The sequence below is a fragment of the Spermophilus citellus genome, assembly GCF_964194105.1.
Source record: "Spermophilus citellus genome assembly, chromosome: 7".
Taxonomy (NCBI): domain Eukaryota; kingdom Metazoa; phylum Chordata; class Mammalia; order Rodentia; family Sciuridae; genus Spermophilus; species Spermophilus citellus.
Genome location: NC_138188.1, coordinates 133,782,141 through 133,926,319, shown reverse-complemented (window position 1 = coordinate 133,926,319; position 144,179 = coordinate 133,782,141).

Sequence of the window (144,179 nt, the reverse complement as noted above, 5' to 3'; positions counted from 1 at the left end):
GAAAAAACGCTAGGTCAAGCAAAAGAGAAGGTCTCTCAAGCTAGTCAGAGGAAAATTTAAAGAAAGAAAGCTTAGAGGAAAAACAGCCATCAGGTGGAGAATTACAACAGGAGGCTGCTACTAACTCCGTTCTATCACCAGAGGGCGTAATTCAACCAACAGCTCCATCTACAGCTGAGCGGCCCTCAACTCCCGTAGTTGATGGACGGAATTCTGAGGCAGGACCCCAAAGATTAGCATGCCCTGTACTTGAGCAGGCAGGAGGGCAACGAATTCACCGTGCTTTAGATTTCAAAACAATAAAGCAATTAAAGGAGGCTGTAACAACCTATGGGCCGCAAGCTCCCTTCACGGTAAGCATGGTTGAATCTGTTACCAACTTGGACATGACACCAGCAGATTGGGCTAACATGTGTCGATCTGTGCTAAATGGAGGACAATATTTGTTATGGAAGGTTGCCAATGAGGAATTTTGCATGGAGACAGCTAGGTGAAATGCAGAAACTGGTTACCCTCAAAGAAATATAGATATGTTATTGGGAAAGGGACCTTATGAGGGTCAAAGACAGCAAATTGAATATGACCCTGGCGTATACGCACAAATTGCTGTAGATGCAGTTAGGGCATGGAAAACTTTACAGGGGCATGGAGATTTACAAGGTCAATTATCTAAGGTAATACAAGGAACTAATGAACCTTACGCTGAATTTGTAGATAGGCTTATTCAGACAGCCTCTAGAATATTTGGAAATACAGAACAGGCAATGCCATTTATAAAACAACTGGCTTATGACCAAGCAAATCGTTGCTGCAGAGAGGTCATTAGACCATGGAGACATGAAGATTTAAACACATATATTAAATTATGTAGAGACATTAATGAACAAGGGCAAGTCTTAGCAGCAGTACAACAGGCTTTAGATGCCAGGCCAAAAACATGCTATAATTGTAATCAAACAGGACATTTTAAAAGGAGTTGCCCCATAAGAGGAGGGTTTAACAAAACTAGGTATCAAAGGAATAGAATACCGGGTATTTGCCCACGATGCCATAGAGGGAAACATTGGGCTAATGAATGCCGTTCTCAAACCACCATAGAGGGTATTCCGTTATCAAAAAATGGACAAGGACCAAGTGTTTACCCACGATATCATGGAGAAAGGTATCAGGCTCCATTGCCAAAAAACAGACTAGAGGGCCCAATGCCCCGGGGCCCCAAACCACAAATATACGGGGCAATGGAGGAACCCAGCAGCACCATCAAGGTAGTGCCCAGGACGCATTATCCATTAAATCCCTCATCAGACAAACTAGAGGGAGCGCAGGGTTGGACATCTGCGCCTCTGCCAGAGCAGTACTAACTCCAGAGATGGGAGTTCAAATCATTGCCACAGGAGTAAAAGGACCTCTTCCCAAGGGAACAGTAGGCTTATTATTGGGATGCAATTCTTCTACACTAAAAGAACTTATGATAAGTCCTGGGGTAATTGATCCCGATTATGAGGGTGAAATAAAAATTATAGCTAGTTCTCCAAGAGGTATATCAGTAATTTCACCAGGAGATAGAATAGCACAGTTATTAATAATACCCAGCCTACATGATAAATTTTCCAGTTGTAATGTAGAAAGAGTTCCAAGGGATTAGGCTCCACAGGTGTAGATTGGGCTATGCTGTCTTTAAATTTAGATTCTCGCCCAATGCTAAAATTAAATATTCAAGGACATGACTTTAATGGGCTGCTGGACACAGGAGCTGACCTCAGCATCATATCTCGTCAAGAATGGCCAAAACATTGGCCATTACAACAAGCCACTCAAACGCTTCGAGGCCTAGGAGTGGCAACAAATCTCCATAGAAGTGCTATGGTATTAGATTAGAGGGTTCCTGAAGGATGTGAAGGAACTATACAGCCCTATGTATTGGATCATCTTCCCGTAAATTTATGGGGACGAGATGTCCTAGATCAATTAGGATTGACATTAACAAATAACATCAATCGTAACACGCCCACTACTAAGGCTAAACAAGGCTTTAGGAAAGAAAAAAGATTAAGAGAACAAGAACAAGGTATGACAGCACCTATTCAAATAGATCAAGAAATAAATAGACATGGATTGGGTTTTCAGAAAGGGCCACTGAGACAATAAAAATTACTTGGAAATCAGAAAGACCAGTGTGGGTTCCTCAGTGGCCCCTGACTAAAGAAAAGATACAAGTAGCCCATGACTTGGTCAGACAACAATTAGCGGAAGGACATACACAACCTTCCGTATCCCCCCATAATACTCCCATTTTTGTCATTAAAAAGAAATCTGGTAAATGGAGATTATTACAAGATTTAAGAGCCATTAATAATGAGATGGTTATTATGGAACCTGCTCAATCAGGGATTCCCCAATTGTCTGCTTTACCAAAAACCTGGCATGTTTTAGCTATAGATATTAAAGATTGTTTCTTTTCAATTCCAATTCATCCCGAGGATAGTCCACATTTTGCATTTACTATCCCTGCACGGAATCATGAAGGTCCTGATCAGAGATATGAATGGAAAGTACTCCCTCAAGGGATGGCTAACAGCCCAACTATGTGTCAAATTTATGTTAATAAAGCAATCCAGCCACTTAGAAATCAAAATCCTGAACTACAAATATTTCACTATATGGATGATGTGTTATTGGCACATAAAGATAAAAACACATTGCTAGAATGTTATGCCACACTTACAAACTTATTGAAAAATTATAATCTAGAGATAGCAATAGATAAAGTACAATTAAATTTTCCAATTAATTACTTAGGAGTTCTATTATCCTTAACCATGGTCCGTCCACCAAAAATTCAAATACGAGTAGATCAACTCAAATCACTTAATGACTTTCAAAAGTTATTGGGAGACATAAATTGGATAAGGCCTTATCTAGGCATACCAACAGGAGAGTTGGGACCTTTATTTGATATTCTAAAAGGTCCATCAGATCCAAATTCACCCCGCATGTTAACGCCTGAAGCAAGAAAAGCATTAAAAATCATTGAAACATATATGGAAAATATGCATTTGGATAGAATCAATATAAGTTTGCCTTTATTATTTATTGTACTACCAACAAAAAATATTCCTACAGGAGTAATTTTGGGAAGAAGGTCCATTATTGTGGATACATTTATCTTATTCTCCTAACACTATTCTTACTAGATATCCTGAGGCTGTAGGACAATTAATACTCAAAGGAATAAAAGCAGCAAAGGGAGTGTTTGGGATTTCTCCCAATAAAATTATTACTCCATATACTATGGATCAAATTGATGAGTTAGCTAATGAGTTAAATACTTGGGCAATAATCATGTGTAAAACTAGTGTTTCATTTGATAATTACTTACCATCTAATCCTTTGTTGTCTTTTTGGTCTAAGCATCCTGTAGTTTTTCCAAAAATGACAAGAAAAACCCCTATCATAAATGCTCCAAATATATTCACTGATGGATCAAACAATGGTACAGCAGCAGTAGTTACTCCTGATCAAACTTTTACATTTTTAGTACCCAAACAATCAGCTCAAAAGGTAGAGCTTAATGCAGTATTACAAGCTTTTATGATGTTTAAAGATTCTGTATTTAATTTATTTTCTGATAGTCAGTATGTAGTTAATGCTATAGTATCCCTTGAAGATGCTGGTAGGATTTCACCTTCTTCTACTGTTTTCTCTTTGTTTTCCGCTATACAAAGTCTAATCTGGGACAGAAAAGATCCATTCTTTATAGGACATATCAGGGCACATACAGGATTGCCTGGAGCCCTTAGTATGGGCAATGAACTAGCAGATAAATCTACACATGACATACATATTTTCTCCACAATAGAAGAAGCTATAAATTTTCATAAAAGGTTCCATGTCAATGCTAATACTTTACAAAAGCGTTTTAAAATAACTAAAGAACAAGCCAGACATATAATAAAACAATGTCAAAATTGTGTGACATTTTTACCACAAGTTAATCTTGGAGTCAATCCTAGAGGACTGATACCTAACCATATTTGGCAGGTGGATGTCACACACTTGCCAGAATTTGGAAAATTAAAATATTTACATGTTACAGTTGATACTTCTTCTGGATTTTTGATGGGCTCCCTTCATGCTGGAGAAAAAACTAAAGATGTTATAGCTCATTGCTTACAAAATTTTGCCACTGTGGGCATTCCAAAACAGTTAAAAACGGACAATGGTCTTGGTTATACTTCCACCTCTTTTAAACAATTTTGCTCATCATTTGGTATTACTCACATAACAGGAATTCCATACAATCCACAAGGACAAGGCATAGTTGAAAGAGCTCATCAAACTATTAAAATGTACTTATTAAAACAAAAGGAGGGAATTGGAAAGGGGTATATATCCCCCAAAGATAAACTAAAAATAACCCTTTTTACTCTAAACTTTTTAAATTTGGATTCATTGGGACTTAGTGCTGCGGAAAGACATTTGTATCCAAAAAATGTACATAAGCCTAAGGTACTTTGGAAAGATATTCTAACAGGACAATGGAAAGGTCCGGATCCAGTGATAGTCTGGAGTCGGGGCTCTGTCTGTGTTTTTCCATAGGAGGAACAGCAGCCAATTTGGATTCCAGAGAGATTAACCAAAACAATTTCTACAGAAAAAGAAGATGATTTGACTCAAATCCATAACAGCTGATATCCAGAACTCCAGCTTGGCTATTCTTACATCTGCGACAGTGATTAACCAAGGTGTTTTTTTTTCAATATCTATTTTATTATTGCATTTTTCCCACATCATAAAGTTCTATTTTATTTTTGAGCTCATACAAACCTAGGTTAATGTTTTTCTGATCAGTTTTATTTTTGACTGTGTTTTATTTTTTGACTGTGGAGTTTTTAAACATTGCAATGGAGATTTCACCTAGGTATAGCTACAAGGCCTTTATTTACTATTGTCTTATGTGTTGTATGTTGTGTGCACACTTCTGTTTTGTGTTGTATGTCTGTATGTGTGTATGTCCATATTTCTTATATGAGGAGCGCTCATGAAAAAATGGATCCGAATTTTTTTTTTATTCACGTGATTTATATGGTTTATTTTAAGTTAGGTGAACAGCTGTTAATGATTGTTTTTAAAGGTGGTTAAGAGATCTGTTTGTTTACTAATTTAAATTAGGTAAACAGCTGTTAAGGATTGTTTTTAAAGGAGTTTAACAGATCTGTTTGTTTACTTTCTCCTTTCCTTTTCATTATATTTAATAATTCAGTTCAGGATAATATCTCTTTAGCATCATTGCCAGAATTTCCATCTCCATCCCAGTTCCGGTGAAGACTAAGATAAAACCAAACTACAGCTTCTATGATAGCTATCACAGTAAACTGTATAAACTGATGCATCAATGAATATAACTCAACAAGTAATGCTCAATCAAGGACTTGATTTACTTTGGGAGGAAATGGACATATTGATAGACTCCTCCGATTTGAACTGCCTGCAGAACTTGCCTGGACTATATATCAGTTGCATGCATTGTGAAATATCGTCTGGTGCAGTTAATTGTGGTACTGCTGGCATATCTTTGCTGATGGTGTCACCAGTGATGCAATTTCCTTGCCAGCTCACCCCATGTTAATTGTGGTAATGCTGGCATATCTTTGCTGATGGTGTCACCAGTGACGCAATTTTTCCAAAGGAGCCATCAATTGGCTTGGTGTCGTGGCATTTCTGTATCCTCCTCCCTTCTACTAGTGATGGTCTAAAATTTGGGGGCCAACAGAGGTGAGGCAAAGAACCTCACCCCCCCACTGGCACCAAGGCTAAATTTGGGGGCCAACAGAGGTGAGGCAAGAACCTCACCCCCCCACTGGTGCATAGGCCTATCCACAAGCATGGCTGAATGCTGGACCGGTAGTCAGTGACGGGTTGATCTGATTGCAGTGGATTCAACCTAAGACAGGAAGCTGATGCCTAAAGGTCAGTTCTCCCATGACGGGTAAGAACCATATGTTGAATTGGACAACCTACCAGGCACGGTCCCTAGCCACATTGCCTGTTGCTTAATTAAACAGAAGGGGGCAGATGCTAGGAGCCACAAGCAAATAATATGATGCATGGCACTTTTGGTTGTAAGGTGACGCCAGCTAGCCACTGAGATGATATGATTATATTAAGTTTTACATTCATATGGAAATTGGACTCCTGCTGTTCACCTTGGCCTGCTACGGGACTCATGTTACAGGACTCCTGGAGAGTTCCCATTGGTTGGGGAAGGATAGTAGGAGGGAATTCTGGGGGAGGTCCTGGCCCCCCCCCCTGGTTCCGGTAGACGCACACGTGTGTGGACCGGGTTTGGCTTGCCGGCGCCTACGGAGTATTGGCGGCTTTTTCAAAAATAAAGTTTTGTTCCTGCTTGAGTGGCTCATGATTCTGTGCCCAGCCAAGACATTGGCAAAGTGGATCATCCCTCTGTTCAGCACATTGACACTGTATATACTACCTATCCATTAGTCACTTAGTAGCCCTCTTGGTTATCTGAATGACTGAAGCTCACACCTGTGTTCAAGTACACCTATTTTACTTAATAATGTCCCCAAAATGAAAGTAGTGATGATGACAATTTGTATATATAAAAGAGAAGTAATAAAATGCTGCCTGTGAGAAGATGAAAGAACAGTATGATATTTTGGGAGAGAAATCATATTCACATAACTTTTATTTAAGGGTATGTTTGTAATTATTCTATTATATTATTAATTGCTATTATTGATTTTTTTTGCTCCTAATTTATAAGATTAACTTCTTCACAGAGGGGAAACAATATAGTATATATAAACTTCAGTACTATTGAAGCCAGAATTAGACAGGCAGTCAGTATAGATAGGTAAATCAAGTCAGATCAGATCAAGAAGGCCAATTTTGAGTGAGTCCAGCAGTTGGAGACTGCCCCATGGGGGACTAAAATGCCTTCAGAGCCCTTCTTCCACCCTTATCAAAAACCTGCCCTGCTCCAACTTGTTGCTAAGGTAACCAGTGGCAGGAATTGCTCTTCTCTACAGGGAGCTATAAGGTTGTTAATTAATATGTCCTTGGCTGCTCCATCCTGCCCTTCCCCCTTCAGCCCACCTCTTTCCCACCTTTTGACCATCCCACTAAGCATTTCCTAGGCCTAGTCAAATACCAATCAAGTATGCAGGAAGGAGAAAGATATGGGGAAGAAGGCAGGAGAACAGAGGAAGCCTGGGACATATAAAAAGGCAGAATACTTGGCTTCTTGGGATACTAGGATACCAGCTACGGCCCTCTTCTTCCTCCCAGGAGAAGTCTATGTTACCTGTTTTTAAATAAACCCTGCTTTATATGCTAACCTCAGCATGCTTCTCTAATGTTCAAACTTCAACATGCGAGGGAGCAGAACTCATCATAAATAACCTACAGTATCACTATCTGTAGTTTTATGCAACCGATGGAGATTTTGAAATAAATCTATCACTTATAGATAGGGGTGGGGACTACTGTTCTAAGTATTAGAACTCAAGTCACAGGTATCGGTAAAGCTTGTGATGGAGCCTCACAGCCTCCTAAGATTCTGTGTTAAAACTACCTGGGAATAAATATTCTGACAAACCTTATTTGCCTTCCTCTCTATGCCAGTGTATAGGCGGTAGTAAAATAGACTGAGAAAGAAGGAGAGAGAATAATGCTAATATGGAGCACAGTATTTCTCTCCAGATTATTAGATACATATTTTTATTCTGAAAAGCAAAGAATAAGTTTCTGATTCCCTCATACATTCTAACTATGTATCTATCTGCTTACAAACTTTTCAGGCTTTACTTTTCTTCATGTTTTTAAAATGAAACTTTTTTTATTTTGGTAAATTTGCATGCACTTTTCTTTATTTTTCTTCAAGATTGGAAAAAAAAATTGACAGCTGCTATCTTCAAGGGTCTAAGCATTTCACCAAACAGTAAACTTAGCAATGATTTCAGAGGAAAGGAACAGAGCTTCATTCACTGACACCTTCTAAAGTTCAGACTGCTTAATAACTTACTTGATTTTTTTTTCTTCTGTTTTTCTGGCTTGCATCTGCTTCTCCCTCTTCTGACACAGAGGGCACAGAAATAAAGCTCAAGTACTGCACTTACCCTCCCTTTTCCTCTTAGCCTACTGCCAGTGCATTCAGAGACTCCCTGCAGGGAACTTCAGCCTTGCATGGACCTATAGTTCTCTGTGGTTGCCGCTGGCTGAGGAACCTCCTGAGTTACTAATCTGATTTGCTGCCTCTAGCAGCTTTCTGTTTTCCTTTTGCTGGTTCTTGTTATCTTCCAACACTTTTTACCCTGCTTTATAGTTTAATATTTTTTCACCTACTTATCTTCACGCCAGAGTTATCTTTCTAGTACCAAATCTGACATAGTTATTGCTTAAAAACCCTAAAAATTTTTCTGGCATCCTGTATTTTCAATGTCTATTTCCTTCTCAGCTTTCCTCAAACTTTCTTGGTGTTTTTGTATATGACAGCATAATGACGGGCCCTAATTTCATGCTTGTTGCGATATTAAATAGATTATTTTAAAAAATCTGACTGTTGAATATTTCCATTTTGCAAGTACATACTGTAGTGTAGCTCAGTTACATTCTCCCTTTGCAGTTAAATAATGTTGAAAAGTGCAACAATGGACAATGTTGTGAAAAATAATTATGGAGCTATAGCTTCTCCAGCTTATACACTTTGCCATCTTAATGCAGAGGCTGAAAAGTGGAACAATGATTTTATTTAAGGTCTTATCAGGAGTTTCTGAAACCAATTTTTAAATTGTTTTTTAGCATAACTGCTCTGTGCAATGACAATGCATCATGCTTCTTAGCATGGTTATTGAGGTGAAGGTGTCTTAGAACAACATCAGCTTTTCATATTGCTAATGAACACACATATACACACACACTCACACATACAAAAGTGAAGGAAAATTCATTTCACAGGGCACTTATAACTTAAATATATGCATTTTGAAAACACTTCACATAATGAAAACCATTCATATATTTCCTCTTTCATCATTAGTGTTATATAACAACATACAGTTCATATAAGAAGCCAGAATTAGACAAGTAGTCAGTATAGATAGGTAAATAGAGTCAACTACAATAAAGGAGGCCAATTTGAGTGAGTTCTGGAAGTTGGAGACCCTCCCCTGAGGGACTGAAATACCTTCAGAGCCCTTCCTCCACCCTTATCAAGAACCTGCCCTGTTCCAACCTGTTGCTATGGTAACTTGTACCAGAAATTGCTCTTCCCTACAGGAAGCTATAAAGTTGTTAATTAATGTGCCTTTGGCTGCTCCATCTTGCCCTTCCCCCTTCAGCCCACCTCTTTCCCACCTTTTGGCCATCCCACTGAGCATTCCTGCACCTAGTCAAGTATGCAGGAAGGAGAAAGTTAAGGGGGAGGGCTGGAGAACAAAGGAAGCCTGGGACAGACAGAACACCTGGCTTCTTGGGATACTAGGATACCAGGTGTGACCCCCTTCTCCCTCCCAGAAGTCTATGTTACCCCTTTTTAAATAAACCCTGCTTTATATGTTTACCTCAGTGTGCTTCTCCAATGCTCAAACTTCAACATATAAGAGAGCAGAACTCATCACTTATAACCAGTGGTATCATATTCACATTCATTCACCATTTATTCTTAAAGTGAAATATAACTTTAGCTGAGCTGTTTTTATTCCACTGTGAGGCAGCTTGTCATTTTTTGCAGTAAACGCTTGATGCTGCTGCTTCCATGAACTCTCCATGACTCACCTCCAAACAACAGTTAATATTCATCACTAGAGCAGCAACAATACTGGACCTTCTGGACATCCACTCAGTTTTATTTCCATTCTAATACCATATCATGATAATATTATTATTATTATTTGCTCACATGCCTGATTATGAGCCAAAATGTGAGCTTCTCAGTGACAAAGATAATGTTCATTTATTGCTAAGGATAATTGCAGGCAGGCAATTATCAGAATGAATATATATATTGAAAGACCCCCGGACCCTCAAATCCCCCGTCCAAAAGAACTAGCGTCACACTGGCTGCAAAAGCAAGAGGCAAGTTTATTAATACACAGGCGCCTGCGGGTGCACAGCAAAACCTCAGCCGAAGCTTTGGTGAACTGGCACACCGGGCTTTGGGGTACAGATCTTTTATAGGGAAAAAGGAGTTGTTTTCCACCTAGTACAATAACAGATGTTTTTGAATCCAGCATACACGTCACTTAAAGGGTAAACTTGTTTTTCACTATGGTAAACTTGTTTTTCACTATAGGTTCCCGAAAAACTCATAAATCTCACAGGTTTACATTGTGTTTCCTCCCTGTTCCCGCTTATGATCCCAGTTTGCTCAAGCATGTCCTGTGATGTGGTCAGGGTGCCCTTTCTAACAGGTCATGTGGTGAGCTCACCTGTTTACTACATACTTTCTACTTTTCATAATCAGGCCTTAGGTTATGGGGCTGGGGTCTTTCAATATGAATATATAAATGAATATATAAATAATAGATGAAAGAATAATCTGGAACTTAGTTCGTAAATTAATGTCTGGTATCTATTTTTTAAGGGTTTCTAGTTACCTATTACCTTTGAGTTACCTACACATCATTGCAAACATACATGAGTATGTGCTCATATATATGTATACCTGCCTGCAGACACATGCACATACACACCAGATCTGAATTCCTGAAGCTAGCCAGGCATTGGCCTCAGCACTTTGTGTGCAAATTTATATAACCTCACCATACATAGGAGAGAAGTGGATACGAGAAACTTACACGAAGTCACTACCTGAAAAATAACTTTCACACTATGATTGTAGGATTTCCAGGCCTATGATTTTTTATTACAGAATGATGTGAAACTTTGATATAACCCTCTAATATATTACACATTAATAAAACAACCCTCCTTGAATCCCATCATTGATAATCGGATTTGATAAAATAGGAGATCACAAAACAAGAATAGGTAAAGTATAGGTGTCATAAAAGTGATTTGCAAAAATGAATGGATAGATTCTAACTTCAAATGACTATGAACATTTAGGGAATATTTAATGTAAATAAATACATCTCAAGTTTATAGGAAGAAGCAATATTTAAATTGTTTTATTCTTAAAATATATTTAATAAGTGGCTGTCCTAAAATTTGATGAGAAAGTCTAGTAGGAAATATATATGCATCATAGAAATAAAATAAGATATATGCATCATAGAAATAAGATAAGAGAATAATATTGTCTAAGGATCAGTAAAACTCCCTCAGTTGTGGGAACATTTAAGCTGATCTTCCATAATATCTGTTACTAAATATCACATTAAAATATAGGACACATGTTGATATGTTTTTCTATCAAAACCTGAAGTAAACAACGTAGGATTTATTCTGTGGCCTCTGTGCAATGAAGGTTCAGTTCTCCCTAAGTGTGGCAGCATATCTGAGCCCCAACCACAAAATGGAGAACTTCAAAGTGGAGCCATCATTCTCCTTCAAATCTTTCCCCAGCATGGGCTTATTCCTCCCTAACAGAACGCAGAAGACCCTATTTCCTTCTCCTTAACAAAGAAACATTGTGTGCCTTGAGCTGGAGAATCTCTGTGCCTTTAAAGGAGATTGGGATAGTAGAGGATAGGAAAGGTAGCAGAATACAACAGTCACTAATATGGCAGTATGTAAAAATGTGATGTGTAACCGATGTGATTCTGCAATCTGTATTTGGGGTAAAAAAGGGAGTTCATAACCCACTTGATTCTAATGTATGAAATATGATTTGTCAAGAGCTTTGTAATGTTGTGAACATCCAATTAAAATAAATAAATAAATAAATAAATAAATAAATAAATAAATAAGTAAATAAATAAATAAATAAATAAAAATATAAAAAAAGAAAAAAATGAAGGAGATTGGGGAAGATGACCAAGTTTATGGTGCTCTGTGTGAAGCAGAAAGAAGAAATTTTCCTCTTGTCCCATCCACATCATAATTCATGAATATCATCTCTCTCTCTTTTATATCTTCTCCAACTCATCTATCTAGATAAAAGGGGAGAAGGTGAATTAAATAGGACAGGTAAATGTGAAGAAAAGAAGACAAGTTGCACAAATGTGCATAGGTCTTTTGATCTACGCTATAATCTTTAAACATTTTTTAAGAAGGCATGAAATGCACATGCAAAGCTGTACACATTCTTGTATACGGCTTAATGATCTTGGAGATAAGTGTATACCTAAGTGTCTCTCACCACAATTTATGCTTAAATATATCCATCACCTCCAGGAGTTTCCTCCTATTCTCTTGATTCAATGATATTCTGTCTTACACCCGTTTTCAAGATTAGCAACAGGTTTTGGTTTTGTTTTCTACCATCTACCATATTCGTTACTAATTCAGGACAGGGTTAGAATCTGGAAAAGTGTGGTATAAGTAAAATTTAAATGGCTGCACTTCTTGATTCATTTTAATTCCTGGAGAATAGCCTCCTCAGTATTGTACCACAAATTATGATCAGTTTTGCAGATATTAACATGAAGGGGTGAGTCTTTTTTTATTATGATATAACATTTTCAATGGGACCAACACTTCCTTGGACATCAACCCAGGAAAGTTATGCTAGGAAGATGAGAAGAAGGTTACCCCTGGGATGGAAACATGATTGCATCTCAATCCCACATACCATAATGGGGAGAAGGAATTTCAAGATTATATTGTAAGTTCCTGACTCTTCAGATATATGGATTTTTCTCATTTACAAATACCAGTGATGCTCTTCATTGTGGTATGACTATCAGTGTTCTTCACTTATCTACGTGTTCTGAGGCTAAATGTAAGTTATGAATTTAGTTATTAGAACAGTACTTTTGTGCTAGTCTTTGTCATCAATATGGTATTTTTGTATCCTTGGTTCCTTGACAGTTTCGTTGGTAAGTTATCATCAATTGGCAATTTTCATCACAACTACTTAATACATTGATAAAAATTTATGAAGTAGCTCTAGTCATCGATCATGTGTGGAAAAACCACAGGAAGTAGAGAAACTATAATAGTGTTGTAATTATCTGAAATGTAGACAGAAAATGTAGACATTTTTTCTTGAAATTTCTATTATATTAATTCAAGAATTTCAATCTGAAATAATGGCATCAAAGTTTTTGTCCTCTAAATAATTTATGAAAAATAAAAAGTTCGAAGTAAGTATATTCCTTGATTGAATGTGTGTTCTGAGAAAGAATATGTCATTTATTCTTACAATTCTACCATAGAAAAACATATATAATGGCAAAAGTAAGAAAATGGAAAAAGGAAGAAAATTAATCTTGATGATGCTGATGAATTAACTTTGGATTGTCATGTTTTTAATTTACATAATTAACTAATATCAGAATCTCATCACCACCAGTGAATAAATTTTCATAACTTACTGACAGATAAGCTTATTGCTTTCAGTTTTATCTCACTTCTACTTTTCTCAGTTTCATTTCCACTCTAATATCATATTTATTTTAGGAACTAAACTTTTATGTAAACGGTCTCTTCTCATAGTCTCCTCTTAAGAATACATTGTACTTACCTATCAAATTTTATGTAAATGGAAAAACCACTATCAATACTTATCTGATATTTTGCATTTATTTCCTAATATAATGTCTCCTGAAAAATCAATAGTTACTGTTCTTCACATACTTTGCTTATTCATTTTTGTTGTGCTTTATCTCTAGTGTCTTTCTCTATCTTCTCTTTTCTCTAAGGTAAACACATACTCTCTCTCTTTTTTTTTTTTTGTTCAACAGTCCTTGAAACAAAATCACAATGTTGATGGCTGGAATAGTAGCAGAATTTTTATTTCCAAAGCCACATGGTGCCTCTGTGTGTTGTTTGTTTGGTAGAAAATTAAATGCATTGTTAAATGAGCAAGGTTAAAAATATCTACACCTTCAACGATTCTCTCACAGTCAATAAATAACTATTTATGAAATCATGCTATAGGTCCACCAATATGTAGGATATGATTTAAAGTTCTAAGTGAGTTGAATTTGGAAATTAATTTCAGAATGAACTTTGGCATTCAACAAAATTTTACAATGGACTTACATATAAACTTTAGCCCAGCTGTCTGTTACTTATGTTGAAAAAATTAAACTATCCAAAAATAATTACTATGTGCCTACTTCTGTAATTGGCAATATGTAGAACTTGATTAAAGGGAAGCACAGATGAACTAGATTTAAAAAAATTGACATTAAGAAATAAACAGAAAGAGAGACAGAAGGAAGAAAACTAAATTATCTTCTTGGTCCCTGTTATTAAATATTTAAAATCTCATCAATTAGCTAAGGGTGAAGTAGGCAAGTACAGAGACATAGGAGAAAATGGGAGCATGCATTTCTTTGGTACTTCACAGGTCTCCAACAGAGGCTTTACTAATACAAGTGATCAATGCATGTCAGTTGAGGAAGCTCAGAGCATCCTAAAAGTAGGGCTTTTTCCAAAGGGAAGGGGTCCCTTCAGCATCCCCAAGAGCTTACCCACTAAAGTACAATGTAACTAATCAGTAGAGCATTTGCCTAGCATGTTTGAGGTCTTGGGTTCAACTTTCAGTACCACTCATACACAAAAAGTTAACTAATAACTTGCAATTCTGTGCTGAGCTTCTGTTAACAGACTCTGATGATCTAGTGTTGCTGAGTCAAACTGCTAGAAAGAAAATACTGATATTTTATCAAATACCGATGCTATATCAAATTTTAGAACATAAGCATGAATTATGTTGCTTATAACATTCCCCTGTAAAGTGAAATATCCTCCCTTCAAATTATCCTTGTGTATTTGGTTATAAATTAGTCATTATTAGAAGAACAGAGTTTGGATAGTAAGTAGACAGAATAGAATGTTGGATACATACAAATATAGATGACTTAAATATTAACACATCATTTAATTTTAGGATTAATAAAGAGATTAGTTCATCACTTTGATCCTCATAATCTCAAGGCACAGAACTGAAACCCTATATTTGCTTCTTAGGATTGTTTTGTGAATTAAATGAAGGCTTTGACACATAAAGGTATTAAAGAAATGCAGTTGATATGTTAATAATGTGTAAGATGGCTGCAATCAATAAGGAAGATGATGGCACCTTGGCATTGAAGATATTCAACGAATATTTGTATATTTTCTTTTTGAAGGTATCATATTGACTTAGTGTAAGATCATACTATAAAGTGTTACAAGTACGATCGGTGACTGGCATCCATATCAGAAGTGTAGTGAATAGATTTTGAATTCACACAATGAAGAAATATTATGAGGAAAAATAATTCATTATACTTTAGATTTCATCAAAAAGATATTCCGTCTGAAAATTGTTTGGTAGCAAGGAAAGTAGCAAGGGGAGAAGATAGAGGGAAGAGGAAAGGAGGCTTGAGGAGAACAACTAAGAGAGAGTTCTCACAGTAAATAGACATTAAGTAGGAACATAGACATTAAGTAGGTAATAATACAAAACAGTTTCTAAATTGATATGACTAATTTTCCTAGATACCATTTTACTTTGGTTTATACACTTCTGGGGGAACCCAACAAATTTCTCTTATGGGACCTTAAGGTATCAGTAGTAATCACTTCACTCTATCAAGAAGAAATGTGTAGGAAATTACAATGAGAATTGAATAGTCATTGAATAGTCTCAATAACATTTAATGATTTGCAAATCACACTTAAATCACACTTGGCATAAATAATAGTATCTTCATAAGAACCTTTTCATTACCTCTCATATTCTAAGCTTCATGATTCTATGAAGACATGTGAGTTCTCTTACATGAAGTCATCATTAAGACACATTTGGTATACTATAAAATCAAATTTCACCTCATATCATATGTCATGATATTGAATACTGAATAGCTTATTTCCTGGATGGCTGGCAAGAGTTTATAAGACACTGTGCCTTGTCTTTAAATAAAATAGGAGGTATTCATTGTGATGTTGAAAGCAAGCCTGATCTGTGTTTCAGTCTTTGGAAATGATAAAAAATTTTTATAAATTGTTGCTATTTTCTATTTTTAGATAGAATCTTTGTTTACACCCTATAGTAAAAGGGAAAGTCATTCTTCAACTCTATATTTTCAGTGACTAGAAAGCTGGTACTGTGACAACTCGCTCTCTCTGATATAATCTGTGTATATGCTATACTACTGTATTAGTTCAAATAATCTACCTCTGTATTAACATGTGAATATGTGAAGGTTTGTATTTTTTGTAATAGTGCATTCAAAAATAAGTAACTAATTAGAATTTATAAGGTTAATTAACAGTACTTCTGCTACCAAAATGATCATAACATTATCTACAGGGTATTCAGAAGGTATTGTTTTGTAGTATTTGAAATCATAAAATTTTATCTGGTTGGTATTTTTAGAAAGTTACTGCTTTTCTTTTAAACTCCTGTTTGCTTCACTATTTGATACTATAAATTGAGAAAAAAGTACCTTTAATTATTAAGTAAATTATCAAAAGTTATTTAACTTTAAGAGACTTAACAATAATCAAACAATAAATGAACAAAATTTCTCAGAATATGTTTTCTTCAATAAACACTTGAAATATTTAATAAATTTGAAAATTGTATGTATTCAATGATGTATCCTTTTGGGGTATGTTTGATCTCTGAGTAACCTGTTCTAATAATAATGAATATATTATTGGTACAACTTGTTTTGATTTTATCTATCTATATGTATACATATAGACACACGTGTATATAGTATATACATATATATGTATATATAAAATTGCTGATACAATAGAATTCTGATAAATAATTAATACTATGTGAATCCCCATTCTTTTACCAGATGTTGCCTTAGGAATAAAAAAAAAATGAAAAAGATGCAAGGTTTAAAACATTAAACTGTTATGTGCTTAATGGAGAAAAGAACTATTCAAGTGGATAAATCATGATAGAACTTTGTAAGATGTAATAGTTAAACTGTAAATGTTGTTCTATGGGAACTCGACAACTGTAATATTTTTCCCTCAACATTGTGCTATATATTTTACTTCATAAATCTGAGATAATTTTGCTCTTTACAACTTCTTTAATCCTTAATACTAACTGGTTTATTAAAAATAATCTTGCCTTTTGAAGCTGCACATACTGTTCTTAGTGTATGTTGGGTAATATAAAAATATTTGATTATTAATAGTAACCTAGCATTTACATTACATATTATTGTCATACTATAGGAAATATTTTGTTCATATATTTGTACCTATTTGAAAATGGCATAATTAAGTGTGGTTAAAATGTTATTATTTTTATAACAAATAAATTCATTTGAAATGAGAACATTGGAACAAATGTCTAGAAATCACAATACTATGAAAACCTCACAGCATAAACAGTTATCTTTAAAATATGTATTAAATAATGCCAACATAAATAGCTAGCACAATGTTTTACTTCTCTTTATTCACAAGACAGTAGCAGGGTCTGTCAACAGACAACTGCAATACTAAGTGACACAATAGAAAGCATAATGGAAAGTTTGGAATAGAGCTAATCAATCCTTGGCCAAGGTCTGAGACAGGACACTTTTCAGATGGAGGAAGCCTAAGATGAGTATTCAGGATATATAAAAGTTGATAAAGTGGAAGAACTGTTTTGTGAAGAGACAACAGTGAAGATGGAAAGTAACTCATACACAGATCCAAAATGAAGAAAAAGTGAACACAGAGAGTTCCTTATGATTCGAATCGTGTTAAACTGAAGATTTAGGAGAAGGCCACTTTTGACATCCTTGAAAGTCTATCCTGGACTTTGAAGGACAGACTGCAAAACCTCTGACTAATTAGAACAAGAATATAATAGCCATACTATAAGCATGCCAATATTACTATACGTTAATAGCATTTAAATTCTTTTTTAGGAGTACATCTTACTTGTTAGATGTTTGGGAAAAAATATTGCTTTAAATTGCAGTGTTTTCTACATCATAAACATAAGCTTCCTGAAGAAGGAGGCCATAACTCTTATCATACACAGAATAATTTCTATCATGATATCACCGACCGTGCCTTGAATTGATGGTCTATTTTAGCCTTCTTTGAGGATGCTAGGTGCATCCTAGATTATGTGGTTTACAGTTTTAATAGAAAAATTCTCCTTTTTCATGGACGCTGCTACTATTTTCCTTCAGCAATAATCAATTTCCCTGACTTCTGTTTTGTCCTTTTTTTCTTGAAACTAAACAAACATTAATTATAGACATCTAAGTAAGATAAGATGATGAATTGACTATTTCTACTTCTACATATCAGTATCTCAGTGGTAATATAAAGTATTTTTCCCTCGGTCTCTCTTAAAGGGGATTATTTTGTAGAAGTCCAATGCTACCAAGAAATTGGTAGTGTTTATTGCTTGTTTCTAATGGAAATTACATTTTATGGAGAATTGAGATTGATTGCCCTTATCTTGACAAGTGAAGATTGAGGGCATATACTATGGAATAGCGTACAGTATCAACAGCAACAGGGAAACGTTTAACACCTTAGTTACTAACCTTGTAAGCCTAGGGTTATACAAGGGTGGTATGTGAGGGAACTACTTTGAATGCTAAAAATAACAGTAAGCTCTGTAGTGTAAATCATTACATTTGTATTGATTTGTTTACTTAAATATAACAAAACTTCCCACCTTATTGATTAAAATATCTAATTTGGTGTCCATTTTATTTTTCTATCAAGAACATACTTTTCAACATCAGACGTAGTAAAGTAGTAAGGAGTTTATAATAATATTGCTCTGTGTTAGATATACTCCTTGATATCCACTCCCATTGTGCATCTCTGGAAATTAACAATAAAAAGAACACACTAACTAATCATATGACATTTTGTCTTAGTAACATAGCTACTTTGAATTATAAAATTCAGACTCAATTACATTATAGTTCAGTTACGTCTTTCAAACCAAATATGGACATAATGAGCTACTTGGATTCCTTGCCAAATGCTTTCTGTTCATTGACTTCATGTCAACAACTTAAAAAAAAACAGTAAATTTAATTAAGACCTGCAAATTCCATTTTATTCCTAATTAAAAACCAATTTTTATAAAACATTATGTGAGAATATATAAATACATATATGATACAATTGCAGATCTCAGAGTTTCATTTCATGGGCGAAATAAAGAGGAATATACATATATATATATATATATATATATATATATATATATATATATATAAGCTGAATTTGGAGCTATGAATTCATGCAGTTTTGGACAGGTGGCTAGATTCTATAATCTGCAGGCCTAGGGGAAGTATCACCTTTATGATGATATTTTTGCACTGTCCCTTTTTATTTTACTGCTCATTAGAATTTTCTCTGAATTAAGTTATTCACATTCTTAAAAGTATTTGCAACTAGACCATAAATACCCTCAGAAACAATAGATCTGCAGTTTTATAACCATTAAAGAACTTTATTAATATCATTGAGTGATCTATTTGAATTATAGCTGACAACCAATATCTAATACAGTATATTTTGATATAAGGGAGAGCAGTAAGCTTGAACCAGGAAACAAAGAAGTCCCTCCTGCTTAGGCACCATGCATCCATCAGTAGCAAGGAAGATCTTGCCCCCCAGGGGGGATGAAAGCTAGGGTCAATGAGGTAGGTCAGGAGAGCTATAGGAGTATGGAGGAGGGACAGCCATTGCCTGAACCTATTTTGTTATTTTTGCCCAAGGCAGGGTTCGACCTTATGTAACAGTGAATGTGTTCCTACCCTTGTTGTACCAGAAGCAATCTATAGCATTCAGTTAATTTGCTTTACCTGCTGAGAAAGACTGTTTCCTTAGTTATCATTGTGAATATAACAATTGCATTGTGTCATAAAGAAAACTGAACCTGTGGGAAATCATTTGGCTTAATAGCACTTTATCTGGAAGATCAATGTACAAATCTCCTTGAATTTAAATTATTGACCATCTTTATGTTATTAAATATTTATACATTGTCTGAAAGGGATGATTCACTGACCATTAATACAATTCAAACTAGAGATAACTTCATTAAGCAATATGTGTTAGACTTTTTAAAAGAATTTCATGTGAAACAGATACATATTCTTAAAATAGAACAAAAGAGGCTACTATTTTATCAAGAAATGGCAATTTAAATTTAATTTATTTTAAAAATATTGTTAAATAACATTGCTCAATATGAAATTTGGTGTAAAGAAATGAAAATGAATGCTATTTTTCACAGAACTTCAAAAATAATTTGTCACCATACTATTATATTTTTTCAATTGCAGGTTGTAAACAGCTCTAAATTGTAATGCTGATGTCCTTGTTTTTAATACACCAACATGCTCTACAGATGCAAGTGATGTGTTCATGTATTATAATAGGAAACTGTAAAACTAGATTCTGAAAACAATAGTTAGTTATTTTCTATTAACTAAGTAACAAATACACTATTCAAAATTTCATATGACCATATAATGTACTCATTAAATATTTGTTGGACGTATATATAATTATATATATAATATTATGTGTATAATACCTGTTGAAAACATCTTATCTTGATGTTTTTTCCATGAAAACTCACTATTAAATAGTAGCATCAAAGAAAACTAAATTTTGAATTATATAACAAAAAGACAGCATGCAATTTGACCAAGAACATCAGATTTTATGGAATTGGGAATTTCATCCTTCGTTTGCATTACCGGCTCAGAGCCTGATAACTCCTACTTCATTTTACAAATCTGAATAAGTGTAGTACTAACCCTGTAGCTATTGCACATTCGACTTTATCCATCACTACTACTAATGATTATTTGGCTCTGAGGATTAAGTATATCCCCTTCAGTATGCCCTTTCCTGTACTTTGTGAATACATTAGCCCCTTTGACCTTCCCTTACTGATCCAGTGACATAGTTGTTAAGTTGCAGATTGGGAGTAATTCTTTATTTCTTTGATGTTTTCAGAGCAATTTAATAATTTCATGCTGAGTATAAAGTAACTGGAAGTAAAGAGTGTTTCACGATATCTGCACTAAAAGGTGTGAGATGGATGACTAATATTATTTCTTATTAACAATGAATCTTGTCACCCCTATTTATGACTATTTTGAACTAAGAAATTTTTTTTCAGTTATATAATCCTGGAATTTTAAATAAAAGTGTCAAATAAGATTTGTAGTGAAAATTATATACATCTATTATGAGTCATCAATCTGTATTTAGCATTGATGTAGTGACTAATCTTTTTTCAAGCAGAAATTTACTTTGAAATGAATAAACAATGGCAATGGGCAAGATGCAATATTTTCAGCAAGAAATTCAAAATAAAAATCTTCATGAGAAACTCAGATAAAGATCCCAGCTCTGTTATTTTTATTATTATTTTGTAATTAGTTTGGGTAGATTGTTTAATCTTTAACTTCAGTGTCCGTACAATGACTTTGATCACAAGAAGCTCACAAACTTATAAGGTGCAAATAGCATAGTGTACACCAAGCACTCATACAGTGCCTAGCATTAGTTGGTGCTCAATGAATAGCAGCCCACTCCCTTTCCCTTCTTCCCTGTGTTCAATCCTTCTATCCAACATGTTCCAAAATATTCAGTATTTCAGAAATATGGCTTTAGATGTACCTTTAGTTTTAAAGGTTTTTTCCTTTGTTTTACTGGAATACAGAGCATTTACCTTGCAATTAAAATGAAGATCTCATTATTGAATACAGATCCAAAGACATCTCAAAACAAAAATTGTTTAATTCACCCCAGATGTTATAATAGACTCAGGTATTTCCATTTGAGGAGGATTGTAAAATCCTGACCCAGAAACTTTGAATTCCGTATTTCTTTCAATTTTTACATTCTCTCTCAATTCCTTAGTGTCATATATATTGACCCCTACAATCTCCTTTTCAATCTAAATGCCATGTAAATGCTTTTTCTGAGTAAAGAAACTTTAACTGTTCTTTTTTGTTTTATCAGAAACTACATTGAAGTTCTTGAATAATTCATCATAAATTTGAACTCTAAAATTTTATTTTTGCTAATTTTAATAAGAGTTGGGGTACTATGAATTATCTTTTGTATATAAATAAAAGGTTTGATAGGTAATCTTATAATATAGCAAGATTATTTGATAGGTGAACCAGGGGAATATTTGCACCATAATAAAAAATGTTTTGAAGTACCTTTAAAAAGTGTTAGGGTTAATTATATGCTAATGATAAATGATATCTATTCACAAATGTAATTTAGGCCAATCTATTGGACAATTATTCTTAGCTACATAATTTTGAGTGTATACATAAGTGGAAAATAATAAAGCTTTATTTCTTCTTATTAATATTTTTATTTAAATATTTAAATAAGGTATAATCAAATTATCCATATTGTTATATTTCAATGTATTAGTTTTTATTTTATTTTCAATTTTTAGTTTACTTACACAGTTTTTGGCCTATAAACATTTGGAATTTTTTTAAGTATTTTTTTTTTAGGTGTAGATGGACACAACACAATGCCTTTATTTTTATGTGGTGCTGAGGATGGAACCCAGGTCCCGCCCGTGCTAGGCGAGCATTCTACCTATGAGCCACAATCCCAGCCCCCATTTGGAATTTTTTATAACAAAAAAATGAACATATATTCTATAACTAAAAAAAATTGTCAAAGCTCATTTTATATTTTGAGGTTAGGTATTTGGGAAAGTGATTAACATTCCATGGGAGATGAGTTCAAAATACCAAAAGTTTAACACAGAATGACTTTCTAACCATTTAATTAAATAAGAATGCATTTTTATGACACTTCAAATTGCTCCCTTTTGCCCTGAGAAACATCATTTAAAAATTATAATAATTCACTATTCTGAGTTTAGATGAATGTTAGTTATATCATGGATATGTTTCAATTTAACAGTTTCAATTATGTTATATGCGCAGAAAGTAAAATATATTGTGCCTTCTAAAATAAAGCTTCAAAATCCAACTTCCCTTTTCAATCTACTTCTGACTATATATTATATGTGTGTGTATAAAGTATATGTGCCTATAAAATATATGTATATATGTGATACATTTATCCTTTTTGTTTTGTTCCTTTTTGAAACCTGTAATCATATATTTTCCCCATTCAACTATCAAGGATTTCTCCTTTTCTTGCTATTATTTAACTGATTTTTTTAAAGAAGTTCTCTTTAAAATTATGCCAAAAAACCACAAAACATAAAATATACCATCTTAACCATTTTTAAGTATGAAGTTCAGTAGTAATGAATATTCATGGACAAACACAATGTGGCATATTATTTCTCCTTACAAAGGAAGAAATCTTTTCACATGCATGGATCTTAAGGACATTAATGTATTTTCAAGTTCCATAAACTTTGGGTCCTTTATACAAAATTTTGATTATACAAAAATATTTTTCTTGATTTGGTAGTTTGCTCTTAATTTACAGCACTTTTCTTTTTAACACTACTGGGGATTAAACTCAGGAGTGTTTTATCACTAAACTATACCCCAAGTCTTCTTTATCTTTTATTTTGTGACATGTTCTTGTTAAATTGTCAGGTTGACTTCAAATTTGCAATTCTTCTGCCTCAGCCTCCTGAGAAGCTTGGGATGATTACAAGTATACACCACCAAACCTGGTTTAATTTTCAATTTTCAGTATGTATTAGAATTATAATGTAATTATAATATTTTATATTTTATTTAAACCTGGCTTTTCTATTATAATATAATTCAATTAATTTAGAGGGCAGAAATATTTCTTCATCCAAAGATTGAATAGTCCCTTATATCTTCTCCTATAATTTTATAATATCATGCAGTTCAGTTTTATTGGAGTTATTTTTTGATGCTAAAACTAAATGGTTAAGCATAGCTACATTTTGTAGCTGTAGAAAAACAGAAACTCTGTACCCTCTCTAGCAAATGAAAATGAAATGCCAACCCCTTATTGTGTATTTGAATTAAATTGTATTATCAACATGTCAGATAATTGTGATTTACTATTATATTGGGCAAGTAAAGAATTTTCTTTGCTGTCCTCATGGATTATGATTTATTTTTCTTATTACCAGTATTTTATTTCTAATAATCTAATAACAGAAATGGGAAATATAATTTGGTTAATAAACATGTTACAGGCAATTATTTGATAAGATATCTATTCATATTTATGAGAAGCATTGCATGTGACAGCTGATTGAAATATTCTTGGTTAGAAGTTGCAAAATTAAAATGCATGGCATCAACTATGGTGTCTCTACAGGAACATTACAGAGAGTCACAAACAATAAATACAGGAATAGTGAGAAGTACTTGAGTGCTTCTAGTCAGGGACAGTCTAATGTGTGTGGTCCTGAAGGCCACATTAAAGTCAAGTCCCCCAGGATCATTAGTCATGGCCCAAATAGAAGACTGTTGCTCTCAAAGTTTATACTTTAATCATGGACCTGGAATATTTTTAAACCAGAAATTGGTAAGTGTAATTTCAAGGAGGGAGAGAAAGAAGTTCCCCGATATTTACTGTAACTATGTCTTAGATTTATGTTAATATCCTAAATTCGAAATAGGTGAAAGTCTTTAAAATTTTTTAAAAACTTCTGTTAAAGTAGTTCTTACATTTTTTTTACAAAGGCTATTTCACAACTATATTTCTTGGAAAACATCTGAATCAGAACTTATTCACTCCTTCTTTGCCTAACTCAAGGGCTCTGACAGGTAAGTAACTCACTATAATATTTTTCTGAGTTAATGATATTGGTATGTATAGGTCATTTTGGCTAACTGGTCTGAATGAATTTCAGTTTCCTGATGAATAAGAGTCCTTATAAATAACCTGCACATATGCTTTCTTAAATCCTGTCATTTCCATCTTGCTAGAATGATAAAAAAGAATATTGCCATTTTTATTAGTCCACTGAACTGGTGGGATGTTACTATATTGTTCCTATCTTTCCATTGAAATATAGTCAATGTAAAAAAAATTAATCTTAAAAATGAACTAAAATTCTCCATGCATCATTACTTATTCAGACATGAAATTGGAAGAAGGTGCCCCTCAAGGATCATAACCTACAGCCTAATATTTGCTCCAGAACACGGAGCAGAAGGAAACATCTATCAAAGCAGAACAGAAAATGTGTTATTTTTCTGAAGCAGTAAAAGCTCCAAGTCAGAAATAAGTTTGAAAACAAGTCAGAAACAAACCCTATGCTTTTTCTGAGGACTGATATTTGTTTGTTTCTCATGGTGACTAAGAAAAGAACAACTTCAGTTTCAAATCATATATCCAAAGTTGAGGAACATTTAGCAATTATGTCAATTTGTAATAAAAAAATAAATAAATGAGAGGTTAAATGTGACAAATTAATAAAATACAGAATCTTAGAGGGGATAAAAATAAATTTCAGCAGTGTCAAGAATATATTTCTCATATATAAATTTATTTGGCTTTAAATATATTTAAGTTAGCTTACCATATGACAAATTTTAATTCACTATAAATGTCTTCTTTCTTCTCATTTTTCCTCAGAGAATTCACTTCATGCCAGCTTATTAATTAAGCTAAAATCAAAATATTATTTTTAAACACCGATAAAAGCTATTACTCTAATAAAAACTATTTGTGGGAAAATAAATTAAAACATATACATTGCAATGCAGAAAACATTGGGAAATTAGAGTGAGAGAGAGAATTTTTAATATTTATTTTTCAGTTCTCGGCGGACACAACATCTTTGTTGGTATGTGGTGCTGAGGATCGAACCCGGGCCCGCACGCATGCGAGGCGAGCGCGCTACCGCTTGAGCCACATCCCCAGCCCAACATTGGGAAATTAGGACCTTATGTTCATAGTATAAATTTGGCTGAAAACACTTTGAATTTGAAATTAGAATATGTTTGTTATAAAAAAGTAGGTTCCTATTAAGATACCCCAAATTTAATTTACTTATTTTGGGAAACATTTACATTACAAAAGACACTAATAACTTGAATTGGCATGAATGGAAATTAAAAATTCCGATTTCAATCAACTGTGCCATCAGGAGAGCTAGTTGACTTAACCTCTATTCTATGGCTCCAACAATTTCTGCCTTCTTTTGGTCAGAATTACTCTCAGGCCCATGTTACACAGCATAGGGCTTACTAGTATGTTTCCTCAGTCATTTTATAGTCCACATTTTTCCCTGTCATCTGCTAATTGGAGGAAGTGCTGTCTCGCCCTCAGTGGAGTATCTGTGGAGAGGGTGTTTCTCCTGAGAAGTTTAATCACCAATTTTCTCATCTCTAAATGACCTCAGAGATGTTGTCTGCTGACTGTCTTCAGTCAATCCTGGTACATTCCCAGAGCTGAGAATAGAATAATTTTCACATTAATAATGGAGGTAAAAATGGAGGAGGAACAAATTTCCCAAAGAAAAAAAAATAAGGATGGAACAAGAGGGAAAAGAACAGCCTGGGAGGGCTTGCCCATGACTAACATGTTATTAATATCAGTGGCAATGATAGGTTTGAACAAGTGCAAATACTGAGATGCAATCAAAATGTAACCTTAATATGGTTTCTCACTGACCCTTAATTGAGGAAACATTTTTTTCTGATATAAAATTATTATTTTGCCAACCTTTGTGATTTTTTTGTTACTCTTGGGTAATAATGAAACCTAGAGTTATTTTATTCAAAAAAAATGAAGTCTTGATTCCTAAATTATAATGTTTAGCCCAATGTATTTAACATTTCAGCTTCTATTCAAGTGCCAATCTTTCCCTCCACGGTCATCTGGGTCTTGGTTGCTAGTGGGATTTCTGACTTTTTAGAAGAATGCGAGATTGGCTTTTTTGATCTTACCCATTTATTTCCTCATTGCAGTTACTGACATAAGTTTACGGCACCTGAAGAGAACAGAAGTAAAACAGAAATACTCTTATTGAAGTTATCTTTTGGAAATGGCAGGCTTGTGGGACTTATTCTTGTGGTCTTTGGCAATGTCATGAAATCCTCAGGGGTCTGTTGGTGGATCTCTGTTGACTATAACACTTGTGGGATAGGCCTTCCTTAACGTCCTAATTTTCAAGTTATCTTCATATCTATTGATAAAAATTCTTTGGAGTCAAATCCAATTTCACGTGGGTCTAGACTGATTGTCGTGTTTGGCTCACATATGAGAGACACTTTGCTTCAACATGTAGTTTACCATTGTTGGAAGGGCAGTTGCTTTCTGATTATATGTTCTGGTTTTCTGTCTGTGTTGGTGCCTTAGGCTGATAGTCACTTCTTGAGATTCTTTAGAAATCCCTGGGCTACACCTCCAGAATATCTTGATAATTCTAAGATAACTTATGAGCTTTCCAAAAAAGTTTCCTTGAAGTTTCTTCTGCTAACAGCAGCAGCACTCCCTCAAGAAATCTGCAGGACCTGAAATAGGGCTTCAGGATCAGGGATGCTAAGGGAGAAGTTCTGCATTCTGACTTCTGACCCTCTTCCTTATCCTCTCTGTCTTAATGTGTAAGTTCATTTATTTGAAAATGAATGTCAGAATTATAATATTCACTATCAATGCATCTCATAAAATTTTCAATTTGAATATTATAATAATAGCAACACTAATCCATAATATCAGCATTTAATATAATTGAGCACTCTTCTTTCCAGTGGCTTTTTAATTTTCATTTTACAGTCTATCTGATAAGAGACACATAAGAAAGGATACAAACATTAGTCAATGATAGCAAATGTTTGTTGAGTTCTTACTATAAAAACATCTATATTGAAAATGCTTCACATGTTCTAATGCATTTAATATCTCAGTAGCTTATATATACATACATATCTAAAGTTATTTTAATTTTCTGAAGGAGGTAATTAATACACAGAGGGTTAGGTAACCTTTCCCCACATCACAGACATCGCATGTGCACACTTAACGTTTAATGTTGGATGTCCAACTTCATGTCCTCAATTCTTAACCACCTATGCTACCGCCTTCTAAAGATTTCTAAATGTTTATGTGTCCTAGAGTATTTTATATTACATTGAAAACAACACTGTAAGAGGGTTAACTTTTTAATTTTATAACAAATTGAAAATTTATAATTATTTATAAATATACGTGGTACAAAGTGATGTTATAATTTATGATACAACATTCATTAATTAAATCTAGCTGATGAATATGTCTATCACCTTGAATACTTATCATAATTTTTGTGGTGAGAACATTTGAAAGTTACTCTCTTAGCAATTTTGAATTGTACAATAAACTATGCTTGACAGTATTATATCCTTTAGCTATACACCACATTGTTCAATAAATCTCAGAAAACAAAACAAAACAGCAGAAAACTCAAAACTTTATTCCTCTTGTTTAACTGAGATTCTGTACCCTCTGACCATCATCTCCTCTTTGCCCCTTATGCCATCTTTTGTCAAACAGTACTCTGCTTCCAACTTTTATGAGCTAATTGCTTTAGATTCCACATATAAATGAAAAAAAATGCAGCATTTATGCCTCTGTGCCTGGCTTATTTCTTTTAGTGTGATTTCCTCCAATTCTATCCATTTTATTGACAATGACAAAATTTCCTTCTTTTAAAAAAATCTCAGTGGTTTCCCATTTTGAATCTTTACCACATTTTCTTATTTCTTTCATCTACTGTGGACACTCAGGTGGATTCTGTAATTTGGCTCATGTGAATACAGCAGCAATGAAGGTGGGTATGCCCATGTTTCTTTAACAAGTTCATTTCAAAATTTTCAGGCAGTATATTCAGAAGTATAATTGCTAAGTCATACAGATATATTTTTAGTTTATTTAATCGATGTAATTACACAATATTGTATGTTATATATTATAATATTATATTATTATATATTAATTCCATGCAGATGTATTTTTAATGAATGTAAAATTTTCACAATGACTGTATTAACATACATTGCTACTAATAGTATAATGGTTTGCAAGGGGTTACTTTCATATAACAGATAAATTATAAGAAAAAGCAAGGCTAGTTTATGACCAAGCATTAGTCTACTTTTGTTTTTTATCTTGGCTTAATGAAATGAGTCCTTCGGTATGACTTGTATATCTTACAGCCTAAAATGGGTTTATGCCAAGCAATTGACACTCTCAAAGCCATTCTCCTGGAAGTGGAAGGAGTTAGGGGAAAGACTTTATTGGAGAGAATCTAAGAAGTGACTCCAATGATATCACCATCCCACGTGTGTGATTAGAGAACTCCACAAAGAACTTTGTGACTCAGTGGCAACACACTACACCCATACTTTTCAGTGATACAAAGCCTTGTTTGATAAGTGGTAAAAAAGTAATTTAAAAACTCTGTCATAGGAAGTTAAACTATTAAGTAAATGCCAGCCTTATCATTTAGAAGGACTCAATGGTTTTAAGTTCAGTGTGATAAAACACATGCCATGTAACATGAACCTTTTTTGCTCCTCTTGCACACGAGTTGCAGTGAGGGTCATGTCCTGTCATATTCTGCACATGGTGATTATTTAACGTTGTATTCCAGTGTCACACTAAGTACCATATCATTCATTGTAGATGACTCCCTTGAAAATTGCTTCTAAAAGTTTGTGCCAAAAATGCTCATGAAGCGAACAATTTACTATCCTTTAGCTATTAAGATACTGAAAACTGTCACTTCAGGAAATTGGATACTGTACCCTGTAAAACATGTTTTTCTGAAGCTTTGCTTCAGCAATTACCACCTGCCATCCATCAGCTTGTGATTATTGCATTGAGTTCGTTGCTAAACCTTAACACTATAATAATATTCAGATGTCATGAACAGAGAGGTTCCACTAAATTCTCAGAGCAGATTTTGAATCTGAAAGAACTGAAATTATTGATACCTGTGTTACTGTTTGTTTTTCATACTTTCTTGATTAAGCTATCCAGAAAGTGTAGTGTTTGCGGGAATGTGCAAGTTTGTTATACATTTTTAACTATGGTTGCTTGCATTAACTTCCATAGGCACTGTTGGCCATCACTTGAACATAATATCAAATACTGAAAATGAGGATTTTCATTTCAAGTCTTACACAACAGAATCTATTGCTGGTTATTAAATTTCTGATATAAAATTTATTGTGGAGTAAACGTGTTTATTTTGGTCAATTTGAATCACAAAGTTAAGCCTAGATACAGTGTATACTTTACCAGTAATGGTAATTAAAATTTTGAATTACAATTCAAATAGATGCTGAGCTTTCAAAGCTCAATTTAAGTTCCTGTGTCAGCCTAGTTTTTCAGCATGAAGTCATTTCTGTCTGTTCTCAGATCAGAGCACTTTTCCTCTTGACAATTGAGTACAGACACTTGACATTTTTTGAAGTATGATGTTGCCATTTAACATATGCGTCCATGGTTCATCATTTAAAACACCTAGCAATAAACAAAGAAAATGTATAGTTTTCAAACTGTTCTGGGAAACACAATTGGAATGGTGAATTCTAGTTCTGGTAATGAAACATTCACTTAAATTCTAAGTTAGATATTCATTAAAATTTAAAACTAAACTTCAAGCTGCTTGTAATCCCAGACACTCAAGAGCTGAGTTGAGGACTGCAAAATGGAGGTAAACAAGGGCAACTTAACATGACCAGATCTCAAAATATAATAATTTTTTATAAGGACTGGTAGTATAATTCAGTGCTAAAGCATTTGCATAGCATTTGTGAGGTCCTGAGTCCAATACGTAGTACTACAAAAATAAATTAATTAACTAATATAAATAAAAGAAGGCTACAACTTATCCATTGTATTATGAATGAGTACTAAGTGTTCAATGAGTTTTGCATATTTTACACACCTTTGTAACCATCACTCAAATATTCCCATCATTCAAAGAATTCCCTTCATGCTTGTTTCTGATTCCTATAACCATCCCATCTGGGGCAACCATTCTCTGATTTCCACTATTTATTAATTTTATTTCAAAATTTATTAATTTAATTTTGCTTGTCTTTAGCTTCATATGAATGGACACCTAGAAAAGGACTTTTATACCTATTTTTTGTTTAACATATATGCTTATTATACTCACCTATGTTGTCACAGATATTTGTAATCCATTTTTTGTTCTTTATTAATATTAATAATAAAATTCCATATGATCCATTGCTATGAAACATAATTTGTTCTTTCCCTATTCTTGGACATTCAGATTTTCTTGAAATTTTTGCTACTGTAATCTACATTTTTCTTTTCTTTGAGTAAAATGGGTATGTTTAATAGGTCTCAAATAAATTTTCTTTATTAAAATTTTGTACTACTGATAAGATTTCATATACTCTTTGTCAATTTGCAAAATGGCTTATTATGGTAATTTTCTTGGTCGATTTCTTTAGATTTTCCAAGTAGTGAATCATTCCATACAGAAGTAGAGATATTAAATATTTATTTTCCAGTATTTATGTGATTATTTTTTGTTCTTGCATTTTTGCAATGGTTTAGACCATGAATATGGTCTTAAACAGGATTAGTGAGAGCAAACATATTTACCTTATGGTGATTTGCACCATTAAGTATATTAGCTGTAAGATTTTTGTAGAACTAAAGAAGTTCACTTATATTACTAGTTTGCTACAAAATTTTATTATGAAAGGTATTAAATTTTATAAATAAAATTTTCTGTATTACTAATTATTTTTATCCTTTATTTTCTTAATGTGAGAAATTTCCTGAATGACTTTCAAATAATATACTTCTCTTGAACTCTCAGGTTAAAATACAAATGTCCACAAGTCATTCTTTTTCACACTTACTGTTTTTCTTAACATTTATCCCTGTAAATATTTCATTTCCTTTCTTTTTTCCGGTAGAAGTAAGATTTAGTTATATTTCAAAAACTTCTATGATTTCTGAAAAAGTTTGTTCTAGAATTGATATTATTTCTTTTTTAATGTTTGGGCAACTACATTGTCAAATACATCTGCATTTGGAATATATTGTGAGAGTCATTTGTATTAAGAGCTAAGTTTGTTCAGTAAATAGGAATATTAATATTATTTATTCTTTTTTAAAATTGTTATTGTTGGTTGTTCAAAACATTACATAGTTCTTGATATATCATATTTCACACTTTGATTCAAGTGGGTTATGAACTCCCATTTTTACCCCGTATACAGATTGCAGAATAACATCAGTTACACATCCATTGATTTACATATTGCCATACTAGTGTCTGTTGTATTCTGCTGCCTTTCCTATCCTCTACTATCCCCCCTCCCCTCCCTTCTTCTCTCTCTACCTCCTCTACTGTAATTCATTTCTCCCCCTTGTATTTTTTTCCCTTTCCCCTCACTTCCTCTTGTATGTAATTTTGTATACCCCTGAGGGTCTCCTTCCATTTCCATGCAATTTCCCTTCTCTCTCCCTTTCCCTCCCACCTCTCATCCCTTAATGTTAATCTTCTTCTCAAGCTCTTCGTCCCTACTCTGTTCTTAGTTACTCTCCCTATGTCAAAGAAGACATTTGGCATTTGTTTTTTAGGGATCGGCTAGCTTCACTTAGCATAATCTGCTCTAATGCCATCCATTTCCCTGAAAATTCTATGATTTTGTCATTTTTTAATGCAGAGTAATACTCCATTGTGTACAAATGCCACATTTTTTTAATCCATTCGTCTATTGAAGGGCATCTAGGTTGGTTCCACAGTCTTGCTATTGTGAATTGTGCTGCTATGAACATCGATGTAGCAGTGTCCCTGTAGTATGCTCTTTTTAGGTCTTTAGGGAATAGATCAAGAAGGGGAATAGCTGGGTCAAATGGTGGTTCCATTCCCAGCTTTCCAAGAAATCTCCATACTGCTTTCCAAATTGGCCGCACCAATTTGCAGTCTCACCAGCAATGTACAAGTGTATTCTTTTCCCCATATCCTCGCCAGCACTTGTTGTTGTTTGACTTCCTAATGGCTGCCAATCTTACTGGAGTGAGATGGTATCTTAGGGTGGTTTTGATTTGCATTTCTCTGACTGCTAGAGATGGTGAGCATTTTTTCATGTACTTGTTGATTGATTGTATATCCTCCTCTGAGAAGTGTCTGTTCAGGTCCTTGGCCCATTTGTTGATTGGGTTATTTGTTATCTTATTGTCTAATTTTTTGAGTTCTTTGTATACTCTGGATATTAGGGCTCTATCTGAAGTGTGAGGAGTAAAGATTTGTTCCCAGGATGTAGGCTCCCTATTTATCTCTCTTATTGTTTCCTTTGCTGAAAAAAAACTTTTTAGTTTGAGTAAGTCCCATTTGTTGATTCTAGTTATTAACTCTTGTGCTATGGGTGTCCTATTGAGGAATTTGGAGCCCGACCCCACAGTATGTAGATCATAGCCAACTTTTTCTTCTATCAGACGCTGTGTCTCTGATTTGATATCAAGCTCCTTGATCCATTTTGAGTTAACTTTTGTGGATGGCGAGAGAAAGGGATTCAGTTTCATTTTGTTGCATATGGATTTCCAGTTTTCCCAGCACCATTTGTTGGAGATGCTATCCTTCCTCCATTGCATGCTTTTAGCCCCTTTATAAAATATAAGATAGTTGTAGTTTTGTGGATTGGTTTCTGTGTCCTCTATTCTGTACCATTGGTCCACCTGCCTGTTTTGGTACCAGTACCATGTTGTTTTTATTACTATTGCTCTGTAGTATAATTTGAAGTCTGGTATCGCTATACCGCCTGATTCACACTTCCTGCTTAGAGTTGCTTTTGCTATTCTGGGTCTTTTATTTTTCCATATGAATTTCATGATTGCTTTATCTGTTTCTACAAGAAATGGCATTGGGATTTTGATTGGCATTGCATTAAACCTATAAAGAACTTTGGGTAATATCGCCATTTTGATGATGTTAGTTCTGCCTATCCATGAACAGGGTATATTTTTCCATCTTCTGAGATCTTCTTCTATTTCTCTCTTTAGGGTTCTGTAGTTTTCATTGTATAAATCTTTCACCTCTTTTGTTAGGTTGATTCCCAAGTTTTTTTTTTTTTTGAGGATATTGTGAATGGAGTGGTTGTCCTCATTTCCATTTCAGAGGATTTGTTGCTGATATACAGGAATGCCTTTGATTTATGTGTGTTGATTTTATATCCTGCCACTTTGCTGAATTCATTTATTAGCTCTAATAGTTTCTTTGTAGACCCTTTTGGGTCTGCTAGGTATAGAATCATGTCATCTGCAAATAGTGATAATTTAAGTTCTTCTTTTCCTATTTTTATGCCTTTAATTTCTTTTGTCTGTCTAATTGCTCTGGCCAGTGAAACCCTATCTCTAAATAAAATATAAAGAAGAGCTGGGGATGTGGCTCAGTCGCTGGGCCTGTTCCGGGTGCGGACCTATTTATTCTTGTTTTAGTTTTGGTACTTTGTATTTTTCAGGACTGTTTTCAGTTGATTAAAACTACTGAATTTTTTAGAATACAATTCTTCCTAATATTTCTTTACTAACCTTTTATATTTGGTAGAATCTATACTGATTAACTTCTACTGGCAATTTTGTTATTTTTTTCTTAATTTGGTTTTCTCTGAGATTATCATTTTATCAATCTTATCAAAGAAATAATTTTCATTTTTATTTTTCTCTTTCTTCTATTTTTAGATAATGTTCTTCTTTTACACACATTGCATTCAATTTGTCTTTTTTACTAGCTTCTCAATGTAGAACAGAGTAACAGTATTCTTTTTTTTGTTTCATATATATATATACATTATAAACTATAAAGGCTTTCCTCCAAGTGCCACTTTAGGTGCAGCCCAATCTATTTTGTAAGGCTAGTGTTTTATTCCATTTAATTTAGTTGAGAATATTTTATAAATTCTTTGTGACTTCTTCAGACTAATAGAAAAGAGAAAATTAATTGTCCCAATTTAGTTAAAATAAACATTTATTTCTATCTCCTTTTTTTCTGTTATCCTTATAATATTTTACTTGACAAAACTGTAACTGAGGGGTAGCAAAATTATCTGTAACATAATTAATGTTCCTCATTGCTGGGTTATAAAACAAGGAAAACAAGATCCTCTGATTTTTTTTCATGATTTATAGTTTTTTTGAAATTTCAAACAAAGATTTCTAAAATATTCCTGATAAGGAGAGACATCATTACAAATTCATAGTAGCTTAAAATAGTTGTATATCTTCCTCCCATTTTCTCACCATATGAAAGTAATGCTAACAAAATATTCTAGGTAGCACAAGAGTAGGGGTCATTTCCCATTGTTTAATTTTTTTATATCTAGATAGCTTTAATTTTACAGTTGTTTTTATCATTACAGTTAATTTTATCATTGTTTTTCCCTCAAATTATTATATCAATATATAAAAATGTATGTTCTTTACTATACTAAACTGAAACGTAATTTAGATAGATGATACAGGTATTCTTGGTGATCTTTAGCTGGTGTTCTTCATGTAGCACGGTTTCAATAAATGTCAAATAATTAGTATTATAGAGACAAAGTTGATGACCCTAATATAATTAAGTTATATAGCAATGTAAAATTAAATAAAAGAAAACAAATTAATTCACTTTTATGAAGTGTAAAAATGAATAATGATGAAAGTTAAAAATGTTTTAGATATAATTGTGAAGTTAGTCACATCTGGAATTAGTTTGGAAGTAGAAGACTGCATCTAAAGGGGTGGTTGTAATATTCAATATTCACCTGGCTCAGTTCACATTTACATTATTCATTTGCTTTATTAGAAACTAGACATTCATTGTGACAAACAGATATGGTGCTTGCTTTTAGGAGCTTAGAGTCAATTGCATCTCATTTGTTCATTAACCCTTCATTAATCAATCAGTTGTTTATCCATCAAATTGAGTCCTTATATGTGGAAGGTGATACAGTGATAACTATATAGAAACTGTTTTCTAGGTACATGTTTCTGATTAAAGAGGACACACAGTATGTAACTCTTATATATTATGTGACTATACATTCATAATATATAATAGATGATAATAATGTAATAGCATAATAGTGAAGTAAAATGTATAGCAGAGATACAAGTAGAAATATTATGAGATCAAAGCAGAGATGACTTATTCTATTTGGGAGAATTCATCAGTATAACATAAAAAGTGGTGGAGAATTGAAAAAAAAGAGAGAATACAGGTGTAATATTTATAGAATTTTACTTAGCATGCATGAAACATTTCCAAAATTATTTTTAATTACTTAAGGTTGTGAAGAAGAGGAACTTTGGGAAGTAATATCACAGAGAATATAATCAGCAGCATGGCATCTAGGAAGAGTAGTAGTAGTTTCTGTTACTTACAAATCCAAAGTACTTCTTACCTTGAAGTAGGGGAAGGACTATGACCAGAAAGATTAAAGGGCTAGCACAAGAAAGGTCTTTTGGGAGACAAATTTCCAGAGATCTCCCAAATTTCTACATGCAGTGCTGGTAAAAGCACTGATGACCTGTGTTCTGGTCTATCTTTTCAAGGATATTTGTAGTGCCTATGTCTGGAAAAAAAATGGATATGTTTATTGTCCAGACTGATAATGACAATGTGTCCTTCCAGGGCAAAGGGCCAGCATGTTTATAGACTTTATAAAAATTCATGGTCTTTAAGCTAGTGACTCTGCAACAGTTACACAAACCCATGGTGTGTGCAGCTTCTGCCTAAGTTTCTTCACATAGGCTTGTGAAACACAAGGGTCAAGGAGAACAAACACAAACATAAAGCTTGTTCTGCTATGAACAATGTATTCCTAGTCTCTTTTGCCAGCATACCTGTACTATGCACACAACTTCTCAGGTGGAAAACAGAGTTAAATCTCAAGACATTTTTTTTCCAGGTCTAGAGCATTGGAAGAAAAGAAACAGGAACCAAAGAGGAGAGATTTTACATGCAGTGGATGTATATGGTTATGTGCAGTAACTCAGGGTCCAAACCATAAAAGGTGGAGGACTCAGGTAGAACTGGGTTTAAGCACTACTTCCAATTGCTTATCATGGGTGGCTCCTATTTGGGTGGAATATAAGGCATGCCTGGTATATAAATAACTCTTTTGCACATTCTTCGAAACTTGATTTTAATGCCTGGTCCTATAATTAGGAGTATGCCTGTACAATTTTTATTCCCTAATCTTGGGAAAAGTACATAGCTGGTTCTAGTTTAAGGATATATTCATTCTGATCTGGTCATATTAAACTATTGGTGTCACTTTGGCTATGCCTGAATAACATGGAGGTATAATATGACTAAATCAAAAGGTGCTCTACCATTGAACATAAATTATCTAACATTAGTAAACTCAGGTTTTTAACTAGGGATCTGGAAATATGGTGTGTTATGCAAATGAGTTTCTACTGAAATACTGTGGATACTGTGGTCAGACAGTGAACAGGAAAGAGCAGATATGCCAAAATTGTGGTTTCCTGTATTTGACAAGTGGTTAATTAGCTGAAGAAACAGAAGACAGACAACTGAGTAAAAGTAGCAGGGGTTCTAAAATCCAGTCTTAAATCTGACAGTAAACTCTTTATACAAATGGCTTTGAATAAGTGAGGAGAGCAAAGGATAGAGTCATTGTTAGATATTATTAATTACTATTATTGCAGAGACCCCAGACAGTGTTGAGTAAAGAGACACTTGAACAAAAGAAAATTCTAAACAAGAACAAAAAAAAAAAAAAAAAGAAAATAACGTTTTGGTCACTGAGCAATATAGTGGTGGTGTAAAATTTGAAGTAACTTAACTTTGAGGTTATAATGGGTGATAATTCAAGGGTTTGTCATGTCTTGTTCTAGATCTATTCATAGTAAATTAATTTCTCTATTGCTATAAACAATTTTAACAATGGAAGATACAAGGTGAAACTACCTGAAAATCAAAAGGTTCATAAAGAAAAATTAGGTTGAGGATATTAGCTAATATCTTTGTAATTTAAGAAAAGTAGCCTTGGTGGCTAGGGTGTGGCTCAGCGGTAAAGCGCTTGCCTCCCACGTGTGAGGCACTGGGTTCGATCCTCAGCACCACATAAAAGTAAATAAACAAAATAAATATAATGTGTCCATGTATAACTAAAAAAAATGAGAGAGAGAGAGAGAGAGAGAGAAGTAGCTTTAGAGATTGGTGAATTTTGGAAAAAAAAAACCTCTTAAAAATGAAATCTGAGCCTTATCTTTGTGTCTTTGGCCACATGAAGCTACTTAGTAATAGCATCCTGTATCTTGATATTGAAGTGGAAAAATGGTGAACAGCATCCTCCTTAGCAAACTTTTCTAAGTAGGAGAAAAGGATTTAGTGTACATGTGGGGCATATAGAAGGTACTGAAAACTGTATTTCTTCTGCCTCCCTTGCTGATTTCCTTGATCCCTGATGAATGGAGAGACTACACACAATGGCTGAATGCAGTCATTCTATGAAAAATACCCTTTGCTCCAGATAACCTAAATGTGGTTACATTTCTATTTGTGTCCCTATGATGACCCTGAAATTTCCAGTGAAATTTGTGGTGTTGTCAAAAATAATGGCTACATGTGTTATATGTCCAGCCTCAGGGAAACAACTGTAACTATATTCACTTTTGAGTTTGCTGTTTCACAAATAGCCTGGGGTCTGTTGTTCAACTATGCTTCTCATTTATGTTTTGCTGTGTAATGTAGAAACTTGGAAGAGAAGAGAGTTGGCTTTGGTAGGAGACAGCTGTCATAATTCTGAGTTTAGACAGCATTTGTTTCACTGATTCCCAGCAAACAAGAAGGGGATGGAGGGAAAAGCCAAAGGAAGGTAGCAGGAAGAAGTGATTGTTTCCTACTGATGGTAGGAGTACTTCGTTCTATGTTGGAGCAGTGGCATATAGTAAATCTGAAGACCAGGGTCAAAGAGCCTCTTGGTTAGGCCACACAGGAGGACTGCACATAAACAACAGTGAACTCGGGTGTGTAGGTGTGGTGCTGTGAACGGCAAACAAATCTTGCTGCTGAACTTGAGCATCCCAATCAGGCATGTATGGGATAGTAAATACAAGGCTGAACTACCTATCCAGTATAGTCAGATATATGGACTGGAGCCACAGAAGTGGCTCACTGCAGCCATCTTCTACCAAGGAACAGTTCCAGAATTTCCACTCTTTGTAGCTTTAATATGGTTTGAATTATAAAATGCAAATTTAAATTATTTTGAAGATTTTTCTAAAGCATTGACTCACAGTAAGGAAGGTTCCACCTTCTGTTAGAAGATTTAGAAGTTTCTCAGAATATTTTTCTGGTTATAGTGACTAGAGAAGAGGGGTCAGGGCTACAGTTGTGGATCAGCATTAAGGCACTTGCATAGCATGTATGTGGCTCAGTGTTAGTGCACTTGTGTAGCATGTATGAAGGTTCAATCCTTAGCACCACATAAAAATAAACAAATAAATAAAATGAAGGTATTGTGTCCATCTACAACTAAAAAAAATTAAAAAAAAAGAAAGAAGTGGGGTCAGTGAGGATGGTTTGTAATGGTCAGGGATGTAAGACATTATGAAATGCCAGGGACCATCTTTCATAAAAATCCACATTTCACAAAATTTAATATTTCTTTCAAGTATATAAAATGCTGGTTGAAGTCTTATGACAAGAAGTTTTTGTTTTAATCATATGATTTTTTCACAATTTATTTTTCCTTTTCTTTTCTGTCCAGAGTCTTAGAGCCTCTGCTACCCTATGTTCTACAAATGGACCTCCAGATCTTGTTTGGAGATTCTAGCAGGGAGCACACCTACTTGTATACCCTGACCAATACCTTTTCTATTGGAAAAGGCCATCCCCTTCAATCCAGACAGAGCATGTAGAGCATTAAGGAAGGGAGACAACACCTGTCTCCCCAGTCAGATTCACTAAATCACTCTAGCAGTTAGTGGGGATGTCATGGCATGATCATGATGGACATCATAGAAACAGCCTCACATTGTATTTTATTATGTACTAAAATTTCCACAGTAGGATGCTACTATATTGGAAGAAATAATTTTTTTTGTCTTTCATAATGACCAATATTTAGTGTTAATAACAAGAAATAGTCCCATTGACATCAAATTAAACTTGGCTATGAGTTAATCAGCACAACATTTCTGTTCCAATATGCACTTGAACTTGAGTTTTATCATGATTATAAATGTGCATGTACACGTGTTATTTGTATGTTAGTCTCTGTATGAGTATTGCCTGTGTATGTGTGTGTGTGTGTGTGTGTGTGTGTGTGTGTGTACCTATGGGCATACAGGTAGGCATTGTTCATCAGGTCTTCTAGAGTGTTCATACTGAAGAATTTATAAACAAACTAATTTGTTATATTACATTAGCTTTTCCCTACTTTACATTAAAATTCTCATATTAAGTTATGAGTAAAACTTTCTGATGTAGTATTGCACAGTACAGTGGCTATAGAAGTGATAGTGTGACATTTATTTCAAGAAGCTAAAAGAAAGGATTTTGAATGTTTTCACCTAAAGAAATGATAAATGTTTGAGGAGGTGTGCATGTTTAAGTGAGTACATATTGCACAATACATACAAATATCAAAATATCATGTTACCCTATATATATGCACAATTTTATGTTTTTATGTGTCAATTAAAAGTTTTTAAAATTTTTGAACAAATTCAAAAAGCATATTAAAACTTTAAACTATGTGTGCAATAAATGAGAAGTTGCAAAGTATTTGTCTCTTGTTTGGAGATACTGTGGAACTGTTTTTCCAGACTATACAAGCATTTGACCAACCACTTTGGTCAGTTTTGCTACAATCTTTCCAAGATGAAGCAGTAGCTGAAAGCCAGCAAGGTTTTTCCCTCTAAGCTTTCCTGAATGACAGCAGGACATTTGGTAGGAAGTTTTAACACAGTTACTGTATGTGATACCCAGAATCCTTTTTGTTTTTCTCAAGCATGATTATTTTCCTTTTCCTCAACCATGCTTCCATTTTCTTTTCTTTTATCTCTCCACTTCTATCTACCAGTTTTTAAATTAATATTGATAATTAACTGGATTAATCTATCATTGATGGTTCATGTTTAATTAGAAAATCACAAATTTCTGCTTCTGTTAATACTTTACTATTTCATAATTAGACACTGAAAAAATTATATGAAGATTCAAATAAAATTAGAAATCAAAACTGTCTCTAGAGAGGTTAGAGTAATCTTTGCTTATCATGATGAATATTACATGAATTATTTCCTTCAGTGCTTCTGTGGGAAGCTCTGTTTTTATTTCTGACTGAATCATATTGCTTTATACAATACTTCCTATAGGACCGACCATAGTGATGTCTGGATCATTTTATGTAATCTTAATGGAGGGCCATATAAAAATGCTTTTACACAGAGAAAGATGGGACAGATCTGATAGCTTCGTCTTCTTCTCTCTCTCCTCTCTCTTTTTCTCCAGGTATTTGAAATTTGGCCTATTTTAAAGCAGTTCTGTTAATGCAACAGTGGTTTTGAAACACTGTATTAAAATAGACCACTTTAAAGGATCCACTCAAGAAATCATTAGTGGTTTATATAAAAGGAAAATAGCATATAAGGAACACTTTTATGGCTGAGATCTGACATTCACAACTGAGAGGAAAGGGGGAAAGAAGTCTTTCTTCATTAGCAGCATGACCAAAGCACTTAGGGATTTCACTCCCTCACATCCATTATTTCATCTATTGTCCTAATTTAATTTTGCATGATTTTCCTGACAGTGAAGGTTGGCAACTCTTAAGTACAGTACAAAAGGTTTGCAGCACTCATGTTAATAATTGTACAAGCTGTTGAGGCTTTTTTGCTGAAGGGTGTATTGTCAAAAATATCAAATTCAGACAAAAGCAGAAGCTACAGATGTGAGTGGAACCGGGATCCCTGAGTGCCTTTGTTTTTATCCACAGAAAGAAGCCACCTCATGAGGTCTAAATGTTAATAAAGCGTTCATACAATTTGAAGCCTTTGGAGAGCTCTAAACAGGAAAACAAGGTCTTTGGAGAATTGCCACCGAATTGTTGCTGCTATTGTCTCTGCTGTCGCCTACCATGGTCCTTCTGACAATATAAAAACTATAATTTCTACATTCTTTCTCAGTCAAATTGATTTGTTTTCTAGTGTTAGGTATTGGCCAGATTTAGAAAACCTGATCCAGAAAATAAAGTTTGCTACTTGAGGAGAAATAGTAAACTTTAGACCATTATCTTTCTGCCTTTTAAGGATGTAGTTTTTTGCATATATTTTGTCTTTTGTCACAGAAGGCAGAATTCCTCACAGCATAGAACTGCCTCCTACCACCCCAGTCCATGAGTTATCAACTTTTCATACCTGTAAATAAGACTTTGATCAAGTGAGGCAGTCATGAATTTCCATAAGAAATTCACCAAGATCTGTGACTAAGGCATAGTATCTAGTTGATCATAGACTAAAGGATAGTATCCCAAAGAAAACAGAGAGTCTCATTTCTGGCATTTAACAAGACAAAAAATAATGGGACCATGAGCATATAGAAAGAAACAAAAAATCTAGACTCTGTCACGTGTAACACTCTTCAGAAACTCTCTGTTAAAACATGGCATTTAGACCAATCAATTGTACAAGTGGTTAGCAGGGTCAGGACTATTGTTCTGCAGGATCAAAGAATGAAGAAAATAAAGAGATGGCAACCCTCTTATAGACCATGTTCTGAATACTTGAGCCCCAAATTCTGCCCATTCGGCTCTAGGTCTGCTTTCAGGGCTTGTGCACAGGCCTCTTTCCCAGATAGTCTTCCAGAAGTTGGACCCCAAGAATTGACGAAAAGGGGTCTTTTTCTGGGAAGTATGGGTTGCATGGAGCTTGCATGTACACATATGAATATTTCATGGCTTTTATTATTTAAGCTGGAGTCAAAAGATGAGAAGAGATCTCCTGGAGTTATATGGTCCAGCATGGAACTCCAAAGACAAAACATTTTAATCTTAAACCTAGTCTTTCAGCAATTGAGAAGGTATATGTTCAAGGAAGAAGGCTAAATCACAACTGTATATAATGATTTCACATATTGATTTTAAAATTGGAATATTTAAAAGTGGTGTACCAAGCACACCGTTGGTATTATTGATCCAGGCACTACAGATATCAGGCATGGATAGGGTTCAGACTTACCACTGTTGTCTGAACCCTTTATTAATATTGTTTTTTTTTCATTTTAATATCTTGAAAACTTTACTACTATCAATTCCCAAACCACTATCTTGCTACAGGACCTTGATTGTCTCCCATTTATCCTGCTTAGAATGAGACCATCTCATCCTCATCTCTTCTTCCAACACAGAATCTTCTCCTGCTGGCTAAGTACATTTAATTTAAATGAATGAACCTAAAATTTGACATTAGCATTATGAAACTAAAATCAATAATATGCTTCTCCCCTAATTAGAGGGTCACATTTAAAATCAAATGTGGCACAAAGTGGCTTTTTTCCATGCCTATTCTCCATGCCTTTGCAGGTAATCCTCCTTCTAGGTGGAAATGCTTTTCCATTTTCTCAGTATGAGTAACACTTATTCATCTCTCATGATACAGCTCACATTTTTTCCCCATCTGTGAAGCTTTCCCTGTGTCCTTCAGACTAAGTTAGATTTCCCTTCTTTGTGTTCCCACCCTTATGTGTTTCCATCACTGCTCACTGCTATCATTGATTTTTTAATTTGTCAGATCTACAGTATGTGGATGTTGATATTAGTGGTTGTGCTATTTTGCTTTATTTATGAAACCATTTTCCAAACATTTCCTCATATCTGTTCTAATGCAGATACTTTGCAAATGACAAGCCATGGGTAAAGCATAATTAGAGTCACTGGGCACTGATGCAGGTTTAGATGGGGTTAAATATGAGTTGTTGTAGCTACTCAGAGAAAGTCCACCCAATTTTGTTTTGCAGACAGAGAATGAGTACTATAGGAAATAGGTCTATGTTGAAACCTGTGTTGGTTCAAAATCTGTTAGGCCCTACCTTTACCATGTAATATTCTTATAGATTACCTTCTTTGTAGCCAATATATTTGTTCAATATAAGAATATGCAAATCTGTAGACACAGAAAATACAGATGCCAATAGCATAGAGACAGAGGGATCTAAGAAGAGGTTCTCAACAGAATCAGGGCAAAGTCAATGTCCAGTCACTCTCAACTGAAAACTACTGTCTACAGAATCAAAGTAGGTGATTGGGAAAACGTATAGATCATTCTACATTTTATGTTCTACACATTCTATAGAAGACAAATATTTCACAACCTATGTTAGTTTAAAAAGGTAAGGACTTCAACTTTTTAGTTCACAGAAACGGCTGTTTGTCCCTCTCTCTGGATTAAGATGGAAAATGATGTTAGACAAAATAACCTAAAAAGACAGTAATTACAATTAGTAATGTTGCTTTAATCAGTTGCACATTGGAATAAATTAGCAATTCCTATTGTCTACCTATATGTATACAGATTTATGATAACCTTGAAGGACTACTTAAAATTCATTCCATATGATTCAGATTTTTCTCAGCTATTTCTTGATTATGTTTATACCATAATTATTAACTTACTACTATCAGCTATTGTTAAAAGATGAATATTCACTGGCTAAAAAGAACAAAAATTTGCCATCAGCATTTTATTTTTAAGAATAAGGAGATAGGCAAATAAAACCCTCTACTGGAAGGGGCAAAAACTTAACAATTAACTTAACCAAGCAAATCACAACTTTGGAAATTAAAAGCTAGCTTCTGGTTAATCCTTGAACTGATAGAATTGGACCTATAATAAATCTTACCATGAGATAAGGTTTTGTATATATGACCACTGCTGATTTCAATAATGTCAATTCTCAGTGCAGTCTTAATAATATTACACTAGTGGATCATACTATACATACTAGATTCAATAAATTAGTCCAGACAATGATATTTCATACCACACAATAGGACTAAGTCAAACATGTGTTTATGTAATTTTCTAAGACAACTGGCATAAAATATTTTTCAGTTTATCTAAATGTGTGTTGTAAGGGCAGACAATATAAAATGTGCTTCAAAAATTATTTAGGATTATTTTTGAAGTTTTATTGAATATTAACTACATTTATCATAAAAGTATACTTAATATGTCTGGTGAAATAAATCAGGAAGTGATAAAATATTTCAAAGACATTTGTATTGTTGTTTTTTTATTGTTTATATGTTTATAAAAATATTTTTTATTGCTACTTAGTGATTCCCCCTATCATCAGATATATTGCTTTATCCGCACAAAAAATCTTAACAAAACCAAACATTTTTATAGCAAGAAACTTCTCTTGAAGTTTAGTACATAATAAATGAGACATTTGAATTTCATATTTTTCTTGAAAAAATGAAATTCCATTGATAAAAGAGATATGGAACCAAAAATTATAATATAAAAAATATATAAGCCATATAAAGAAATGATAAGTGTGACTTTGTATCTTGTTTCAAACCGTCTTTAACTAAATGCAAGATCTTTTTATGCTTTTAAAAAAAAAAGCTCTAAACAAATTAAGTATAGAAAGAATGAATCTCAATGTTGATAGCTTCCAGATATAAGAAGTTCACAACTAATATCAGATGTAATGGTGATTTTCTGTAAGCTTTTTCTTTAAAATTACATACAATTATACTCACTTTATCGCTTTTATTGAACATAGTGTTAGAGGTCCTATCCAGAGAAATCACGCAACAGGAAAAAATAGAAGCATCCAAATCAGAAATGAAGAAGTTAAATAATTTCTGCAGATAATACATCTTATTTATAAGGAACCTTAATGAATCCACCAAAAAAAGACAGAAAGAAAGAAGGAAGGAAGGAAGGAAGGAAGGAAGAAAGAAAGAAACTGTTGAAATTCATAAACATTTAGCAAAGTTGCAAAATACAAAATTAACACACAGAGATTAGTTATATTTTTATGATAACAATGAAACATTAAAAAATAAATTGAAAAATAATCCTATTTACAATAGCATCAAAGAGATTAGTACATTTAGGAATAAATTCAATTTAGGGTCAAGAAAAAAACATAAAACATTAATGGGAGAAATTGAAGGAGACACATATAAATGGGACAAAATCTCTTGTGCATAGGTTGAAAGAATTACTATTTTAAAAATATCCACCTCTCACACACAGAAAGCTATAAATTTAATGCAATCTCTATAAAAACTCAAATGAAGTTTTCATAGAAGAAAAACATCTTAAAACATTTTCATTAAATTAAAAAAATAGCTAAAAAAATTTTTAGTCAGGATAACAGAGCTGGAGGAGGCAACACACTTCTTGATATCAAACTATATTGCAAAGCCGTAGTAATTAAAACAATATAGTAATGGCCTAAAACCAAAAAATAAAAAAAATAAGATAGAATAGAAAGCCAAAAATAACATGATGTCTTTATAGTCAAATACTTTTGACAAGAAAGATTAGAGTACACAATGGAAAAATATAACATCTTCAATAAACGATTTTGGAAAACCTGAATGTCCACATGCAAAAGAATAAAATTGGACCCTTACCTACATCTTATAAAAATTAAACTGAAGCATGTCAAAGTCTTAAACATGAGAATTAAATACATAACACCTGGCGCCTCCTCACTTGGGGCTTGGACCAGAAATCACCATGCCCACATGAATGGGAAGAATGGGAATACCACACCATGGTTCCCTATACAGCTAAAGTGATTGCACCCAAACCATTTCCATCTTGGGACCCTGAAGACACTACCGTAGCCCTTCCCATGTGGTAATCTCCACTGTGGGACAATTGAAGAAGACCAGGAGGCAGATGCCCATTGCAGCACAGCATGCTGCAGTGTGCTATTTGCTAAACAGGCTGCCCAATGCCATCTCACAGCCCATCCCTCCAGCCCCATCTCTGAAATCAGTTGCCTCCAACTTGGGACATCTTCACTGCCATCTTGGGTTACCTCCACTGCCACCTCTGCCACCTTTAGTTGGGGTAGATTCCATCTTGGGACACTGAGTCCTTGAAGCCCAACAGCAAGGTACCTACAGGCTTGACATTACTGCTGCCACCAACTAAGAATATGCCACTTCCATCTAGGGATAAAAACCAGGATCTGGAAGACCATCACCAAGGTCCCTGTGGGCCTGGTTGTACCAGAAATATCCCTACCAGGTGTGCTAACAGTCTTCATCCTGTTGCAAAGTTAACAGGGAACCTTGCATGGGGTCACCTTTCTCCCATTTTTGTTGCCTGCTAACAGCCAACTGCTGTTGATTCACCTTTTATTTGTCCTATAATCTAATATTTCTGTATTTTCACATCCTACCTCATAAACATCACATCCTACCTCCACCCCCTGTCCACCACTAAAAACTGTGTACCCTTATGCAAACCTACTGGCCATATGGCAGGAAATAATCATACTGGTCATTTTGTTTATAGAAGCAAAACTATAAGTGTCTAAATAAAAGCTAATTGATTTATGGCTTCTATTAGTTGCATTTAGAGCTGTAAACATTGATCCCCCCCTTAAAAAGGTATTCCTAACCTGCAGGGACACTACAAGATTATAAGGTAGAAACTGCCATACCACAGTTTTACACTGCAAGAGAGGAAGACACATAGAAAACATGAAAAACTGGAGGAAAATTCCCCCATGCAAACCAAGATACTATAATAATAGACAGCCCAGTAGATGAAATGTCAGAGAAGGAGTTCAAAATGTATATAATTAAAATGATTTGGAAATTAAAAATGACGTAAGTGAGCAAATACAGGCAAAATTAATTACTCCAACAAAGAGATAAGAGAGTAACTACAGGTAGCAAAAGTTTACTTTAAGAAAGAGATAGAGATTGTGAAGTAAAATACCCAGAAATCTGAAATGAATGAAACAATAAACCAAAAAAAAAATTTCAATAGAAAGCATAACCACAGACTAGGTAACTTGGAAGACAGAACACCAGATAATGAAGACAAAGCATACAATCTGGAAAATAAATTTGACCACACAGTGAAGATGGTAAGAAACCATGAGCAGAACACCCAAGAATTATGGAATAACATCAAAAGACCAAATCTAAGATTTATTGGAATAGAGGAAGGAACAGAGTTCCAAACCAAATAAATGAATAATCTCTTCAATGAAATAATACCAGAAAATTTCCCAAACATGAAAAATGAATTGGAAAATCAAATATAAGAGGCTTACAAGACACCAAATGTACAAAAAAAAAAATGACAACGGATCTACACCAAGACACATTATAATGAAAATGATCTGCATACAGAATGAAGATAGAATTTTAAAGGCTACAAGAGAGAAGAATCAGATTATCTATAGGGGGAGACCAATTCAGATCTCAGCAGATTTTTCAACCCAGATCTTCAAGGGTAGGAAGATCCTGGAACAACTTATATCAAGCCCTGAAAGAAAATGGATGCTGTCCAACAATCTAATATCCAGCAAAATTAAACTTCAAATTCGATGGATGAAATACAAACCTTCCATGATAAACAAAAGATAGGATAATTACTCCAAGAAAGCCTGAACTACAGAACATTCTTGGCAAAATATTCCATGAGGAGGAAATAAAAAAGAAAAATGAAAATCTACAAAGGGAAGAACTTCACTAAAGTAAGAATTAATCAAAGGAGAAAGCAAGACAAGATAAAAACGAAAAATAAACCAAAATGACCAGGAATACAAAATATAATTCAATAATAATAATGAATGTGAATGGCCTGAACTCATCAATTGAAAGACATAGACTGGCAGATTGGATTAAAAAACAACAACAACAACAATATGTTGCCTGCAAGAAACTCATCTCACATCCATGACCTAAAGGTGATACAAACAAACAAACAAACACATATCATTCACATGGACCACCTACAGAAGGAGTTTACATCCTCATATAAAATAATGTGAAGTTCAATTCAAAGCTAGTGAAAATAGATTTTAAAAAGGATATTTCAAATTACTCAAGGGAAGCATACATCAACAAGACATAACAATCATAAATATCTATGCCCCAAATAATAGGGCACCTATATATATCAAATAAACAAACAAACCCTTCTCAACTTCAAGAATCAAATAGACCACAACACAATAATACTGCATGACTTAACACACCTCTCTAAGCATTGGAAAGATCTTCCAAACAAAGAAACTATATAACTATATAAACTATATAACTATACTAAACTATATAACTCAATAAAAAATCATTTAGACTTAACAGACATATATAGAATTTCCATCCACCAATGAGTAAATACACTTTTTTCTCAGCAGCACATGGATCCTTCTCTAAAATATACCATATGTTATGCCATAAAGCAAGTCTTAGCAAATACAAAAAATAGAGATACTACCCTGAATTTATATGACCATAATGGAAAGAAATTAGAAATCAATTTTAAAATTAAAAATATAAGCTACTCTAACACATGGGAACTAAACAATACACTACTGAATGATGCATGGATAGCAGAAGACCTCAGGGAAGAGATTAAAAAATTCTTGGAGGTTGATGAGAACACTGATACAACTTATTAAAATCTATGGGACACTATGAAGGCTGTGCAAAGAGGAAAGTTCATTGCACTAAGCTCATTTATTAAAGGAAGAAATTGTCAACAAATAAATGACCTAATATTAAATCTCAAAGCCTTAGAAAAAAAAAAAGAACAAACTAACACCAAAATTGTAGAAGACAGAAAATAATTAAAATCAGGAATGAAATAGATTAAATTAAAACAAAAGAAACAATTCAAAAAATTGAAAAAAACAATTATCTGGTTCTTTGAAACAATAAATGAAATTGAGGAACCTTTTGCCACCTTAATGAAAAGAGGGAGAGAGAAAACTCAAATTACAAAAGTTCATGATAAAAAAGGAAGTATCATGACAGACACTATTGAAATACATAAGACAATCATCAGATACAATTTTGAAAATTTATACTCCATTAAAACAGAAAACCTGTAGGACACCAACAAATTTCTAGAGGCATATGGTCAACCCAAACTGAGTCTAGAGGACATATACAATTTAAACAGATCAATTTCAAGCAAGGAAATAGAAGATGCTATTAAAAGCCTAACAACAAAGAAAAGCCTGGGACCAGATGGATTCACAGCTGAGTTTTACAAGACCTACAAAGAAGAATTAATAACAATAATCCTCAAATTATTCCATGAAATAGAGAAAGAAGAAACCCTTCCAAACTCATTCTGTGAGGCTTATATCATCCTGATACCCACACCAGGCAGAGATACATCAAGGAGTGAAAATTTCAGATCAATAACCCTGGTGAACATAGATGGAAAAATTCTCAATAAAATTCTGGCAAATTGCATACAAAAACATATATTAAAAAATGTGTACCATGATCAAGTGGGGTTTATTTTAGGGATACAATGTTGGTTCAACATATGGAAATCAATAAACATGATTCACATCAATAGACTTAAAGATAAGAATCAAATGATTACATCCATTGATGCAGAGAAAGCATTTGACAAAATATAGCACCCTTTCATGTTCAAAACATTAAAAGACCTAGGGATAGTAGGCACACACCTCAACATTATAAAAGCTATGTATGCTAAACCCAAGGCTGACATCATTCTAAATGGAGAAAAGTTGGAAACATTCCCAGTAAAAACTGAAACAAGACAGGGATGCCCTTTTTTTTTTACCACTTCTATTAAACATAGTTTTGGAAAATCCAGCCAGAGCAACTAGATAGACAAAAAAAAATTAAAAAAAATAAAAAAAATAAAGCTATACGATTAGGAAAAGAAGAACTCAAAATATCATTATTTGCCAATGAAATGATTCTATACTTAGAGGATTCAAAAAATTCCACCAGAAAACTTCTAGAAATAATTAATCAATTCAGCAAAGTAGCAAGATATAAAATCAATACCTGTAAGTCTAATGGATTTCTATACATCAGTGATGTATCCTCTGAACGAGAAAATAGGAAAACTACCCTGTTCCCAATAACCTCAAAAAAAAAAAAAACCCAAAAACTTGCAAATCAATTTAACAAAAGAGGTGAAAGACCTCTGTAATGAAAACTACAGAACACTAAAGAATGAAATTGAAATAGAAGATGGAAAGATCTCCCATACCCATGGATAGGCAGAATTAATATTGTCAAAATGGTCATACTACCAAAAGTGTTATACAGATTTAATGCAATTCCTATTAAAATCCCAATGACATTCTTCATAATATTAGAAAAAGCAATCGTGAAATTTATTTGGAAAAACAAGATACCCTGAATAGCTAAAGTGATCCTTAACAAGAAAAGTGAAGCAGGAAGTATCACAATACCAGAACTTAAACTCTACTATGGAGCTTTAGTAATAAAAACAGCATGGTATTGGCACCAAAATAGACTTATAGACCAATGGTACAGAATAGAGAACACAGAGACAAACCCACATAAGTTATGGTTATATCATTGTAGGCAAAAGTACCAAAAACATTCACTGGAGAAAAGATAGTCTGCTCAATAAATGGTGCTGGCAAAACTGGAAATCCATATGTAGCAAAATGAAATTAAACCTCTGTCTATCACCCTGCACAAAAATCAACTCAAACTGGATCATCGAGTTATGCACTAGAACAGAGATCCTGCACCTAATAGAAGGAAAAATAGGCCCAAATCTTCACCATGGCAGCCTAGAATCTGACTTCCTTAACAGACTCCTAAAGCTCAAGAAGTAAAATCAAGAATTAGTAAATGGGATAGATTCAAATTATAAAGCTTTTTCTCAGCAAAGGAAACAATAAAGTGAGGAAAGAGTTTATAGATTGGAAGAAAATCTTTACCACATCCACCTCTGATAAAGCATTAATATCTAGGATATATAAAGAACTCAAAATACTAATAATAATAATAATAATAATAATAATAATAATAATAATAATATCCCAATCAATAAATGGACTAAGGAACTGAACAGACATTTCAGAGAAGAAAAAATAAAATTGATCAACAAATATATGAAAAAGTATTCAACATCTCTAGCAATTAGAGATATGCCAATCAAAACTTCTCTAAGACTTCATCTCATGCCTGTCAGAATGGCAGTCATTAAGAATACAGGCAACAATAAATGTTGGTGAGCATTCGTGAAAAGGTATACTCATACATTCCTGGTGGGACTGAAAATTGGTGTAACCACTCTAGAAAGCAGTATGGAGATTCCTCAGAAAATTAGGAATGAAACCACCATTTGACATAGCTATCCCACTCCTTGCCTTATACCCAAAGGACTTAAAAATCAGCATACTATATTGATGCAACCATATCAATGTTTATAGCATCTCAATTCACAATAGCTAGACTATGGAACTAGCCTAGGTGTCCCTTGATAGATGAATGGATAAAGAAAATGTGGAATATATACACATGTATATTACTCCATGTAATATTACTCAGCTTTAAAGAAGAGTGAAATTATGGAATTTCCAGTAAATGGTTGTAGTTGGAGAATATCCTGCTAAGTGAAATAAGCCAATCCCACAAAACCAAAGGCTGAATGTTTTCTCTAACATGTGAATGCTAATTTACAATAAGGCAGCCCTAGATTAGGTAGAGGGAAGTGATGGGAGAGGGGATATGTGGGGATAGGAAAGATAGTAGAATGAAACAGATATTAATGTATGTATATACGTGACTACATGACCAATATGAGTCTGCAACATGTACACTCAGAAAAATGAGAAATTATATCCCATCTATGTATGATATATCAAAGTGCATAAATGCATTCTATTGTTATGTATAGCTAATTAAAACAAAAAATAAAAATAATTTTTAAAAAGGATACAAGCATCAATAAGTATTGGTAAGAATGTGGGGGAAAAGGCATACTCATACATTCCTGGTGGGACCACAAATTTGGTAGGCAATCTGGAAATCAGGAACCACCATTTGACCAAGCTATCCCACTCCTTGGTTTATAATCAAAGGACTTAAAAACAGCATATTACAGTAATACAGCTACATCAATGTTCATAGCAGCACAATTCACAATAGCCAAACCAACTCAGATACCCTTCAATAGATGAATGGATAAAGCAACTGTGGTATATATACACAATGGAATATTACTCAACAATAAAAGAACATAAATTATGGCATTTGCAGGTAAATGGATGGAGTTAGAGAATATCATGCTAATTGAATTAAGCCAATCCCATAAAACCAAAGGCCAAATGTTTTTTCTAATGAGTGGATGCTAATCCATAGTGGGGTTGGCATGGGATGAGTGGATGAAATCTGGATGGGGCAAAGAGGAGGGGAAGAGGGCAAAGAGGAGATGGATATCATTACCCTAGGTCTATGTATGATTGCTTGAATGGCATGATCCTACTTTGGGAACAACCAGAGAAATAAAAAAAATGTGCTCCATTTGTGTATAATGAATTGATGAGCATTGTGCTGTCATGTATAACTGATTAAAAGAAGTATAAAAATTAAAATAAAGAATTTTTTAAAAATAACTAAATACATAAATTATCTAAAGGAAAATATTGGGAAAATTCTCCTCAAACATGCCTTGTGGATGCTTTTTGTATAGGACACTATAAATGTAGGCAACAAAAGCCAAATATTAGTTAATGTTAGTTGTTATTGGAACTACACCATCAAAAACTTCTTCAAAGAAAGAAAAAGCAATCTACAGAATTGGACAAAATATTTTAAAATATTAAACTTACCTGATAAGGGTTTAATCCAAGATGTATAAGGAATGCTTAAAATACAATGGTAAAAATCAAAATGACTTGATTTTTAAATTAGGAAAAGTTCTTAATAGATATTTTTCCAATGAAAACAACAACAACAACACACAGACACATGACCAACAGGCATATACAAATATGGCCAGCATAATTTTATGAAGAAAATAAAAATCAAAACCACAGACTATCACCTCACAAATTTTATCCAGAAATTAAGAGATAAGAAATGTTGGCAAATGTGGCAGCCAAGAGGTGATGCTTATTTACTATTGATGGGAGTGTAATTTGTTCCATCCATTATAGAAAACAGTGTAGCATTTCCTTAAAAAAAAAAAAAAGAGGACTTAGCATATGATTCATCAATCTTACTTCTGGAAATAAAGACAAAGGAAACAAGATTAGTAACTTAAAGAGATATTTGTACCCCCATGTTCCTTGGTTATAAAGTAATTAAACTTTCATTGGAATTAATAGAAACAACCTAAATATTGATCAAGAAAAAAAAAGAATAAGGAATATTTTCAGCTATTATCATTTGCAACTATATGGATGAATCTTGAGCTCCTTATGCCAAGTAAGGAAGCCTTATGCAGAAACAATGTCTGATCTCATCTTCATGCATAATTTTTAAAGTCCAATCCCTAGAATCAGAAAACAAACAAACAAAAAGAATTCTGGAAGTGTGGAAGTGAAAAAAATGGGTAGATTGGTCAAAGAGTTCAAACTTCCTTTATAAAATGAATAGATTCTGAAGACATAACATGTAACATGATGGCTAATAATACAGTTTTGTTCACTGAAATTTTGCTAAGAGAATAAAGTCTTTTAAAAAAAAAAAGAGAGAGAATTTTGAAAACTCTCCTGACATTCCAGGAAAATAAATATTTTTGTTATTATATTTATAAAATATAATGGTATGGTAAATATATCATAAAATATAATCCTTTTATTTTAAAGATTATATTAAAGTATTAAAGCATAATAGCTTGGAGCTTGTTCAAAATGATATAGAAGTAAGATGTAAAATAAGATTGACCAATTTGATTATTTTTGGAGCTAGGAAATGCACTCCTAGGTGTTGGTTCCTTTTTCTATTCCATTCTGCATGTTTTTAAAATAAGATTGAAATTTTCTGTAATAGAAAATATGGTGGTTTACAAACCGATTTTCTTTGAAATAACAAAGAAGTGTTGTAATAAAATTGTTTGTATTGTCATTTTATTCTAACTATAGAAAAAAAGTAAATGTTTATTTTGATTTGTTTTCTTATCAAAACAAACATACAAAAGCTAATAGAGTCAAAATAATAGTTTTATTAATGTATTTTCTTTAAATATTTCATGAACTGTATTCAGCAGTAAAACCAAGTTGCCTTATTTAATTCTCACAAAAGTCTTACAGTATATTTAATAATCTCTTTTAACACAGGAAGAATTTGTGGTTCAAGTATTGAAAATCCAGGATTAAATCACAAGTACACTCCAAAATCAGAAATTTAATTCAAGATACTAAGATTTGACAAGATGTCTGGATTATAAAGTAATTAAACTTTCACTGATCATGTAACAAATGTATATAAACAATTAAACTAATATCTGAAAAATTAATTGGGTAAATGAAATATATAAATCTCAACTTGATACAGGAGGGGGAAGTTCAGAAATTTGAAGCAGATTTAATACAGAGAATTAAGTGCTTTTAAAATTATTGGAACTGGTAGGGACAGTCAAGAATCTAGCACTGAAATATTGATTTTTAGGATGAATAAGTATAGCTCATGTTGTAGAATGAATGACAGTCTCTCAAAGTTATTCGTATCTTAGTTAATGTTACTTTATATTATGAGGAATTTTACTAATTTGATTAAATGAATAGAGATTATACTGGATTATTCAAGATGATCTAACACAATCACAACTGTCCTTAGAAGAGGAAATTGGATCAAAAATATCAGGTGATATCATAACAGAAATAGATGTGACAATACAATGTGGGACTATGTGCTGCCGAATGTGGGCAGCCTATACTGAAACTAGAAAAGGCAACAAAACAGATTCTCTGCTAGAGCTTTCAGGAGAATGCAGGCCTGCTGACACATTTTGGATTTCATACCATCAAAACAGTCAGAAATTTTTTTGTGTGATTTTTTTGAAGACATTAATTAGTCAATTGTTACAACAGCAGCAGTGAACTAATATAGTTGAGATCCCAATGCTGCCTCCTGTTTACACTTAAAGCCAAAAGCTGATAACTATACCCTAGAATCCTGAGTCTGTTCTCACCCAAAACATCCCTTGGTCTGGGAATGCAGCAGTAATGTCAAGCAGGTAGTTGGTTTGGTTTCTTCCTGACTACAGCCTTTGGAATAACTCACAGCTAACACTCTGATTAAAATGGGCAGTGAACATGTAGTTGTAAAATTTCTAATTACTTTTCTATATCATAATACATAAATGGAAATGGATGTCAAGAAACAGTGAACTGTATTCAGGATATATAACTATTTATAACAAATGTTTATTAAATCTGCATGGTTAAATATCTTTGATGAAATAGATGTTCTTTTGCATTTAAGAAATCTTTTAAAAATGTTGAGTATGTTACTATTCAAGTCTTTGTCTGCAACATTTTCTTAAAACTGAGCTTTAGAATGTACACATTGCTTCCACTTGAAAAACAAAATCCTAATTATTATCATTATTTTTTGTGTGTATGTATGTGGAAATCTACATAGTTTGAGTTATTGTTCCATTATTTTAAGCAGAAGGCAAATTGAACCTGGCTTTCTAATTGTGATTTGTATAGCTCTCTGCTATGGGCTCATGTTCAAATTTTATAATCTACTCTACATTCCAATCTACTGCAAAAGTCCTAAATTAATATGCATTTATAGCAAGCTTCTACGAAGGATTGAATATGTTCTCTGCTGAGAGCCATAGCCAAGTAGGAATGACGCGTGGCAATTTCCTTGTCAGCCTACCCAGTGTTGCTTAGAGGGAGGACTCTCCATTGTGGAAATGGGCTTGCCTTGGACCCAGGTCATTTGCAGTGACATTGCATGAATGTTTGAGAGTTTTGGTTTGAAAGGTGACCCTGCTCAGGGATTAGGGTGGCTCCAGTTTTAGGGTAGATCCTGCTGGATCAGGGTGGCTCCAGGTTTAGGGTGGATCCTGCTGGGAATAAGAAGTATCCTGCTGCCTCAGGCGCCCGCTCCTTGAGTTCCCGTTGAGTTCTCGTGGGATTCAGAGGATATTTGGTACCAGAGCCTGGTGGAGGGTGTGTATTTTCCCCAGAATGTGCGTGTAGAGTGCCGGTGAGAGTTCGGGAATAAAGACTTGCTGTTGGAATCTACAAGTTTTTGTGGTGGCTTGGTTATTTTGTGCCCAACCAGACTTCGGCAGTTCTCTAAAATTTAGACACATATAAACATTTTAGTGGTCTCTTAATGTCTGTATGTAAATATTGCTTATCGAAATACAAAAGTAAATTTACAGTTACACAAATTACAAGAATTTTCAATGAAAATTGTAAAAGTTAAAATGACTTGGTCTTTTTTTAGTTGTGACACATGTTACAATGAGTACATTGTTGCCTCAAAATTAAAGAACACAATTTATAATTTTTTTTTCAAAATACAACAAACTAAAAAGCTGGAATTGTGAAGATAATACTCTAATGCAGCAACTGTTCTTACAGATTGTTACAAATAACAATTGTATTTCCAACATGATTTAAAATGATTTTCTACTTAACCCTGCTATTATTTTTAAACAAATATTCGAGTATTTCCTTTTTTTAGCAGCTTTCTTTTTGATTTAGTATGTGGAAAATAAGAAATTTATATGTTCATTTATTTCTACAACTGAATTTACTTTGAGTAAATTCATTCAACCAATTAATAAGGATTGTTCATTTAAGTTTCAGTAGGTGAGCTGAAGGCAAGACACATAGAAGTCTCAAACATGGAAAAATATTCTGAAAGTTATGAAAATTTCCCACATAGATTACCCAACCCCTGAAAAAACATCCTTCAAGATAATTTTCTGTCCTCTTTGCATTAATTATATTTCTCTAAGTCATTCATATTTCATTTTAATAGGTTTAATTTAAATGTGAATATACTGAGCTTTATTAATAATCAGTAATTAATTAAAAAAATAAAATAATATTTAATTTGCTTGCAATGCTAAACATTCATGAGAGTAATTTATAACCATAAATTATAAGATATATAAACTTAATGAAATGAAGATTTATTTGCATTTCTCCAGTCATCAGACTCTGTGACTCTAGGTGCTTCAGAGTGGACTCTTAAACACTTATAGGCTCATTTTTGCATATGAGATTTGGCAGCACATTATCAAGTCTTCTGTGCCATTAACAGAGCATTTTGAATGACTCTTCTGCTGTCTTTCATTTTATGCCCTATAGTGCTACTTGTATGATTTTCTACCACATAAATCTGACAAGTTCATTTTCTATCTTAATGAAATCACTAATTTGAAGTTACTATTCTACACTTGAAGACCATACAAACTAGCCTGCCCATCTTATATGCTGCCTCTTGCCACATGTTCACTTGTGTCTCTGATGTTTTTTACTCATCATAATCCCTGAGCCTGCAAAGTGTATCACCACCCTAGTTGGCTCTTGTATATCCTTCAACACTTGATTCATGTGTCATTTTGTCTGAGAAGCCTTCCAACCTCCCTCTGGGCAGAGTTAGCTGCCCCTGATCTGGTTGCACAGAAGCACCTAGTGGGAGGTTGAAGTGAGAAAATACTGTGCTAGAAATTTTACTTTGAGAAAATATTCATAAATCTCTGGGCTGTCTCTGTATTTTCTGTGTATTTTATCTCCTCAAAATAGTTTTAAAGACACAATTTTCCTATGGCTCAAAGTCCTCCTACTTCATTGTAATGCCTTTGGTTTGTTCCATCAGCCTTCCATGTAGAAAAAACAAAAGCAGAAACATCTCCAATACCCAATCTCCATAGTCATTCTCTTCGACATTGGTCAAAGACGTGGGGTGAAATCTAGAATTAACCAAACCATTCCATTTCCTTCTCCAGGAATTTTGAAAGAGGATGCAGGAAAAGTATGCATAGGCAGTGGTCCTTTATCCTTCCCTTGTTGCTTTTGTTGCCTCTCCCCCTAACTTGTGAACTCAGGAGATTTTGACTTTTTTTTCTTCTTTATTTGATACTGGGGATTGAACCTATGGGCTCTCTACCCCTGATCAACATCCCCACCAGCTTTTATTTTCTTTGAAACAGGGTCTCATTAAGTTGCTAAGGTGGACCTTAAACTTGTGATCCTCCAACCTGAGCCCCCTGAGTGGCTGGGATTATAAACCTGCACTAGTGGGCCTAGATTTAAAACCTTTTTTTTGACAGCAAGGATATATTTATAGAATTTTCTATATTATCATGTCTGATTCTTCTTAATTTTTACTAAGAATTTGAGTTATGATCTGGTATAATTTTCTTATTCCAAAAGAATATTGACCGCACCAACTCTGTTGTTATTATCAAATACATTATATTTCTGTTATAAGCCCAACAAGACAATTGTGTATATATAATTTTAAATAAAGAAAGAAGCAACTAGATAAGTTTGTATTATTTTTAATAATTATATAATTATTGTTACTGGTACTGCTTGAGGTTTTTTTTTTTTTTAAATATGTATATGTGTATGTGGTTTATTTTATGACTGACTTTCTGCTTGAATAACATTTAGTATTTTCTGTAAGTAGGTTAGCTATCAGCAAAAGTCAACTTTTGTTTGTCAGGGAATGTCTTTGACTTCAAATTTGAAAGGTAGTTTTTGTAGAGATAAGAATACTGATTGACAATTTCTTGTTATGTGCAGCCTAGCCCATGACAGGGACACTGCCTGTTTCCCAGTTGGCTGGATTTGGTCACTCACCCACGTACAAAACAGGTAAAAGATGGAAAAAGAAAAAGTGAATGTATGTAATTCGATTAAACTATTTGCAGAAGCAAGAAGATTACTTCTCCTTAGGTCTCATAGAAGCAGTTAAAATTTATAGAAACCACGATCCAGTGGTTCACGGATGTAGATTTAGTTAGCCTATGCTAAACAGGCCAGGACAAGGTGACAGTCTGTTTTCAGCTCTCTTCAAGTCACTGTGGGGCAATAGTCAACCCCTATGTTGCCATTCTCAGCAGAAAGCTCTTACCAACTTGGGAGGCACATTCAGTCTGTTTAATTTTTCTTTAAAAAATTTAAATATGCTGAGAGCCACAGCCAAGTAGGAATGACATGGCACTTTTGGTTAAGGTGACCCTGCTCAGGGATTAGGGTGGCTCCAGGTTTAGGGTGGATCCTGCTGGATTAGGGTGGCTCCAGGTTTAGGGTGGACCCTGCTGGGAATAGGGCATATCCTGCTGCCTCAGGTGCCCACTCCTTGAGTTCCCACGGGGTTCTGAGAGAATTGGTAAGCAGAGCCCAGGGAAGGGAGTGTATTTTCCCAGAATGTGCATGCGTGTAGAGCCGGTGAGGGTCGGGAATAAAGAGTTGCTGTTTGAATCTACAAGGCCGTGTGGTGGCTCGGTTATTTTGTTCCCAGCCAGATTGCGGCAAAATATATTATCCCACTGCCATATTGTTTCTATTTTTTTTTTTTCTGGTAATAAACCAGCAATTATCGTATTGGGATACCTTTTGCATCTCAGGTTATTTTCCTCTTTCTATTTTCAAAAGTTTTCATTTGTTTTTGGCTTTCTGCATTTTTTTTTAGGGGGCAGTGTACCAGTGGTTGAACTCTGGTACACTCAACCACTGAGCCACATCCCCAGCCCTATTTGTATTTTATTTAGAGACAGGATCTCACTGAGTTCCTTAGTGCCTTGCTTTTGCTTAGATTGGCTTTGAACTCATGATCCTCCTGCCTCAGCCTCCAAAACTGCTGGGATTACAGGTTTGTGCCACTGTGCCCAGTGGCTTTCTGCATCTTTTAAATTATGTGTTTGAGTGTGGATATCTTTTTGTTTACCCTTTCAGAAGAGGTTTGTTTCCTTGTTGTGTAAGATTGATATGTTGGAATGATTAATGGTGTCATCCATTGCTCTAAATATGCATTCATTTTTCTTTATTATTTTTTCATCAGTCATCTGGATTGAATAATCTGTAGTAAACTATATTCAAGTTCACTGATTTTGTCTTATATATTTTGCCAGTTTAAATACTGGTGATTCTCTCATAAAATTACCATTTCAGTTACTGTACTTACTTGAACCCTACAATTCATATTTTGTCTTTTTCTTTAATTTCTATTTCCTCATTGATATTTTCTGTTTGATGAGACAGAGAACAAGACTCCTTTACTTCTTTAATCATGGTGTCCTTTAATTCTTCAAACAATTTTTATAGCTGCTTTGAAGTTTTTATTAAATCTTTTTGAATGTTCACAGGCAGTTTATGTTACTTGTTGTATTTCTTTGTATTTGGGTTACAGTTTGCTGTATCTTTAAAAGTTTCATTATTTTTCAAATTGGACATTTTGCATAATGTTTTAGTCAGCTTTTTCACTACTGTGACTAAAGGATCTGACCAGAACAACTGTAAGGACAAAAAAGTTTATTGAGGGCTTATGGTTTCAGAAGTCTTTTTTTTTTTTAATTTCTTATTTGTTTTTAAATACATGACATTAGAATGCATTACAAATCTTATTACACATATAGAGCACAATTTTTCACATCTCTGTTTGTATATAAAGTATGTTGACACTCAATTGGAGTCTTCATACATGTACTTTGGATAATGATGTCCATCACATTCCACCATCCTTGCTAATCCTCTGCTCCCTCCCTTTCCTACCCACTTCCTATGCCTCTTCGCTATCTAGAATTAATCTAATACTCCCATGTTCCCACTCCCTACCCCACCATGAGTCAGCCTCCTTATATCAGAGAAACCATTTGGCACTTTTCTTTTTGTATTAGCTAACTTCACTTAGCATTATCTTCTTCAATGCCATCCATTTACCTGCAAATGCCATGATTTTATTCTCTTTTAATGCTGAGTAATATTCCGTTGTGTATATATGCCAATTTTTTTTTGACCGTTCATCCACTGATGGGCATCTAGGTTGGCTCCACAGTTTATCTATTGTGAATTGTGCTGCTATAAACATTGATATGGCTTTGTCCCCGTAGTATGATTTTTTTTAAATTTTTTTTGTTGTTGTTGCACATGGACACAATGCCTTTATTTTGTTTATTTTTACGTGGTGCTGAGGTTTGAACCCAGTGCCTCACACATGCTAGGCAAGCGCTCTACCACTGAGACATAGTATGATGTTTTTAAGTCCTTTGAGTATAGTTCAAGGAGAGGCATAGCTGGGTCAAATGGTGGTTCCATACTCAGATTTTCAAGGAATCTCCACACTGCTTTCCATTTTGGCTGCACCAATTTGTGGTCCCACTAGCAATGAGTGTACCTTTCCCCCCACATTCTCACCAACACTTATTGTTGTTTGTCTTCATAATATCTGCCATTCTGACTGGAGTGAGATGATATCTTAGAGTAGTTTTGATTTTCATTTCTTTGATTGCTAGAGATGATGAGCATTTTTTCATATATTTGTTGATTGATTGTATATCCTCTTCTGAGAAGTGTCTGTTCATGTCCTTGGCCCATTTGTTGATTGGGTTATTTGTTTTTTGCAGTGCTTAGCTTTTTGAGTTCTTTATATATCCTAAGATTAGTGCTCTATCTGATGTGTGAGGGGTAAAAATTTGCTCCCAAGATGTAGGCTCTCTGTTCACCTCACAGATTGTTTCTTTTTCTGAGAAAAAACTTAGTCTTAGTCCATAGAAGGCCAACTCTATTCCTCGGGGCTCAAGGTGAGGCAGCACATCATGGCAAGAGAGAGTGGCAGAGGGAAGCATCTCACATTATGGTGATCAGAAGGCAGAGAATTTCTGGCTCTCCAGATACAAATAAATACCCAAAGCCATGCCCCAATTCCCACCTCCTTCAACCCCACCCTACCACTTCAGTTAATCTTATTAGGGATTAACTGATTAGGCTAAGGCTATAAATCAATTATTTCTCCTAGAAATCTTTTTGTATTGTCTCATGTGAGCTTTGGGGGACACCCAAATCCAAACCAAAACAATATCCTTTCTCTGGATGATTATTTCCTTTGCCATTCTCGGGAACTTGTTTTTGTTTTTGTTTGCTTGGGTTTTTTGTTGTTTGTTTGTTTAGAGACTTGGTGGGATTGTTTGAGTGATGTGCGATTTTCCTGCAATTTAAACCTCTGATATATTTCCTCAGATGGTGCAGCTTTGGGCATGGAGAGTCACTCTAGCATGCCCTTGGTTTTAGCAGGCCTTTCTTTATTTCTTTCTCTGTATCTCCATTAAACTATCCTTTTAGTATGAGCCCCACTTTTATGCAGCCTGAATCGATGGCCAATTGTTCTATTATTTTTAATAAATTATTATTCAGATTCAGAGAAACAAAATGTTCCACAGTCTAATCTAGTGAAATTTGAGAGAGGCATTTTTGAGCAGGTCTTTAAGGTTTGTTCTGACCTGAGAAGGATTCCTTTGGCTGTCTCTTTCCATGGTTCTCTCTAATAAACTAGGTATCCATTTATTTCGTTGGTTGGTTGCTCTCAGAGAGATTTTAACCTTCTCTTTATTGCTTGTCCCCACATCTCCATTATTTTCAAGAATGTCCTTAGAGTCTAGCCTTTCCTCACTCTGTTTCAAATACAAAAAAAATTGAGAATGCACTGTTCTGATGAATTCCTCTCACCATCAGCACAAAGTTTGAGTCACTCTTCCTGTTACTAGAGTGGGTAACTACTGATCTTCTCAGCTAGCCTCTCTCAGTGTGGAATCTTTGCCAAACCATTTAGGAATGTTCCAGAGAACAGACAAAGTCTGGTAACTTCATTTTTGGGAGGTGCCAGTAGGTCATACAGAAATCTTTATAAACTTGTTCTTAGTCTCATCTTTCTTTGTCAAATGACAGTATACAAGAAAGTCCACATGCAGTCACGGATATAGATTGAGAAAGAGAAAATGGCGAAACATATGTGGAGACAAGGGGCATTTGGGCCACTTCTTCATGTGAGTTTTTTGCAATCTTCAAGGTCTGGTTGAGCCTGTTCAGGTATATCCCACTTCCATTTGATGATAGGAGTGTTGCTGTGTATGCCAAACTTTAATTTGTAAGTTAAACTATTAGAGTTTTGAAAGCCAAGCTATAAGGAGTATAGCACTACTATTAAAGATTTATTCATGAAATTCTTTTTATGACATTCCAAACTGCCTAGAATTTCAATAGAATTCTTTTGAGAATGATTACTACTAAATGACCTTCAGAATCTTCATGCCTCAATTTTCTCATCTGTAATATTAATTTAATAATAGTATAGACCTCAGAGAACTGTCATGAGGGTAAAAAGAACCAATGCATATAAAATTTGACTGTAAAATGTGAGTCTTAAATACTTTTGTGAATATTTTGGCAACAATTAGTTAAGACTTGGAGTAGTTATAAACAATGGTGCAAAAAAACCACGATGCAACTTCAGTAATAATGGATAATATAAATTCTTTTATTTGTTAATTTTCAGGTGTTAAACCATATAATAAATTTAATTCTACTTAACTAGATTTAAGGCAGGAGCTTGATCTTTCATCCTATTTCTTGCTGCACAATGGATTCCATATATATATCTAATGCCACTTTTATATATCAAAATTTGCTAATATTTATCTTTTAATAATAATTAATTCAAATAATTGGTTTCTATACCTTTTAAATTGCACCTCATCATATCCAGTCACACGGTTTTAGTATTTACTGAAAGATAACTATTTAAAAGATACAGCTCTATGAAGAAATCATAAGATCTTCTGGTAAAATGATACTGTGATTGACAAAAGAAAACAATCGTCTTTATAGGGGATGTCAGTGCCATTACACTGTAGGAAACAATTGTTATTCTAAACACAGATAGTTATAAAATCAGACAAGTTAAGCAAATGACATCTGTGAAAGACACCTGAGTTTCATAACTTTCTCACGGAAATGTTTCTTTTGATCAATTATATAAGTAAGAAAGTGACATGAATACTACATGAACCTTGAAAAGTCCTTTTTTCTTTACCGTATGCTGTTAAATATATAAAATTATTATTATTATTATTATTATTATTATTATTATTAGGGTACCAGGGATTGAACTCAGGATCACTTGACCACTGAGCCATATCCCCAGCCCTAATTTGTATTTTATTTAGAGACAGGATCTCATTAAGTGGCTTATCTCCATGTTTTTTGCTGAGGCTGGCTTTGAACTTGCTATCCTCCTGCCTCAGTCTCCCAAGCTGCTGGGATTACAGGTGTGTACCACTACACCTGGTTAAAATTATTTTTCACAGTAAAAATCTGTCAAGTCTTTATCCATATCAAAATTATAGATTGAAGATTGTTTGCTTTCTAGAATTTTTATTAATTAACAAGTTATGAAAATGTCAAAAGACTGAAAATAAATAGTAGAAATACAAATAGTTTATATCGTGATCTTTAATACTTGATTTTTGTTCATCACTGTGATGATTTTCTCTGTAATCTTGAAAGGGAATGAAATCGTCAAAAAGCTTAAATTAATTAATTGATATATTTTCTAATGTAGTGCTGGGAATCAAATCCAGGGCTTTGTACATGTTTGGCATTTGCTCTACGACTGAGCTATATCCGAAGTTCCAAAATTGTATTGTACTTTTACTACAAACATATATGGAAAATTGGAGCTGGAGGTTCCTCAATGATAGAGCACACACAAGGCTCTGGGCTTAATCCTTAGCATGGCCTCCCGAAACAATAATGAAAAAAATTTAATGCCAGCCCAATGTTAATTTCACAGGATGTATATAATTCATTAAAATATGTTGATACTGCACAAGGCCTCATTGCTTACCTCTCCTACATATTATGAATACAGACATATGTTAGGAAGGTGGATAAAAGACAAAGCCCAATAAATACATTCAGAGATATCAAGTTATCAAAATGAGTCCCAAATCCTGTCACTTCCATAATGCAACAAGTCATTTCTCTTAATATTTTTTGTCTTTATATCATCTATTTTCCTCCTCTAAGCATAAAGGAAACAGACTATAAATCAAACAAATAACTTTTGCATGATAGATTATGAAAAACATTTGATCTTTTGATCTCATGAAGCTATACAGCCAAAATGCTTTTACTACTTGGCATGAGTCCCAGACTCCCAAGTGTCATTCAAAGGAAACATTTTCATGATAAAGTCTTTGATATTTTACATTTTTTTATAAATCTCTTTTTTTACTATTGCTTTTTTTATATTTTACAAATGGCTACAGAATATATTATCAAAAGGGAAAATATGAAGCTAATTAAAACATGATTTCTTCAGGAAATCATTTATAAAATTGTTAAGACATTAGAGAAAGAGCAAGAAAGAGAGGAGTGGGAAGCCAGAGGAAAAGAAAATTAATATTAAACATGTAATCAAACCACTCCTTTATTACTGGCTATGCACAAAGGTTTATATGTAGTCCCTGACCACACATCAGTCCACCATATCTGTGAACATCATGAATACTTGATAAACCCACAGCAACAATACTAGACTAAAAGCCGTGATAATGTTTGCAAAAATAGAACTGCCCAAAGATTTTAACTAGCCAAGGACTAAGAACAGAAAATTGAATATGAATTTCCATTTTTTAGTGACTTTTGAAACTTCCATTAAATTTTTGCCCTCAAGAGATGAAAAATTAAAGATATTTTAATTAGTGTCAGTTCATTTATTGCTATCTTAAGTATTATTATGTTCAGACTATAATGTATATAATGATAGAGCATTCTATAAAGACTCATGTTCAACAATGTTTAATAATTACATTTCTTCTAAGAATTGGACAAGCCTACTTTATCATTATGTAATAAAAGGATTGAATATAGTTTATGTGGCAGAAATCAGTTCATATCTTACACTGAGAAGAAATTTGGAATTCTCTAGTTATTCATAGGCATCTAAGAAATCAGAGGTGGGTCACAAAGCAGAAACGAAGGGAATATCACAGAACTAAAATGAGCAGAAGACTGAGGGAATTTGTAGGAATAATTAGTAGATTACACATAGTCACAGTGGAAGAAGAAAATTTTTCAGCCAGTTGGGAATTGCCAAGATCTGAATTAATGGTCACTGAGACCTTAAGAGCAAGACCAAATTTTAAACCACAGACATAGTATTTTTAATCCTTTTTTTCTGGTTTGTAATGTGAATACAGTCTACATCAGTGAAAATCCTGGCAGGAAACAGAAAGCACACTTGCCTGGGACTTTGAAGAAAAGCTAATAAATGATAAATGATTTAGGGACAGACATGGAGGGACTAGAAGCCCCAGGAAGTCACCCATTGACCTGAAGAGTCAAGGAAGGAAAACGATGTCAGTAGAACTGGTAGAGAGGCAGCAGTGAGTTAAAAGAGTTTAAAAGAGCTTTAGATCAACTTAAATGGATGCGGCTAACTGGCAGAACAATGGTAAAGGGCTGACACTGGAGAGGATGGGGATGGCATATCTAAACTCTGTCCTTAAACTTTCAGATCTTTTGTCTGAATCTCCCCTCAACAAATTGGAAGCCAGAGAGTAAGAGGGTCTGGGTGACGCATTTTTTAAGAATCAGCATTTTGTAGCCATAGAGCAGGGCCGAGAGAGACAGAAAAGGACTATATGTGTTGTGGGGGACAGGAGAGGGGTAGAAACTAGGAAAATAGGGATAAGAGATGAGGATACAGACATACAGTCCAACAACAACAACAAAAAAATCTTTTAGAACCATTAAGTACTTGTACTTTTAAACTTCTTGATATATATGTAAGATGGACATATTTGTACTGAAATCTACTCTGCTTTATTCAAAATGAAAAATTAGTAAGACTCTAAAAAGTATAGATTTAACAGAAAATTTTATTTTAGGAATAAAATAATGATGTTTAAATTCTGGACCAAGAAGTAAATTTTTGTAACATTAAAATTTAATTACACACACACACACATATGTATGTATGTATTTATTTAAACTATGAATACTAACTTCAACACATTCAATTCCCTGTGGAAGTCTCCTAGAAAAGATGGAGTTCATTGATATTGACCTTTAGGGTCAAATGTCTTTGGAACATGTAGAAGGTCAAGTGTGTTATCTAATGTAAGTATTAACTCAGGACCAAAAGAGCATCTAATAGTAAATAAAACACTTTCAAAGAGTCCGAAAGGTAGGAACAAGGACTCGTGATTCATTCTGCTAAAGATTGATGATGTTTGTGAAGCAAAAGAGATTTATTGACTTATTTATTGATTTGATTTATTGGTTTGGAATGATTTTTTTACCCAAGAAGCATTCATGAATGTGCCACCAACACAATCATAGAAAATGCAGCGTCTGCATCTTGGTGGAGAATGAAGCTCAGCAGGCAGCTGCGAGTGAAGAGGACTTAACGAAGAAGAATGATTTTTGTGGCAAAGATATATTACACAGCACACCACTGCTCTGAGTCAATAATGATGACTAACCAGGATGAGATAAGAATTAGAGTAGCAAACAATGCCCTTGCAGTGAACACCCTGCGAGCGAATCAAAGACAGCATGTAATTACAGTTTTATTTTTGTATTTTTTCCTCCGATGATGAAGTATTGTAGAATAAAAATTGGTGAATGGGAAGTAAGTCATAAAACAAGCAAAATCTACCATGCATTTCAGTTTGAATGGATATCCAAAAAGCATGCATTTACATTATAAAGAATAAACTAAGTTAAAAGTAATATAAAATGCTTTAAATAATCAATAAAAAAAAGTAATATAAAATGCTGAGACCCCAAATGCTGACTCGAGTAGAGTTAATTATCAAGAGTTCTTAGTCACAAAATAAAAGGAGCTGTTTCTGAATAGCTGATTCTAGAAAAAATTAGTCATCGTCATAGGATAGGTATTATAGCTCACAAGATCTCCAGTTTTCAGTGAGCCAGGTTTTGAGGCCCACAGGCTAAAGCAAAGCCTAAATTAGCCTGTACTTCTGGCTAGCCAAACATACAACTCTGCCTCTGGGAACAAGATGGCACCTCTTGGCCCCATGAAAACTGCTGCAGGAGTCATATAACTGCCTTTAATAAGTAAGGAAGTCACTGTTGACACTGGCCTCTGGATTCATTCTTAATTACTGCTGTTACCTCTCACCATAACACATTTGGTTATGTTCCTCCTTCTTTAGGTCACTAGGTTTTGTTTCACAGCCAATTAGTCAATGGGTGATTATCAAAACCTTAGTCTGTGTACTTTAACAGATTGGAAAAGTAAGGTTATGTATGTTTGACTTCTAAACATGATACTGGATATATCTCATTAGTTGGGGAATGCTTTAACTTAGTATGGAGATTCAAACATTGGATAGACAAATATAATGTCAAATGACCTTTGAAGAAAATGAGCAAATAAAATTAATTTACACTGGCTGGGCGTGGTGGAGTGTGCTTGTAATCCCTGCTGCTTAGGAACCTGAGAGAGAAGGATCATGAATTCAAAGCCATCCTCATCAACTAAGTGAAACCCTAAGCAACACAGTGAGACCCTCTCTCAAAATTTAAAAAATAAATAAAAACAGACTGGGATTGTGGCTCAGTGGTTAAGTGCCCCTGGGTTCAATCCCTGTTACAAAAAAAAAAAAAAAAAAAAGAAAGAAAAGAAAGAAAAAATTAATTTACCCAGAAACATGAATATCCTTTATGTAAAAGTCTTCATAAAAGAAGAAATCCATGAATAACACCAACATGATTCTATGGCTTTTTGGTACCACATATATATAACAATTTAATCACTATTGCACTCTGGATTTTTTACAGCTGATTAAGTCTATTTTGATGATGTAGCTAAGTGACCTAATTGTTAAAAATCATCATTTCAAAAATATGTACTAGCTAATGTGTAATGACTATTGTTGAATTGCTTATTATTAATTGATTTGGTAATTCTGTTCAAACCATATTTCATTTCATATAAATACTATATAAGCCAAATTTTTCAATTTACAGTCCTAGTTTTAATCTCCTTCTCCAGTGGCAACTTTTTTCTCACAGTAAGCTCTTTGTGTCCTTCAGTACCAGAATTGTGGCTACATCTTTGAGCTTCCATTGGAACACTGTCTGTCTAATCAATAACTTCTTAAAATGTCTGTATGCTGTTTGTCACTGTGCTTTGTCACCCAACAAGACACCTTTGAATACCTTGACAGTTGAATTTTTTTCTCTGAGCTTTCAAGGTGTGGGAGGTATATTTTGGTCATGTTGGTAAATTCACTGGCAATTTTTCAGTCTTTATTTTCATGATCTATAACATATTTGTTTATATTGCTCAATCCATCCTGGATTCTTTCTTTACTTGCTTTCTGCTATCTCATGCTTGTATTTTTCTTTGTACCTCTGTGATCATTAATTCTCAGCTGCCTCTGCTCACCTAAATACAAAAATCTTTCCAAATTCCAACCCTTAGTTTGTCTATGGCACAAAGTCAAGACCTGTGGTCACTCCTTCTATAGAGTTTATAGAGTCAATAACAGTCTAAACTAAATGTGTGACTGCTCAGTATAATCCTAATTCTAGACTTAATCCCTTCCCCAAGCTTTACTTCTATAAACACTGCAAATGAATATTTCCAAGACTGAATTAATCATACTTACTCTCACACCTGCTATTCCTATAGGCTTAATGCCATATTAACTTTAAGGCTTAAGAGAAACCTAGTTGCAGATCATATGGTCCAACTACCTATTTACTGAATCTTAATCTCACAGGTCAGGAATAGGGATTTTCTGTTTGTGGAAGCATTGTATGTGATTATTATGTATCTTACATTTTTCATGAATACTAAACCTTTAATTTTCTGGAACAGAACATAGAAAAATAACAATTAGAAAAGTGAGAATACTGTTTAGAATTAATATCTATCATCTAGATAATAATATTTTGTATTTACATAAATATATATGTATATTTTAAAGCTATTCTACAGTTTTCTTTCATTCAACTTTCCCTAAAGTACCAAAAAATGGTGCTTTGTCTTTAAAGAATTTACAATTAAAAAACTGTAAAGTTTCCAAATATGAGTGTCATATTCAAGAGAGATTTCTTGCTGGTCAGCATTTTATGTAATTCCATTTATTCTTATTCCAGTAAAATTCTATAGGTGTTCTCCTAGTGACAGTTTCTCTTCATCATGTGTTTATCCCTTCAAATATTGCCGACACTCACACACACACACACACACACACACACACACACACACACAATACTGTTCCCACAGGTCTTTTTGTTGAGCAACATTACTTTTATTTACTTTCTGGCTGAAGAACTGAACTTAATACCCTATATTCATTCATTGTATAGAATGGTTTGCAATTCTAGGCATTTGTAGTATTTTGAAGGATTTTAAAGGTCAGATCAGCTAAAGCTTGACATTTGGCTAAGACATAAATTTTGTAAAGCTAAAGCCGTTGGAAATATACAGAAGATAGTGATCAAGACCAAGTATAATTAAGATGTTGATCAACTTCTGCCATAAAAATTGCATAAACCAATAAATAAGATTCAAATATTCTACTTTTCAAAGCTTTTGGAATCACTCACTAACAATTCTCTCAAAATGAAGCTAGTGGAATGAAACATTAAAACTATTAACTAATGAAAACAAATAATGTGATTTTTTTTATTCCCACATGCATGATAAATTTTAGAGAGGCAAAGACTCTAAGTGTATTTTCTTAGTAATGAATATGAGAACAATGTCATTGTCACTAATATTTCAGAGCTGAGATTGCCAGTCACTGATTAATAGTCATGTCTAATTTATTAGGAAAAATGATTGCTGACACACAAGCAAGAGTGTTATGGATTAGATCAGATCTGTTAGATTTTTATGTTGAGTAGCCCACATTCCTCTAGCAGCTATAACAGAGGCTCTCCAGTGGGGTCAGAGCTCTAACTGAATGTAAAGAAACTCAGTCAGCAGAAAGATGATCTGGCAAATATGCTTTTCACGTCTCTTACATTTAGTTTCTTTGGGATTAATAGACATAAAATAAACATAGGATTCTGGACAGGTTTATTTTTCTCTCTGCATAAGAAACCTAGTTTTGTAGATTTAAATTTATGTGCAGAGAAAAGAAGCTAATGGCCAAATGAGCAGTGGCCTGGGAAAAAAATTAAAGTTTATTTATTTATTTTTTATTTTATGTTTTCGTGATTAAGACTAAAATTACTTTGAACATTAATGTAAAATTATTATTAACCATATGCAGACATTAATTATATTTTTCTAAAATGTAAACAATATAAAAGGCATAAAATGTGAAGTAAATGTTTTTGCTCCCATCCAACCCTATTTCCGCCCTGTTTCTAGCCACATCTACTAAATCACTTTAAACTGTTTTTATTTTTAGGTCTTTTGTAGTTATTTCATAATTTCAAGCAATGATATTCAACTCTGTCTAGTTACGTTGCCTAAGATACTGAGTTTGCTTTACAATACTGGAAATTTAACCTTTTAAATTGTTCCACATATTCACCAAGTCCCTTCTCCAAGTTCCACTAGATATACTTTCCATTAAGTGGTTCAATTGTTTAGTTTATGATTTTAAGTATAATTAAACCTCATTCTTTGATCTGGAAATATTACCCAAAACCCTAATGAAATACAAATAAGTGAGAATACTGAGTTTCTTCTAATTTTTTTTACCATTCATCTAGCATTTTTTTTTCTACTGGCGTAGACCGAAAAACACCATCAGCCCAAGATATATTAATTTCCTAATCCTTAAAGCCTGTAAATAAATATTAAGTTATAAGACAAAACCGTGAAAAATCACCTTGTATGAAAAAAAGAGTGAAAAGTGCCTTATACAGAAAAAGATGCTATTAAGATAAGGATCTTAGAAGGAGTTGGTTCTACTAAAGTGGCTCAAAATTTGGAAGACACACTGGAGGAGAAGGCTATGTGAAGAAAGAATCTGAGTTTGAAATGATATAAAATACGAAGCTGGAGGAGACAAGAAAGAAACCTCCCCTAGAGCCTCTGCAGGAGCATGGCTCTGTCAAGACCTTGATTTGAGAATCCTAACCCCCTAACTGTGACTGAGTGTACACTGTGCGTTACGCCACTAGTTAGTGTTAATTTGATGTAAGTGATCACAGGAAATTTACACAATAAACCATACATACCTTTGGCTCTGTTTTGTCAAAGCTTTTGGTATCCAATTTAAAATTTTGAGGAGTTTTTAATTTTTTGTTTGCTTTGCTATTTTCCAAAATGTGTAGTTACATGCATAAATACAGATTAGAGAACATTGTGAATTCTCTTATGTACATATCAAACACAAGGGAGGAAGTGTTATGATCAGACTTAGAAAAATTATCAGTAAATTTAAGATTCTGAATGTTTTACAAGTGGACTGTTTTTCTTTGCTCTGCTCCACTAATTACTTCATATTTTATTATTTTTTATTTAACACATGACTTCATTGTTTATTTTTTTCTTGTCTATTTCTAGAACAAGTTCCTAGCCTTGTGTAATAAAATCCAAATTATTGTTGGAGGCATTCTTCTCAGAGTCTTGACTTCCTTTCCTATATTACATTGATTAGTTATTAAATTGCAATATAGCCATAATTATTAGACATTCTTTTTATATGTTTTTTTTTGGATCACTTTCACATATTTATCACCTAATATCTTTCTCTTTATTTAAACTTTTTAGTTTGCTGACTTTTTTATTAAGTAATAAAGTATTTTAAATATTTGTATTTCTATATCCTGATCCTCTAATAGAATGATTACTTGGGCTGCAATTAAATTTAAAAACACTGTTCTATTAACTCTTGATATTTAGAATTGATACTGAAAATTTTGAAACACATTATGGCATTTTAAATTATTCATGGCTAAATAATGTTTCTTTTTTCCTTTATTATCTCTGAAACTTCTTTAAGGTTTATTTTTTCTTGTTTTTTTTCATATTTTAATATTTCACAATATTATAGGACTATAAGCATACTTCTTTACTTAATTATCTTCTTAATCTTTGTTTATTCTTGAGGAATTTTCTCATTTTATTTATTTAAAATCCTTTTTTTCTTCTCTCAAAATTCCTTAGATATTATAAATATCTTTGGATGAATTCTAAATATTTCTTAAATTTTTGTTTAACCTCTTATGAATTTAGAAACTTGCTCAATTTTATAACATATTTTTTCCATTGACTGTGTTTATTGAAATAATGAAACAAAGTAAAGGGACCCTAGGCTAGTGAATGAATGGCAATTGCTTATGTCTGTCAAGTGAGGCTCAAACTGGACTTTAGACTAGGCATGGGAATCTTCAGTACTATGTATCAGATAGGAATGGGGAACTTAATAAGTGAGGGCATTGGGGCATAATCAATAGGAATGAGCAGAATCAGTGATACACATGGGATCATGAATGTCTCCCAAAGGCCCACATATTGAAGACTCAGTCCCCAGCCTGTAGGACTGCTGGTGGTGGAAACTTTAGGATTCAGTGGAAGATGTCTGGTTACTGGGGGAATACTCTTGATAGAAATATTGGAACTTCAGTCACTTTCTCTTTCTCTTTGCTTCCTGTCCACTTGTAAGTGAACTGGCATCCTCTGCCACTTGCTCTTAACATGATATATTGTTCTGCCATGGTCTCATTAAAATAGGCCAAATGACTATAGATTGAAACGACGGAAATTCTGAGCCAAAATAAATATTTTCTCCTTAAAAGTTAATTATGTCAGGCATTTTTGTCATGGCAATGGAAAGTAGACTAACACAGTAAAAGTTTAAAAGCTATAAACTAATTCATTCCAAAGTATGGTATGTAGTCCAGTTAGAGTGTGTCTTCTTCTCTGAGGTGATATTATAAGATCTTGTCAAACCCTCCATAAGGTTTTCAGTAGAAAAGGCAGGTTCATGCCTGAAACGTGTTTTTTCCTATCATGATCAATCCACTCCAGACAGGGTGCTATTGAAACACTCTGGATATCAATGTCAGTTCAGACCAACAGTCCTCAAAATGTTTAGGCACTCCCCTTCTTGAGTATATAATTATTCCAGGAAATAGCAGTAATTCTGGTTGGAGAATAACTGTGATCATTATTGCTATGTACACTTGTTAGCTGTTGTGATTTTCTTCCTCCTAGAATTTAATTTTTATGTATGCAGTTCAGTAAACAAAATTGTAAGTTACACATTTTTCAAAGGAAGAGTTATTAAATAACCTAGATGGTGATTTTTGTTAGCCAAAAAAAAAGTATCACTGAAAAATCAGTGAATGATCTTTGAAGCTTTCTCAGTGCGTATAAATTGCCTGGTAAATATATATCGTCTTACTATTTTGGCAATAAAAGTAGTTTTCTAAACAAGGTTTTATTTAAAAGTTAAATTAACTTTACAGATAAAAACACATTTTGAATTGACACTGTCATTGAGGAATTTGCAAAAAAGATTACTATTCCCAGGGTCTAAATTCCAGAATGAGTTTAAGAAGATTATTGTTTATGTGCCATCTGGAGTATGATTAATTTATAGCTTAATTCTTAATAGCCAGAGTAAATTCAAATTGTAGTACCTTCTCCATAGTACTAAGTATGTAATCAAAGTTTTAAAAATGGAGTCCAGAATGGCTGTTTTAATACTATTTTCTGTAGTTATATACAGAGCAATGATATTTAATTAGCATGAACTATTAGGATGTATTTCTTTGATATATCAATATTTTGAAGTAAACTTTTTAAATCAGTTTCCCAGGTCTGCTTCAATTAAGACTGACACCTGGCTGGCTTTTAAAACAATATAATTCAGTGTTTCTCGCTTTTGGGCTGGAAGTCTAAATGTGAATTGTCAAGAGAGTTGGTTTCTTTAAGACTGTGGAAAGAATTTCTTCCTTGGTGTGTCTTGGCTTCTGGTGCTTTGATGCTCTTGGCCTTCCTGGCTTGGACAAACATCACTCCCAATGTCTGCCTTTGTTTTCTCCTGGCCTTCTTCCTGTGCCTCTTCACCTACTCTTCCTTCTTACCATGCCTGTCACTGTACATGCTTTTTTTTTTTTTTTTTTAACAATTGCCGATCAATTATTAGGGACACTCTACATTTAGAAAGCTGTGTTCAAACTCAATTTCCAAATATTGATTGGAGAATAACTGTGGTAATTATTGCATTCGGGGGTTTCTAGGATTTAGGACTGGAACATTTCTTTTTGGAAGACATAATTCATCTTATAACAGAAGAACAGTGATTATTCAAAACTACAACCATATTTGCTGCTTCACATTTTAAGTAGAAAATTTAAATCAAATTATCCACTTTATCAGCAAGTCACATTTGCAATAGCATTTTTAAACTATCAAAAAAGTGTAAGTTGTAAATATGTTAAAAACAAGTGCTCCTTCTATTTTTGGGAAACTTCTGATCTTACTTAGCTTACTTAGCTCTTAGTGTTTTTTTTTTTTTCCCCACATTTGATTTTTCTAGTTATGCATTGAAATTCAAATTATTTTATAATCCATGTATCTTTCGTCTGTTCCAGTCTACTTCTATATTAATTTTAAAGAGCTTATCACCCCAATAAGTTTGGATCTAGAAAGAAATGAACATAGATGTATATGTATCTTCTTGGAATAAGGATTTTCTTAATTCTTTTTTTTTCTGTTCTATCAGATACTTTTTTTTTATTCATTTCCAATAATTGCATGCATGCATTTTATAAAAAATTTAATATGTGTGGTTTTATTTCTGTGAGGCATTGGTTCAGTTTTGACTGTACTTGGGATAAAGAAAATGTTGAGAGATATAGTTTTGGTTTAAACTACTCTCAGGAAACAAACAGCACTGCGTTGGTTGTACTCTTAGTTTTAAGTGACAGGGTTTTTTTTTATGTTTTCTCTAGAGAGCTTGTAATACTTAGACATTTATGTAACTTTAAAATAACTTAGTCAGTCAACAGTCTTAAGGCATGTAGAAAGAAATAATCAATGTTTTTGTTTCCAAGAAAACATTGTTTCATAAATGCATATGCATATAAGAAAAAAATATAGTTTTAGTTTATAGGTTTTTTAAAAAAATATTTTTAATCATAGATGGACATAATACCTTTATTTTATCTATTTATTTTTAGGTGGTGCTCAGGATAGAGCCCAGTGCCTCACATGTGCTATGCAAGCACTCTACCACTGAGCTACAACCCCAGCCTGAAATATAGTTTTATATGTATTATTCCAGTAACAATTCCAACTTTTGTTGGTAAAAGTTGATGTTCTGGATAGACTTTTATTCAGCATTCCAAGCTTCTTTGTTCTACTTTAGGAATTTACATCATCAAGTCCTTTGGATATTAATCTTCTCTTTGTCATTAGCCACCATAATATTCAAAATTGAATCATTTATAAAAAACTACTTACTTTAATATTTCCTGGATGGATTAACTATAGATACTTTAAACATGTCTAACAGGATTTCTTCTTGAAGTCAAATTGATTATTCCAAATTACAAATCTGATAGTTTTTAGCAAATATTGCCTATTTATTAAAAATAAACATTAATGGCTTTTCACTTCTTTGAGTATAAAATAGGCTCCATACTATGGCAGACAAGGCCTCCATGCCCATAATTCGTGGTAGGAAAACTTTATAAAGATTTTGCACTTCCTTTTTGGTATTGAGGCCACTTCCTTTGGCTTTAGCTCTGAAGTTTCCTTTTCTTACCCTTGTATTCCACTTCCCCTATTCTCTAAGGTGAGGACCATTCTGTGTCCTCATGGTCCATTTCAACACTTGGGTGCAATTTTAATGTACAAAAATAAATTAGTAATTTTTTTTTTTATTTTTACATAAGTGTGTTTTCAAAAATGTTCACAGGACAGTGACATTACTTAGGTCAAATAAAAAATATTTGTAATAGAATTAAACATTGTATAATACTTCAGTGATAGAGATTTGTTAGATCCAGGGATTTTGTATGTAAATTCAAACGCTTGCCATGAATGCAGATACCAAGTGCTAAATAAAATTTCTTACCTTGAAGTAAGTAGGTGCATAAAATGTTGGAAAAATATTAGTAAATATTAACATAGACTAAATTTGTAAATTAATATAGACTAAAATTCTTATCAAAAATTCAGATTCTATTAGTGTCACAAAATATCTTAAAGCAAGTATTGAAATTCCAACTGCTCCAAAGGCTGAGGCAGGAGAATAACAAGTTCAAAGCCAGCCTCAGCAACTTAGGAACCAAGCAACTTAGTGAGACCCTGTCTCAAGATAAGAAATAAAAAGGGCAGGGGATGTGGCTCAGGGGTAAAGCACCCCTGAGTTTGATCCCTGGAATCAAATAAATAAATAAATAAATAAAATCTGATTTTATTTTCCTGTGTATATATTTAAAAAGTTATCTTTTTTTCATGAACATTTCATTTAAAATTCTAATTTTTAAAAATATTATTGAATCTAACCATAGATTATTTACTGTGTTGAAAGTACTGACTTTTTATCTTATTCCAGAGTTAATGCTTATAGATCACCATAAAAATAAGAAATCAGAGTACAATAAATATTTATGAAAAAATTCAGGGATCTATCTTCACATTCAGAAAATCAGCATATTACTAAGTAAATATGCCATTTGGCTTTAATCTATTTCAGGAAAGTTTTCCTAATATGAAATGAATGAAATTTTCTATTTCCTAATCAGGTCAGTAACAACATTCATCAAAAAGTGAGGACAGGTTTTCTTTAGATTCCCTCCAATGCTGTATTTATCAGTTGCCTTCATTAAAAAATAAAATAAAATAATGGCCAGATATATATTTGAGCATGTAATCCAGCACCAGGATTTGTATCTTATTTTGTAGCTAAGAATCTCTTTTGGTTACTTAATTACTTTACAAAAACAAATAAAGGGTTTGGAAAGAGCAGCACCATCTCTTGAGAGCTAAGAGGTGAGAGCTGAGGAATGCTGTGGTTTGTGTAAGGCTGGTACTGTGTTGTTTTTTTTTTTTTCCCCTCCCAAGCTCATGTTAAAATGTACTTGATGTTATAATAATATCAAGAGTGGTTGGATCCTGAGGGCTCACCATCATGGGTGGGATTGCTGCCATTGTAAAGGGGCACCTTTGGTTCATTTTTGCTGTCATGCTAACGTACCTCTACCTTGTGTTGGCACAGTAAGAAGGTTCTTGACTAATGCCACCAACATTTTATTAGTCTCGCCAGCCTCAGGAATTTTCTATGCATTTTCACTTATAGAGACTAAGGGATTCCATTACAGAGACACAAAATTAAATAAGACAGTTGAATCATTGTTACATGGGGAGCCTGGGATTGAGTTTCTAAAGTCCAGGTTTGAGGGTAAATAAGACTATTCTACACTAAACTGAAAGTATGTTATTTTGTATTCTAGGCTAATGTTTCTCCCACCTTGCTCTACAGTTCTGCATAAATAAAGGCATTTTTAAACAAAACGTGCATTCTTAGCTTTTGATTCTTCCTTAAGAGGTTCTCAATCAGTACATCAAAAATAAGGGTGAGAATCAATTGCTTTTCATAAGCTTTTCAGGTGATTTTGATGATAAAGTTTACTTTGAGAAATAGTACTCTAAGTCATTAGAAACTGACACGAGTTTTTTTTTTTTTTTTTTTTTTTTAATTGAGGTATAAAACCAGAATTATCGGGCTGGGGATATAGATAGCTCAGTTGGTAGAGTGCTTGCCTCACATGTACAAGACCCTGGGTTCAATCCCCAGCACCACAAAACAAAACAAAAAAACAAAAAATTGAAAAAAACAGAATTCAGAATTATCTTATAACCTTAAATGCTAGAGGCATGTAAGTGATATCTGAGCACATGTGTATAAAAGCTGTTTTCTTAAAGTTTACACAAAAGGCTTTCTAAATATAGAAATGTCTGCAAACAAATATGCACTATATAAATGGTAACTTATTATTATTCATTCTTTTATTAATGATATATTAGTGGCCTTAAATAATATAAAAAAAAAAACTTCAGTGGTATTTTTTTCAAGGGATATCAAAGAAATATGATTTTTTAACAGGGTGCCATTTTTACATAATATCCTCTGTCTAAAGCATTTACATTTATAATTGGAATATAAATGTTCATGAAAACTGAAATATTCATAAGGCTAGGAAAAAGTTTTATGAAGAACAAGAAATTTGATGGATGCTTCCATAAAAATGAATTGTCTGCATTAAAAAGTGACAAGTTTTATAACTGTTCATAATGGTGATCTCTTACTAGTTGTAAAGCAGTTAGCAACATATAAAAATTTGATGATAAGAAGATTCATCACATTTTACTGCATTCTAGAAAGCTATACTGCTCATTATTATTTTTATTCATATATTTCCCTTCTTTGTATTCTTATTCTAAAAGAAATTGTATATATTTAAAATATGCATTAAATTGTTAACCTTGAGATTTTTCTTTTTTTAGTAGAAAGTGAAATATCAAAACATGTGTTCCTCCCAATTTCAATGAAGGTTATTATCATTGTAATATCTTAAATATATGAAGTATCTGAAAGTATCTCCATAATTTTCTGTAATATTTTATTATTTTTATTTTAATAAAAGATTGATAATTTGGTGATTTGGTGAAACTCAATGTGATATTTAATATTTTCCTTCATTGTATTTTAAAATTGTTAATAGAATTTAGTGCATACCTGATTGGGATGAAGTCAGTAGATACTTAGCAGATCAGTCTTATTTCTGAATTTCTGCTCTCAAAAACACACAGCATTCACATCAAGCACTTCAAATCTGCATACTCGTGATAAATGTTCTCTTCTACCAAATGTGCAAAAGAGAAATTAACAATTCTGACTCTATCTGTTCCTCTCAGGAAAAACAATACATTCTACAGAGTAACAGTTGGCGTTGCTCACTCAGTCCTTCAACTTTTTAGTATGTAAATAACTTCATGTCTTTGCTACGATTAGATTAAATCTCTCCAGTGATTTTCAATAATGGCTAGAATATAATTAAAATCCCTTCCTGAGGTCTGTAAGCATCTATATGATTTTGTCCTTGCTTAACTTTCTTCCTGTTATTAATTTCCTTTCTATTTTACTGCTCTTTATAAAAACATTTTTTTAGTCCATTCTGATTATACACAATAGCGGGAGTAGTTGTGATATATTTATACATACACATCCTGTATGTAAATTGGTCGATTTCATTCCCCTGTACCTTCTCTTTCCTTCCTCTCCCCCTGGCCCCATCCCCTTTCTCTATTCTACTGACCTAGCTTCTGTTTCCATGAGTCCCCTTTTCTTTCCTAGTTATCTCTGTGGCTTTTTTATATGAGGGAAAGCATATGACCCTTGACTTCTGAGTCTGGTAGAGCATGAGGCTATGCAGTCCTGCCTAGAATTCCGATTGAAGTATTAACCATGTTGCTCCCTGTGTCCTGCCTCAAACCATTCCTCTCTACTTTCATTTGTGGGATATACAAACCTTTTCCCACATCACTGACTTCACTTCCTGTTTACTCCCCTGAGACCCTGAGATTTTTCAAATTTTACTTCTCTCTTGTAATTCAGATTTCAGCTGACATGCTGAATCTTGGAAAACCTTCCCTGGATGTTCTATGGTGAAGTCATTTTTTTCTCCCCAGTCACACACATACACTGACCCTCACCACAGTCACTCCCTAGCAGTGTTCTACTTAATTTTTTCATAGCATGTTTTACTGTCTTGGAGTATCTTTTACTTGATAGCTTAAATTGAGACTTAAAATATTAATAATGAGCTAGTGAAGTATTTACATACTTATTTTACTTTGGGTTTGGTGACAATTATAGGAGCTATCTAAACATAGAAACTGCACCTAGTAATCATATGTGTGAGTTACTACACACTTCTGAACTACTCCAGCATACCCAGAAGGCAGTTTCTAAAGCAATGCATCTGCAGAGGTGAATTGATTTCATATGGACTTAGAGGGTTTGGGATGTGTTGTTGAGAAGTTTGACTCTGGCGTCCAGGCAAAAGTACAAAAACTTTTTTTTGTTTTAAGTTCTGAAAAGAACCTGAAAAATATAAGTGGGAGGTGGGTGGGACATGCTGAATACAGTAAGATGTTATGTTTTTACTGATTTTCATATGTTGATAAATGGCTGTTTATTGAGTACTGTTTTAGACAATAGAGTTATACCTATGAACAAAGCAAAACTCTCATGCTAATGGAACATACATTGCAGCAGGAAACAAAATAAGCACAGGAGAACCAATGAATATTAAATGCAAAATTCTGAATGCTCTCTGATAAAAATAAAAGCTGCATGCTCTGTGATAAAACAAGATCAAGAAGATGTAACATAAAGCTGTTGTTCTCTCTTTTAAGTTGGTATACTTTGAATAGAGGTACCGCTTTACTATGAGAGAAAACTATGGTAATTTATGGAAGAATATACTTATACCACACATCATATTTCTCAAATGTGTTGATCAACAAGACTTTTTACACTTAATATATTGAGTGGGCCAAAGCCTTTTTATTTATGTGAATCATGGTCACATATACATCTATCTCTGTATCTTTATATCATCATTTTTATATCTTGTGAGTTAAAATGATGTCCTAAGACTCTTATTATTTTGCTTAAAATAATAAAATCATAATATGTAAACATAAATTTACATTTTATAAAGTAAATATTTTCCAGGACCAAAGATTTAATAAGAATACAGTTTTGCATTTTCATAGTTTCTTAAATTTCAGGCTAACCAAAAAGTATCAATCTTCTCAAATTTATTTCTACAGTTATTGTGCTGTAAAGGGTTGTTTACATTGACGTATATAAAGATAATATAGGTTTATGCATATATGCGAATGGAAAGGATGATAATATTTTTAAAACTCTTTAAAATTATTAGGAATATTCTTATTTGTCGATACTACACCAGAACTTGACAAACAGTAGTTTCTTAAAGGGTCATTTCAGTGTGTAACCTGAAACCACATCGTTAAACTCCATATTTACTTGATTCCAGTAAAATACATCGATTTATCTTATAATTCAGATAGTTTATTCATACATTATTTTGTAGCATCATATATTGGTCATTTGGAAAATATTGAAGCACTGCATTCATTTCATTATAAAGTACAAAATAAAGTGTTAAGTTGGGTGCAGTGGGACATGTCTGTAATCCAAGTGCCTAGGAGGCTGAGGCAGGAGGATTGTGAGTTCAAAGCCAGCCTTAGCAATTTAGTGCTGTCTAATCTACTTACTGAGACCCTGTCTCAAAATACAATATTAAAAACAAACAAACAAACAAACAAACAAACAAAAAACACCCCAGTGATTAAGTATCCCTGGATTTAATCTCTAGTACACCCCAAAAAAATAAAAAGAAGAAAATAAAAAAAAAAAATGTTATAATCAATTTCACAAAGTCTTTAAAAAGTCGGAAGCTGCCAATATTATAGTTTACAAAATTCTGAATATTTGAAATCTAAACTGTCAATTGTTTTCCTTGAAGTGAAAGCCTGACTCACTTTGTTCAACTGAAAAGTAGCAGTCAGGTACTTAAGTTTAAATATCCACAGTTTTGCAGATTTTCTCTCAAGTGAAATAGTACTTCCTGAACAAAAGTTGCTAATTTAGCTTACAAATCAATTAATGGATCAGTTGTTTTTCTTGAGATTGTCATTACCCTTCAAGATTACAAAAAGTGCTTTATAAATCTTTCCATTTCATCACACAGAATATTCAGAAGAAGATTAAGAATCAATACTTAAATAGTTGTGGATATTTTCTTAGAACACTTTTAAGTGGAAAAAAAAAAACTGAGTACAGGTGTAGTGGTGAAATCTTCAATAATTTATAGTGTGTTAGTGATATTTTGATTCCTGAGTTGCCCACAGTTTTGACCCCATTGTGTTTAGATAATCAGGGAAATGACAACATATTGAGAAAATAAATAACATATTAATATAATGAAAATTGTTTTGAGCAAGCAGATCCCCTGAGAGGTTTTTTGTTTGTTTGTTTGTTTTGTTTTGTTTTTTTGGTACTGGGTATGAATCCCAAGGGGCCCTACCCACTGAACCACATCTCCAGAACTTTTTATTTTTTATTTTGAGACAGGATCTTGCTAAATTACTCAGGGCCTTGCTAAATTTCTGAGGCTGCCTTTGAATTTGGGATCCTCTTGTTTAGCCTGCTGAGTCACTGGAATTATAGGTGTTATACCACATGGCTCCCAGTGAAAGTTTTCTTAATGATGCCTAGAGATTACATAGTTCTCACAAACTGTTGACACACATTCTATTTTAGACTATACACTAGGGCTAAGTTGATATATCCCAGTTCTCATCAACAAGAAGGCTTATTATAATATGTTACAGAAAGAAAGAAACATTCTGAAGTTAAAACAGAAGGGTCACCCATAATTATAAATTCTGTATCCTTCTGATGTATGGAGATGCACTTCATAAAGTGTTTCTCCTTTAAACTCTGGATATAATAAGCACTTCAGCTAATCTTGGTTTCCAAGTTCCTGAAATTCATTCTCAAAGTAGGAAAGCATGTGAGATTAGCTATAATGCACTGAGAACATACATGTATGGGAACTAAATATTTTGCCAATTTAAGTTGGAAAAACCCTGAAAAGCTTATTTTTGTATTTAGATTTCTAAGTAGTGCTCAGAGATGATGTTAATAGCTGTCACTTTGCTTCCTCATTCTTCACAGTCTTTCACTTCTAAGAACACAGAAGGGAAGAAATCACCTTCTTAAGAGAGTTTAGGAGTAATTAAATAAAAGTGGTATATTTCTCTACTATAGGTCCTAATCAGTAAACACCCACTAAGGTACTATCAAATGGCAATCTAGTCAATTACATTCTTGTGGTTTTATTGGTGCATTATAATTATACAAAATAGTGGGATTCTTTGTGACATAGTCATACATGCATGTTACTTAATATGGTCATTGAACACAGTTTACCTACTCTAGGTTCAGTAGGGCAAACTTGAAAGATGGCTGAAATTTTTAAAAATTTTAGTCAAACTTCCTAGTCAGTGACTACAAGTCATGACCTTAGCTGAATTTCTTAAACTCTCTGCCCTCACATTCCCCATGGAGATAATGATATAAGTACTGTTATTAAATACGTGAAATACAGGATATAGAACAAAGCCTGCCCCACCATTATTAATTGATTAATAAAATTGATTATAATTGATTATAAATTGATTAATATAATTGGTTATAAATTGATAATTCTTTTGTTATTATTTTCTATACTAGAGCTTGTATGTTTAATTTCCTATTAAATGGTGAATTTAACAAATCTAATCGCAGCATGCTTTACATTTATATTTTAATTTTGTTTATTAACTCATGAGGAATGTTAATTATCTGTCTATGATGTAAAAGTCATGGGTTGTTTCTTTCTAATTCAGCATATAGTTTTTTGCCTTTGGCTATAGCCAACCTGTGGGAAAAAATTTTTTTGATTGCAGTTTCAGAATATAGTCCAGAATTAAAGTATCTTTGTCAAATAGTTGTATAGTGAAATTTTTATAACCTAGCCAAAAATTATAAATCTCCTTCCAAGACTATCATTGGCTTGAAAGATTGCCTTTGACAAATAATTAACTCAAGCTTTGGAGGTGTATTGTTTAATCTTTTTTACAAAAGAATACAAGACAAAGCCAAACCAAATAAAACCTTACAACCATTCATTAAATATATCAAATTAGGGCTAAGAACCATGAGAAATAAGAATAATTACTGGGCAGTAGGTATATAGTTCATTATTTTAAAAAATATGCAATTATAATTGAATGAGGATAAAAGAAGATTGTAATAAAACATTGGTAATTTTTGGAGTTTAAAGATAAAGGCTATCATCTCCCTGGTGTGTTGGACAGACATGTGTTTTGGCAACCTCCTTGAATTTTTGCCCAGACCCTATTACAACCATCCTTATCTACATTTCATACAGAGAAATAGAAAAGAAAGCCAAATCCCAGTTGCTGAGGCAGGAATAAATGCATTGTGCATCTGATATAATTCATTCATTCCACTGAACAAAATTCTGGCAGTTCACCAAGTTGCAGTGAAAAAAAAAAGATTCCTTTTCAGTGCTAAAATTAATATCTATTAAAATCTTAAGATATTTTTCACTAGCAGATTGCCTTTTGTTAAGACAAATAGCACAACCAAATAAACAGGAAGAAAGGAAGGAGGTTTTCTAGGAAAAAAGGAAAGAATTGATCTTAATAGTATAATTAATATATATATGTACATATACGTATATAATTATAAACACTATATTTATATCCATATATATTGTATATATGGATATTGCTCAATAATGTTTTTCAGCAACATTATTTCATAAGGTAAGTGTTTTCTGTGCCTCATATAATTTTGACTAACTAGAGAGCTTGAGGGAAGGGAAAACCAGAATATTTAAAACATTTCCAAAAAATGTTGATGTAGAGGTGAACAAGGGCTCAAAATGTGTTAAGACTATATTTAAGGTATATTTTTCTTATAACTTTTTGTATATATACACATACCTACATATACACATATAGCCAGTCTAAATATATATATAATATCGGATATTTTATTTTAAATTTATTATATCTTTTGACTGAATACTGGTAATTTCATCATACTATGTGGTTAGCTCCTAGAGAAAGTACTTTAATTTCATTACTGATTAAAAATTAGTAAAGAATATAATAAAGAGAAAGATATTCTTTCAAGCTTTATGAATCAGGACAGATAATGTGGCTAATGATAATAGTTCTTGGTACAAATGGTGATCCTTAAAACACTAACCAAGAAGATCTTTCTTATATTTTCATTCATACAGCATTCTCAAGGTGACAAAGGACAGAGTGCTAAACAATTTTAAGGTTTGGAAGCAGAACTAGAATATGGTAGAAGCCCAAGTGTAATGGGTGAATGAGCACATGAAAAAGTCTTTAAGCTAGTTACTGTCCAACTTCACATACGGTCACATGCACACACAAATTCACACACAGACACAGACACAAACACACCTGTGTGTGTGAGCTTGTTGTATTTCTCTTCCTAAAGGTTAATGTCTTAATGTCTTGAGGGATTTGATTGTTTTTTTTTTTTTTTTTGCTTAAATTGTGCTTAGCAACGATCTTTACCCATTATTTTGAAACTCCTAAAATATCTTTTTTCTTTCTCCTAAAACATGTACAATAGCTAGATTTTTTTTTTTTCAATTTTTGGGAAAACCGATTTAAGAATGCATTTTTTAAAGAAAATTTACTTAGAATCTAGCAAAGGCATTGACTTGTTGCGAACACGTTTTTTAATATTCCAACTAATTAAAATGTACCCACAAAATTCATTTGATAGAATATATAGCTACTTAGAGGATTTGAAATATTCATCATAATAATTTTAAAATGCAAAAAAATCCATACATCTTTGTGACAATGATACAAATAACTTATATGTGATTATGATAAAAGAGTGAAGTCAGATAAAATATTTCTACCGAAGACAGTTTATTGTATTATCACTTTAGGCCTAATTATCCAGAGTAGGACCATTCATTCAGAGAATATCTGTTATGCTTAGAAAAATATGAATCAATATGCTGGATCCAGAAGGTCGACCATATTTAAAATGCAGTCTGTCCATCACCTCTGCCATTTTACAAGGTATGTTTGTGTCTCTCCTCTGTCTTTAGCTACCCACTGTCCTGATTATTATTATTATTTTCTTGAAAAGAGACAGAGGGAAAGAGATGTGTTGATGTGTTAGGATAAGAAAGCTCTAAGTTACATCAGCAGTTACCTGGCTGTGTCACTTCGTGTAAGAGCAACGTGTGGAAAGGAAAGCGGTGTCTTGTGTTCATCTGTTCATGTCTACTAAATTTTGTGAAACGGAGATTGAGTGAATGGAGAACAAAGACTTAACCACATGTTCAAAGTCAAAGAAAAACAAGACAAAATGTGTTAGGACAGTGGGCAAGGAATCAAATTTAACTTAAGAATATATAGATAACCTACCAACTTGTTTTTCTGAGGTGAATTTGATTATATAGTATAGGGATAAGATCATTTAGACTAATTTGAAGGCTTTTCGAAATAGAAATTGAGAATATTAAAAGGATTTCATGGGTGTTTACAGGTTAAATAAAAATGCAGTTGCCATATTCAGTAGAGGTAAAAAGTGCAGTGCTCACTATTTAAAAAAAAATTGGCTGTAGTGGGGATTAAATTTATGAGCATTCTACAACTGCACTACATCTGCAACCCTACTTATTTATTTATTTAAAAAAAATTAAGACATTGTCTTACTAAATTACCAAGGCTGGCTCAAACTTGCCATTTTCCTGCCTCAGTTTCCCAAGTAGAGTAGCTGAGATTATAGGCATGCATGCCAGCTTGAAATTTTTTTTATTAAAAATTAAAATGCACATATACATTTATTTTTCTGTTAAATTATATTTTGTTTATGATGCATTTTTTTTTTATCATTCACTCTCTAGATTGACAGCTTTGGCTACATATTATATAATATGTTCCATTTAGTATGAATATTTTTAAAAAATTTAGCTGTAGATAGATACAATATCTTTATTTATTTATTTTTATGTGGTGTTGAGAATCAAACCCAGTGCTTCACACATGCTAGGCAAGTGCTCTACCACTGAGCTACTACCCTAGCCCTAGTTTGAATATTTTAATGATGAAATAATAATTATAGATACATAAAAATACGCACTCCAAAGTTATATGCCTTCAAGTTTTCTTTCTATATAAAGTGATTTAGCATTTTTATTATTTATTATATCATTTTTTTTAAACTTACAAATAAGCAGTGTTTGACAACTGTAATTCTCTAATATAGGGGTACTCATTTTCCTTTACATTTGCTACTAAAGAGACAAATATTTAAATAGTACATTAAGAAACTAAACTAATGAGTTATGCATGACAGTGTCAGCAAGGAATCTCTGATAACCAGTGAAATCTATTTACTTTTGGAAATTCTTTAGGAGAGATTTCACATTTTAGATTGCATTTAATTTCCCTGTATTGCAATGTGGCGGATCCTCTTAGGTACAACCCAGATCTATTTTCTCTCGCTAGACTCAGTTAAATTGATTATCCCAGCCTCCTTTGCATGTAGATATGGCTTTGTGACTCACTCAAGCAATAAAATATGAGCAACTATGATATTTATCATTTCTTCTGGAAAGAGGGGGCAAGATTACAAGGAAGTAAAGGCAGAACCAAAGAAGAGATTGCCTGGATCCATGGATGTTTAAGTGGTGGAAAGATACCCACAAAACAGGAAACCATGAACTGCTTTGTGTGCAAGCAAGAAGAACATTTGTATTGTGCTTGATCCATTATGAACATAGGTTTATTAGTGATGACAGCTGAAATAAATTCATCATAATAAAGCCTGATCTCATGGTTTAACTATTGGTCATTTTTGAAAATTAGCTCATGGAGAAATCAGAAAAAACAATAAACATCTTCTACTTTTAATGTCATATGTATGTCAAAATCTGTATCTACTATGTGGTCTAACATGCCAGTGTGACATATGTTAAGTTGAAATATATTAAATAGACATTATTGATAGATAAACTTGGTTGAATATAGACAATTTCATGTTACACACTTATTGTTATGCTTTGTATATTTTGACACCAATATGGAAATTAAATATCAAATTTCAATATAATCTTTCCAAATAGTACAATACAAACAGTTATCAGTTGGGCTTTCAATGGTTTTTATCCCTAAAAAAACAAGGATTTATTTTCCTTATAACACATAATTATTAGTTTCTATTTTTAAATCCCTATTTAACTGTATAAAAGGTTTAATGAATCTTAGTTTTTATCCTTGAAAAATTCATTTTGAAAAATTCATGAATAGTGTAACATCCAGTCAAAATGGCATCTGCCATCAATTATAATCCACTTGTTGTGGTTTTCATATGAAGTGTCCCCCAAAAGTCCCTGTGTAGGTATATCTAGAAGTAAAACATATTATTAGATTATGAAAGCTGTCACCTAATCCGTCCATCCTAGTTTGAATGGAATAACTAAATGGTGACATTAGGCAGCTGGGGTGTGGTTGGTGGAGTTTGGTTACTGGGGTCCTGCCCTGGAAGGATCAATCTTCCCTGTAGCCCCTTCCCCTTTCTCTTTTTTGCTTCCTGGCTGTCATGGACCGAGCAGTTTTCCTCGGCCACATCATTCTGAGATGAGGTTCTGCCTAATCTCTTGCTCACAACAATGGAGTTAGTCAACCAGAGACTGAACCTCAGAAACTGTGAGCCAAAATAAACTTTTGCTTCTTCAGATTATTCTTGTTGAGAATTTTTGTCACAGAGATGAACAACTAACACACTACCATATAAATATTTCAGTACAGAAGAAATTTTTATTATTTATCCATCACAATGCTTCCTTCCTCTTGATAGCCTCTCCTCAACTTTGAATTGTTATCTAAATAATTATAAAGGAAATATATTCCAATTTATGAAGATTGTATTTTCTCCCTGCTTCACTCAATCATAATTTCAGGCCTTTATCCTCCAATTTTACCCTATTATTATTTTTTTTTCTTATTTGTAAAGGCTATTCTCTACTTCATTTTAATTTTTCAACATAATGTAATTACAATTATTTTACTTTCAAAATATATCTGGATATATTTATTGATTGTCACTCTGTCTTTTATATGAATTGTTAAGTAGTTAAGAGAAGGTTGCAAATTTCAATATAAAAAATATCCCTCTGGAAGGCTGTATTGTGAAGTGGTTAAAAGTACAATCTAAAGGCACATAGATGACCTTGAATTCTGGCTTGAATTCTGGCTGTTTTTCTGTGTAATCTTGGGCAGGTCATTGAATAATATCAATAAAACTAATATAATACTAGCATTTAAGTAAATTAATTCCAATAAAACTCAGAGTAGTACCTTCTAAATAGTAAATATTTAATGTGTAGGTGATTTATTGTTATTATACCAGTAGATCTGTTGTGGATAGTTAAATACTGTCTCATAATTTATAGAACTATTTGTCTCTTCTTAAATCTTATTAAGTAAAACAACACTGACTTTAATCCATCCAAATATAACCTTTACCTTAAATAAGGAGAAGTATTTAGTTAAGGATATATTTGGGTTAGGATCTAAGTAGATTGAGTCAACACTCTAGCAGCTCTGTATTCTCAGAAGAGAAGATGCTTAAACTCCAGTAAAAGAGATTTAGATTTGATAGTTTTGTGACCTGAAGGAACTCTGCTTCCTTATTCCATTAAGCCTTGCTAAAGCAAGTCCATCAGCTATCAGTCACTAACAGGATTCTTAAACATCTTAAGTGACATCCTTCTGTTTCATTTCTCCACTCCCATTTTGTTAAAATTCCATTCACTTTTATTTTCATAAATGTGCTGTGAATACATTTTTTATAGATGTTTCATAGATGCTTTTCTTTTTAATGACAAATCTATTTAATCTTCATTAGCCTTTCAAAATTCACTCAGAGTTTGGAATGGAAGCTCTGAACTCACATATCCTTGATATATTTTGTAGACTGATTGTAGACTTAAAAGTTTTCCTGTTTTTCTTTGTAATGGTATTTTTTTTTCCACAACAGAAAAGTTTTGCATATGAACATTGTGGAACATAAAATTACAGAGCCCCAAATCAGTCAGAGAATCATCAGTTTATAACAGTTTTTTTTTTAATATATCTGTATTATTAGTCTTATTCTTTAAATTATCAATGTGTGATGTTAAAGCTGTCAGAACAAAATAGAGTTACTTATGTCAATCTTAAGTAAATACATATATACTACATAAAAGAGGTTATGAAGAAAGGATATTTTTATAGATGATTGCCTAATAGTAACTATCACTAACTCTGACTCTGCCTCAACCACAAAGCTTCACAGAGGCTACCACAACATTACAGAAAACTACTTCAATGAGGACATCTGCCCATATACTGTCAATCTTGGACTGATGCCACTCTTCTTATTAATCAGTATGGCCAAGGATTATTGTTTCAAACTATCTAGTACAATCCCCATTTTTGTCCTTTAACAGTTCTCCTGCCCCAGCTTCTTGGATTATGTTCATAGTTTATTATTCCCATTGATATAAATATCATTATTCTTTGAGGAACCTCCCTCTGAATGCTTTTTTTAAAATTTAGATTGACCATATGAAATAATGATTGCATCCATCTCACTACTAAGTCTTTTAGAAGTGCTTGTAGATTCAATATTATAATATATTCATTATTAAATATTATAACTGAATTGAGGTAATCTTAATAAGGCCAAAATACCAAACTTCTTTGGCCAAAAGAAAACATTCTATTAAATAGCCCTGATGGCTTTGTGTTGGATAAACTGAGGTTGAAAAACAGAATTCATAAGCCTTTGGACAATTTACTTATCTTTAAATGAGAAGAATAATATTGATATTTTTGTCTTATTGTATGGATTGCATAATTTAAATTGGCTTAAAATCACAACACCAGTAATATTGTTATATTTGAAGAAGAGTGATATCAGACATTCATCATGGAACACACCATGCTCAGGGTAGCATTTTGATTTATTTCTGATGAATTGTTTTAATTGTCATATTGACCCTTGGGCTGTTTTCTTTTTCCCATTAGGAAAGAGCTACTTTCTTTTATATCAGAATATATCCCACTGTGGCTAGGACATTATTTAACCATGACAAAAGTTTGAAAATTATTAGCATGTGGGGCTTGGGCCACAACATTTTGCTTTAACCATTAAGAATGGTTTGTTCATGCTAATGCATGGCATCCTGTGGTGATTTTTTCTTCTCCGTCTTACTCTTTGACTTTCTCTTTTGTAACATTTCACATGTGGAGCTTGAGTGATTAATATTTTATGCAGTTGTTCTTATGTGCAGCATGATGTGGTGGGTTCCATTCAACTCTCCAGTAACTCTGCTGCCAATGAAAGGTAACTAATAGCTGGAGCTGGGCCTCTCATGGCTCTGGGAGGTCTCCTGCGAAAAAGAAACAGACAATATCTTGTCACATCATAAATTTATAAGGAGTTAATTAAAGGCTTTCCTTTGCATCTCAAACACAGAGTCCCATATCACAAGTACTGAATCCTGTTTAATTACCAAAGGCTTGTAAAAATGTGCAGCTCAAAGTGTATTTTAATGTAAGAGAGATTATCAGTACAAATGGAAAATTGCCTGGAAAAAATCCAAAGAATATGAAATTATACAAAACTATGTGCATATATTTTTCTCTTAATTATTTGTGGAGAGAGCCACATAATTTAATTTTTAAAACCTTTGACATTGTCATCCTCAGTATTTGTAATTTTCTAAAACATATTAACTTATAAAACTGAATGTTGAGTTATTATACTACTTGTGTGTTTTTTGAGCCAGAATACTTTATTAATTGCTATTTCTTACTGACAGATTACCTTAAAAATAAATGCATGTTATGCAGTTGTGCTGCTAGCAGAATGTTGACTAATTTTAGAGTCTTTAAGAAATGTCATATGGGAACACATTTTAATTCTGGCTTGGGATATTGTCAATGATTATTTATTTTTTTGAAGAAGGAACATGATAAAAATCAGATTCTAATGTGGTTGAAGGGAAGGGGAAAGTGAATTTAAAAACTAAGTTTGGATTAATCTGGAATAAATTTACCCTGAAGGACTCTTCGATTATTCCTGTTAGATGGCCTACTTGAGCTAATGTATAATGGATAATCCAGTTAAGTGCTCTTTTCGGAAGCCCTGAAGCTGTCTAGAGATCTCAATAGATTATAGCTCTTCCACTGAAAGGTAAATGACCAAAATAACAATTAATTATATTATGGTAAAGTCATAATAAAGACATGTAAAGTCATTAGATGATCCAAAATATTTTTTCAGCCCCTTACTATTGATTCTTTAGGGGTATGTACATTTTTATTTGCACATCCCTGTGTTGGCAGATTATAATTGACACATTAGAACAAAAGTAAATTATATCCTTATGAGCATTTTAATTTTATAATTCAATTTTCCTGGGGACAAAAATACAAAGTCTAGAAAAAATATATCCTGTTATAGAGGAATTATTAAGAGACAGAGAGAATTCTTAAGTGTAACGAAAGCTTATGTGAATTTTTAAAATTTCTTTCTTTTAAACTCCTTTAATCATAATAAGAAATATTTCCACTTCTTGGTTGGTTTAGTAACATAGATAATTTTCTTTTCTATAATTCAGGATAGATTTGAAATACTGAGCAAAATACTTGCCTTTATTTGGAGATGGAAAACCCAGAACAACTCTTAATTTTGAAGTACATTCATCTTCATTTACACTTTTCTGATCTATCTCATTCTTCTTTGTAGGTTAGGCTTAAGAATGTGTCCACATTACAGTGTTTTTTTTTCCAAACAAAGTTTGAAGTACATGTATGGAATCTATTTCTTACCAACTTTGGAGGGAGCATTAACTTAGTGGTGGGCCTCTAAGTGTCCATGGAGACACATGTGTCTATGTCAAGGAACATAAATTATGATGACCTAGCGATAGTCCTTGTAGGTAGGGTTTAGACATTGATCATATCTTTAGGAGTCATGCTTGACTCTATATCTCAGAATCTTGGCAAGCTACCAAATATTAAATTATTATTATTAAATTCTTTTTGTTTTCTTAAAGTGGCAAGATTAAGTTCTGACAACCAAGAAATTTGTATAGAAATTAGCATACCTTAAATTGGGCAATTATTATGTAGTGTAACTATTATAGTTGATGCAGAATGGAAAGTATTATAACCCTGGTTAATAGCTGAAGTTCTTTTATTATATCTGCATTCTTCCGATGTGAATCTGCAATATGTATACAGGGTAAAAATGGGAGTTCATAATCTGCTTGAATCAAATATTTGAAATATGATATGTCAAGAGCTTTGTAATGTTTTGAACAATTAATAATAAAAAAGAGAAAAAAAAGATAGTGCCTACAAATCATTTTTGTTAGGATGATCACATATTGTACTGCTGTGTCAGTATAGTGGGGACTTTGTTTAATTGACCATGTTAGAGAGTGGAAGGAATGTGATGGAAGGTAGAATTAAATTAGGGCTTTAAAGACCCATTTCATTTCCTGCATAGTTTTACCCAAAGCTTTTGTTAATCATTTCCATTTACCATACACTTTTTTCTTCTGTTGCCTATTTGTGCTTTTGTCTACTGTATCTAGTCATTAGAACCTACTCTTAAAGAAAGCTTAGTATGTAATAATGGATGCTAATAATGCAATAATGTGTGTAACACACCTTAATCATCTAATCATTGTAATGATCTAATGGCATGTGGGCATTAGTTAGAAAGCAGAGCGATTAGAATATTTAGTAAAATATCAAGCTGAGAGTACTGGTAAACTAGGACCTAGATTCAAACTTATGCCTGCTTTCTTCAAAACCTATATTTTCTTACCATATCTTCTGCTGCATTGGATATATCATGGTTTCATTATAATCATTAAAATGTTTTTCCAAATCTTTTAGTGACAAATTACTAAGAGTCTCAAGATTTTATGCTCTCAAAAGATGACCTAAAAGGTTCAATTCATCAAGGTACTAACTTAGAATATAAAAAATACATATGATACTGATTAATCCAGTCAAGTAAGGTCTGGGATTAAGGTATTTAAGTCTGAATACCTATTACTAGTACTTGTCCTAGCTAAGCACTTAGTTTTATAGAATATTTCGTAAATGAAGGTTAAGATTCAATTTTCCTGCTGTTTTTTCTTTGAAAGAGGAGAAATTTATAAGCATATACATATAATTCCTAAATTAACTTTCCAAGTACTGAACTCTCCTTTGAATTTTAGATCCAAATTCCTGTAGCCTAAATTGTAGTGGGGTAAATGGAGGACCAACCAAAAAATGTCCTCACATCCTAAGCAGAACCTTTAGAAAAAGACTTTTGGAAAAAATTATTCAGATGTTTGTAAGGATGTTGAGATGATATTCATCCTATATTCTCCACATACCTCTTAAATTCAATGACAAACTTTCTTATAAGAGATGTACAGAAGAGAGACACAGGAAGACATGAGAATATGAAGGCAAATATTGAAATTTTGTAGCCACAAACCAAGAAGCTTCTGCAGCCACAGAAGCTAGAAATGGCAAAGACTAATTCTCCCCCAAAGCCCTTGGAAAGGACACAACCTGCTGACAATGTGATTTAGAACTTTTGGCCTCCAGAACTATGAGAAAATAAATTTAGATTTTCTTAAGTCACTACGTTTGTGGTAATTTGTTATGGCAACCCTAGGAAATTAATACTTATGTTATTTTACATTTTGACCTAATCTCAGATAATATCTAACATATTTGAATGCAGTTTATCTTTCTTGCTTTGACATTTCTTTGTTGTTTAGTTTTCTATGTGTTGAACTCAAAGGCTTAAAACTTTAGAGACATTTTGACATTATTTCATTACTTAACTTTACCTTCAATTTAACTTTGCTCTTTTCTTTTACAAGTTTTCTTTTTTTCTTCCTATTTTGTGTCAGTCATTATAAAAGGGGATAATGGTATTTTTTTGCCTATTACATTGAAGATCGGGTAAAGGAAGAGCATGAGGAGAAATGAATGTAAAAGTGAATTAATGAAAAATAAAGAAATGCAGATATCTAGCACAAAGAATTCTTTAGACAATTTGATGAGCAAAGACAAAGGAGGGGAAAATATAACTGAAATGGAAAAAAAATAAGTTCAACTTCATGTATGACATCTGTCAAAGAGAAAAGTTTATTGGAAATGATAGAACCAAGCAATTAATATAGAGTGTGTGTGTGTGTGTGTGTGTGTGTGTGTGTGTATAAGTGTAAAAATGTATCAATTTTGTTGGTAAAACTTTTTGTGCACTGACCATATATTATATATGTATGTATGTGTATGTGTATAAAATATATGTATATATTACTTGTATAATATATAACACATATAAATAATATAAACATATTATATGTAATATGTATGTATGTTTGCGTGTATATAAGTATAAGCTACGTAAAAGTATGTGTATAAGATAATATATGATATATTTTATTACCTAGAGTGTTTATACTTTCTGCTGCTAACAAATGTGTTTTTGTTAGTGAATATTCCAAAGACTATATTATATAAGCATCCTGCATCTTTTTTTTTTTTTTTTTTGGTACTATGAATTGAACTCAGGGACACTCAACCACTGAGCCACATCCCTATCCCTATTTTGTATTTTATTTACAGACAGGGTCTCATTGAGATGCTTAGTGCCTAGCCATTGCTAAGGCTGGCTTTGAACTCGCGATTCTCCTGCCTTAGCCTCCCCTGCCGCTGAGATTACAGGAGTGCACCACCGCGCCTGGCAGCATGCTGCATCTTTAAAATCTGAAAAGTTATGAATTTGAAACCCATTTTTACCTGTACTGATTTAAAATAGGAACTATCAATTTGGGTCATTTTTCTTTTCAAAGTTTGATATAACAACGCACCACAGAAAACACAAAGTGATTGTTTAAATGAATGACTATAATAAGCCTTGGTGCAATTGCCATTAGAACCAATGTCACAGAAGGAAATGGAACACTTCAGTGTGTAACAAAGAACTAGGTCAGCAACATACATGCTTCCCACAATCACCCGGAAATGACAGAAAAGGCAGGAACACTGGGGCTCTGGTACTCTCTGTCTTAGTGAATTCCACAGGAAAGTTACACTGAGCAACTAACTTTTTGAATTACTATGGAGGCCATTGAAGGTACATTGATAGCATTAATTGTAGATTGGGAGGACATTTTATAAAGTGTTTCTAAATACAAGTAAGACCAGGCCACTGGCCCAGTGATAGTTCCATTAAATTAATTTGTTTCTAGGAAATCATTTCCTTTTTAGTCTCAAAAGAATCTTGAAGGTTTTAAACAACTTAAAGGTTTTATTTGTTGATTCGCATTCCCCCAAAATTTGTGTATTGAAGCCTAACTCAACAATATTTTACCTTGTGATTATATTTGGAGATAAGGTACTTAAAGTTGTGATTGGGGAGGCCATTAGGGTATTCCTAGCCTTATCTGTCAGATGCCTTCAAAAGAGGAAATTTGGATAAACAAAGGTATATGAGGGATGAATAAACCAGGTGAAGAATTATGTGACCACAGAGAAAGTGACCAATTATAAGACAAGAGGAAGGACCTCAGAAGAAGTCACTCTTGTATCTACCATGAACTTTTTTCTTCCAGAACTGAGAGAATATAAATTCCTGTTTATTTTGATGTGATATTTAGTTAGAGTTTCTAGCAAACTAAGACATGTTCATTTTACTTATCACTTTCCACCTCTTTCTATCTTCTGTCTCTCTATTTCTCACCTCTCTTTCTATGTGTGTGTGTGTGTGTGTGTGTGTGTAATATATACACACACATATGCAATACATGCATATATAAAAACATGAAATGAATGAGAAGAGGCCCAACTGATATTCAGACAGCATCATAGTCAGCTGCATAGTCAGCGTGAAGTAGCAGCTTGTTATTTTTATAATTTTTAAAGAAAAAAAAAATACCCAGTCTGTCTGAAGCAGCGATCATGGTGTTTGCACCATTTAATAATTCTCTTTCGGTAGACAGAGAAATCCCAGAAATTCATTGACATATAAGTTGAGAACTGCAACACTGTGATTGCAGTGGTGGAGGTGCCATAAGTTTTGCTGATTTCATTTTTAAATAAATGAACTAGTATCATTTAATAAATCAGTTAAGTGAAGAAATTCTGTAATTTGGGCAGATCCAGAACTGGTGGAGGGCCTCCAACAATTTATATATATGGCTTTTACATTGAACACACTTAAAATATAAAAGGCAAATGAATTTCACTGGACAATCTCACTTCTCAGTACTGCTTGCATATCCCTTATCCAACTACTTAGGAACAAAATTTTTCAGTTTTGGATTTTAAAATATTTATATATCTAATGAAACATCTTGGAAGTAAAACCCAAGTACAATGTAAAATTCATTTATAGCCCTCATTACGGTGCTTGTGTGTGTTCCCAGTGACTTTGGAAGGTAAGGTACTAAAGTTCAAGTCCAGGCTGGACAACCCAGCAAGACACCATCTCAAAATAAAAATATAAAAGGGATGGGTTTGTAGCACAGGAGAAGAGTGCTCCTGGGTTCAATTTCTAATGCCATCAAAAAAATAAATAAAAGAAAAAGAAAAGAAAAAACTGGAAAAGAAAAAAAGAAAATAAATTCATTTATATTAGATATATCTTAAACATATAGCTTGAACATAATTTTGTAATTTTTATCGAGTTTGTGTTTTGACTACTACCTGTCACAATAGATCAAGTGTGGAAATTTCTGCTTATTGTATCAAGTTGGCATTCTAAAAGTTTCAGATTTTGGACCTTTTTGAATTTCAGATTTTCAGATTAGGGATGCTTAACCTGTATTTCAAGAAATGCTCCAAGAATCTTTCTAAAGAAACAGATGCAGTCTATGGGGAGGTCATATAAACATTTGCCAAAATCATGACAGCTGCTTAAGAAAGGAATATAATTTAAATTCCTTTGGGGCTCTCTGAGTCAAATTTCAATATTTCTTTGAAAAATTAACTCTCTAGTGACTAGAACAGTACCAGGAATTGGTAAAATCCAGTACTTTAAATTTAGCTCATGACTTTTCTATAATTTAGCGCAGTATAGAAATTAGAAAGAAGTACCATTATTTAGAAGAGCAGACAGGCACAAACATTCTTTGCATGATGTTAGAGACAGGAAAATTATCCATGCAATTGCTCCATGTCCTACTAACCATCTGAAAGCCTAATACCTTTTACTGGAGCAGAGAGTTCAGCCAGGTTTGAGACATGCCTCTGATAAGATCTCACACAGTTTTTGAAACTTTTTGTCACAAAAACATCCTTTTATACAAGCATACAAACATTTTCAAAAATAAATGGTAATAGTCCCAAAGATCAGAGTTAGGGATTTAACCTGTGGGAACTTTGAGATTTTTCCAAGCCTAGTGACTTATTATTAGAAATATTACATATAACTGTGTGTGGAATAGCTGCACAAGACATTAGCATTTCATAATATAACAAGAAATAAATAATATTCAAATGAGCAGAAAAAAGTGACAAGGAACTGTTTTGAGCAATTTTTAGAAAAAAAGTTAGTATAACAAATAAAAATAGTACAAAAGATATTTTGATTTATTCATTTTTTAGGCAAGTTTGAAATTTTGTTTTAATGCTTTTATTGTACCTTAGAAATGTGTGTGTGTGTATTCCCCTCACAGAATAAATACATAGATAAAATGATTCATTCTGTTATATTTCTATAAGATAAAAAGATACATTTTATTCCATTTCTATTTATATGTCTACTTACAAATGTATAGGCAGACGCAGAAATTGAGAAATTGAGATTTAGATAAAAATGGGGACATAAAGAGGCACTGATATACAATAATTTTTTAGATGAAACATGGTAGCACATTTAACATTTTAGTTCTTTAAATTCATATTGCATAAGGCAATCAAAGTTAAAAATCACTTATGCATTTTTAAATAAATGGTTTTAATTTAATGTAGAAAGTAAAATCATGGTGTAGGATATTAAGAAAAGAATAGTTTACAGATTATTAGCTAGAACAATATGTGTTCTTTAGAAATTCAGAGTATAAGTGTTTTCACACTTATGGAGAGGTTAATTTTTATCTGCCAATTATCTTTTTTCAGTTTTTTAAATTAGACCTTTATAGTTATACATAGTAGTTGTTTTTATCACCACAAACTCATACATGCATGGGTATCAATTTTAGTTCATGATCCCACCTTCTCCCTCTCTTTTTCCCCTTCCCTCTCTCATTCTTTCCTCTGCTTCCACCAAACTTCCTTTTGCTCATTTATTAATTATATTTGATTGGTTCTTTATGTTAATCTATCTTATCATCTTTTTTTTTTAAATTTTACTCTAGCATCTAGACATGAGAGAAAAGTTAGACATTTGAATTTCTGACTTTGGCTTATTTTATTTAGTATGATATTCTCCAATTCCATCCATTTACTGTCTGCCATTATGTTTTGTTTACAAAGTCCTAGAAAATCCAATTCAAAGTAATTCAAGGAAAATAAAGTATTGGTTGTATATCTGAAAAATCAAGGAATGATTAGCTTTCAAGCTTGGTTGGATAAAGGAACTCATACACTGTAAGATGGATTTGGTTTCTCTTGTATTTCAACTCTATTTTTCTTGACACTGCTTCATGGTTAGACTCTGAGCAGTGACCTGAGGTCCACTGTTGTAGTCTGCTCCATCTACCATAACAAAATACCATCGACTGCATGGTATAAACAGTGGCAATTGATTCTCTCACATTCATGCTGGCTGCAAGCCCAAGATCTCAGTGCCAATAAAGGCATGATTTATTTCTAGTGAGGGCTTTGTGTGACTTGTAGAGAACTACCTTTTCTCTCTCTTATGTGATAGAGAAAGAGAATGCTAATGTCTCTTCCTCTTCTTATAAGAGTATATGATTAATCATATTGGGGTGAAAACTCTTCATTTAACTTACATTGGTTCCCCAAAAGCTTTATCTCCAAGTACAGTCATGTTGGGACTTATGACTGAAACATAAATTTGGAAGTACATAAACTTCTTCTAAGTCACCAAGTCAGAGAAATTCATTACAATAGTCCTATAAATATGATTCAATCCCCTTCCCTGACTCACTTCCTTACTCCCCTATGGAAGTTTACTGAAATCACCCACAAAGCAAACTACTTGAACTCCAATCATTGACATAGAGTTGGTTCTGGAGCCAGCCAGGTTAGGACATTGACCCAACTCTTGTGATAAGATTTTCTGAATTTCCTTCTGTCCTCTTCAAATTTACAGTAAATAGGATATATTTCCTGATTTCTACAGGATACACCTTTTATACATCTGACCTCATTTTTTGGAATTATATGTTGGCAAGATGATCTACAGAACTGTCATCTACAAAAGTATATTAAAAAGGTTTAAAAATTCTCCTTCCACACTTTTCCTCATATTTTCTGAAAGCTAGATAGAATGACAGAGATGGAAGTTATGCTTTGGTTTTTGGCTGTAACATAATATGCTTGAGCCAAGCTTGCTGCTCTCGGGGTTTGTTTTAGAATAATAATTATTGTCGACTTGACAGAGATCCAGGAAAGAGATCCATAGGGGGCTATCCATGATTGGGCATGAAAAGAAAAAGAAAATTTCTTTTTAGTCTGTGCTTTGAAATATATTCTTCTAAATGAGAGATGATCATATTTGTTTTAATGATTTTTTCCATTTTATAAATAATTATATATAAAAATTTTCAAATACTTGGGATACAAAATTTTTTTTTTAATTTAACCATTTCTTTTTTTTTTAATTATTTTATTGTTGGTTGTTCAAAACATTACATAGTTCTTATTATACCATATTTCACAGATTGATTCAAGTGGGATACAAAATTTTTACAGTGATTCATTTTCCCTATAGGCATTGAAGCATATCTATTCAAACTTCCAAGTTTTTAATGTTTTGCTACTATATTTTAGTAATATAGATTAATAAAAGTTTCTACTAAAATTATTAGATGCATGAGAAATGCAGTACTTGATTTAGGTCTTCAAAAACTTAAAATGTAGATTGGCATGGTGGCAAATGCCTATAATCCCAGTGTTCAGAAAGCTGAGGCAGGAGGATTGCAAGTTCAAAGCCAGCCTCAGCACTGTATTGAGGCCCTAAGCAACTTAGTGAGGTCCTGTCTTCTTTAACAAACAAATAAACAAACAAAAGGTCAGGGGTGGAGGATGGGAGGTGGGAGTGGAGGTATGTGGCTCAGTGGTTATGTACCCCGGGTTCATTCTCAGGTACCAACAAACAAACAAACAAATAAACAAAACAGACTCTGATATCTTATGAAACTTTTGTCATTGAATCTCAAGGGTTTTGTTTTTCCATTTAGTACTGAATGGTGTCATAAAGTATTAACCATTCTAGTAGCTACCAACTGGTTCTCATTGGATATTTGTTTGGCAACTAAAGAAAAGGAAGTATCAGTAAAAAAGTTTAACTAGTTCACAGATTCATTTTCATGAAGATCTAATTTTGGATAATTGCTGAATTCCTAAAGTGAGAAGAATTGATTTCTAAACCTAGTAATTGCAACTCTTTGACTCAGGTCCAGCTTTCTGAAAGAATTCTTCTATTTTCTTTTTTCCATTATATCAATAGGGTTTTTCATTTTTTTTGGTACAACATTTTATAGTGATAGATTTTTTATGATATGTTATCAATTTATTCCTGCATATAGTTGTATATTTTTATCAGAAACATTTGGCTCAACGTATTTAAAGATATGACTTGGCTTCATGGGTCAATTGACCTGTAGGTTTTATATTCTTGCACTGTCTTTATCACTTTGGGATCTAGATTACACTATACTCATTAAACCAATTAGTACTATTGCTACTGCTAATAAAACATAATTACTATTAAATCAGGCATTTAATCATATGGTTGGTTTTTTTATGTTTTTGAACTGTACAAATGATGAAATCATAAGATTACAGATTTCTTAAAATGTAACCATATAATTTGTTTTTTGGGAGGAATTTTATTTATCAAATAACTACTGTTTGTCATATATAATATCATTGTCTTTTAATATAGAACACATGCTGTCAGCCAACACTTGAAATCTTTCATGTCTTATACATTTAATAATTCATATAATAACTCTGAGATGTAGATGGTATTATTATTCTCAACTTATGTACGTAAATTAAAGAAACTGTCCAAGTTCACACAGCTAGTAAAAAGTGGTATCAGGATTTAAGCAGGTTCATCCCTTACCAACATGATATATACTATTTCAATATGATGACAATGTCTGAGACATTATTAGTAAGAGGAACCTTCTTCTATAAGAGTCTGATAAAATTTCATTATAAAATATTAGTCTACACTTATGTAAAAATATTACTACCATCTTTGTTTCATTAAATTATTAGTAATTGATTATAATTAATATGTAATTATTCTAGTCAAATATTGCTGCAATAATGTCTACCAGGTTAAAGTACAGTTAGGATTTTGTCAAAATAGATAAATTGATTACTCAAAGAAGCTATCCATAGAACTTTTTATATTCTAATTCAAATAATTGCAGCTAGATAAAACATTCATCATAAATCAAAACTATAAGGAATGACATAAATCTATGTACTTTTATTTATATGTTATACTTAAAGTATTTCTTTAGTATTTTATAAACTAAATAACTATTCAAAATTATGTTTCCAGTTCATTAGTTGTTATATTGTGCTATTAAAATATTTTTAAATTTTTATTGTTATTATAAAAGACTTGAATTTTTGCTCCCTGGAAAATTTGTCCATATATACAGTGATATGGTCTTATAATATAGAGTGATATATTTAGAGAGAGTGATATGTGTATATATATAATATAGAGTGGTCTTATAATTTCTATCAGTAGAGCCTAAATAAATATAACTTAGAAAAAGATAGCACTTAAATCCCAGATTCAAAGTTTATATAAATAAGGATCTGTCTCAGTTATTTTGAAGAATGTCATTTTGTATGCCTAACCATGCTCCTGACTATGCTGATTTATTTTACTGCACTGAAGAAGTGCATGGTGGGGTTATGACAGTGAAAGATTATTTGAAGTGTTTCCATCTATCCTACCAATTTCATTAACCATTATCTCCTATTGAGTTGTAAGATACTTGATATCAGAAAGGCTTTTTATTGACAACATTTTGGCCTTTCACTTTTTTCTACTATAACTGAAAAGACTACACTTACTGCAAAGGTTAAAATGATGGCAAGAATTAAACTGGGCCTTATTGGAAAAGTAAAGTGAGGACTTTTTCCCCTTAACTTGAGGTGGTAATAGGGAAGAAAATAAAGAAAGAAAGAACAAAAAGGCAATTTCTATGCTACTCACATACCTTTTGGTAGTAATTAATGATTAAAATTTATGACCTGTATAGTTTTAATTAAAATGCTATTAAGCCTTCTGATATCAGAAACACAAATTAACTCTAAATGCTAATATAATGTGTACAATCCCAAGAGTGTATAATTTTTTCTTTGTATCACATCACTATTTATTTATATAATGCAGATTTTTTACATTTCTTGATATGTATGTTTGGGAAATATTTAAAAAACATAATTGCATGAGTTGAAAAAAACTACATATAATCTTATCACATGTTTTTTATTTACTATTTTATTTTTTATTTATATTTACTAAATATTTAGTGAATAAATAAAATTTATTGATGTGTATATTCTAAATTTTTGTTGGTACTGGGAATTTAACCTAAGGACAATTTATCATTGAGCTACATCTCCAATGCTGTTTATTTTTTGTTTTGCTTAGGGCCTTGCTAGATTGCTGAGGCTGGCCTTGAGCTTGCTATCCTTCTGTCTCAGCCTCCCAAGCCACTGGGATTACAGGCATGTGCCACCAAGATTGGCTTAACAGTTTTTTTTTTTTAAAATCATAATACATGTTTTCAGGGGGAAAAAAATTCAGAGTAAGAGAAATATTAAGTATGTTGAATAATGGTCCTCAAATTGATTTACAACTTAATCTCCAGTATCTAGGATCTATTTCTTTTTTGTGGTGCTGGGGATTATAAACCAGGGCCTTATTCATGCAGGGTAAGCACTCTACCAACTGAGCTATATCCCCAGCCTCTGTATTGTTACTTCATATAGTAAAAGAGACTGTGGGCCAAGCATGGTGGCTCAGGCCTGTAATCCCCATGCCTCAGAAGGCTGATATTCAAAGCCAGCCTCAACAACTGCAAGGTGCTAAGGAATTCATTGAGGCTCTATCTTTAAATAAAATATATGTATTTTATTTGGTTCTATTTTAATAGGGCTGAGGATGTGGCTCAGTGTTTGACTGCCCCTGAGTTCAATGCCTGGTACCCCACTAACCTCCCCTCCCCAGAGAGAGAGAGACTGAGGATATAATCATGGTAAATGTCTGGAGATGGAGAGACATTTCCTTGAATTATCCTAGTAAATCTTATGTGGGCACAGGGGTCCTATAAAAGGGAGGGAACAGGGCTGGGGATGTTACTCAGTGTTACGGTGTTGCTAACATTTGTGAGGCCTTGGGTTCAATTCCCAGCACTTAAAAAAATAATAATTAAAAAAACTAAATTTTTTCAGTTGTACACTCTATGGTGAAATATAAGATGAAATCAACTCACAAATCATGCTGTAGCCTAATGATAAGACTTTGCCTAAAATATAGGGAAATATTTTTTAAAAGCAAGTAAGAAATCAGGGAACTCATAGAAACCTAGTGTTTTGTATTTGACACAATGTAATTATTACAGTTTTTTCTATAAAATATTATATAAGCTTATATATGCCAAATGAAATGTTTAATTTCAACTTCAATGTAGCTAGTTTTAAAACAGTAACACATTGGATATTATGTCTAGCTCATAATAAAGTATTAATATTTTGTGATGCATGAATAAATAAACTATTATGAAAATAAAGTCCATATTTATTGATTTCACATGGTTATCAATTTTGTTTGGTCATGCTCAGTAACTGATTTTCAAGAACAAATTAATTGCATGCTGTCGATGATTTTTATGATTATAGAAATGCATTGATCAATGTTTTATTTAATTAGCAAATAGAATCCTAAGAGATTCTGCTAGATTATTCAAATTAAATATAGTTCTAGTCTCTGACAAATCCATGCCATTTCTGTGTCAAATTAATTTGTAAAGATCTAAACTGATGTTTTGAGTATTTAACAATAATTAACAGAGTTGTGTCATTATTCCATGATGGTTTCCAAATATAAAGATCAGAAATTCCATGTATAATTCCATTTTCTGGCTAATAGTAAAATAAAAGCAACTTAACACTGAGAAAAGAAAAGAAAAAAATAAATATGAGCAGACAGTAAATCAAAATGATATTAGTTGATATGTTAAGGGAAGGAGAAACAGATTTGAAAACACTAAGGTACTGACTTTTCAAAGTAAGAAAACCCCTTTCCTTACTCCATGCATAAAGAAATGCAAAAAATAAAGTTCTAGAAGCTAGAAAAGCCAAAGAAATGGATCAAACTTTTGAGCCTATAAAGTGAGTACAACCCTACAATAATGTTGTTTTTGCCCATTAGAACCCATCATAGAGTTAGACTTTTCAAACTGTAAGACAAAGGAAGTTAGTTGTGATAATATGTTTCAGTGGAAACTAGGAAATTAATAGAGCATGTTATATAGAATGAAAATATACTCATGATTGAGATACTCATAGTAATAGTTATTTTCGATTAGTTTTCAAACACTTGTTTTACTTTCTTATTCTCCACTCAAATCTTGTTATGGCTTGGATCTGAATTGTCTACCAAACAGCTCATTTGCTAAAGATCTGGTGGCCAACGTGTGGGGCTACTGGGGGATGGTGGAACTTTTGGGAGGTGGGAACCAGGGAAGAAAGTTTGCGATTGGATCAGGCCCTTGAAAGTGAGATTGGAACCCTGGCCCAATCTATTTCTCTTTTTCCACTTCCTGGCTGCCAGGATATATTGTCACACTGCAGGCCCAAAGTGGTAGGCTAGGTGATCATGGACAAAAACCTCTGAAACTATGAGCTAAAATAAATCTTTCCTCCTTTTAAATGATTTATTTCAGTAATTTTTATTATAGAGAGGGGAAGCTGACTAATATACCCCTCAAATCTCAGCAATCTTTTATTTGTTCCTTCTTGATCTAGTTTTATCTATTTCATGCTTGCCAGGTTCTATGAAAAATGTTTAAAGTAAAAATAAATTTACTAAGTTATAACCTTTGCTTCACAAGACTAACAAAATTCACAGGAAAAAACAAAACACACTATTTAAGAGCTACAGTATACAGTTGCTCTATATTTTGTTTGTTGCAGTTGCTACTAGCCAGATATAGCTACTGAGGTTTTGAAGTATGGATAATTTGGATCAAAGATGTGCTATAAGTATAAAATAATCATATACATGATCTCAAAGGCTTCAGTAGAGATAAATAATCTCAGAAACTTTTATATTGATCACACATTATAATAATATTTTGAAGATAATGACTAAATAAAATGTATTATTAATATTATCTTTTATTTTACTTTTTTAATGTGTTCACATATTTAAAAATTATATATGTGGTTCACTTATTCCTACTGAAGAGTTCTAATCTATAGCACATGCTGTAAGAGTGTAGAAGTCTGTCATAGGTTGAATTTTGTCCCTCAAAATTCATATGTTGATATGCTAATTCCTAGGATATAGACATATGACCTAGTTGGAAATTGGGTCTTCGCAGATGTATTATAATAAGATAAGGTCATTAGTGTGGCCTGCATGTCAATATGACCTGGGTCCTTAAAAAAGTATAATATTTAGACTCCAAATTCACACAGAGAGATACATTATGTAAAGATGAAGGCAGTGGTGGTGGCAATGACTCTGAAAGTCAAACCAAGCTGAAGAATGCCAGAAAAGAACAAAAAAAAAAAATGAGAAAAGGCCTGGCACAGATTCTTCCTCATTGCATTCAGAAGGAACCAACACCACTGCCACCTGAATTTTAGACATTTTATTTTCAAATAAGACATATAATTTTATGTTGTTTAAGCCATTGAATATATGATACTTAATTATGGCACCTCTAGAAGACTAATACAGGGTCCTGTCTCAGAATTACATTCAAATTGCACAAATTAAGTATATAGCAGTGTAAACAACCAAAGTAAATTAATATTGTTATTAAAAAGATGTAATGTTGTAATCAATGTGCTACTTTATTATCACATTAAATACAAAGAACTTTTACAAGGTATGAGGTTTTCTTCTGTCTTATATTTTTGGTTATTTCTGTAACATCAGATTCTAGATATTATTGATCCATTCTAGACATATTTTTCTTTTAGATTTACTAATCAGATTCTATTCTAGTTCGTTACTCCTCATCTTCCTCTCAGTCATAAAATATGGGTAATTCTAAGGGCTCTCTCTTTAAGACTGTCTTTTCTCCATCTTAAATCCTGTTCCAGAAACTACTTTCTGATGACTTATCAATCATATCTCTAATCCTGATTTATCATCTGAAATCCAGAACATTTTATTGACTGGATAATTTCACTTAATGTTTCTCAAAGGAACCTGAAGTTCAATTTTATCTCTATTTTAAAGCAGTCATTTATACAAGTATTTACCATTTGTCAAGAGCAGAATCCAGTTAATTTTACCAATCTATTATTTTCCACATTCAATTGGTGCTATCAATTTTACATCATAAATTAAAAATTTTAAATTTCAATACACAAAAATCATCATACTACAGGGACACAGCCACATCAACAGCTCAACTCACAATACTAAACTATGGAACCAATCTAGCTTCCCTTCAACTGATGAACAGATAAAGAAAATGTGGTATATATACACAACAGAATATTACTCATCTTTAAAGAAGAATGAAATTATGCCATTTGCTGGTAAATGGATGGAACTAAAGAATATCATGCTAGGTGAAATAAGCCAGTTCCCAAAAAAGCAAAAGCCAAATGTCTTTTCTGATTTGTGGATGTTAATTCACAAGGTACTGGGTAGGGAAAAATAGAAATATTTTGGACTAGGCAGAGGGGAGTTAAGGGAGGGGAGGGCATATGGGTCTAGAAAGGATAGTAGAATGAATCAGACATTAATACCCTAAGCGCATATATAACTACATGACCAGTGGGATTCTACATTATGTACAATCAGAAGAATGAGAAGTTATACTCCATTTATGTATGACAAGTCAAAATGCATTCTACTGTCATGTATAATTAATTAGAACAAATTTAAAAATTTCAATACACACAACTTTTTCTTGACTATACTTTCTTTTTCCTTCTTTCCTTCCTCCCTCCCTCCCTCCCTCCCTCTCTTTCTTTCTTTCATTCTTTCTTTCTTTCTTTCTTTAAGTTTTCTATATAACTACAACACTAATTTCTTAAAAATTTTTGTTAACGTATAAGTGACAGTAGAGTGCATTTTGACATATTGTACATATGTGGAGTGTAATTGACTCTAATTAGGATCCCATTCTTGCAGTTGTACATGTTGTGGAGTTTCACTGGTTGTGTGTTCATATATGAATGTGGGAAAGTTATGTCTGATTCATTCGACCATCTTTCCTAGTCCCATCCACCCTCCCTTCCCTTCATTTCAGTTTTAACACTTCACATTTTGTTTTGTTTTATACCAGGATTACTCAAAGAGTCTGTCTGCTGGATTTTCTAATTCCAAAGTCATCACCTCAATTTCAGAATCTCTGTAGTCATGTAGATATAAAAATCTGATTAGGTTACTATCTAACTTTAAAAAACTTACTATTTTCTCAATCTTCTCAACCACACTATCATTGCTTTCAGTGAAAAGTACATTCTTCCTTGAAGTAGTACTCAAAACATAGGTACTTTAACATCTCATGATCCTGATTTGCTGAACCATACACTTTGGGGAAAGAAAAGTTAATAGGTTGGGAGAGGAGAAATCCTGGATACTGGGGAGACAACAGGGCACCTATTTTGTGGATTGGCAACAATGCTATGAACAATTAATTGAGGTGAAACCTGCCTTGTTTTGAAATGATGTATCCAACTCTTAGGGTATTTTCTTACTAGATATCCAAGAAAATGGTAAATAACTTCCTGTGCAAAAAAAGTGAAATGTGCCATCCTTAGGCAATTGTTATCTGTAATAGTAGTTAACAGTCATCCTCCCTTACTTTCACTTTATCTGAAATAGTAGTTAAAATGAATGTAAGGGAGGATGATGGTCAGATCCCAATTCTGATCCAATTCCCACCTTGGATTCAAGGCATAGTCCTTGGCTTCTGACCTTCTTCCAAAAAGAAATACTATTCTAAAATAAACTTGATACCACTGAAGGAACTCTTTCAAAGATTAAGAAGTGATTAGAACCAGCAAATAGGTTTCTTAATGTGCTTGCTTCAGGTGGCTGAGCACCTGGGTCCTTGAAAAAAATGAACCCTGTGGGCGAACGTGGATTTGTTGATCTTAGCAACACAGAGATGTGCTATACTTAAATATATTTATTTTGGACTCTGTTTGTTGTGTGCTGTGATGTTCTTCACTGGTAGTTCATCTCATTATGTGATTATTAATAGCAATTTGTGCTTTGTTTGATTCAGTTTTTCCACAGTAGTTCCTTTCATATTGGGATGTATGAATGCCCCTAGAAAAGAGTTTTCTTTAATTTGCTTTTTCAGAAATTCTGGAAATTCAATCAATTCTGATTTATTTTTATGCCAATCATTCACAGTAGTGATTTTCACTAGTATCAATTTGGACTCTTCACTTATGTACAACATAGATGTTCTGTCATGAAATTCATGAGTATTTTGAAGGTATGTCTTGTGGGTTGATTTGTATGCCCTTCTATACCCATAAAAGATATGTTGATGATCTAATTCTTGAAGCCTGTAAAAAAGAACTTATTTGGAAATAGAGTCTGAGTACATAATAATGTTAACTTGAAGTCACACTGGGTTATGTAGAACCGTACATTCAATAGTTAGTATTTCTTTGAGGAGAGATATTTAGATATGCCCAGACATACAGAGAGAAGAAAACTGTGTGGTAACAAATGCAGAGAATCTAGAGATAAAGCCACAGATTAGGATTGCCAAGGCATGCCACAAGAAGTTCTTTCAAACTCATTTATGATCTCTTTACCTTTTTTTTTTTTAACACTGTCTTCCTTGGTTTAAAACACAAGATGTCTGCATAGGTTCTGCCCATTGTGCTGTTAGAAAAAGAAAGCTCTTACCGCTGATCACGTCCCCACAAATAACCTGTAGTCCCTCTCAGGAAAAATATTTCTACCCAGAAAGCCAGGATATTCTTTTCCTATTTGACCTTTGTACATGCTGTCCTCTCTATGAGGATTCCTTTATTCATTCTTATCCTAACTCCTTTCTTGTTCATCTCAGCCTCTTTTGAACCCTTAAGGATGAAATAAGCATTTATTTATTTGCATTTTTCCAAATATCAAAAAAAATCATTAGCCGGGTGTGGTGGGGCATACCTATATTCCCATTGGCTTGGGAGACTGAGGCAAGATCATGAGTTCAAAGCCAGTCCCTGCAACTGAGTGAGGCCCTAAGCAACTTAGTAAGACCCTATCTCAAAATAAAAAAGAAATAGGGCTGGGGAGGGGCTCAGTGGTTAAGCGCCCCTGGGTTTAATCCCTGGCACCAAAGCCAGGAGTTAGAGGGAGATAAATTTTTAAAATATTAGCTTATTGGGGGCTTATCCCAGTGCTTAACACAAAATACAGAACCAATGTTTTTTTTTTTTTTGAATGAGGACAGATGACTATGATGTGTCATGTTTAATATTAATATTATTTAAATTTTATGAAAAATAATTCCATGACTTCTGAAAGATTTTTTTTCTAAAATAACAAAGTTAAGTGTTTATTCATAAAAATAGCTTATAGCATTTTTACTATGGTAAATACTTTGGTATTTGTTTTTATTTATTTATTCATTCATTCATTTATTTAGAGACAAAGACAGAGAGAATTTTTTAATATTTATTTTTTAGATTTCGGTGGATACAACATCTTTATTTTATTTTTATGTGGTGCTGAGGATCGAACCCAGTGACCCGTGCATGCCAGGCGAGCGCGCCAACGCTTGAGCCACATCCCCAGCCCCTGCTATTTGTTTTCTAAACAGCATGTAAATGGATGCCAGTATCATTTTATTATATGGACCTCATAATACACTTGTACATTATAAAATATTACTTATCATCCTCTTTGTAAAAACCCAGTAAGGTAAATCAAATGTTCTTGATAAAAGGTTTTCTCTATATTTCTATATATTTCCTTGGATTCTCAGTGTCTTGAAAATTTATTGCCTAAAAGAAAGAACTCAATTCATAAAGTATAGATAAGAGTAGATAAATGAGCAGAAATAATTTTAAACATTTCTAATAAAAAGTCGCAAACAATGTATTGTTTATACACCTTATATTAAGTAAATATTTTTGAAATTTTGGAAATATATTGATTTCAGGGTTCTTTGCATTTTTTTATTTTCCACGATATGAGTAGCATATTTTCAAAAGTGTGTACTACTCAATACCCCCCTGTGAATTAAATAATTATTCTGTAGAGGCTCATGGTTGTATTTTTTCCCTCTGCCATCTATATCTCTACCATTCCTTTAAACTTGGCTGCATTCAAGAGAAATCAAGTTGAATTTGTTCAGAAAAACAAAGAAAACTCTTTCCAAACTCTGTGATAAGGTCAAATAAAAGAGCTGTCCTTTGTCAGAGCCAAGATCTTTCCTGATGAATTAAATTATACAGTCCCATAGAAAAGGAAATATATATCATGCCAACTTGATTTAACACATGGATCATGTGTTTGGCCTTAAGACTGACTTATCTTCAGTAGTTGTTTTTGGGTTGCTTCCCTAAAGAAAATATTATTGTATGTTCAAATCTCAGCACATTTATTTATGGAGTGGATATTTATTGAACATATCCTATGCTGAAATAATGCTATAGTGAAGCTCAAATTGTACTAGAGAATACTGAATTTTAAAATATTAAAAATTCGGATAATTTCTATACAATGAGTCTGCAGTGTTTGCAAAATGCTATGGTGTCGCGACCCCCTTGCCCGCAAGGAAGACGCAACACCGGGAATCTTCTTACAGCTGTTTATTCAAGCTCTCGAGAGTTCTTCTAATCTCTCAGAAGTCCCTCCCAGCCTTAATAAAGTATCCAAACACCCAATGCGAAGCTGCCACGTGGAGCTTTCTCGTAGGGTGTCAAAGAACCATGTGCCAACTCTCCCAAAGAAGGAGTTGTTTATCACAGACCACCACAAGGCCAGCGCCATCTTGTAATGGTGACCACAGTCCGCAGAAGCGGCTCGCCACAGTTCCCCCTTTCGTTTACTAAAAACAAAACAGGCAAGAGTAGAGGTGAATCGCCATTACTCATACGAAGCCTTCAACCAGGAACCTCATCAGACCCAAGCAGGTCAGGACGTTCCCACATGACCGTTATTGGCTGAATATGAAAACAGACACCACAAAGCTGTTAAGGCCCTGTGAGCTGGCCTCCTTGACGTGCATACAAATCAGGGCTGGATCCAAGCCCTGGGGGCCGGGGGGAATCCACTGCCAGCAGTTTTTTCCTTCTGTTTATAGCACGTCAAAGGGAATCAAGTAGCCCCTGTCTTAGGTCGTTCACTGCCCTTACATTGCTTACCCGTCTTTGGGGAGGCCCCATTCCCCTGTCTTAGGTTGCAGTGCAAGCGTGAAAGTTGCCCGTCTCTGGGTACTACAAGATCAGCTCGTTGTTGCCAAGGCGTTTAATGGTATCTACTCAGCCAGTCATGATTAGGTCTCTGAGGCTGAACTGTGGCTGTATAGAAATACAACGACAAACAAGTTGGCAACACCCTAAAAGAAAGGCACGGGTCATAGAGCGATAGAAAAGTACTAGCGTGGAAACCCATCTGTGTGCAATGGCAGTAAAGCCGGCAGAGTGCAAGGGCTTTCCAACACTAGGAGAATAACAAGGAAGGACATGTCGTTCCCAGTGCAATGTCCGTAAAACTTGGGGTGCAACGACCATGTCAAAGGTTTACTGTTTAATTTGCGCAAGCCAAACTTGAGGTGAGTTGCCAGTTTCCAAAGCTGCAAGTGCTTGTATAATCATAGCTTTATCGCGAGCATTGCGGGCCTTAAGGCGGCAGAGAAACCACAAGCAGAGAACCATACCGAAGCAACACATTGCGCCAAAAATGCCTACCCCCACCCACTCTTTAAAAAAGGAAAAGGCAGAAGATATCCAATCAGTGAATTGACCCAACGTTATGGGATCAACGTGGGTACTATTCAAGACAGCTATCTGGGTTAGTTGAGACTGGATCATGTCTTCCGCTGCCATGGACCAATTTCCGGCCAAGTATTCTCCGATGATACGGGAGGCATTCCTGGAATCATTAAATCTGACAGAGGTTATGCATAAATGTGCACGTTGATCAACACAGCCCAAAAGCACCAAATCAGCCAATTCTTCTACCTGAGCTTGGAGTAAATCTATTCTTTGGTTGGCAGCTAAGATCCCTGACAAAATATGTTGATTAATTGCATTTTGGGACTCAAGTATCATAGAAGTTTGTTGAACAACTTGATTAACGGAGGCAGCAGTCTGCACTTGATTGGCCATGGCCACTCCGGCCGCGACCGCTGCAGCAGCAGATACCGCCACGGCTGTCACTATAGCAGCTGTGATTCCAAAATCCCTGCGGACTCTAAGTAGCTCAACAATGGGGAATTTATCAGGGTCCGCAATAACTGGGATTGGAACAAAGGTTGGAATTTTCATAACCACTGCTACAGCCGAAGAACCATCCCAACATTCAGATAAGAAACAATTAACATTAAAACAATCCAGCATTTCTGACGAGGTGTCATTAGCCAAAAGGAGTAAGAACGGAGATTGAACACAAACCGCTGCAGGGGGCAATGTGGCATTATCCAACAGAGAGTTGAACGAAACAGATGTGAGTCTACTACCTCGCTCACTCTCGTAAACAGTGCCAAAAACATTAGCCAACCAACTTTTGGCTCCCAGCAATTGAGCCAGTGCAGAAATATCAGCTGAAGCCCCCTTTGTGTTGGAAATCAGCCATTGAAACCAGGACCAACCCACTCCTGTAGAGGAGTTGGCACTGTTGCTAAAGTCATAAACATACCTCTTAAGAGAGGGGGAAAGGGAGAAACCTTTAGCAACTTGACGTTTCTCCCAAGAATAATCCTGACAAGGCGTGAATGTTGGGGGGAAACCAAGATTAGGGGTACAGTAAGGAGAAGCCTTAAAATGAGTGGCATAAGGAAGTCCACTAGAATATGGGGGCATTGGAATTAGTACCTCGGAGATACTAGCCAAGGTAGTTGTGGTTAAAGCAGAGCTATTTACGGAGGTTCCTGAGCCTGATTGTTCCCCTGAGACTACTTGGCCCAATACAGTACTGAGAATGCTCCCTGAGACTTGACTGGACTGCAATGGATTGTCCCAGTTAGTCAAATTCTTGGTCTTAAGACGGATACAATGAGCGTTCCCAAGGCTAAAACAAAACACTCCTGTGAGATTAACTTGAGATTGATTGTAAATGCGTTCCACGTCCCCTCTAGGAGAGGCACAGGGCGCAGACATCTCACACGAGGTAGAGAAAAGAGTGGGAAGGACACTGGAATTACCGTGAACCGGCATCGGCATTGGCCAAGCCCGTGCCACCGCCCACCATTGCATTGGTGTCGTCTGTGTCATCGGCATCAGCACCAGAGCCAGAGCACTCAGCAGAATGAAGATCCTCATCACGGGATTGCTGTGGTAATTCTTGTTGCTGAGTAGCTGGCGTCAGGACTCTTCTTGTCAGGCGTTCAGGGACCCACAATGGTTCCGTGCGATCCTGGGGAAAAACACATACGGATCCTCGTGCCCATGTCAGCACGGGGTCGGGGCCGTTCCATTGGCCCGTAAGAACATCTTTCCACTTAACATAGCCAATCACAGAGGGCTGAGGGAACACATGTCTATCGGCCGCAGAGCGACCATGAATATCCAAATTCAAAAAATTAATAGTAAAGAGAGCTAAGGACAAGCATTCTTTAGGAGTATGTCCAGCTCCTATTCCCCCTTTTTGTTTTTGTAAAGTTTCCTTTAAGGTGCGATGAGCACGCTCAACAATGCCTTGTCCTTGAGGATTGTAAGGCAGACCATGAGTAAGTTGCACTCCCATAGTAGAACAAAAGGACGTGAATTGTCTGCCAGTATAAGCAGGTCCATTGTCAGTCTTAAGGGACGTGGGCGCACCCCACGCCGCCCAGGCTTCCAGGCAATGAGTGATGACATTACGTGCCTTTTCTCCTGATAACGCAGAAGCATGAATAACTCCAGAGTACGTATCAACAGAAACATGGACATACTTGAGGTTACCAAAGTCAGGTATATGTGTCACATCCATTTGCCAGACAACCAGTGGCTTCAACCCCCGTGGGTTCACTCCATAAGTAGGGGGATGAAGAAATGTGACACAATGGGGACAGTGCAATACTATCTGCCGAGCATCTGCTCTAGAAATGGAAAAACGCCTGCGCAGTGTTAAAGCATTAACATGGAAATTTTGGTGAAACAATTTAGCCTCTTCTAAGGAGGAAGCCAAACAGATCAACTGACCTCGAGTGGCTGAGTCCGCACAGGCATTACCCTGTGATAATGGACCAGGGAGAGAGGTGTGAGCCCGGATGTGCATTGGATAAAAGGGAGCAGTGCGGCTACAGATAAGCTGTCGAAGCTGATTAAAGTAAGCAGATACATTACGGGCATCACTAATAGCTCCCACAGCCTCTAGGATTTTTAGTGCTTGCACCACATAGATGGAGTCCGAAATGAGATTAAAAGGAAAAGAACACTGTTTAAACACCTCAATAACAATTTGCAGTTCTACCCATTGTGGATTTCCAGGAGCAAATTGATGCTGGACAGGGGGAGAATCATTAATGACATAAGCTCCCATTCCAGACTTGGAACCATCAGTAAAAATATTAACAGCCCCCGGAATTGGACTGGATGAAGTTACTTTAGGGAAAATAATAGGATGTTCCTTAACAAAATGGAGTAACGGATGAGAAGGGTAATGATTATCAATATCCCCTTGAAACGAACAACATAGAATAGCCCAGTTATCTAGAGTAGCACACAAAACATTAAGTTGAGCTTTAGTATAGGGTATAATAAGAGAAGAAGGTGATTGTCCGAAAAATTGAATGCTTTGTTGAATCCCTTTAAGTGCTAATGCTGCAACAGCATCAGGATAATATTCTAAGGATTTTCCTGGGGATACATGTGGGTGTATCCATAGCAAAGGTCCATCTTGCCATAGTACTCCAGTAGGCTGCCGCATAGTGGCAAGCACACATAATTGAAAAGGTTTATCACTCTGGAGCCTGCATAAAGTGGCATGTTGTATAGCTTCTTCTACTGTCATAAGGGCCGCTCTAGCCTCTTTGGTGAGGCTACGAGGGGAAGTAAGATCTGGATCACCTTTAAGAGTAGCATACAAAGGCTGTAGTACAACATTAGAAATATGTAAATATCCTCGTATCCAATTAATATCTCCCAGCAGTTTTTGAAAATCATTTAGAGTTTGAAGATCCTGAGTTCGTATGGTGATTTTTTGTGGTTGTAATTTGTCATACCCAATTGTTGCTCCCAAATACTTAATAGAATCTCCTGTTTGAACCTTTTCAGGTGCTATATGCAGCCCACATTGTGCTAACAACTTCACGAGGTCGTCATAGGCCTCATGAACTGTTTGTTCTGATTTAGCAGCCAATAATACATCATCCATATAATGAATGATCTTGATGGAGGAGTACTTTTGTCTGAGGGGCACAAGTGTCTTCCCTACATACATCTGACACATTGTGGGACTATTAGCCATTCCCTGCGGCAACACTATCCACTCAAACCTTTGATCTGGTTCCTCGTGGTTACACGAGGGAAGGGTAAAGGCAAAACGCTGCGAGTCTTTAGGATGTAAAGGAATAGAAAAGAAACAGTCTTTAATGTCAATAACAATAATGTGCCAGCCTTGAGGAACAGAAGAGAGCAGAGGCAGCCCTCTCTGAATGGGCCCCATAGGTTGCATTTGAGCATTAACCGCTCGTAGATCATGCAGTAGGCGCCACTTCCCTGATTTTTTCCTAATGACAAATATGGGAGTATTCCATGGAGAAGTAGAGGGTTGGATGTGACCCAAGTCAAGTTGTTCTTTAACTAGAGCATGGGCTGCTGCCAGTTTAACCGAGGGAAGAGGCCACTGAGGCACCCAAACAGGCTCCTCGGTGAGCCATGTTATGGGTATTTGAGCCTCAGCGGCCCCTAGGAAAAACCCAGACCAAATCTGTCAAGCTTTTGATGACCTTGTACAGGATGCTTACGTCCCTGTAAATGTTTTCCTAGTCCTAAACCTGGCCTATACCCCATATTGTGCATAATTTGTTGGGACACTGGGGAATAGTCACTACTAAGAGTGAACCCCATGTCTTTCATCAGGTCACGGCCCCATAAAGAGATAGGTAAATTAAGTACATAAGGCTGAAAAGTACCATGATGTCCTTCCGGGTCCTTCCAGGAAAGATGTCTACAGCTAACCTGAGGAGCCTGGGCATATCCAAGTCCTCTCAGAGATTGATCAGAAGTCTGCACTGGCCATCCCTTAGACCAGTCCTTAAGTGCAATGATGCTACGATCTGCACCTGTATCAAGTAAGCCCACAATTGATTTACCTTCTATGTTTAATTCCAAAGTAGGGCGATTACTCATATCTAGTGACAAATAAGCACAATTCCCTCCGGTGGTACCAATCTCATTCCCTGTCCGTGACTTTGAGTCTGTAGGGAAATGATCATGTAAACTAGGCAAAACCAGTAATTGAGCAATCCGATCTCCTGGGGAGATGGACACAATGCCTTTTGGAGCTTCCACCATAACCTTTACTATCCCTACAGTATCAGGACTTATGACTCCAGGGAAAACATGAAGACCTTGCAAAATGGAAGATGCACGTCCAATTAGCAAACCTACAGTGCCAGGTGGTAGAGGCCCTTTGAACTCAGTTTCCACCAATTGGACTCCCATCTTAGGTGTTAACACGAGTCTGGAGGTGGAACAGAGGTCCAATCCCGCGGCACCTGTAGTGGCTCTCCGCGTTTCATGGGATGGCGTAGAGATGGCCATGTCTCGGGTTCGGGTGTGACATTCTCCACTGCCCCATATATTTGCGGGCCCTGGGGTCGGGGGCCCCGTCGGCCGTTTTTTGGCCCAGCTGAAATAAGCTGTCCATGGATGTCCCTCACTGATGTACACTCTTTTGCCCAATGCTTCCCCCTTTTGCACCTTGGACACAATCCCGGTGATCGAAGGCCAGTGGAAGGGCCACCGTGAGGAGGTCCAGTAAAATTGACATTTTTGGGACACTCACGTCTGATATGACCGGGTTGACCACAATGGAAGCATGTTCTGGCGGCAGGATTGCCCCCTTTTGCAATCCGAAGGACAGCAGCTGCAAGACCTGCATTAGTTAAAGGCCCTCCAATCTCTCTACACACTTTCATCCATACTTCTATGCCTTTGTTCTTATAAGGAGCGATTGCTGCTTTACATTCCTTGGTGCATTGCTCAAAGACCAATTGCTTAACAAGGGGCATGGCTCTATCAGGATCCCCAAAAATCTTTCCAGCAGCATCCACCATCCTTGCTACGAAATCTGAAAAGGGTTCTGTAGGGCCTTGTAAAATCTTGGTCAAATTACCAGACACTTCTCCTCTATTTGGAAGTGACTTCCATGCCCGAATGCAAATGTTATTAATTTGATCATATACCTCAGGAGGGAATCCTGTCTGTTGATTAGCAAATCTACCTTGCCCCAAAAGCATGTCCTTATCCCAATGAGGATGTCCTGCTGCATGGTTTTGGGCGGCCTGCTCTATTGCGCCCTCTAGCATAAATGCTCTCCAGTCCAAATACTTGCCCGGAGAAACACAAGCCCGAACAAGGCTAGCCCAATCAGAGGGAGTCATACAGAATCTAGACAGACTCTCCACCTGAGTTAATGTGAAGGCGGCATCCACCCCATAAGTGCGTACAGACTCTGCCAGGGTCTTCACAATTTTGAAATCTAAAGGCTCCGAAAATCTTCCCCTATTCTCATCCTGAAAAACTGGATAAGCAAGACCCATCTCAGCGTTAACAGCCTTCCATGTTTGAGCATGGAAAGCCCTCCCCGAAACACCCCCACCATACGGCGGTGGGTCCGGAGGATCACATTTCTTGAGCCCCGGTCTATCTTCGTTCCCTTCTCCAGCAGCTAAACTCCCTAGCTGGCGAGACAGCCTCCCAAGCTCCTCCTCCTCATCCTCCTCTTCTTCTGACCCGCTTCCACATGGGGGTGTGCGCAGCGCACTGAGATCTGGATACAAGCGTTTCCTCCCCTGCTTCTCGCTCCGCACGCTCCCATCCTCCCGAGATACCTCACCTTTTGTCAGAGATAATCGTCTCCTCCCCTGTTTCACGCTCCGCACACTCCCATCTTCCTGAGATATCGCACTGCCTGCTGTCTCCGATTTCTCCTCATGTAACTTTTCTAAAACCTCCTGTCCTTCAGCAAGTGCGTCATGACATCTGCCATCTGTGAGGCAACTACGGACTATCTTCCAAAGGGGAATCACCCCACCCTCCAATATGCCCTGCTCACAAGCAAAGTCAAGATCCTTGCCCAATTTATCCCAACAAGGCATAGTAAGGCTGCCCGAATATGCAAACCACGGTGCAGCAACATCTACTTTCTGCAAAAATCTCTGTAAGATACTATGTTTCACTTTCAGGCCTTTGGAACGTAACAGGCCGTCTAGTGCCAGAAGAAGCGGGCTTGAAGATGTGACACCCATGACACAGCAACAGAACAGATACAGAGGACAAAACGAAAGTACACAGAAACAAAAGAAAAGTACACAGTGCAGCTGCAATAAAATATGAGGCTCTCTCTGTCTTTGTAGAGGAGCTGATTCCGCTTTGGTCGCGGGTCCCACTAACCGGGACTATCAGGTCCCGCCCACCGGGACTATCGTGTCCCACTCACCGGGACTGTCGGGTCCCACCCACGGGACTATGGGGTCCCACTTACCGGGACTGTTCAGTGCACCACCTCTGACGACTTGCAAGTTTTGATTTTCCCGGGTCTCGGCACCACTTGTCGCGACCCCCTTGCCCGCAAGGAAGACGCAACACCGGGAATCTTCTTACAGCTGTTTATTCAAGCTCTCGAGAGTTCTTCTAATCTCTCAGAAGTCCCTCCCAGCCTTAATAAAGTATCCAAACACCCAATGCGAAGCTGCCACGTGGAGCTTTCTCGTAGGGTGTCAAAGAACCATGTGCCAACTCTCCCAAAGAAGGAGTTGTTTATCACAGACCACCACAAGGCCAGCGCCATCTTGTAATGGTGACCACAGTCCGCAGAAGCGGCTCGCCACACTATGGGTATGTGGAATATGAGGAAAATATTTTTTTTTGTTGGTATCTGCCCACAAATAAGTTAGTTGGTTTTCTGAGATTATCCTTAAAATCAATTTCCAGTTGTACTAAATAGAGGAATGGACAAAGAATATCATTCAAGCCAATTTTTCTCATTTTTAGTGCTTTTTGTTGCTAAAGCTATATATACAGCATCTGCATATTTCTGTTTAGAAATATTATAAGAAGAATTAGGAAGATACTAACAATCAGAATTGGCTAAGTTCCATGATAGTCTTGATGAAACTGTGATATGGACCAAATTGATGAAACTTGTTATAAAGTTACTATTAAGTTTTGCTAGAAATTCCCCCAAAGTCTCATGTTGAAAGCATGATCTCCAAAGTAGCAAGGTTCAGAGGGTGGGGGGGTATTGGATGATGATTGGATCATGAAGATCCTGACCTCATCAGTGAAACAATCTATTGATGTATTTGAATGGTTTACTGGGAGGTGGGACTTGGTTGGAAGAAGCTGGGTCACTTGGGGAGATCCCTGGAATATTCAGGTAAATATGACTATCCATGCTGTTATTAGTATGAATATCTCTGAAGGCTTTCTCACTATATTAAATATTACTAAGTTGGTAAGAAAATTAAAGTTCTAAATCCAAGTTTACTCAATGGAATCATGAACAGCATTGCACTAATACTTGAGAATAAACCTATTATTTAAAGTAGAAACAGAAAAATTTTGTTAAACAAATCTAATTAGAATTTAATTATAATAATCATGATTACATAAAAATAAAATTAAATATTAATATGGCATAAAAGACCCTTGAGTAAATCAATCAATGATTACATTTTTAACGTATTTAAGGTTATCTGGAATACACATATTTTGTTGCCTCCTTTCTTCATTTTATAAGAACTTGTCCCATGTTTAGAAGCTCAGCCCTTTGTAATCTCAAGGGACTTTTTCCTACAGTTAAAATCTCACTTTCCCAGTTTCACAATATTGAAATTTATGGTCTCTGGCTGCAAAACTTTTCATAAAAGTTGGATAAATACATTTAGGATTTGTGTTATAAGTATTCATAGTTTTATCTTACATGAAGTTGTTTTTTATTTATTCTTTTCTATTGCTTTCACAGTATCCAAAGGATTATTTTACTATTTTTTGTAAAAAAAAAATTTAGAAACACATTTCATGGCATTAAATTACATTATAAATGGATTCAAAGACAACTTTGTTCAACTTAATGGCATATCTTCCTTTTTTCTTGTTTCTTTTTATTTCTCCCATTCGAGAATGTAAGTAAGCACTATTGTAGGGACAGATTATAAGAATAGATCTCTGAAAGTCACTTTGAGTTGAATGAATTAATTTACATAATAACTAAATCTTATTCTGTATTCAGACACTGAAAATAAACATCAAAAAGTGGAGTTCTGCAGTTCAACAAAGATTTGTAATAAATGTAATACATTAGATCAAAATCCTCATATTTTTATTTTTGTTGAATCTGTAACTTTTCATTGTGAATTTGGGAGAGGAATCCTAATGTTCCACTTTGCATAAGTACAGTGCTCTTGAAAAACTATAAAAATGTTTGAGAACCATTGCAAATAACAATACCATTTCTTGTTTATTTTATTAAATTTACAAAGCTGATGATGAGGATGAAGAACAATGTAAGATTAAAGACCTGTAGCAATTCTGATCATTATTTTTTCCCAAATCATCTAATTTGTAAGGGGCAATTCCTTTCTGAAAATGAAAAGAACTTATATTATGAGATTTAAATGACATTTGAAAACTATTTTTCTATTTATTATCTATGTTGTTCATCTAAAACCGAAAGAAAATTCTCTTTGGATTGTGGCAAAAAGTAACAGCTTCAAAAAACTGTATCAGGTTTGAAATGAGCTTTTAAGCACAGAATGATGTAAAATAATGAGTGGTAGATGAATAGCTGTACAACACACTTGGCTTCCTCAGACAACCAACATGTACAGATCACACACCCAGTCATAAACACAATTACCAGAACTTGCACGCAGTGTCCTCAAGTGCTTCTGTCTATTCTGAAGTTCAGTTCTAATATCAGCCCTGTGATGAAGGTATCTTGATTTTCTTTATTTTCCAGGTAAATTTATAACCCTGATAGTTTAAGTGGTTTTTCCAGAAATAATGGAATAGTCAGACTTGAACACAATTAATTCAATCTTTTTTGTACGAATACTTTATTATAATTAAAAGTAATTTTATTCAACATGAAGAAAATGGATATTTTATGGGCATCATGTTTTGGTTTCAATGTGCTTAGAATTGAATATTGGAAATATGCTCTCCAAAATAAATAAATAATTTCAGCATGAAAATTATATGTGAAAATATATATTGAATTGTAAGTAACACTTAGTTTATATTAACTATTCCCTCTTTTTTTTTCAGCAGGGATTTGATCTTACAAACTCAAGGATTCTCATTGACAGTACGCAAGGGTTCCCTTTTGTTCCACATTCTCACCAGTGTCTAATAAATATCTTTATTCTTTCTTTATAACAGCCATTCTTTTTGGGGTGAGGTGATATCTCTTGGTGCTTTTGATTTACATTCCCTTGAAGATTAATGATGTTCAACATTTTTTTTTAACATAATAGCTTGATTTTCTGTATGTCTTCATTTGAAAACTATCTATTTCAAACTATTATCCTTTTTCAAAATTGGGTTATTTGGTTTTTTTCTATTGAGTTTTTGGAGTTCTTTACATATTCTGGATATCAGTCTCTTTAAGATGTAGACTTTGCAAATATCTTTTTCTCATTCTTTAAGTTGTCTCTGCCTTATGTTGATTATTGCCTTTGCTGAGCAGAAGCTTTGTAATTTGATGTGTTTCATTTATGTATTTTTGTTTGTTTCTTATGCTTTTGAAGGAAAAAAGAATCCTTCCACATCTCTATGTCTGTAAACATTTTCTCTATTTTATTATAGAAGTTTCATGGTTTCAGGTCTTACATTTAAGTATTTAATCCATTCTGAGTTGATTTTTTTGTGGTGAGAGATAGTGGTATAGTTTAATTATTCAGTATGTGTATATCCAATTTCCTGAGAAGTATTTATTGAAAATATTGCTTTCACCAATGCATGTTCTTAGCACCTTTGTAGAAAATCATTTAGCTTTAGAACCATGGGTACACAAGTTGTTCTGCACCCCCGGGTTATTTTGCTGCAGCTGGACTGCGGCAGATGGTGGCACTTACCGGGAGCCCCGGGACACTCCGGGGGTAAGTGATGGAAAAAAAAAAAGCTGCCAGTCCCAAGATAGGACGGGAGCAAATCTGCTCGTCCCTAGATAGGGCGAGAGGAAAAATGGCCATTTTGAGAAAATGGAGAAGATTGATACAGTATGTTTGTGTCTTGTTTTGTCTTGAAATGTTGTATTGTCTTTGTGATGAAAATATGGAAGGGGTGTTAAGTAAATTACTAAGGGAAGAAGGCACCCCAGTGGAACCAAGAATAGTTAGGGCATGTGTTGATAGAAGCCCAGGAACTCTAGTCAAAAAGAAAAAGAAAGTTAGAGGAGGAAGGATTATCAGGAAAAAAGTTGCAGCAAAAGGCTATTACTGAATACTTTTCGTTACTGGAGGGTGCGTGAATCTGCGCAGCGGCTGCCATGTGCTTGAGCCATTCATGGCGCAGCAAGGACTTTCCAAGTGCTGGCAGCAGGCTCTTCCCCGCCCCCCACCTGGGGAGCTGGACGCCACTGCGAGAGCCCAAATCCAAACCTGACCCGGAGGCACAGTCTTGAAGGCTCTTGCTCCCTGTGCCAGGTGGCAGTTTGAGTCCAGGTCACTCCCCGGGGCTCTCTCCGGGAGCACAGGGCCATCTGGGGCTGCCTGGGACGCTACAGCTGGCAGAAGACGCTACCGGCGTCCCTGAGGTTTGGTCATTTCCAATGTCAATAACTACTAAATTGTTCAGAAGGTTATTTTCTTAGTGGAATGCTACAGGATTTTCTTTAGCCATCCGGAGTTCCTGCCTTCGTCCCAGTGCCGGTGAAAACGAAGGTGAAAGAATTTCCAGTGTTTCTGAGAACCGGACGAGACTTCGGATCAAGCTAGCTGCCTGCAGAACTTACCTGGACTGTGATTTACCTGGACTGTGAGTTAATCTATTGAGACACTACTTTACCTGGACTGAGACAACAAACTGTAATCTACAACAAATTGTAACTCAGTATCTTTGCTAACGGTGTCATTGCTGGTATAATTTTTCCAAGGGCTTCTTGCATGGAGCCATCAAGTGGCTTGGTATTGTGACATTTTGTATCCTCCCCTTCTTCTTGTAGCAGATTACTTACGGTGTTTGTGTAAAAACCACTATGGTCATTATTTAAATTAAACAAAAGGGGGAATTGTTAAGAGTCTGTAAACAAGTCAGGATGGCATGTGGCATTTTGCCAGAGAAATGTTAGGGTCTGTAAACAAGTCTGGATGGCGCCTGGCAAAATGCCAGAGGGAGTGGTTTGTGAAGTAAGGCCAGTGAGCCATTAAGTGTGGAGATTTCTTATTGGTTGACTGATGTATCTAGTTTATGCTAATTAAGATAAGCTGTGTGTAATGTATATATACCCCTCCTGTCCTACAATAAACGGCTCCCACTCCTGCTGTATCAATGTACACAAGTTGTTCTTCACCCCCGGGTTATTTTGCTGCAGCCGGACTGTGGCACATTTCCTCTTGGAATTGTAACAAGTACTTCTTTTTGTTGCAACTATCTTTACCTTCACCTTCTTTTTTCTCTTAACCACGGATTAATCCCAGGGGTGTTTAATTGCTTAGCCACATCCCCAGCCCTTTTTTCATTTTTGTTTATTGTTAGATTGAATCTACTAAGTAGCTGAGACTAGCTTTGCACTTAGGGATCCTCCTGCCTCAGCCTCCAGAACTGCTGAGATAATAGGAATGTGCCACTACACCCAGTTCTTTTCCTTCTTTTGTCAAATGTATTCCTAAGTATTTTATGTATAGGTTTTTGTATCTGTTGTAAGCAGGATTACTTTCTAGATGTCTATTTCACTAATTTGTTTTTGGCTTAAAAGAAAACTCTTGATTTTTTTATAATGACTTTATATCTTATAACTTTGATAAATTTATTTATTGGTTCTAATAGTTTTTTTGTGAAGTTTTGGGGATATTTCTACATATAAAACCATGTCATCTGCAAACAATGACAATGTAAATTTTTTAATTCCAATTTGGATGCCCTTAATTTGTTATTAGATTTGATATTTTTCCAGCTTTTTCTTTCAGCTTGATGTTGACTAAAAGTGGTGAAATTGGGCATCATTCTTGTCTTGTTCTAGATCTTAAGTAAAAATGCTTTTCAGATTTAAATGTAGTCTTATATTGTAGATGACCTTTATTATGTTGAAGTACATTCCTTTTATATATAAATATTTAGTATTTTTCTTACGAAGGGATTTTGAATTTTATCATATATCTTTTCTGCATATATTGAGATGATCTTGTGCTTTCCCCCCTTCATTTTGGTTATGTGATATATCATTATTAACACCTTTTCAATATTTTTAATGCATGTAATTAAATATATCATCTTAGCCAATGTCTAATTTTTGTTTTTGTGGCACACAGATTAATTATGTGTCTGCTGAATACTAAACATTTGGAGGTCAGGTGGGGTAGGATTACAGGAGACTGAGTTTGATTAGTGAAAACTGTATACATGTGTTGAATCTCACTAAACCCTACTGTCAGGGTTTGGATATGAAGTGTCTCCCAAAAGCTCACATGTTAGATAATGTGACAGGGTTCAGAGGGGAAATAATTGAGTTGTGAGAGCATTAACCCAATCAATGAATTAATCAACTGATGGAATTAATTGAGTGGTACTGAAGGCAGTTGGTGTGTGACTGAAGGAGGTGAGGCATTGGGTATATGGCTTCTGGGTATATATTTGTATCTGGCAAGTGGACATCTCTCCTTTCTGATCATCATGTGGGCTGCTTCCCTCTGCCACACTCTTCCATGATGTTCAGCCTCACCTTAGAAATAGAAATGAGGCTATAGTCTGCTGTTTATAGATTGAGACCTCTGAAACAGTGAGCCCCCAACTAAACATTTCTTCCTCTACAACTCTTCTAGTTGGGTATTCTAGTCATAGTGGTGAAAAATCTGACTAAAACACCCACTAATTCATACAATTCTTGCAGGTTAATACCACATTTAAAGAATAGAATTTATGAATAAATTTCTAAAACAATTATCTAAAGTATATTATTAAATAATCACAATAATGTTTCATGTTAAATGCAAAACTTATATGATCACTAACATATTAAAATTAAAACTATTCATTTTATTTGAATTTATTCAAATTACACCTATAGCAAACTTTAAGCTTATTTTTCTTTACTGTTTTGTGAAGTTGATTGTCTACTATAATGTTCTTTTTGCTTACAGCTAATCAAAATATTTTCATTTGTAATAATAATCAGATCTTTTGGCATCATTTTTGTCACACCTTTAGATATTACGTGATTCATTTCAATTCATAACATCATATGTTCATTCATATGTAGAATTAAATTATTGATGAACTCATCTTATAATATATTTTAAATTTCAATCAATGGAAAATCTTCTTTAATCAAAATAAATGAGGATTTAATTAATTCTCTAAAATTTTGAAATGAATGAACAATACAGTAGAATTAATAAGTGTAGTTCCCATTTTTGTGGAGAAAATAGGCATTATTTTTTAGTTCAGGTGTATGGTGTCAAACTCCATGTAAATATACATTATGTTTTGTGTGTGTGTGTGTGTGTGGGGGGATTAAATTTCCAAATATCTCAAAAGCAAATGATGTATAATCTTTTAATTTTCTTTTCCTGTCTTCAATATGATAATAATCATCTATAACATTTGTAAAAATATATTGTGCAGGCCATCCACGGAACTCTTCAATGAGTTATATATATGTTATTTGAATGCACTGTTACAAATTGTAGAATTTCTGAGTATTTCCCATTATTTGTTTTAAACTAGAGAAAACAATCTTTTAGAATTATTATTTTGTTGTTGTTTAGTTTTTTTTTGTCAACAGTTAATATCTGTAATCTGACAGGCCAAGTTTTAAAAATCATTTTATTATTATTTTTATTCCAATTTTATTCTTTAATTTTCTTCTTTGTGATCTATTCATATTTTTCAACCTTCTTGTCTCAGAAGGGTGTCATCTCTTTCCTCTCTTTTCAATTTCATATACTTTTCTTCATGGGTCTTCATGAATTGTTGATGACATTATTTGCTGGGATCCACTCCACATCTGCCTTCTTAGGAATGTCAGTAAAACATATTTACTTGTGTTCTGCTAGACAGTAATGATGATGAACCTAACAGTCATTATGAAAAGTAATTTCAGAAGAAATTCTTTCAAGGTTAATTTTCCATGCATATTTATATATAGCACTCTCCAAGGTTTGCAGTTGATTACAGGAATAGTTGTATTATCTCCCAATTTCTATAGCAAGAATATGTTGATATCATTTTATTTGGATGAAAACAATAATTAATTCAAGACATACAATCAAACACAGTTTCCTTGTAGGATCTTCACTGGTGTGTGTTAGTGGTAGTTTTAGTCACCATTTTTGTTATTGTGAGAAAACGACCTGACAAGAACAAGTAGAGGAGGAAAATTTTATTTGGGGCTCACGGCTTTAGAGGTCTCAGACATGGTTGGCTGACTCCATAGCTCTGGGCCTCAGGAGACTCAAAAGAACATATAGCAAAAATGGTATAAAGAAGGAAAGCAGCCCAGAATATGATAATCAGGACTCACAGAGAGCTTCACTCACCAGGGAAAAATATATATATATATCCTAAAGGTAAGCCTCCAGCAACTTGCTTTTTGTAACACACCCTACTTGCCTACAGTTAACTGCCCAGTTAATCTATATGAGTGGACGAATGCACAGATTAGATTAAGCCTCTCAAACCCCTATCAATTCACTTCTGAAAATTCTTTTACTGTGGAACACATGAGCTTTTGGGGGACACATCATATCTAAACCATAACAGTGGGCTAGTAGATCATTTAGAACAAGTTATTCCTAACAATGTATTTCAGTTTTACTGTTTACTGAAATGGTAAATGGATATTATGAAGATTAAACAAATTTATTTAGGTAAAATGTAAGAGATCACCAGAGTTCATGCTCAGTAAATGCTTCTGCCTCAAAATTTATTTCCATAATTCATAAATAAAACATGAACTAACTTGATTTTACTAAGTACTATTAGTATATATTTATAGGCAAAAATGTCCAGGAGAAGAGTCTTCCTTAGAGAATTATCTATTATGAATTTAACAAGGAGAAAATGTGTTATCGTCCTATATTAAGTATTTTTATTATTTTTCCTAAAAGTCACCAACTCCATATGCATTGAGTTCAATAAATTGATCACATCAAATTGTCTAGACATAAATTACCCCAGTTTTAGTAACCATGGAGGTGACACTCAGCCCTCACCTCCTGTACTTTCCATTTTCTCTTAGGCATTCATGCCTAGTGCAAGCTTTTTTCTGGTTCTTATCAGTGAAAGGGTGAGAAATGTAATGACACAAGAGACCTAGGTCATTTCTGCCCAGTGTGGGCACCACTAGGAGGTAATCTTTGCTGTGGACTTTACTAGGGCCTGGAGGAGACTCACAGCTGCACTAGAGTAGAAGGTTCTCCTTGCCCCATCCTCCTTTCTGACCTCTTTCCTATCACAAGGACAGGGGACTAAAATATCTCCCTGCTTTCCCTGCTCCTTTCTTTCTGTTTTGTTTGTGTTGCTACAGCAAAAATATTTTCGACTGTGCAATTTATAAATAACAAAATTATTTCTCAGGTTTCTAGAGATTGGGAGGTCTAGTATCAAAAGCCACAGGTCTAGCATCTGATGAAGCCTGCTGTCTGCTTCCAAGATGATGTTTTTGCTGCTGCAGAATGGGCTCAGGAAATGTCCTCACATGGCAACTGAGACATAGGGGGAAATGGGGCAAATGGCTCCTTCACATTTCTCTATAAAACTATTCATGAGAGGTCTACTCTAGTATCACCTATGAAAGCCCCCCCCTTAATTCTATCACCTTGTCGATCAAATAAATTTTTGCAAATGCATTCATATCAGAGCACCTCTTTAACATTCACAGGCATATCCTGTCCCTCAATAATTGTTTACTCTCTGATTCTGTCTTGGCTTCTGTTAGAGTCTGTAAACAAGTCTGGATGGCGCCTGGCAAAATGCCAGAGGGAGTGGTTTGTGAAGTAACGCCAGCGAGCCATTAAGTGTGGAGATTTCTTATTGGTTGACTGCTGTATCTAGTTTATGTTAATTAAGATAAGCTGTGTGGAATGTATAAATACCGCTCCTGTCGTACAATAAACGGCTCCCAACGAACAACTTGTGTAGATTGTGTATCAATCTACACAAGTTGTTCGACACCACCCCCCCACCCCCCACCCCCGGTTATTTTGCCCAGCCAGTCGGGCTGCGGCAGATGGTGGCCCGTTACAGGGAGCCCCAGGACACTCGGGGGTAAGTGATGAAAAAAAAGCTGCCCGTCCATAGATAGGACGGGAGCAAATCTGCTCGTCCCTAGGCACATTGAGAAAATGGAGAATATTGATACAGTATGTTTGTGTCTTGTTTTGTCGTGAAATGTTGTATTGTCTTTGTGACGAAAATATGGAAGGGGTGAGAAGTAAATTACTAAGAGAAGGAAGCACCCCAGTGGAACCAAGAATGTGTTGATAAGAGCCCAGGAACTCTAATCAGAAAGAAAAAGAAAGTTCAGAAGAAGAAGGATTATCAGGAAAAAAGTTGCAGCAAAAGGCTATTACTGAATACTTTTCGTTACCGGAGGGTGTGTGAATCTGAGCCGGATACCATAGAATAACTGTTTTTTTTTTTTTAAATCATCCTGCAATGTCTTCATTTTACATAAGAGGAAATTAAGATACTGATAAACTAAAGTAACAGTTATAATCAGAACTAGAATTTACATACCTACCTCTTCTTAGCATCTTTTTATCCAAAAGAATGGTACTTTTTAACAATGCTTTCACTCAGAGAGTCCTTTTAAGGGGTTATACATAAAGTTGTTTTCCCAACATAATCATTTATGTATTAGATTTACAAATGTTGCTCTCTTTTAGGAAAAAAAAAACCTCAAAAGTTACATAAAAAGAATTGACATATATTAGAATTTCAGATAAAGGGAAATATTAGGAAATATTTTTCAGTCATGGAAAAATTTGGGATCCTAATTCTAAATGCATTGAATGATTACTAACAAATGCAAAATGCTCAGCTTTAGCTAAAAGAATCTTTCACAGGTTTTAAGAATATGCCAGTGCCAATTACCATTAACTTTGACTTTGTTAAAATGCAGTTTCCTTCAATCCTTATTTAAGAATCATACTGTCATTAATCAAAATCAATTTTATATATAATTAAAATGTTATTATATTAATAGTTTGTTCTTTCTAGAAATTATTGATATAATGATGAGATTAGAGACACTTTATTTGATTAATATCCACTTATACCTCAGCACCTTGTTTTTTCAGAGTTTATGCTAATATATACTAATCTCCTTTTAATCCTACAGAGAGCTACAAGTGGGAATTGGGTGGGAGAAGGAAAATCCTGCTTGCTCAATAAATGTTAATGCCAGAGGGATAAAAAATGATCATACTGTTCTAAATGTAAATTTTATAAGGGCATGCAGGAAAACCAGTTGCTAAAATCTGCTTCAAATGAGAGGGATTTTCATTAATGATGAGAAAAGAAGGATCAAATTCTCCAGGGATGTACAGAAGAATCTACAATGGTAATCTCAAAGAGCAAAGGCAGATGGTATCATAGAAAGAAAGAAAAAAATGGAATCTCAGACTGAGGAGAAGGAAAACTCCAGATTCTCTTCAAATGATAAATAGGATGAAAAGTCCCCTCATAGTAAAAGGAATATGGGAAAATACATATTCATAGCTGACAATAGTCCTAAAGAATATTCGAATCATGATGAAATCAAAGGAGAAAGGAGAATAAAGGTTGAAAGTTCTTAGAGGTAAGCATATTAGAAAAGCCTTGTACATTTGAACATAGTTCAATAGAGTTAATAAAAATATTAACTAGAAATTTTGATGAGCACTAATTTTGATTGTTAAATTTGTCTCTAATGTAAAAACAATGAGATCAAGATTCTTAAAAGCATACAATACTTTTGATATTGAATATATTTTTTAAAACTTATTTAATCATGAAATCCTCACACCTACTTCTCAAGCATAATAATCAATTTCCTTTCCTTTCTCCCACCCAATTCACACTTGTAGCTCTTGTTTTAAGTGTAGCTTCTAGATTTTTCTAAACTCCTAGTATACTCACAAGTAAAATTGTTGATATAATGAATTACTGGTTTTCCAAATCTAAAATTGATTTATTATAGATTTTTTTGGTTTCATGATTATCTTAAAATTATTAAATACTGAAACAGACAATGAAGTAAAAGTGATTCTAAGAACTACTATCCATATATAAACATTGGTTATATTTTTTAAAAAACCTTTCGATTTCATTTTATACACACACCTAAGCAGTTGATTTTGAAAGAAAACAGTAGCAATTTATATGCTGCATTTTAAACCTTTTTTTGTCTTAATAGTATTCTTGGTCCCTTCTTTTTAATACATGTCAGTCATATGACGTGTGCTACTCAGCTGTTCATTGAAGTGACCAAAATATCTGATGAGAACAGCTTACAGAAGGAAACATTTATTTTGAGCTCAGTTTCAGAGATTCAATCCATTGTTCCATTGATCTGGGCCCAAGCTGAGGAAGAACATTGTAGTAGAAGGGCATGGTGAAGGAAAGCTGCTCAACTCATGACAACGGAGGAGTGCAGAAAGCCAGATGCCAAGGACAAAATATCAGCCCCAAAGGAACACTCCCAGTGACCTGCTTCCTCCAGCCATGTCCCACTTGACTATAGATACCACCTAGTTAGTCCATTTAAGTCATTAATCCATCAAGTGGATTAATCCACTGATTAGGTTACAGCTCTCATAATACAATCATTTCACCTCTGAACAGCCCTACACTAATCCAGGAGCTTTTTGGAAGGACAACTTACATCCAAATAATAACATGAAATGTTTCCTTTTAATGAGCACTGTGTGCAAGTGTTATGGTTAGGATATGAGGTGTCTCCCAACAGCTCCTGTTTGAATGCAGAAATATTCAGAGGTGAAATAATTAGACTGTGAGAGCCTTAACCTAATCAGTGAATTAATCCAAATGATGGATTAATAATTTGAATGAATTAACTGGTTGGTACCTGTTTTGTCAGCTTTTTCACTGTTGTGATCAAAAGACCTGACAAGAACAATTTTAAAGAGGAAAAGTTTATTTTGGGACTCATTGTACCTGGGAGAACAGGTGTATATCATTGTAGCTGGCTGATTATCACCATTTTAAAGATAAATCTGTCATAATGCAAGAAACTTTCCAAGGATGTACAGTTGCGGTTTTTCCTTGTCTTATGTTATCAGATTTTCTTAATATCAAATTAATAAATATAGACTATTTAGGCTAAAGTTCAAGTAGGCTATTTCAATTAAAGTTCAATTAGGCTAAAGTTCAATTAGGCTATTTAGGCTAAAGGTCAATTCTGTGATTTTAAAATTATTGTTTGTATTTTTTATCATTAAAATTGTATTGATTAATTGCATTTACATGTTTTTATTTATTTATTCAGAATAAGTACCTAGAATATATATTATTAGTTAAAAGACAATGCAACATTTAGGTTTTAAGATAAATTAACAAATCACTTTTCACATACAGTATTCCAAATCACAATCACATGATTGTTACCAAAGCAAGGTATAATCAATATTTTTAACTTTTTTCTGATCTGATTATAAAAAAAGATATCTCATTTTTAATACATTTTCACATATATGACCATTGTCTTTATATGAATCTTTTCTAAATATTCTGTTCAGCATTTTTAAAATTTTCCATCAAGGCATTGAAATTTTCATTGGTTTTAAGAACATACACTGGAATAACTCTACTATAACATATGAGTAAAAAATTTTTCTTGATCCATCATCTTACTGCAACATTTTAATAATAACTTTACCATGCTGGCATTTACATTTTAATTTGAATATCATCAAAGGCATGAAAAATATTAAATATTTTAACATGAACTATGATCCATGGTTTATTTTAAATAAATTAATAGAGAAAATAATCAAATTTAAAAATGGAAAAGACCTGAATGGACATTTCTCAACTGAATATATATGAATGGTCAAGGTATATATATATAAAGGTGCTAAACTTCATTTATACTTTAATCATTAGGGAAATGCAAAAAAAAAACATCACATTGAGATATCATTTCATACCTGTTAGGATGGCTATTTTTAAAAAGATTTGAGATAACAGATATTGATTAGGAAAAAAAAGAACATTTGTACACCCATTGTGAATGGGAATTGTTATAGCCATTATGATACAATTTATCAACAAAGTTAACAATAGATCTACATTATGAAAGGAAATAGAGTCCTACCTGAAGAGACATTCCCACTCTTATTGTCATTTCAGTATTATTCACGATAACTGAGATATTGAAACAAGTTTAATGTGTATATACACATATGCCATGGAATATTATTCAGCCTTACAAAAGAAGGAAATACTGTCACTAGTGATAACCTGAATGAGCCTGGAGCGTAGCCTTTAAGTGAATAAACCAGGTAAAGAAAAAACTTCATGATTTTACTAGTATATAGAGCCTATATTGTAAAAAAATTAATAAATGGTATGCAGAATAAGTAAATTTAAGACATCTAATATAAAACAATGTGACTTTACAGTATTCTATTATATACTTACAGTTTGCTAAGAAGTTAGAGCTTATGTGTTCTCAAAACTCACACACAAATGATTATGTAAGGTGAAGGATCTGTTATTTAACTTGATTGTAATAAATATTTCACAATATATAGGTATATCAAATTGTAAACCTTAGGCATTTATAATTTTTAATTGTCTAATATAACTCAATAAGGTAAAAAACCTATTTAAATTATCTACCAGTATTCTCTGTATCTAAATTTAATTTAATTCCTTGAGAAATTCTCCATATGAGTTTATCAGTTTGAAATTTGCTGTGTCACATTTTAGGAACCAGTGAACTTTTACTTCCAATAAGTGTTGGGTATGCAATGAAAAAGGATGCAATTGTTGAGCACCAGGACTTGAACACTGACTTCTAAGAGAGAATGAATGAATGAATGAATGAATGAATGAATGAATAATTGTGAAAGAACAACCTAAGTGATATGATTATTATCAGGATAGTATGATTTTCTTTTAGCTAAGTAAGTCCTACCAAGATTGTGAGTAAGATTGTAAGCTCCCTTGGCATTTGCATTGTAAAGTCATTGTTAGCTTTTTCAGAAGTTTTAAGAAAGTGGTAATAAAACACCATTTATGTAAATCTCTCTAATATTGAATGAGATAGAACATTGAATTCATTTATGGCTATGTAAAGATAGATTCATGGTTTTTTTTTTGTTCTCCCCATGTCTATGTTCTAGAATAATCCACAATTTTGTTTTGCAAATAGAATATTTTAGAGACTATTTGTGCTATATTGTAAGTGAATCCAACATGAATTTATTTTGATTTTCCTTTATTTTCTAGTGTTAAAATTACTATAGTAAAAATCTAAAAGAAACTTATGTAACAAAATAAGTCCCTCCTTAAAACAGAATAACTTCCCCTCAACCTATAACAGAACACATAAGAGAGCATGGCTTCTTTTAATTCTTCTTTGCTATTTAGTTACTTATTTGGATAGGGCACATTGTTTCAGAGGTAATTATATATTTTCTAAAATTGCTGCCACAAGGCAATGTTCCATGTAGAAGTGGAACACACAGGGGAAAACAGCAAGACAAACAAAAATGGGACCTCACTTAGTCCATTTTATGTGGAAGAGTATATAAAATTCATAGTACAATATCACAGGTATGGATGTTCTTCTGCCTTTATCTTTTATGGAGGGTGTTTTAATTTGTGAACTATAAAACTATAAATAACCAGATATGTTTTACAGCACATAATTCCAGAAGTAGGAGGGATTGTTTTTGAGGGATTGTTTTTTAGGATGCCTGGATCGCCTGCAGTGAAAACCAAAGTAACATAACAATAAAGAATCTTCCTACAGCAATATTAATGAACATGTACCAGATACAGTAATTAAAAAAACAAGCTTTCCACACATGTCTACCTTAGTCTAGTGTACTATTTTTAGTTGAAAATGCAAAATATTTTGTTAATTGAAGCAGTTGTCATTTAGCAACTCAAGTTAGCTGCTTCAGCTAATCTCATACATAATCACAGTTGCATGAATTGCACTACACTGGAAATATTATAAAGAAATCTTCCTCACAACAATGTTCTCCCAACTCTCTGATTATGGATATTCATAAAATCAAATATTTTATTTTGTGGGATTGAGCATTTTTTGCTCTGCTAACCTATGGTAGATTAAATTGTACTTAAGTTGATAATATAAGGGGACAAATAGTTGAGGATGTTGGGAACATGAGGTTAAAAGGATAATTCTATAATATGAGCCCACTATAGTGTCTTCCCACATTCTTCATTTGCTAAAAAGCAATCTGCCTTCAGCCCTGCCTGGCCTAAAGGGACAGGAAATGTTACATTCCTCAACATAAAGAGACAGAAGGGCTGAAGGTCCTAGCAGTCAGTATAGGTAGTGGATGATGGGGGTTGAGTAGATGAGGACTGGTTATCAGAGACAAAAAAAAAAAAAAAGTTTCACATTCTGCACATATTTAATATATCTTTATAGATTAGGAGTTCTAAGCCAAATTTTAATTGACATACTTTATTTTTAAAAAGATACCCTAGGCTTATTTATGTTGAATTTCAAATCAAGAGTACAAAAATCTAAATTTCTGTGTTTTTATTGATTTTTCAGAACATGATTTGAGATTAAGAAAAAGAACTTATTGTGAAGTAGTACATTAGCATGCATTAAGTGTTCAACTAGGTAATTAAATATGCCTGCATTGTAATTACCTGTTCTAATTATGATATATAATTAGTATAAGTGCATATAATTATGTAGTTACATGAAACATCCATGTGATAGCAAAAAAAAAAATCTCACATTATTATTGAGGATGAAATGGGGAATTTAATAGTAAAGTGAATAAAATGTAGAAGAAATATTCTTGGCATTCACAGTATAGTTTATAATTCTGTTCTGTTCTCCCTTAATTAGTAGTTGTTTAGGATAACTAAATTAATTAATATTCTTGTTTTTCAGAGTTAAAAATAAAAGAAATAAAAAGGTTAAAATATCAGATAAAGAAATTTAAAACCTAGGTGATTCTTTGAATCACCTAGAATAATTACCTCTCTAATCAAAAGAAATGACATTCCAAAAAGTCAACAATGCCTAACAGGACTTGTGAAGGAATGCATTACAGAAAGATCTGAACCAGTCATTCTCAAATCAAAACAATCTTTGATAGATGTTTCCATATTTCTAAATTGTCTTTATATTCAAAGAGTAAGACTATTTATTCACCTACAAATCACTTTGTTATACCCTGCTTGCTTTAAATCTTTTAAAACTCTTTTGTTTAATGCACAGGAATATTTAAAAAAATAGAGAGAGTAGGAAATTGGTAAAAACTGACTTATATTTTCATTAAGGTAAAATTATGAAGAGTACTTCACATAGTGCCAATCACAAAATAATAATCAGTTAAAATAAATATTCATATATGTACAGATATACGTGTAGCTTAACCCAACAATTTAATAAATTGATTGGACAGAAACATGTCCGAATAACCTATGGGCCATATTCATGAACTGCTCATGTATCAGAGCAAACTTAGGATAATTTTGTAAGAAAAAGTATAGCCTACAGGGAAATGCCCTCATATTCTATTCTGAATTGCCTATTCAAAGTTTTTAAAAGACACCAACCTCAATGTAATGGTTATATTTAATTGTCAACTTGATTGGATTAAGATATACGGAAGATGAAGGAGGCTTCTGTGTATGTCAATGAGGGTGTGTCTAAAAATGATTGGTAGGTGGGATATGAACTGAATTGGAGATACTCCCTAAGTGTGGGCAACACCAGTCCAATAGTTTGGAGGCTTGGATGGAATAATAGCTGGAAGAACAAGAAAACAGCAGCAGATGCCAGCTGGATTTTTCTTGAAGACATTCTTGATAGCTGTTGCAATGGCCTGACATCAGACTGTAGTTCATTTTCTCTTCCAAAGCAGACTTTGCGCAGTGATTCTCCAGGGAGTTTTCGGAAGCCTTCAGTCTGGAACTAGGGCAGCATTATTGATCCCTGTTGTTTGGAGACTTCTGCATCATAGGCTCTGGCAGCTACTAGTTCTTGCAGCTCTCCAGTCTGCAGAAGGCTACTGTGGGACTATCCAGCTTCTCTGGCTGTATAAGCCATTCTAATAAATCTCTTTTTATAACCACACCTCTAGTTGGTTCTGTTCCTCCAGAGAACCCTAATATACCCAACTTCCTGGAAGTTATGCAATATAATTCTGACCTTAAGTTTGAATGTTGATTTAACAAACTCTTGCCAGAAAAGTAAAACTCTTATAAATTATCACATAGTTATGCAAATGTTAATGAGAATTGCCTAAAGGAAATGCCGTCCATTCTATTTTCTAGGTAGTCCACATTTAATCAATTCTTAGGAAATAACCTATTGAATCCCCTTTAGGCTAACCTTTCAGAGAACTGTCTTTATGTAACTGTACAATTATGGAACTGTACTGTTGTATGATGAGTATGATATTGACCTTAATTTTGAGGTTATAAAGAACCTATGTCTCAATCTGGAAATGCCAGGGGTAAGTTCATAGAAAAAAATCCTGATGTCACCTTGCACAGACTGCCAATCCACAGAGTTCTAGGAGTGTACTGGGTAAACTGTGAAACCAACTTAGATGCCCTTCCGTAGATGAAGGGATAAAGAAAATGTAGTATATATACACAATGAAATATTATTCAGCATTAAAAGAGAATAAAATCATGGAATTTTCAGGTAAATGGATGGAGCTAGAGAATATGATGCTAAGTAAAATAGCCAATCCAAACAAACAAACAAACAAACAAACAAAAACAAATATCAAATGATTTCTCTGATTTAAGGATGCCCATTCATAATATGCTGGGGGTGGGGTGGGGAGGATAGGGATGGGAGAATTAAATGAACTCTAGATAAGGCAAAGGGGAGGGAAGGAAGGAGAAAGGGGAAGAGAGAGGGTAGGGGTAGGAAAGCCACTAGAATGCGATGGTATCATTACCCTAAGTACATGTATGAAGACATGCAGGATGTGACTCTACTTTTAGTACAACCAGAGATGTGAAAAATTTTGCTCTATATGTGTAATGTGAATTGTAATGCATTCTGTTGTCATATATAACAAATTAAAATTTTAAAAAAGTTTTTAAAAAATAACAGAGCACTAAAATAAAGTATCAAATAGGAAGAAAAATAAAGACAGAATGGTGTCATGCTAACCATTAAAAACAATGAAAAACCTTAAAAAAAAGTAAAGTAAAGCAATGGAGCTCTCCCACGTGAGGCAGAGAGGAATAGAGATGGGATATAGGTGGAATACAAACATAAAACAAAATGAAATATTTTCTTGTTACAAACTAATAAACTAAGAAATACTATGTGCAATAAACGTATTCAGGTGATATTTTAATCCATGCTTCAAGGTCTGTCTTGAAAAGACTTTTTTGTTTTTCTTTCCTTATAATTAACAGGTTTCTCTTTGAAATTACTTAGAAATACAGATGTCATCCTTACATTTTGACCTAAAATTGTATTGTATTTCTTCTGAGTTGCTTATTCCATCTGATATTCATGATCTTGCTTTCATATAAAACTGAGACTGAGAAGTAATTTGCAGAGGCTCCCAAGAATATGTGTGTGGTACATATGAACTATTCAGTGTTTTATATACAAAGAGAAGGTTATTCTTTCCAGTTAAAAATATTCAATGTACTCTGAAACTGGAAGACTTATGCTTAAATATTTTGTCTTTTAATATTTCAAAGTGCAGGCCACACTCCTGAAATATCATTGCCTGTCCTTGCCAAGCAATGTGTAATGAATATGCTTCATAGATAGTAGGGTTTGCAAGAAGCCTTCTGATGTGTTAAGACAGCAATAATTTGATATTATTAGGATTTCTGTCAGTCTTTTGGGAGCACTATAACAAAATAACATAGCCTTGGTAATTTTTAAACAACAGAAATATTATTCTTGGGGCCCTGGATGTGGGAAGGTCCAAGGTCAAAGCACTAGAGAATTGATGTCTGGTGACAGTTTGCCGTCTGCTTCACGGAGGGCATCTTATCACTGAGTCCCTATATGGTGGAAAGGTAGAAGGGACAAATTAGTCTGCTTTAAGCTTTTAGAGGGGCACTCACTTCATTCTTGAGAGTAGAGCCCTCATGACCTACCCATCTCCTAAATGCCCATTTCTTGATACTATTCCACTAGGTACTTGCTTCAACATGTGAATTTTACGGGACAGACACTTTCAGACTATGGCTTGAAAAATTCAGTGTTATTTTTATCAGTGCTCTTATATATTGTCAGTTCAGAGTCAGTATTTCTCTAATATATTTTTAATGTATGCGTTTTGTAAAAGTAGTAATTATCCTGCTAGAATTTCTAATCATGAAAATTACTTTTGCTAGTTTTGCAGTTTTGAAAATAAGAGTAAGTAGTATACTTCTTGTTACATTAAACATCTTCTTATCATTTACTTCATTTTCAAACATGGCCAACTGGAGTGAACTTAGAGTAGTAAATGCTATCAACAGTCTGATTATTTTCACTTAAAAATCTTATTTTGTCTTATGAAAAATGCTTATTCTGCAATCTGTATTTGGGGTAAAAATGGGAGTTCAAAACCCAATTGAGTCAAATGTATGAAAGATGATATATCATGAGCTCTGTAATGTATTGAACAATCAATAAAAAAACATAAAAATTAAAAAAAAGAAAAAATGCATAGTTATTTTATTCAGAAATAATAGTTTGGTGGCACACTCCTTTATTTTCAGTGACTCTGGAGGGCAAGGCAGGAGAATAGCAAATTCAAAGCTAACCTTAGCAACTTAGTGAGATCCTGTCACAAAATAAGAAATAAAAGGGTTTAGGATGTGGCTAAGTAGTTATGCATCTCTGGGTTCAATCCCGGGTACTAAATAATAATAATAATAATAATAATAATAATAATAATAATAATAATAATAAATCCAAAAATCATTAAAAAAATCAGCAAATGATGTGTACTTACCACAGTTCTAAGCAGCATGACAAGCAGGGCATATACGTGTGAACTGATATCTTATCTGAATATAACATCCAGATATGACAATAACACTGTAACTTTCATTATCATTTATATTTTCAGATGAAGGAACTGAAGAATGGGGAAGTGAAGTAATTATTCAGTTCTACATGAATAAGTGGAATTATAACTTATAAGGAGGCATGAAACTAGGACTATCTGAATCCAGGCTGTCTATGCTTAACTACCAAAACACTTGGCAATTTATCGCTGTTACTAGAAGTTTACTTTATATATAGAAATATTTTAAGCAAGTTAAATCCTTTCCTTTATTTTAAAATTATGCCAATTTCTATTACACATATTTTGGTTCGAGCTCAACTGCTTGTGACTTTCTTTCCTTGCATAGGGATTAGATTTTTGCCTTTTCCTAATTAATCATTCAATGATGAGGCATAAACACATATGTGCATTGTTCTCTGTCAACTAGTTTATCTTTAACCCATAATTCATAATTTGTTCAAGCTTCTGTCATAAAGACTCATTGAAATCATGGTAATTTTGCATTTATCTTCATAAAATAAATGCTGGCATTCCATTAGTTCTCAAGAGGCCAAATTTCAGTGTTTTGCACAGAAGATAATTTCTATTACTTTTGAATGAATGCTCATTGCTCATTTTAAATAGTCTTTTCACAAATGTTTCTACCTCTTCTTAAAATTTTCCTCAAAAAGCAAGTTTATTTAGAATGTTTTTTTACTTTTAAATAGATTCTACTTAGTATAAGATACTGTTTGATTTAAAAATCCATAATTCTCCACTACAGGAAAATGTTAAACACAATATGGACAAGAGATCATACCTCTTTAAAATTCTTTCATTCATTTTTCATTTTTTTAATTTAATTGATTTTATTTTTTAAATATATGACAGTGACATGAATTACAATTCTTATTACACATATAAAGCACATTTTTTTCATATATCTATTTGTATATAAAGTAGTTTGATACCCAATTCGTGTCTTCATACATGTGCTTTGGATAATGATGTCCATCACATTTCACCATCCTTGCTAATTCTCTGCCCCTCCCATTCCCTCCCACCCCTCTTCCCTATCTAGAATTCATCTATTCCTCCCATGTTCCCCCTCCCTACCCCACTATGAGTCAGCCTCCTTATATCAGAGAAAACATTTGGCATTTGTTTTTTGGGGGATTGGCTAACTTCACTTAGCATTATCTTCTCCAACACCATCCATTTACCTGCAAATGCCATGATTTTATTCTCTTTTATTGCTGAGTAAAATTCCATTGTGTGTATATGCCACATTTTATTATAACACATAGCATAATGGTTAATTTCATTCTCCAGTACCTCCATTTTTCCTCCTCTCTTCCTT